This window comes from Lissotriton helveticus, chromosome 8, assembly GCF_964261635.1.
Source record: "Lissotriton helveticus chromosome 8, aLisHel1.1, whole genome shotgun sequence".
NCBI classification, from domain to species: domain Eukaryota; kingdom Metazoa; phylum Chordata; class Amphibia; order Caudata; family Salamandridae; genus Lissotriton; species Lissotriton helveticus.
This window is the reverse complement of record NC_136069.1, coordinates 152,248,365-152,381,457: the sequence shown is the minus strand read 5'-3', so window position 1 is coordinate 152,381,457 and position 133,093 is coordinate 152,248,365. Positions and strand designations below refer to the sequence as shown.

Genomic DNA, 133,093 nt, shown 5'->3' with positions numbered 1-133,093 from the left:
GTTATTTAAGAAAAATGAAAGTAACTCCAAAGCCATACTTTTTATGCCTACGGTTCCCAAGCGAGAAATCAGGGTTGGGTCGTCCACAGTATTGAAAGATGCGGACAGATTCAACAGGATCAAAGCAGCCATTCCTCCTTCATCAAAAAATAATTTTGAGTTCATCAGAGGCCTTAATTAGAACTGTCTTGGTGCTATGTTGCAATCTGAACCCAAATTCGTAGGCTCCAACAAATTATTCTCTTTAACGAATTCAATAAGTTCAATTCAATATTCCAAATTCTAACTATTATTTTAGCTAGAAAGGAGAGTCTAGAAATGGGTTGGCAGTTTGAGGTATCTCCTGGGGCAAGACTGACTTTTTTTTAAGTAGAAGAATGAAAGCCCTCTTCCAAGGATTGGGAAAGATTCCTCTGTTAAACATAGAATTGAAGATGCTTGCCAATACCATGGCTACTGGTTTCGGGATAGACTTAAGCACTGAAGGGGAGCAGGGATCATCTGGGGATCCAGATTTGGTCGTCTGGGTGAGACTGTCAATTTGGAATGACGAGACTGGGGTAAAGGTGGATAACTAGGCCCGGAAAATGTCATTGTTTATATTGTTGTCACCCATAGTATTTACCACTTGTGATTTAGAATTGTTAGAGAGGTTATATGGATTATAAATTTGGTTGGCTCACACAGGGCCTATTGGGTGGAGAGGTTCCTGTATACTGAGACCAGAGATCCCAAGCATGGTGCCACTAGGAAAGTGGTAGTGCCTCAGCAATACAGAACGTTCTTACTCTCATTAGCTCATTGCATCCCCCTAGCTGGGAATCTTGGCCAGGCTAAGACTTGAAGTAGGCTAGTCACCCACCTTTACTAGCCAAACATGTCCTAGAAGGGGAAGGTGTCTTACCTGTCAAGCCAGTGGCAAGACAAGTAACCACCCAAAGGCCACCTAAATTCCACTTCCAGTGGCTGGGGTTTCCTTTGAAACTGTAGGGTTTGGCATAGTTAGCCCCCTTGACCCTCCAACAGCATCAGGAAACAGATTTATAATGGAAGTAGTGGCTCAAGCCAACTGGTATCCTGAAACACTTTCACTTAGGACTGTCACTGCTTCTGCAGTTGCCAGGGACCCCATCAGTCTTTACTAGAGTGGGCATTCCTAAGGAGGTGGTCTTAGGCAGAGGTAGTTAGTTGATGTCTGGCTACCGAAAAGCCATGTGGGCTGAGTGTGGGGTGACATACACGTCTACCGCCATATAGCACCCACAAACCTATGGTCTAGTTGAGAGATCCAACAAGACTATGAAAGGTATGATCACGACTCCATGAAATAAAAAGAAGTTGGTGGGATGTCTTTTACAGGCATGCCACAGAAGGGAGTGGGATTTAGTCCCTTTGTACTTCTGTTTGGTCATCCTGTGAGGGGACCACTATGCCTAGTGAAGGAAGGCTGGGAGAGACCTCTCAAAGAGCCCACGCCAGATACTGTGGACTATGTGCTTGGCCTACACACAAGGAAGGATGAGTATATGGGTAAAGAAACCAAAAACCAAAAGGCCAGCCTACAGGTCCAGAAACTCTGGTATGACCAAAAGGCTTTACAACCAGGGCAGACGGTATGGGCGTTGGATCCTGTGGCACCTAGGGCTATCCAGGACAAATCAAGCAGTCCCTAAACTATCCCTGCGAAAAAAGGTGAGGTCAACTACCTGGTTGACCTAGGTACTTGCACGAGCCCTTGCAGGGTCATCCATGTAAACCACCTAAAGCCTTTCTATGACAGCACTTATGTGGCCATGCTTATGGCCACTGATGAAGATCAGGAAGAAGAGAGTGAACCACTCCCTGTCCTCCTCTCCCACAGTCCTAAAAGGCTCAGTTAAAGGAGTTTTCCTCTCAGACACCCTCTCTGCCAAGCAGTAAGGTGACTCCAGACACGTTCTGAGGCAATATGCTAGGTTCTTTTCACTAATCTTTGGTTATACAACAACCTGGTGTACCCATGATGTGGACTCTGGACACAGCACATCTGTAAAAAAACAAAATATACAGACAGTCTGACCAAGTTAAGGAAAGCTCAGAGTTGAACTCAGCATGAGGCTGGGGTTAAGGCTGATTTAACCCCCTGAAAGTCCCTGGACTAGTCCAGTGTCTTAGTCCCCCAGCCACATTTCAAGGGTGGTAAACTATAACTGAGATTGTATGAAGACAACAGAGGTTTCAATGATGTCACCTAGAAAGATGTACACTCTATCCCACAAGCTGATGAATTAATTGACAAGTTGAAGGCAGCCAAACTTCTCAGTACTTTTGATTTAACATCAGGGCACTAGCAGATTGGTGTGACCCCAGGATCAAAAGAGAAACCAGCATTCTCGATCCCAGATGTCCATTATCAGTTTACTGTAAGGCAATTTGGATTAAAGAATACCCATGCCACCTTTCAAAGGTTGGTGAACAAATCCTTTCACGGTTGTAGTTTATGATATTGCTATCTGTGGTAAACAACCTTTACAACGCAACTTTTACATCGCAGAGCCTTTACAACGCAACCATTACAACGCAAACTATTACAACGCATTGCTCTGGGGGGCGCTCTAGGATAGGGAATAGGTTAATTTACTATCCAATAACCTTCCCTAGTGTCCACGGGGACTGGAGTTGGAATAGTAAATTAAACTATTCACTATCCAGCACCCCAAAGCACTATGCGTTGTAATGGACTGCGTTGTAATACTTGCCTTGTAAAGGCATGCGATGTAAAAGCATGCGTTGTAATGTCATACATCCCTATCTGTAGATCCACTTGGCAGGATCACCTAATCAACCTTGGAAAGGTCCTTGTGGCTCTGCAGAGTGCAGGCCTCAATATCGAGAAAAGCAAGTGCCAGATAGGGCATCGATCTGTTTTATACTTGGGACACATTGTAGGTGGAGCCCAAGTACAACCCTTACAGCCCAAGATCTAGACATTTGTGGACTGGGTATCTCCAACATCCCAGACTCAAGTCACAGCATTCCGTGACTTGATTGGGTACAAGAGGTGTGTAAAGGAGTATGGTACCATTGTGGCACCCCTCACAGAGGTGACCTCCAAGAAGCAACCAAAGATGTTAAACTAGCCAGTGAGGCCAGGACGTCACTGGACTTGAAACAAGCATCCTTGAACCAGTTTCAGGGTATCTCCTAAGACAGGTCCACGAGCCAGACGCTCTAGACCCGCCATCCCACACAGAATCTGGCCCAATTGACATCGTATTGCCATGGATTAAACCCTCAGGGCATTTGCTGGCCCACACGAGTGTCTGGTCAAAAGAAATTGCCTGTGGAGACTGGAGTAGAGCGGAGGCCGAGCCGACCATTAGCACAGCAGCAGCAAAGTGCTGAGCTGACAGCAAAGCAATGAGGCTAGAGGGAAACTGGAGAGTGATGATGGTGGTGATTTATTTTCCCCCATGATGACTAGAGAGTGGTGCAGTGGTCCTGGGAGACCAGTGAACTGGGCAGGCGGGGTGTGGCTGCCCTGAATAGTGCCTCTGCCGGGCCTTCCTGCATCACAGGACGGAACTAGTGTGCAAGAGGTGGGGAGGCACTGTCAATGGCCGGCCGGGGGGACAGGTTGGCGCCTGCAGCGGGGGGGGGCCACCCAACAAGTAGAACACAGCGGTGCGCTCGGGCCCCTTTGACAAATTGCCACATCCGTTGCTGCTTCCGGGGGTCATGGTGAAACCTTATGGACAATTACAGCCACGATTGAACAAACCAGACAAGTATGCAGTTCCCAAGCAGTCCGTGGAGGGGGCCGGGCCAGCTGGGGAATCACTAGAGCTGACTGGGCCCTCCTTGGGGGCCATTATGGCAGCTATTCAGAACATCAAGACCTCACTGGAACCCAAAGTAGACACGGTCACGTTAGATGTCAGCCTTCTGCAGGCAGACCTACAGAAAATGTCCTGAAAAGTAGCCGCTGCTGAGTCCAATATCCACCTCTTACAATCCACATCCAAGTCATTGGAATAACAGGTTTGCGGCCTAATGAAAAGCTGGAGATTTTGGCCACTAAAATCAAGGAGCAGGAGGGCAGGGCCCGATGAAACAACATCTGAGTGTTTGGGGTTGTGGAGGGGTCGGAGAGACCTAGTACTGACCTCTCTTGTGGAAGACCTAATAGTTCACTTTCTTCACCCTAAGCCCCTCTCGCAACTGTGTACTTTTTTCTGGATTTTACATTGCAAGTACGGCGCTAGCATCGCAGTTTTGAGGAAGTAAAGAAGACACTTTGCACCAAAGAATTGAAGTACACATTGCTCTTCCGGTCAAGCTGTGTGTCATGGCAGAGGGAAAATCTTGGTTCTTTACATCGCCAGCAGAAGCATGGGACTGGCTGGAAGGATGACAGCGGCAGCGGAAGGCGGCAGCCTTGAGGGAATTGAAGAGGGCACCCCTCGGGCCAACAAGGCACAGATCCCACAGCATTCAGAAATAGCCGGCAACCCAATGGCGCAGAAGAAGAGGTTTCATGAGAGACACTGCTGGATGAGCATCCAATTGCATTACATTAATGGCTGTCCTAGGGACTAATGTCCAGACAGGCTGTGGAGATCTACTACTGGGGACCATTATTCAGACTTTGATATTTCATTATCATGAGCCTGCACCAAGGGCAAGAGGTACTGCTCTCCTCTCTTGCTTGGTGCGGGTGAACTTGGTGGAGCGTAATGATAAATGTTCACCCTCGTGCACTTGGGTTGGTGTGCGGGTGCATGAGGGACTGTGCACTTGATCAATCTATGGGTAATACATGGGAATAGATAGTACAATCAGTCTCACAAGGGTTTCTGAGGGCATGAGCAGTTGATAATGTATTGGTAGAGTAGCCAAGCCTTGAAATGTTCATTGTTCTTTTTAGGGCAACAGGCTCTCTGTAAATTGGAGTGGTGAGCAATCCTCAACCCACGTGCCAGGGTAGCAGGGAGGGGGAAGTTAATGGGAATGTTATGCTCTTGTTTTACATTCTAGGTTTTGCACAGTGCATCAAGTATACTTGTTGTTTCATGGTGAGACGAGGGAGTGTAGGTGACGCAGTCATGGGAGGGGGGTGAGCTCAGTTCAGGCCCCATTTTATCACATTGCATAGGTACACAGGCTCAAACTGACCAAAAATTATTGTCCTGGAACATGAACAGTCTGAGTTCTAAGGTTAAAAGCACCCTAGTACTGCAATGTATCTGACAACATGCCCCAGGCCTAGTTCTCTTACAGGAGACCCACTTAAAAAGCCATCAATGTAAGGCCCAGGACAGACGCACATGCAGGCTTCAACACCGGGTCCAGGGACACAGACATCCTACTGAAATCCTCTGCACCATACACACCTGGTTGGACTTGGCACAGCTAGCTGAGCAAATTTGTGCTGCAAACAGGCATTTGGGAGAGTCAAACAGTCAGCCTGTGCTCTGTATACGCACCGCCCAAACTACAGGGGGACACTGCCTCCATTTGGTGCTTCTCTTTTGGAAATGCTGATGGGCACCTTGATAATGGATGGCAACAGAGTGAGACAGTTTGCCAGAGAGGTAGGATACGTGGTGCGGGAGCAAGCTTCAATCCATTACGAGCACCACAAGACTGGTGGGCCTTTGGTGGGCACACCAGCTAAGTGTTCACCCATCTATGGGCCAGACACAGTAGCCTTAACCAACTGCGCTACAATATTACACATCACAAAGCGTGAGCTTCTTGAATAATACATTGCAACTGGTGCGCTGCATTTACAACCATTCCCCGGTGATGCTCTCCTTGTCGAGTCCCGTCAGGGAGAAAGTGCTCCCATGCAGAAAAGCGTCATGGCATTTAAAGGACAAGAAATTCCAAGACCAGATAAACAAGTACACAATACTTCCAGGTAAATGCCGGGTCAGTCGACTCTGCATGCATTTTGTGGGAGACTTTTAAGACTGTGTTGCACGGACACTCTCAGGCCCTTATTGGGATTAAATGGAAAAACCAGGCTGCTCGGAGTACAGGGCAAGTGCAGGAGATCAAATCCCTGGAGCTGGAGGTAAGGGAGGAGGAAGTCCCAACACTAGACAGTTCCACCACTTCCGACTAAAACAGCAGGAACTGAAGGACCTGGCGGAAAACGCTTATCGGGCACATGCCTTGGCAACTCAGAGAGGGTTGCATGATGTAGATGAAAAAGACAGACAACTCATAGCCTGGTTGGACAAGATAGACAGAAACGGGGTCATCGAAATTCTGGAAAATATGGGCGGGTTCATTCCATAGAGGCCTATATAGCAGAAGAGTTTCGCAAAGTACTATGAAAATATGGCCTCTCCCCAGAAGACAGGGAGGCATTGGAGCAGGACTTGACAGTGGAAGAAAATAAGGGGGCCATTCGTGGGATGCAGTCAGGAAAGGCAGGAGGGCCTCACAGATTGCCCATATAACTGTTCAAATGTGTTGCAAATAAGGTTGTGCTTCACATGCTTAGCATTTTTCAAATTGTAAAGATAGATGGAGCTCTTCTGATCAATCAAAGGGCGGCCACCATCGTGGTTCTACCCAAGAAGAGCAAGCCTTCCACAGCCTGCAACTCATATAGGCCCATATCATTGCTTCATATGGAGGCCACGGTGCTGTCCAAGGCTTTGCCCAACAGACTAGTGAGGGTCATAACCTCTGTGATACCTCTGTATCAAACCTGGTTCACGCAGTATATGGGTACCCGACTTGATTTGAGGCGTCTATATGGGGTGATGCACACAGAGGCGACACCAGCAATGGTGGAGGCCATAGTACTGTCCCTGGACGTGAGAATGGCTTTTGATTGCATAGAATGGTCCTATAAGTTCACAGCTCTACTCAGGTTGGGCTTCTGCACCAAATTCAGCTCCTGGGTCCAACTCCTATTCGGGTATACCTTGGCAAGGGTACACGTAAACAGTGTTGTTTCTCGCTCCTTACTCTCCCCAGTGGCACACGTCGGCGGTGTCCCCTGTCACCGATGATCTTCGCTCTGGCTCTGGAGCCTCTGGCTGCCTGGGTACCAACAGGATCCTCTCCTGTGGGGAATTCAGAAAGATGATGTGGCGGAGGAGAGGAGCTCCAATGACATTTTGCTATATGTCTTGTGACCCACTTCTTGTGGATAGGATTCTGCTCATCTTCTGCCTCTTTGAGAGTTATACAGGCTATGAAAATCAACAGGGACTAGTCCCTCATCTTTCCACTGACAGGGTGTCACTCGGTTCTTCCATCAACATGCTTGGCTCCAGTGGCACCACAGTGTTTTCAATACCTGGGTATCTTTGTGAGCATCAAGGAATTCATGAGACTGAATCTGTTTTCTCAGTTCGAGTGCCTTAGGGAGGATGTGCCTCATTGGAGGGCACTGCCAAGTTTCTTGATGGGCAGGACCATGCTCTTTAAGATGGTGACCCTCCCCTGCATGTTGTTTGCCCTCCAAAACACCCTGTATAAGGTGCTGCAACAGTTTTTCTAAAGGACCAATAGTGAATTGCGCAAACTCCTCTAGAATGGAGGTAGCACGCTGATGTCCATCAGGAAGCTACAGTGGGATGTTCAATGGTGGACTGGCAGTCCCTGACACCAAGGCCTATTACTGGGCCACCCTACTGATGGTTATCAAAGAATTAGTATTTGGAGACAAGTAGGAACCAGCCTACAGGGTCGATAGTGAGTTTCTGGGTGACTGGGATTATCCTTCCATCCTCTGTAACAAGAAGCAAATGGCTCACTGCAAAACCACACTCATGTGGTTGTTAGGACTTGGCATGAAGCCAACAGGCATCTGGGTTGGGAACATAAATTGACTGCCACGACTCCACTGTGGGACTGCGAGCAACTTGAGGTGGTAAAGAAACAAAGGGGCCTCCTTAGATGGGGAGCAATTAGGGCACGTTTGGAGTGGGGGAGTCCTTTGCAGACCTCCAGACTGAGTACGACTTGGGGGCTGTGGTGCAATATAGATACTTACAACTGAGACATGCCCTACATTTCCATGCACCTGAGGAAGAACAGCTACCGGAGTCCTTGCCCTTTAAGGACCGCTTTTTACTGGACCCAATGCCGATGAAGGCAGTCTCCTTAGTGTACCAGAAAAGAATAAATATTTCATCTGATCTGCTCTGCTCACTAAGGGAAGCTTGGGAGGGAGACACAGGACTCATAGAAGATGACAACTGGCTGGAGGCCATCCAGAGCCCCAGACAAATAGCCATAAGGGCCCATTTCCTCCTCAGACAACTACCCATACTACACAGATCCTATTACTCAAGACAGGGCTTGAGGTCCACCAGAGTCGGGACTGCCTTTGGCGTTACGAAAAACTATGGGGTGAATGGATCTAATTCAAAGAGGAAGCAGGTGTTATGCGGGAGGGCGGGATCCTGGTTTTTACATTCTACTGTGCCTATAATGATGTATATGTGACACATCTGATCATATTATCATTGTCTCAAATTGCTGTGATTTGCCACTCTCCATAATGACTCATTATGTGTGAATATGCGATGTTATCCCGCATACTTTCATCCCGCATACCATTCCTCCGCATTTTTCACACCGAAAATGCAATTGCTCCGTGATACTTTTACCTCGCAAACTTTCGCTCCTCATATGACTTTACCACGCATGCCTTCACAACGCAAATGCATGCGTGGTGAAGTCATAAACTGTGTAAAAGTGCTTTACATTTTTTTATATAGATATATATATACATATATATATATTGGTTTTTTAAATTAATTTAACTTATTTATATATATATATATATATATATATATATATATATATATATATATATAAAAACTAAACCCACCCTGAAACCCAAAAATACCCCACCACCCCAAAACACTAACGCACCCTGAACCACAAAACCTTAAAAGCACCCTGAACCCTAAAAATTCACCCTACACCTCAAAACCCTAAACCACCCTGACCCCTGAAATTACCCCTGAACCCCAAAATCTAAACACACCCTGAACCCATAAATACCCCTGCACCCCAAAACCCTAAACGCACCCTGAACCCTTAAAATTCCCCCAACACCTCAAAACCCTAACCCACCCTGACCCCTAAAATTACCTCTGCACCCCAAAATCTAAACGCACCTGAACCCCAAAAATAACCCTCCACCCCAAAACCCTAAACGCACCCTGAACCCTTAAAATTCCCCCTACACCTCAAAACTCTAACCCACCCTGACCCCCAAATTATCCCTGCACCCCAAAACCTAAATTCTCCCTGAACCCTAATGCCCCTGCACCCCAAAACCTTAAACGCACCCTGATCCCTACAATTACCCCTGCACCCCAAAATCTAAACACACCCTGAACCCCAAAAATACCCCTACACCCCAAAACCTTAAATGCACCCTGAACCCCAAAAATACCCCTGCACCCCAAAACCTTAAACACACCATGACCCCTAAAATGACCCTGCACCCCAAAACCTAAACTCACCCGGAACCCCAAAAATACCCCTGCACCCAAAACCCTAAACGCACCCTACACCCTAAACATTCTCCCTATACCCCAAAACCTAAATGCACCCTGAACCCCAAAATTACCCCGTTATCCCAAAACCTAAATATACCCTGAACCCCAACAATACCCCTGCACCCCAAAACCTTTAACGCACCCTGACCCCTAAAATTACCCCTGCACCCCAAAATCTAAACGCACCCTGAACCCCAAAAATACCCCTGCACCCCAAAACCTTAAATGCACCTTGTCCCTCAAAATTACCCTGCACCCCTAAACCTAAATGAACCCTGAACCCCAATACCCCAGCACCCCAAAACTGTAAACGCACCCTGACCCCTAAAATTACCCCTGCACCCCAAAATCTAAACACACCCTGAAGCCCAAAAATACCCCTGCACCCCAAAACCTTAAATGCCCCTGAACCCCAAAAATATCCCTGCACCCCGAAACCCTAACGCACCTTGATCCCTAAAACTACCCCAGCACCCCTAAACGCACCCTGAACCCCAGAAATACCCCTGCACCCCACAACTTTAAACGCACCCTCATCCCCAAAAATACCCATGCACTATAAAACCTTAAACGCACCCTGAACCCTAAAAATACCCCTACACCCCAAAACCCTAACTCACTCTGACCCTTGCACCCAAAACCTGAACCCTAATAATACTCCTTGCACCCCAAAACCTAAAACACACCCTGAACCCTAAAAATACCACCTACACCCCAAAACCCTAACCCACCCAGACCCCTAAAAAACCCCAGTACCCCAAAACCAAAACGTACCCTGAACCCTAAAATTACCCGCTACACCCCAAAACCCTAACCCACCTTTATCCCGAAAATTACCCCAGCACTCCTAAACCTAAATGCACCCTGAACCCCAAAAATACCCCTGCACCCCAAAACCTTAAACACACACAGAATCCCAAAAAATCCCATGCACCCCAAAACCTTAAACGCACCCTGAACCCTAAAAAAAACCCTACACCCCAAAACCCTAACCCACCCTGACCCCTCTAAATATAATCCAGTACCCCTAAACCAAAACGCACCCTGACCCCTAAAATTACCCCTACACCCTAAAACCCTAACCCACCCTGACCCCTAAAATTACCCCAGCACCCCAAAACCTAAACCCACCCTATAAATACCCCAGCACCCCAAAACCCAAACATACACATAACCCTAAAATTACTCCTGAACCCCCATAACATATACCCCTACACCCCAACCCATATTTACATTTTTAAAAACATATGCTTTTACCATTCATGCATTTACAACAAATTTCGTTGTAAAAGTATGTGTGTTAAAAGCATATAACATATAATGCCATGCGTTGTAATGGCATTGCGGAGTCATGGTAGAAGAGTTGTCAAGGTATGAGGGGTGATGGTATGCGGGATAAAAGATTTGTGGTAATGGTTGTTTACCATTATATGTACCTTCAATTTTGTTAACAGTGATGTATACTGAGTAACTATTCAATGAAAAGACAAATAAAAAAATGTAAAGGCTCCATCCAGTTTGCGAGTGGTTTACCACCCTTTTGAAAAGGGTGGTAAACTGCGAGTACTTTGGGACCGAAAATGCAGTCGCAAAACAATCATATTTTGCAGTCAGACTCGCTACTAGAATGAGACGCCCTTGGCACACCCCTTCCTAATAGTGAGTCTAAAACCATATTTTGGGAGTCGCTAATAGGTTAGCAACTCGCAAAAATATGGTTTGTACATGGGGCTGAACAATTTTGCGGTCACAAACTGGCAGAATTCCTGTTTGCGACTGCAAAAAACGGTCTTACATCTGCTCCTAGGTGTCTACCCATAGCTTGTATTTTTCTTAAGTGCAAACAGTCTACGTGCAAAACCCCATTCTAAGTTTGCTATGAGGTGCCAATTTTTCATAATGATTTTCTTCAAGTTGTATGTTTGGGACAATATGTGGACACACAGACTAGCCTGTCCATCGTTGGTTTCTCCTTGTTTTCTAAGAGGCAATTTGTCTGTGCATACCATGCTCGCTAAAGTGAATGTCTTGAGAGTTTTAGGGATTCTCTTTTACCCTCACTTTTTCTTTTAGGATTGCAGCATTCTCACAATAATTCTTTTGTGTTGTACAATTGTATAGGTTTCTTGTTCAAAATAAATCAGGGTTTATAAAAATAATAAACTCAAGAAAATTAAAAGACTTGGTGCCAGATGTAGGTAATCTCAATTTACCTATTCTTAAATATTACATTTTACCGATTCGGTATTTAAGGATAGGTAAATGGGATGTAGATAATTGTTAGGAAAAAATTACTGAATCGGTGAGATTCACTAATTAACACCTTCGCTGCTAAGGCAATTCCCCTCCTCTGCTGAAGATCCTTGAAGTGCATTATTCATGACGAGCTCAGCTCGTCATGAGCACACGATCAGTGTACTGCATGACGAGCTGGGCTCGTCATGAGCATCGAAGTGGTTAAGAATCGGTATTTACCGATTCAGTATTTACCGAATCGGTAAATACCGATTCAGTAATTCCCATTCATACCTATGGGCCTGAAGGCCCATAGGAATGAACGGGAATTACTGATTCGCTATTACTGATCGTGTGCTCATGACGAGCTGAGCTCGTCATGAATAATGCACTTCAAGGATCTTCAGCAGAGGAGGGGAATTGCCTTAGCAGCGAAGGTGTTAATTAGTGAATCTCACCGATTCAGTAATTTTTTCCTAACAATTATCTACATCCCATTTACCTATCCTTAAATACCGAATCGGTAAAATGTAATATTTAAGAATAGGTAAATTGAGATTACCTACATACTGACTAGGTAATAGGGGAACCCTTTCAAGGGTGTCAGGGTGTCACATTGACACCCTGTTGCACCCCTGAATAGTGCATGGGTGCACATGTGGCACACATACATGCCCTAACGTCATGTATGTCCGCCACATGGCACTGAATAAAAAGGAAAAAATTGCTTTTTAAAAGGAATTCGTTATTTACCACCAACTAATAGTTGGTGGTAAATAACGAATCCTTAAATGTAAGAAGCACTCACTTGAGTGCTCCCTACATTACGGATTCGGTAATTTACCGAATCGGTATTTAAAGAATTCGGAAATTTACCGATTTCTTAAATTACCGATTCGGAAAATTACCGAATCCTGAAATGTGGCCTCCTACATCTGAAAAGTCTAATACCGCTCGGTAACGGCCGAAATTCGGTAATTTCGTCCGTTACAGACCGGTATTAGGCTTCCTACATCTGGCCCTTGATCATTTCTAGAAATTGTGTGGACAAAATATTTGTTGGCAAGGGTATTCGTTGTTGTTTGATTTACAAGTGGCCCACCTTAGCTCAGTAAATAGGCCCAACCACCTAATCGAGTACGTTTAGAAAGTTGACATTTTCTCACTTTAACTATTTTGTGTGTCTGCCTGTCTCTGAATACACGTCTGGGTTGAGTGACAGCTGGGCTGTGTGCATTCACTCTAGACACTCACACAAATGGAGACCTGGTGTGACATTTGCATCCTGATTGCCCATCACCAGGCTGACGGGCATTCCCGATGTAGAATGGGAGGCTAACACTTGCCCTTGAATATGGCTGTCCTTGTCCCACACAAAGAGCTGCATACTCCCCTTTAGTGAGTCTTGAGCGAGGGCAGGAAAGGCAGGGACCTTGCAATCTTCAGAAGCCTCTTTGATGTCTCCCTCACTTCAAAGGTACATTTCGATTTAAGGTCCCAGGATGCTTGTTTCCGATCCAGGAAAGACCTGGCTTGGCAGTTTGGGCTGGACTATTCCCATAAGAAACAGGGTCAAGGCTGATTTGGATATGTCTGGATTTGAACTGGGGTGGCGTAGTGAGCTAAACAATGATGATGGATTAAACCCAAATCTGTGAATGGGGGTGAGTGTCTGAAAAGTTTCAACACCCAGTCCATCATCTCCTTTTGTTTAATTTTTTATATAAGTACAGGGGCCCTGACACCACTGAATCAGAACTTTTCTGTAGCCAACAACATTCTGCCTGGAACAGGATCTGCTGTGCTGCATGAAGTACTGCCACTTTGCTAACTGCTTTGCTGTTTGGCCTGCTGCCTGCTGGGAGCTGTGCTGAAGGAGGGACTGCCACTTTGCTACCTGCTCTGCATTGTTGGCCTGCTGCCTCTGGCCCAGGAAGGAGAGGGGCTGACCCTGCTTTTCACTTGAACACAGGATTCTCCAAGGGCTTACTGGTTTATCTCCTATTTCTTGAAGTCACAGTCTTTATAAAGACTTCTTGCAACTCTGCTTGTGCTGCTAGACTGCCATCTCTGAGTCCTACACATGCCTGAGGTGCCCCCTCCAGCCCTGCGCCTCCGAATTGGGCTCTACAGCTGTTTCTGCAAATATTGATGCATTGTCACTACTGCACCAATGGGAAACGATGCAGTGCCCTCCGAAGCCGACTCCGGCGCAGTGCTGATCAGAAGACAACCCTACGAGGATCGACGATCACGCATCTACCCGACTGCGATGATCGATGACAACACAGTGCGGATTCAGAGATGCTGCTGCAAGGGTCGACTTTGACGCAGCGACGATCCTTCGACACTGATTACAAGCCTCCTCTCCATCAAATTGACCCGACTGTGTGAATGGGAACCAACTCATTGAGTCTTCAATGACGACGCTTACTCCATACAAAGATACTTTTTTCGCTCGCTCTGCATAGATTCTGTAGCCGGCTAGCCCTTCATCGCAGTCAGCATGAACTTTGAATCTACCCTGGTTTATCGCAACCTGAAGTAACCTTTTAGCACTATTGACTTTTAAGCACTGTGTTTGGATTTAATCTTTAAAAATTCATATCTCGACTTCTACTGAGTGGATTTCTGTCACTTTGGTCTTGTTTTAATCAGATAAATATTCACTACTTGTCTAAACTGTGTGAAGTCTTTTGTGTTGTTATTTACTGCGTTATCGTAATTTAAGTATTGCACACATACTTTTTACATTGCCTCTTAAGGTAAGCCTGCCTGCTCTGTGCCAAGCTACAGGTTAATGGGTTAAAGGGTGAGCACAGGTTAATTTAGGGTGTGTCTCTGACTTACCTTGACTAGAGAGGTGGTCCCTACTTGGACAGGGTGCATACATCTGCCACCTAGAGACCCCATTCCTAACACCCTACTGCCTAACCTTGAAGACCCATGCTCTGGTGAGAACTCTTCCACTGGCAGGATCTTCAGGCTACATCCCGTGTAAATGAACCTGGATATTTGGTGCAGAGAGTGCCATATGTATGATTACAAAAACAAATATGCACAGGTCATGAAGGATTGGTTGGAATTATTTATTTCCGGCAAATGCTGCTTGATTGACTTCACAAATGTTGATTCTAGGCATGAATATAAATAATAAAATGTTATCTACGAAAAAGAGCACCCATGGAAATTACATTTTCCTTCATGACGTGTGCATTTTTACGATCTTCCCCCTCCACACCCTTCTTTGAACTTTTGTTGATAATTTTTGTTGCAAAAGTAACTCCTCTCAATAAATACGAAGAAATGACCAGGAAACAGAAGATGATCCGAAGAGACGTTTATTTGTATGCAATTAACATCTCAGGTACCAAACGAATGAATCTCAACTTTTCTCTCCCCTCTATATATCTCTACCCGTTCATTCAAACCCATACATTCCTCGCGGCCGCCAACTCTATCTCCACACACACGCGACGCATTCTTCAAATACATGCAACACACACGCGGCAGCCAGCAAGCAGCTCAACTAACACGCGACTACATTCAACAAACATCCAAGCGAATATTATTCCAAGTTGACATGCGCGCGTGTGCGCCCATGCCAACTTCGAATGATCACATACCACAATTTTTAAATGTATTATTTTTTTATGTTGCTTCTTTTTTCTATTTTGCATCTTTAATTGCAGTTTTTATTTGTGTTCTTCTGTCTTCGTGCAAGCAAAACCTCACTGCCCCACATCTGAAGTTCTGCTTAGAAAATATTTTGTAGTATGTGCTTGAAGCGAAAAAGATAATGTGTAGGAGCGATGACTAGAGAGTTCAAATGCATACTTTATAGTTGGACACATTGCACAACACCCCGTGAAACTCCGTAAAGTATGCCCTGCCCTTCTAATCCTCTGACACAGTCATGCTGCTGCTGTGGTTTATTGCCCTTTGAGGTGATAAGTAACTCCTGGCAGTGAGAATGCACCTTATTACATCTGTATTTCAGGGAGGGCTTCAGTTTACATTGCCATTAATATATACTTTGCTCTCCTGTTATACGATTGTTAGGTCAACATAAAAGATATGGGACAGCGACACCTCCCTTTTAAAGCATCAAAATGTTCTTAAATATAAACTTATCTTCCCAGGTGTTCATTTCTTGGCTACTGACTGATGAATTTCTGGGCCAGTTCATCCACACGGAGTGTTATTAGCCATGCCATAAGAATGGGTGAAGTACAGGCCCTGTAATGCCCTCCCTTGGTAAATATTCCCAAGTCCCCTTAAACAAATAGGGCGGAACGGATAAAATGATGGCCCCGGTACAAGTATTGATCCGAGGACTCCATTCGGCTATTGATCCGAGGCCTTCCAGGGACCCGGAGCCACCATGGTGCACACGACATCCTTGCTGCTGGCAGCAGTCCTGGTCATTGGTTTCAGCAACGTGGCAGAAGGACATGACGTGCAATGTAAGTGCCTCCTGCGCGTGATGCTTCTCAGTGCGATAGTATAGGGCTAAACTGCTCACCATGAAAGGGGTGCCAGCAGGGCTTAAAGAGGGACGGGTCCTGTCTGTGCTCAGCACTGGTAGCTCTAAAGAGCAGGCGTTGAGACGGGTCCCAACATTTTTCCCCAAGCTCTCAAGGTGAAAAAAAATCTTACCCCTGCAGCAGTACCATCCGTCACTGTCTTTGATGTAATTTAAAAACTGACTAGTCTCAACATTTTAAAACTGAAGCATTTCCAATAGTATATACAACGAAGCCATAGGTGTTGCTTATTTATCATATTCAACTAGCAACCATTGACAAAGGCAATAGTCCTGGCTTGTTGAAGGTGTAATGTCATATGTTGTATCATATGTCTGGGTGTAAGGACAGAAGCAGCAAAATGCCAGTCAAGCAGCACACTATGCTAAGCCCAGATTTTTAGCGTATGTCTTTATAAGCTACGCGCTTAATTACATGGGCCACGCCCCTTTGAGAGACCCCCTGGTTTTTCCATCCCACTTAAAGCCCTGGGTGCCAGTGCCTGGGTGCGCAAATCGCAATTTTGTGCTACTTGTCAGGACGAGTTCTTCCAGGTTTTCCCAGCCTTGGGCAGATAGCTTTGGGTAGGAAGTTTGCACATATGCTTTATAGCACATATACAGTAAGAGCATTGACAAATACCACCCAACCTGGAATACCATTTTCGCTTGCAGCAGAAAAATGTCGGTAGTATGCATCGAAGTCTAAGCACTATAAGAGAAGTTATTCATCTGTCTTCGGTCCATAATGAGTTAAAGAGCAGAGTTTTGTAAATGAAGCATATTTATGAATTTATTATAATAATGAATCTTATTTGCACTAATTTTGTGTCATAACCAAAATATTTACTCTCATTTACAATACCAGCTCTGTGGCATTAGCAGCAGCCCTTCATCTGCAGAGGCGCTCATTTCAAGGCACCAGCCCATACATAATGGGGTATATTATCAAGGGGTTTTATCTCCGCTTTTTTGGCTTTAAAAGCCAAGAAAGCGGAGATAAAATTATCTCCCTATTACCAAGCTGTCGCTAACACCAGTTAGCGACAGCTAATAGGAGATAGCGACCATCATGGGCCCCACTTTGCATGTCAGTGATATTTATCACTAATGATATGCAAAGTGGGCGTGCCAAGATGTTAGCGACTGGAAACAGTCGCTAACATCGCTATCTCCTATTACCAACTTTTGGAGATATTTGCGCTAAGGGCGAATATCTCCAAAAGCTAACACCTGCCCTGAGCAGTTCTTTTTGACACTGTAGTTGGTTGATATACCCTAGCACGTATTTTTTCAACCAGTCTTTGCACTTTTTACTAATACCAGCCAGGGACAGAATAAAATTTTCTCTTTTCCTTAGTGCCAGGTATTTTTTAATCACTTTTTTCACCTCACCTCACTCACATCACGTAACCACATCCCCTCACATAGTTCACTACAAAGTGCTCCTGCGTAGTCGTTCTGTCGTAGCACGCCGCATCCCGTAGAGGGGTGCGAAGGCCCCGATGATGAAGCATGACACCAAGGGGCCTGTTGGTGTGTGAGGGGCATTTAAAAAACACGGTGTGCCCCCCATCCCTGAGGGACCACTGAACCACCACTCTGTGGATTCTACTTTGTTTATGCCTGAGCAGTTCTTAGCCATGTTATCCAATGGGAGGTGGATAACATGGCTAAGAGCATTTGCTCGATAATGCATGAATATCGCTGACTTTTCAGCGATATTCATGCATTGCGGGCGTTTTTTATCGCATTTGCGATAAACCTTGCTAATAGCAAGGTTTATCTGCGATAAAAATCGCCGATGTGCGGCGATAATTTTTGTCTCTAAACAAGTTAGAGACAAAAATTATCGCTAGTTGTTGATAATATACCCCAATGATCCTTTAGCCTCCTTTCAGACTCTGTGGGGCATATTACCAACCAATAGAGATAATTTTTGTCTCTAACTTGTTTAGAGACAAAAATTATCGCCGCACATCGGCGATTTTTATCGCAGATAAACCTTGCTATTAGCAAGGTTTATCGCAAATGCGATAAAAAACGCCCGCAATGCATGAATATCGCTGAAAAGTCAGCGATATTCATGCATTATCGAGCAAATGCTCTTAGCCATGTTATCCACCTCCCATTGGATAACATGGCTAAGAACTGCTCCTGGGCAAGTGTTAGCTTTTGGAGATATTCGCGCTTAGCGCGAATATCTCCAAAAGTTGGTAATAGGAGATAGCGATGTTAGCGACTGTTTTCAGTCGCTAACATCTTGGCACGCCCACTTTGCATGTCATTAGTGATAAATATCACTGACATGCAAAGCGGGGCCCAAGATGGTCACTATCTCCTATTAGCTGTCGCTAACTGGTGTTAGCGACAGCTTGGTAATAGGGAGATAATTTTATCTCCGCTTTCTTGGCTTTTAAAGCCAAAAAAGCGGAGATAAAGCCCCTTGATAATATACCCCTGTGTGCCCAACCTTTGCATCATTTTTATAAATGTTGGGAAAAGATGTTTTCTTACTTAATCAATTCACAGATTCCCATATACAGTTGCTATCTGGTTGACGCAAATGAATTAGGAGGCTTAACCCATAACTGAGTTTTCATTTATTACATTTTAAGATTCTAATTTCCAAGTTAATTCAAGCTCTAGTCACCCCAAAGGAGTATAAGGTACAGATACACTAACATGTTGTGTTGCTTGACTGTGATGCAAAGCAGCGCAGAGCAAAACGTTGACACTTTCCAGCACAAAGTTCTCTTTGTGCTGGGAAGGAATCGTAAACCTGGATATGCGTGTGAATGCTATGCCTCCCAGGGGAAGGGTTCCTTTAATGCACATAAATCATCATTGAAACAATGCCGTTTTTCAACTTCTATGGGTGTTACACATAAAAGTTGGAAAAAGGCATTTCAGATTGTTGTGTGCAGGAAGGGAGCCCTTCCTGAACAAAAACAGTCTCCCCACGACGCAGGCATCCTTGCACCACAGGAGCCCTTGCACCATGTGCAAGGGCTCCTGTGCCAGCGCATGGCAGCAGTTTGTGCGCCAGCGCAGGGGATACACAGAGATGCCACATATTGTTGTAAATATGTCACATTCCTGCGCTTTGAAAGTGACTCAGTGTGACACAGCCAAATGGCTTGCGTTCCACCCGGAGTCACTTTCTTGTAAATCTGCCCCTGAGTGCTTATAAAAAGGCCATTGTGGAAGCCTCCATATACTTTTATGGAGGGCAAATTCTGAACGCCCATGGGAAATTTCTAAGCTTGTAAAAGATTTTGTCAGTTGACAGCACCCTATCGCCTGGACTCTGCTCTCAAACATTCTGGAACCAAGGAGACCTCTTTCTCACTGAGAAGGTTCAGTTAATTAGGAATAATATTCTGAATCTTGTTCACCCTATCCAGTCAAGATCAAGCAATGGTTATGCATGCAAGTCAAACAGCTACCTTGGCAACTGCATCCAAGATTCCCAGAAACCAGCCTCTTTTTCATTGGCTATCTATCTCATTAGGGGTGACGCTCGGACATAATACAATGTAGATTAGGCTCTCCAATGGATATTTTCCCATCAATTTTCTCCACAAAAATGTCTCTATTTTCAATCCAATCAATGTGGCTATAGTTACACTTTCATTCACCACTGGAGATTTTTCCTTGTGCCTTGAAAACAGGATTGTTAGACCTCTTTTTGAAAAACGCCAATTAGCTACAATGTGATCTTTCCAACTATCATTCCTTCATTTTGCTTCCTGTAGCAGCAGACATTTGGAGAACTTAGCTGCATCCAAACCTACATCACATTTGGAATAGAAAAATACTTTTGCAAATGTCAAGTTGTGTTTTGTGTCTCCACAGTCTACTCTGGTAGCAGTACAAGATGACCTGTCTAGGGCTGCTGACAAAAAATTACACTCAATTTGTCATCAGACTTTGATTCTATGTGTCATGAACTTCTTCTATCCTGCCTTTAAAACTGCACACCGTTATGTTATATTCATTCAGATCTCCCAGTCTAGTTCACGGTTGTCCCACAAAGGTCCTTTATATTTCCCCTCTTATCTCATGTTCATACCAGGCTTTAATTGAACACCTGCAGTCATTTGAATGTACTTTGTACACTCCCATGCACGTTGACACCCAATCGATTTTTGAGATACAGAAATGTTGTCAAACTTTCCTTTCTTTCTGCTGAATATCAAACTGTGGGTGGATCATAACTGGTTGAAAATCAAGACCAGGTAACTCCTGGTGCCTAATCATCCACAGGCCTGTCTTTCCATCTGTTGGCGAAATGATCTTGACCTACATGTAAAGAGCCTTAGTGTGAACACTGACTCTACAAGGAGGATGGATCTCGACTATCTTTGGTGGCTTCATCCTGCGTTTATTGGCAAAAGCACCTATGGGCAGTTTATTTATTTACAAGGACATATATAGCCACTCTGCATGACTTTTCGTGTCCTTGTAAATATAGCTCCTTTACACAAAGCACTTTGCGTTAAAGGGAATGACATAGGTGCTGCTGTGGATGTTCTCATGCAACACCCATGGCTTCTGTTGCATTTCCAGATTTACGAGGAATCGTAAACCTGGAAATGTGTCAGAATCCTATGTCTCCGCAGGTGAGGCATAGGGAGTCACAACAACGAGACACTTTTTCATTTCTCCTCTCTTTTTTCCCCTCTTTCTATCCGTGCGGCATTTTGTGATTGTTTTTGTACAGGAAGATGTCCCTTTCTGCACAAAAACAATCATCCCCGTGATGCAGGCACCCTTGCACCATGGTGCAATGTACTTTCAATTTTCTTCGACTTCCAACTGATGACAGCCTTTATCCAAATCAAGGTGAGAGAAGAATTTTGCACCATCTAATTGTGTTACATGTAAGCAATATTTGGACCTGGATGTCATTCTTGCTCAATTGCCTTGTTTGCCTGACGCATCTACAGCTCCTTCACTGTCCTTTTTTGGTATTACCACTATGGGAGAAACCCATGGCGTTAGGTCAGTAGATCGCTCAATGATAATGTTCTTTTTCAACAGCATCTTCTAAATGAAATGCAATTCATCTATGTCTTTGAGCAACAGTGCAGACATCCTCATTAATATGCAGCTTTAATTCATATTCTTAATCTTTCCTGAACCACAAAACAATGGAGGGAATTGACTATTTCATGATGAGCATTCAGGTTGTATTTAATGGAAAATAGAAATTTTCTCACATCAGCAGCTGTGCTGAAGATGAGTAGACAGGCACTTGACACTGTACCTTGAATAACATGGATGTGTGCCTGCACCTTTGTTTTCTTGTGTTTCATCATCACTACAAAGAACCTTGTTTTTTTTTAAAGCCGTTGATGCAGCCCATGTATACACCTTGGTTTTCGACTGCATAAGTTTCAGTAATGGAGAGAATTCAATTATATTTCTCCTCAGGCATAATGTGTAGATGATGGAAAGTATCAAACAACCATTCACTTTCAGTGTAATCTTCGGACAGTGCTTGAATACTTTTGGTGCCTAAGCATGTTGACTTTCCTTTAACTGACATTTTTCCTCTCATGCGGCCAGTCCAAAAGGAGCACATTTTTCTGAGGTATACATCGACGTGGCACAACCATCTTCTTCACTTTCAATTGATACTGATGTAGAAAAACTGGTTGACGATGATTCGGATGACAATCAACTGCTTTCAGTGTAGATTTGCCTCAACTGATGTAACCGCTTGTGGATGTGAGTCGAACGTTGCTTCTGAAACATGCCGTTGGGCATTTTGTCCTTGCGCCGTGATGCACTTACTTTATCCTTTTCTTGTCAAACAGTCACAAAGCGGTTCTGCTTTCCACAACATTTATATATCTGTCCAATGGTGAGGCATTTGCCTTCGTGTGGAAATGTAAGTCCACATCTAAAAAAAACTTCCTTTTACTTGTAGACATCACCTTGTGTCCTTCAGACTTTGGCTTACTTTACCCACTCATGACTGATTCAATCTGGGCACCTCCAACCTCCATGTCATCAGCTTGTCTATCTGAGCCTTCTGCAGCTCTGGCAGCTATTAAAACTTGCTCCAGACAAAGAGTTTCTCTCAGCATTCGTCGTTTGCATCCATTGATAACTCTAAGACATATTGATTCGTCACCTTTGAATTCAATGAAATTACAGTGTCTGATGAGTGTGTTGAGTCTCTCTGCAAATTCATCAATGGCATCACCAACTTTCTGTTGTTCTTGACTGAAAATGTATCTTTGGTAATCTACTTTGGGCATTGGATAGAATTTGAGATTAAAAATGTCTTTAATCTGACTGTATCTGATTTCTTCATGAGTTTGCTTCCTCTTCCTCATTTCTTTTACACTTTTTGACTTCTTTTATACCATCAGCAGCAAGATTCTTGCGGTATTTAATAATCTTTTTGTTATCAGTCTCTTCAGGTGCATCAAGATATTATCTAATATCTCTATCCATACAATCCACCTATTGCCAATATTTTGGTTTCTGGCTGTATCGAAAGGTGGTGGTGGTTTCAGGCAAGTGGCAGCATTGTACCCATTTATGGGAGTGGCTGACAATGAGGGTGAAGCTCTTTCAGAGATTGTCAGATGACCACTAGGTCCTGCGTCTTCTGCACCATTTCTGAGGCCCTACAATGGATAGGCCTCCGGATCATCCTGGATAGTCTGTGGTACGGTGACCTACTCCTTGGTCTCTATCTGAGCCCTTCACTTTCTAGAGACCTCTGGATTTGTTCTGAGCCACCACTTGGCCGCTTTGGTTGTGTGCCACTTCAGATATTGGACAGTTCAATAAGCACAAGCCTTGTTCTTCTTCTTGGGTCGCCACGCCCAATGCTGAGGTTGTGGAACTCCATTTATCAAAGCTTTGGTAAGTGCAATGATGCTTCCTTGTCAATTGGCACTTTATGTATGTTATTTGTATTTCACTTTAGCAGTCTTTAGCGCTTCTTTTCTGTACATATCAGCCTTTGATAGTAACACTCCAAGTAACGTATGACTTTGTCAGGTGTGGCAGTGCTGTACCGTTACTTATGACTTGGCCATCAGGTTCTCAGTCAATGATGAGTAGATTCTCAGCAAAGCTTTCATTATCCCCAACTGATTCATAGCGGCTGGAACGGGGCTTTGTTACACATGTATTAAGCATTGATTCCATACTTTGATGATGGCACACATGGCGTGCACCAGCAGTTTGCTTGGACCAAAGCAAACTCTCTGGAAGAGTACTGTCAATCTTCAAGTTACTTATTCCTTATCTCGTCGCCATTTGTTGTGTTTTCCCCAACCTGCATACCCACCAATGATGACGACACTACTTAGTTTAGTATTACATGTCTTTATTCTTCTATGAGTAACTGCAAACTCAACACTCTAAATCAGCCTTCATTGCATTATGTTCTAACAATTACATCAGAGCTCTACAGAGTCCATTAAGAGCCAAAAGGGTAATTGGTAACTCACAAAACACTACAGGATCTACATAGCTCTCATCCTCCTATAAGGATGCGGAAGGGTAAGAGGCGAATAAGGCACTTCTTGATATAGCACAGGAGTCCTTATCAACAATTACCTTATTTTCACCCTGTGTTTTAAAATGTCATCAATAACATTACAAGCATTGTTTCATTGTCATGCATTCCCTAGGAATCAGTGCTTAAGTTGTAAAGGAAAGAGTGGAGGTTCCCACACCTCAGCAGCCAGAGGTTGTTGCATCCAAATACCATGGAGGCATACTCTTGAATCCAGCACAGGCCTCTTTGATGCACTACCAGACACCCCCTGCCCCTTTATCTCACCCTTGCAGGTTCCTGCATTCTCCCTATGTGACATGTTTCCCGTCATTCTCTTCCTCTGTCTTTCTCCTGCATGTGCTATCCCTCTCTTGCTCTTGGTAAATGTCTGATGCAGAAAAATAAGTAGTGGTCCACAAACATGACTTCATGTGGCCCACACCGGCAGCCACCAGTTCCAATTAAGCACTGCTTAGATTATGTATGTAAAGAACATTCACAATGTTGGTGTAAGAGAAATGGGGTTGGTTGCATGGAGGCGATCTCCTCAAGAAACAGCAAAAAACACAGTCGGGGTGAACAATAAAAGTCACTAAATTAACCTGTGCTTAACCCTCTACTAGATTGGCACAAAAAGCAGTCAGGCTTAACTTAGAGGCAATGCGGAAATGATATATGTAGTAAACAGTAATAAAGTGAAAACACAAGAAACATCAGAACACCAACTTAGACAAATAGAATCAAGGTTGATAAATTATTTGACAACCAAACAGCAAATATTCAATCAATAAAACCAGATTTATGAATTTCTAAAGTTTTTCATAACAAATAGTGCCTGCAAGATGAAAGCTCCAACCACATACATCTAGCTGCATGAGACCTGGTCAAAGTTGAAAAATATGACCTGCCATGATGGAGATTCGGTAAGATACAAGAAATGGATTGGACCCAGTCAGTGCTTACCTTCGTACTTAGAAGACATTTTGAACAAACTGTAAAGTTCAGCGGGGCAAGGATATAGGTGTATCCAAGGAGGGAGTGTAAATGTGAGGAAGCTGCTGGATGAACTTTCAGTGAATATTTTTTTATGTGTACTTTTTGGAAGTCAAAAATCTTTATCAGGCAGACTCTGGAGGCTGAGGCTGATCAGATTTCCAAGAGGCTGGATATTCCTTCACCAAAGGACTGCTAAACAGGATATGCTGCTTCAGAGAAGATAGTAGCGGGAGCTACTGCAAAGTTAGGCTGACTGGCGAAGCACCTTGGGGCAGGGGAAGTTGACGAGCAGGTTGGTATTGGCCTCCCCTCAGTTTTGAGAGCAGTTTATAAAATAAAAAAGTTCTATGTCCCCAATTTGGATTTTGGCTATCGGGACACCTTCATCACCACAACCAAGGGTTCAGGACTGGAGGGGCACCACTTGGGCGTTTAGGGCAGCCTGGGTACAGGTGCAGGTTCAAGATTAGGGGTGGATGGTAAAATCTGCCCCATCAGCAGAGTTTGCAGCATTTTGTCACTTCGTGCTCTGCTTGACACAGGCAAAAACTCCGCCAGCCACATGTGAATTGGAGTTTACCAACACACTCATCCCTAGACTTCAGCCCCCAACGAGTTGTGCGCTAGGAGGCACTTTTGCAGCATGGTTTAGAAAGGGGGCGCGGTTTCCAATGAGTTCTCAGCAGTCCTGCTGTGGGGGGCATACCTCAGCAGCCAAGGAGACTTCATACCCCAACCAATATTGGCCTGGGGGACCATTTGCAGAGTTGTTAAAGCGGGAAGGGCCTCTGACGAGGTCTTAGCTGAACAGCTGTGGCAAACATACCGGTTGCAACAATATGGGTTCTTGGCCCCTAATTACCTTTAGCATTCATGTGGACTTCATACTCCAATCAGTAGTGTGCCAGGAGGCTCATCTGGAGAGTCTGCAGAGTGGTTGAGAAAGGGGGTGGGTCCTCCAATTAGGTCTCAGCAATCCCGCTGTTGGGGAAATACTGGTGGCAGCAATAGGAGTTATTGAATGCAAGTGACCTTAAGCAGCCAAGGGGGATGCCAGTAGTGTGCCAAGAGGTGCACTTTTGCAGAGTGGTTGAGAAAGGGGGCGGGGCCTCCGACGAGGTCTCAGCAGTCCTACCGTGGGGTACATATTGGTGCGAACAATAGGCGTTCTTGGCCCCAAACAACCCTCAGCAGCCAAAGGGACTTCATTCCCCACCCAGTAGTGTGCCAGGAGGCAGGTTTGCAGAGTGTTAAGAAAGGGGGCAGGGTCTCCAACAAGGTCTCAGAAATTCAACATTTGGTGAAGTATTGGTGGCAATAATAGGGGTTCTTGGCTCCCAATGACCCTCAGCGGCCAAGGGGACTTCATCCCCCAACCAGTAGGGTGCCAGGAGGCACATTTGCACAGTGGTTGAGAAAGGGGTTGGGGCCTCCGACAAGGTCTCAGCAATCCATCTGTTAGGGATTTACTAGTGGCAACAATGGGGGTTCTTGGCCCCCAACGACCCTCTGAAGCCAAGGGAACTTCATCCCCCAACCAGTAGTGCACCAGGAGGGGCGTTTACAGAGTGGTTGAGAAAGGAGTCATGGCCCCTGACCAAGTATCAGCAATCCTGCTGTGTGGAACTAACTGGTGGCAACAATAGGGTTTTTTGGCCGTCAACAGTCCTCAGCAGTCAAGGGGAGATCATCCCCCAACCAGTAGTGCACCAGGAGGCATGTTTGCAGAGAGGTCAAGTAAGGGGGTGGGGGCTCCAATGAAGTCTCAACAATCCCACTGTGTGGGACTTAGTAATGGTAACAGGAGAAATCTTGGCCCCCAACTACTCTCAGCATTCAAGGGGAATACATTAGAGGTGTCCGAGCACTTAATACATTTAATGAGGCAACCCCATGTTATCCAGTGGGAGAGGTAGGCCTCACAGTAGTGGAAAACAAATGTAGAGATTTTCCACTACCAGGACATGTAAAAGTCAAAAGAAAATCTCAAACCTTCTAATTACAATGCGCCCTGCCCTATGGGCTACCAACTGCCTGCGTCCGTCCGCCACCCCCAAGGTGGAGGGACCGTCCGCAGGGGCAGCGGCGTTCCCTCCGTTGGAATTAGAATGTTATGTTATGTTATGTTACATACATTTGTACTGCGCACAGCTGCCCCAGCTAAGGGGCGTCCTGGCGCATGGCAGGTAATATGCAATACCTACAGGGAACACAACAGAAGAAGAGACAAAGAGCTAAATTATTAAAACAAGAAAGTTTTTAAAGCTTTACGAAAAGCTAAAAGATCATCTAGCAGCCGCATCTCTATTGGAAGAGAATTCCAAAGCTCGGCCGCTCTGACCCGGAAGGATCGGCCACCGACCCGACACAACCTGTATCGGGGATCACAGTAAGTGCTTGGCCCAAAGATCTCAGGGACCGGGTAGGCACATACCAGGACAGAAGGTCCGCAAGAATTTGAGGACCCCCACCCCTCAAAATCCTGAACGCCAGACACAGCACTTTAAACTGGATTCTTGCCCTGATAGGCAACCAATGCAGTGATCTCAATGTGCCGGAGACGGAACAGGTTCGGGGTAAGCCAACAATGGCTCTCGCCGCGGCATTCTGAACGCGTTGGAGGCGGGTAACCTCAGCCAGATTGGGCCCTACCAGGAGAGAGCTTGCATAGTCCAGGCGAGATAACACTGTAGCCTGGACTATCAGCTGCCTGGTGCGATGGTCAAAGAACTTCAGGATGGGCCGCAGCGACCGTAGGATGCCAAAGCAACAGGCCGCGGTTTTCTTCGAATGGCCCACAAAGCTAAGAAAGGGGTCCATCCATACTCCTAAGTTCTTTAATTCAGTGACCGGAAGGGGGGCCGGCCCCAGCTCAGCAGGCCACCACCTGTCCCCCCATAGTTCCGCCCTCCTACCGACGATCTTGATCTCCGTTTTCTTTGCGTTGAGCTGGAGACAGTTGTTCTTCATCCAGCTCGCCACCGCCCTAAGTCCACTCTGAAACCTGGGGGCATCCTGGTCCGCATCCCCGCTGATCGTAACCGCTAGCTGAGTGTCGTCAGCATATGAGACCATGGTCATGTCCCATTGCTTGACGACCTCAGCCAGCGGTCTCACGTATAGATTAAACAACGTGGGACTCAGCGAGGAGCCTTGCGGTACCCCCTGTTTCAAAGGATGGAATTGGGACTGGAACGGTGGCACAGCAACGCTAAAGAAACGATCGTCTAGGAAGGACCGGAACCACTGGAGGGCAGGGCCGCCCAGCCCAATCTCCTCCAGGCGATGCAACAGGATGGGATGCGAGACAGTATCAAACGCGGCGCTCAGATCTAATAAAACGAGCGCCGCTGTGTGCCCCGCATCCATCACCGTGCGAAGATGTTCAGCCATGGAGAGAAGGGCGGTCTCCGTGCTGTGCCCAGCACGGAACCCGTTCTGGGTGGGATCCAAGATATTAGCATGGATAAGGTGGGCCGAAAGAACTTTGTTGACATGGGCCTCCAACACTTTGGTCGGCCATGGGAGCAAGGAGATAGGCCGATAGTTTTCAGGTTTATCTGGGTCCAGAGAAGGTTTCTTTAAAATAGGGGAAACCACCGCCCGCTTCCAGCTAGCGGGTACCGTGCCGGACTCCAACGAGATGTTAATCAAGGAGTGTACCACGGCCCGTCCCACGAACGACTGATCTCTAAAAAGAGTCGATCTGAGCGGATCAGCAGGGGACCCTGATTTAACCTGCTGAGCCAGGAGGTCAAACCCTTCAGATGTCAACGGGGGCAGCACGTGCAAAATGGTATCTCCATAGATGTTAATCGGAGACTCAACTGGAGGCCCTGTAAAGGGGAACGTCTTATAGATGTTTTGGACCTTTTCCAGAAAAAACAGAGCAAGGGCCTCACAGTGAGTGGTGGAGCCAGTCGTCGGGGCACAGGCTCGCTTTGCTAAAAGATCCTTCATCACTTTGAAGATGGTTTTAGAGGGGTTGGAGCTGTTGCCAAGTTCAGCAGCATAATAAGGTGCCCGAGCTCGGCAAACAGCCCGATGGTAAATTTTGACGGAAGCGAGATAAATAGCTTTTTTCCCGTTATCGTACGCCTTCCGCCAAGCCCTCTCTGCTCGCCTACAACTACCCTTGAGTGTACGTAAGGCGCCATCGTACCACGGACTTGAGTCCCTAGAGCTGATCTTACAAGCGGTGATTGGAATAAGGGCGTCAAGCGCCTTGGAGATCCAGGAGCAGAACCTATCGTAACCTGTGTCAACAGTTACAAAAGGTTCTAATGGCTCTGCGGCGAGGACACGATGTAAGTCCTCCAGTCGTAATTTACTCCAATGCCGCCTCGCGACCAACTTTGCAGGGGGAATAGTAATCCTTCCCGGCAAGGGGGTACATATGGCAACCAAAGAGTGGTCCGTCCAGCCAAGGGGTGAAACGGCGGTGACAGAAGCATCTGCCAAGTTGGTGAAAAAAGGATCTAAAGTGTGGCCCCCAGTGTGAGTAGGCTGCCGAACCAATTACACGAGCTGAAGGGCCTCCAGGTCAGCAAGTATACCACTTACCGTAGGGATGTTAAGTTTATCGAAATGTAAGTTAAGGTCTCCCAAGATGGAAAAGTTGGGGCAACCTACCACCAAGGAGCTGACCACATCAGGGAAGGCAGCTCTAAACGCCACCTCGCTCCCAGGGGGGCGATAGACCACCATCCCCGAGAGTGAAAAGTGTGGGGTGACCAGAATCTTAAACACCGCACTTTCACACCCCGCAATGGTCAAACCCGACCAGCTGCAAGTGAAACTGGATCGCATGGCAAGAGCAATACCCCCTCCCCTAGTAGATCGATTAAGGGTAAAGACAGAAAAGTCAGAGGGGAATGCCAGATTGATAATAGCCGCATCGTCATCCTTCAGCCACATCTCTGTGATGGCCACGATGTCCGGGGCCTCTTCCTGTATAAGGTCAAACACGGCCTGATGATGCAGCACCAGAGACCTGGCATTAAGACTGAATGTGACCACCACCCTGGCGGTCACATCTCGTATATTTAACATTGCTTTAAGCAGCACCTGCCGCAAAGTAAAAAATGCATGCTGTGCATTTGCATGCACAAAGCGGCAGGCACCGCGCGCTGCCTTCCACATTGTGCATGCAACTGCAGGGGGGTACCATAGGTACCCCCCATGTGCACCCCCCACCCCCCTTCAAAGCAGGAACCATATGCCTTTTCGTGGCGGCATTGCCGCCATGGAACGGCATTCCTCCCAGGCCATCCTAATATGGCTGGCGGTGTCTGATAGACACCGTGGCGGAAAAGCGGCAGACGGTCTTCCCCTCTGCCACGGTCCCCCCGCCATTGTAATATGGGGGGGGGAAGAAAGATGGCAGACGGCCATGGATGGCAGACGGATGGCCACCGCCTGCATGGCGGTGGCGATCCGTCCGCCATCCTAATTGACCCCTAAGTTAGGGTTTACTGCCAAATATTGCCTATGAACATATCTCTATACCAAAATATTGTGACCAAAATATCAATGTCAAACATATTGTTTTTTATACTCATAATGGTAAGAACCGAAATATTGAAAAAAAAATCTTGATGTCACTAATATCACCTGACCGAAACGCGTAGGGCATGGCAGTAACTGGTAAATAAATCCGCCTTTCACTAAAACTAAATCGCTTGAGTGCCTTATTTCCAGTCTCGCTTTGCGAGGTAATTGCTTTCATATATATATATATATATATATATTCACTGAAAAAACCATAGGTTATAGACCATATATAGTTAGGAATTAGCATTTAGAAAACCTTATTTTACTCACACAAAACCATTGAAATTCCATATATAGTTAGTTGCACTAACTATATATCGCGCACCCACAATCCACTGCTGATGATGTCACATATTACATCATTCATGACATGGTCAGTGACATCACTGATGACATCACTGATGACATCACTGATGACATCTCAAATGACATCACTGATGACAACATCCAGTGATTATGTGTTTCTGTAAAGTTTAAATATGTTTTACATATTGAAGAATGAGTGGATGTATAAGTGTCTGAATGAAGGTTTTAGTAGGTGCGTGATTGACTGTATGAGTGAGTGATTAAATGCGTCTTACTAAATGCACGGGTTAGTGACTAAACTGTCTGAAAGTGTGCATCAGCATGTCTGTTGTTGTGCAAGCTGCTGCATGTGTTGATCAGTAGCTATATAAGTAGCTATATGGGTTATTGATTGGTTGCACAAGTATTTGTATGGGAGACTGAGTGTGTGTATGGCTGGCTGGGAGGTGTGTGACTCTGTGCAGATCAATGTGTACTTGTATCAGTGATTCTATAAGAGAGTAAGTATGTGTTAGTATATGTTTGAAAATGTAAGGTACTCTATGTTTAACTGTGTAGATTAGAAAATGGAACTGTGATTGATTCTTTACAGGACTGACTAGGTGTGTGAGTAACTCCATGGATGAGTGGCAGAGTGTGAGTGTCTGTATAGGTGTATGAGTGCATATGATAGTGTTGTAAAGATGAGTGATTGTATGTATGAATGATTGTATGGGTGAATGAGTGAATGTGTGTGTAGACGTAGGAATCAGTGAGTGCGTATGTACTAACTAGTATTGGTGTGTCAATGGTTTCAAAAATTATACTCTGTATTTAACACTGGGTGTAACAGAGGTTATATTAAAGTGTGAGGAGATGCATTGTATTGTCACATTAATGATATCATCATTGATGTGACCATTGATGTCAAATGAGATATCATCAGTGATGTCATTTGAGATGTCATCAGTGATGTCATCAGTGATGTCACTGACCATGTCATGAATGATGTAATATGTGACATCATCAGCAGTGGATTGCGGGTGCGCGATATATAGTTAGTGCAACTAACTATATATGGAATTTCAATGGTTTTGTGTGAGTAAAATAAGGTTTTCTAAATGCTAATTCCTAACTATATATGGTCTATAACCTATGGTTTTTTCAGTGAATTTTCAAGGTTTTGTAAATGCTAATTCCTAACTATATATGGTCTATAACCTATGGTTTTTTCTGTGAATTTCATTGGTTTTTTAACAGCTAATATCTGTAGCTGTAAAATGTATTCTTCTTTAAATCCAAAAATATATTTTATATGTTTATGAATAATTTTTTTTTTAAATATTTTTTTTTCTACGTTCCCGCTTCGCGAATCGGGAAGCTTCCCGTTAGCTGACCTTGATGCCGCGAAATAGACCGCGAGCCGGTAAACGTTTCTTTACCGCAAGTGCCGCGTTAGAAAACAACATCGTGACGCCTCCCGTCCGCATGACGTTCCACGTTGTCGCGTGATACGTCATATGACGTGCTACGTTAGCGAACTGGTACGCGAAGCGAGTCGCAAAGCGCAGGTTTCTGGAAGCAAACCGTGAGGCCCTGCAAAGCGCTTAACGTAAACACAGCAAGTCATGTGACTTGGTAATAACACTTTTCATTGGTTCATTTCACTTTTGGTTTCCTAATGATGTAAGACTAGGTCATATAATCTAAAATGAACACTTTTGATTGGTTGAGAACTCTTGTTTTTCCCAAATGATGAAAATCCCTCCTTCTTTCCTCACTCTGACTTTCATCATTGTGAGAGAAAGACCCTTTGTGATCACTGAGCAATGGCTTCTTTAGTAGCTTCAGCTGGTGCTTCCCCACCACCTCCACCACATCCAAGGAAGAGTGGACCACCTGCTCAAGTTATAATTCAACAAGAAGAGGAAGAAGAGGAACAGGACGACGAGCACGAAGAGAGGCAGTTTTTGCCTGAGCAGCCCAAGACGTCTCACCGGAAAGAAAACTTCATTTGGCAATTTTTTTAAATTCCCAAAGGTCAGAAAAAAGTAAATGCAAGATACGTAACTTGCCTTATATGTCAAGATAGACTGTCCAGAGGAACCGAGAAAAAATACAGTTTCGGAAACTACACAATGCATCGCCATATGACTAGGTGGCATCCTAACAACTACAGTGCTGCACAGTTTCGGAACGACCTAGATAATCTCCCTATTATGGCCAGAAGATCTGTTGTACCGGAAGTAACGGGACCAGAGGGCAGGGAGATGGTGCCAAATATACAAATGAAATTTGGTGAAGTAAAACACACCTGCGTATTTTGCGATGGATTAATTTCCTACGGAGAAAAAAGCATCACTCTGATCAACAGAGCTATTGACTATCATATGCAAGTTTGTACGAAACGCCCAAAATAATAAATACTTCTTTTTTTGTTTTGTTGCTCCTGTTGAGCCCTTTACAATGAATCGTTTTCATTGCCCCCTCCAAGAAAAACCCAAAAAAATATAAAACCTCAGAAAAATTCAAAAAAATGTTCCGAAAAATAATAAAAAAAATATAAAACAACAAAAACAATAAAAAAAAAGTTCTTTTCAGAACTACCTCCCCGTTATTAAAAAATTGGTACAATATTTGGAACTGTGCCAACCTCTATTTCTCTTAGTTCGCTTCCCAGTTCGCTCGCCGGTACGCGAACTAGAAGCGAACCAAAAACAGTAAGTATAAGGGAAGGAAACAGACACTTATGTTAAAAGAAAGACAGCTATAGGGGAGTAAACTAGAGATACTATTACCCGTAATCCACTGCTGATGATGTCACATATTACATCATTCATGACATGCTCAGTGACATCATCAGCAGAGGATTGCGGGTTTTTTGGCAACGTGCCGTATCCACGGTTTAATAACGCTGCCTTTTGCTTTATATAAGTTTTCAAATTGTATGAAATATATACCAATAGGTCGTTATGAACCTTTAGGTAGTGCTTTTCTTCATGAGGTCTGGTCGCTTCCATACACATACAGATGTTTCAAAGATGATCAAGAAGTTTATCTGAATGGAGAGGAATGCACTGAGACGCCAGATCATTCACTAATGTGTAGGCACATACAGTTACACGGTTCATGCAACAAACACCGACCAAATATGGCTTGCGTGTTGCAAGGCACGCCAGTTCCTGCTATCATCCCCACGTTCAAGTTGTTGGAAAATGGTAGTTATTTGATGCTCAATAATGAAGATTGTTCTGAGTTAATTGAAAAGGGTCTGCACCTCTGTACGGGTGTTCGCTATGTGAAGCACGAAAGTTTCACGGGCCGAACTCAAGGCCACCTCTCTCTGAGACAAAAGAGCTCTTATTCTTGCCATGCCGTTGAAATCTGTCCCAAGGTTGGTATTTGTGGCCAGATTGAAAACTCCCTATGTTCATGTGTGGGAGGAAATAGAACATTTCTGCAGCAAATAACCCGTTCACTTACTGTTACGATAAAAGGAATACTTTTAATTCAGATTTGCCTTTCAATTTCAGCAAGATGGTTCCGACTATCTTTAACGCATCCTCCACAAAGACCGTGGCGCACTTTTTTAAAGTTGTTACCAGTGGTCTCGTGACTTCATTTGAGAAAATCTTTGGAGTCATCCCTGCTTCCTTTCATTCTATTTTCTCCACTCTGGTTCGTGGATTGGCATTTTTACTTGCATTACCAGCGGACGCTCTTGTGCTTTTTTACATTTTTAAATATGGATGTCCCTCCTATGCAACCTCCCACCCTGCAGCTGCTGACACTGTTCCGCAATCGCATGCTAGAATATTATGGCACAATGCCGTTGGCGATATTAAGCACGGCATATGGATTATCTTTTCGATTCTCCTACTTCACCTGTGTCCAGCCTGTATTTCACTGCCTGACCTGTGATTTCGATTGGGCCATTGATTTGTGTCTCTGCGGACCGGTTTCTCCTGACGTCGACTTTAATCAGCTGATGACTCCTATCATTACTCACGAGTTGGTTTGTCCTGGCGAAAGGATTATGGCTGTGGCATTGATGCATGGACTACTTGGTCCCTGGAATTTACTGGCGGCAGCACAGTCTTTCTTGGAACAGAGCTTTCTTGAAAACCCACCGAGCTGTCCTCTGATGGTGATAGAGGATCCGGTGCTGGGAGAGCACGTATGTTCTTTTCCGCTTTTAAATTGGATGGCTGAACTGTTTTCGGATGAAGACGGTGACTTCCTATTGGAGGCTGTTGCAGCTTATTTTGCATACACAGTTATGTCATAGACCTTTTTCATGTTTGATATGCTGAGTACTAGCATTTCATTGACAATTCATTGACTTATTTGTCAAGTTTTTATTATTTACCTTGCCTATTGGCTTAAGACTCGATAAAGTACTTGGCTGTTTTATTTTTCTTTAGCATTAAATTTTCCTAGTTTTTAATGCTTTACCTTGCGGACCGTCCACATATAAACTTGCAATCTACTCTCATGAGATGGCACTTCTATTATCTTATTCAGTTCGTTTCCGGATCATGGGGAGGTGTCATCTAGGTCCTGGATATCTTTACACCGTGTTAAGTTAGCATGGGCTCATTACCGGTTTAAACGCCATTTTTCCTTTTTTGCAACTTCTGCACACGACACTTAGTTGTTGCTTTAGCTTTCCACCTAGTAGTTCATCGTGGTTTACATGAGAATAATATGTTATTGCTCTACTATCTGCTTTGCTTGTTAAACTATATCTGTACAGCGAGTGCTAAAGTTTCAAGAACAACACGATACAGAATTGTTATGAGGTCTGATCTCCACGACTTCATACTCATAACATAAGTGCAACTTCTGCCAATTCTGGGCATGAGGCGGGTTTTATATTGCTTTGCCGAACACACATACACAACAGTTGATGCGGTTCACATGAAGAGAGAGCTGGTGTATGCTGATGTGATTCCTTCAAATCTAAGACACTAAAGTATGGGCACGCCCTAAACCAACACAAAGAGACCTTCTTAGCAAATAATATAATATGTGTATTAGGGAGGGTGAGATATAAGCAGCCGCGGGCCGTGGAGGGAGTTACGGTGAGGCAGGGAGGCGGGGAGGGGGAGAAGCAGGGTGAAGCCCTCTCTACCTTGCCCCTCCCCCTCCCCGCCTCCCTGCCCCACCGTAACTCCCTCCACGGCCCGCGGCTGCTTATAAGTGTTGCTAACTCTTATTCATTTACAGCATGTTAACATACTGTCACCATTCGCTTTTTATGTACTAGTAACTATGCTGGTAATTTTGCTACTGATAATATGTGTACTTGTATTCTCCACCCTGCTTCTCCCCCTCCCCGCCTCCCTGCCTCACCGTAACTCCCTCCACGGCCCGCGGCTGCTTATAAGTGTTGCTAACTCTTATTCATTTACAGCATGTTAACATACTGTCACCATTCGCTTTTTATGTACTACTGACTATGCTGGTAATTTTGCTACTGATAATATGTGTACTTGTATAATCTAAGATACTACGCCTCAGAAGACGGCATTAGTAAATAAACATTTCAAATACACATGTGTTCTTCTTAACTCCATGTTCTGGTTTCTAAGAAATATATAACGACCGACTGTTCATGAGTTCCACGTATCCTGAGGTACTATAAGTTCATATTCTGGATTGTCTAAACATTGAGAGTTTGTTATATCCAATGTGACACTGTACCTAGCTTGCTAAGGAGTTTTTGATTACTAACGTGAGTTTTGGGACACCCTAATTCGCCGAGGTTCCAATCCTCTGTCCACAGTTCTGTGTGAGAACAGAAACCCTGCGACAGGGGCACCCCCGACCCTTGCTGGAGCTTCATCACACTTGCGATACAACTCCAGCAATGCGCCACCTTTACGGCACAGATACATCACGCATCTGTGCTGTTTTTGCCCCATGATGCGCCGCATTGTAAATGCAGCACACCATAGGTGACGGAACAGCGGCACAGAATGACTAACACATCCCTGGTGATGCGCCAGTCATCATAAATGTATCCCTATGCTTCTTATCTTGTTAGAGATGAACCGCCATATGTATCATCAAAGTTTTTTGCATTTCCTAAATAGCGAACTTTAAGGAATAAATAGCGATTCTTTACCATTCCTAGTTTGCGATTAGCTATTTGCTAATTACAAATTACCCATTCATTTCCTTCATTTCCATAGGGCGGTTGGACTCACTTTTAGCTCGAACGGCTGAATGGATTTGCACGAAACTTGGCAAAATTGTAGGGACTGGTAGCCCGATGTGCCTTTGCTATGTCTCAAGATATATGCTCCAGTGGTTTTTACGAAAATTAACTTTGAAAAATATATATTGGGCTACATTGGCCTATATATATGTTGGAGCCCAAATGTAGCCCAATGTAGCCCAATGAAGCCCAATGTAGCCCAATGTAGCCCAAAGATGGCCGCCAGACACACAAAAAAACAAATGTAGCCCAAATATCAGCCAGATGTAGCCCAACTATAGCCCAGTGACAGAATGACCAATCCGCTTCGCAAACCTCCGTTACGCGAGGCGGAGCGCTGTTACAGATATATATCTTTTTTTGAACGTTAATTTCTCAAAATCCACTGGAGCACATATATTGAGACCTAGCAAAGGCACATCGGGCTACCAGTCCCTACAATTTTGCCAAGTTTCGTGCAAATCCATTCAGCCGTTCGATTATTATTATTATTTTTTTTTTTTGCCCCGCGGGGCCCTTTTAAAACCTCCACATCAAACCTAGGGGGTCAGCGAGGATCTACTATTCCCCCTTATGGTCATTTGCCCCTTCGCTTTGGCCTCCTCTTGTCTCTCGATCCTACCGAGAGACAAGATGGCGGCCGCTACGGACTGTTTGGAATGTTGACAGACGCCAGAGAACCAATCAGCTTCGCTTCACAAAGCTCCGTTGCGCGAAAAGTACGCGTCCTGGGCCGCTGCCCGGTCCGCTGTTACAGATATATATCTTTTTTTAAACGTTAATTTCTCAAAATCCACTGGAGCACATATATTGAGACCTACAAAAGGCACATCGGGCTACCAGTCCCTACAATTTTGCCAAGTTTCGTGCAAATCCATTCAGCCGTTCGGGCTAAAAGTGAGGCCAACCGCCCTATGGAAAACTCAATGTTAAAAACACGTTTTGGGACCCCCCTTTTTTCTCGGCCCCCACTGGACGAACCCCCCCCAAATTTTCAAGGGCTGCTCAGAAACAAAATGTGCCATTTTCCTGAAAATTTCAGCCAATTCCATCCACAAACGCCAAAGTTATTAGACATAGAATTTTCAAAAAACCCATAGAGAAAAAATCCTAACTATATATACCTACTGGCGACCGCCAGTAGGTAATATATATATATATATATACATTTCGCCGAGCATCGGAGGTGGTGAAGATTTTTGGTTTATATATATATATATATATATATTCCAAGATTTTGCAGCAGCGGGCGTATGCATTTCGGCCCAGTGGCCTCGTCAGCGCCCAGAGTGGAACAGGAAAGGGAGGTGAAATCTCATAGATGTGTCCCAGCTAAAATAGTGAAAGTTCGCTCCGCCCCTGTCGGTGATCTGTATCACCTGTAGCAGTTCCTGGAGTATCGAAATGACTGCAAGACCCAGAATGCAGTTGTGAGTCAGGATTGGGCGTCCCAGTGGTTATGCGAGCTTCAGGATTCAATGAGACCCTCTGCCGATGTCCTGCGCTGTCTGCTGGAATATGTTATCTCCTCGGGCCCCCTGACTGCACAACCGTCTCATCCAGGGATCTGTTCGGCGGGGGCAAAAATGACAGTGCATCAAGCCCAGCGCGGAATACAATGATTCCGACACCGCTTCTTTTTCCGCCTGAATGAAGAGGTGGGTTTTGGTCTTTTCAATCTCTTGAAGTAGGAAGTATTTCTAACGAAATATCAGCGCCAGTTTAGACCAATCCTTCTTGTGTGCAGGGACCTCTGCAAACGCCGCTGGCCGGCGTTGTGTAAATGTCCAGAACCCCTCACAAAAATGAAAGGCAGAGGCCGCAATAGGGGAGCAAGGTGGAGATTCTTTATTCCAAGATTTTGCAGCAGCGGGCGTATGCATTTCGGCCCAGTGGCCTCGTCAGCGCCCAGAGTGGAACAGGAAAGGGAGGTGAAATCTCATAGATGTGTCCCAGCTAAAATAGTGAAAGTTCGCTCCGCCCCTGTCGGTGATCTGTATCACCTGTAGCAGTTCCTGGAGTATCGAAATGACTGCAAGACCCAGAATGCAGTTGTGAGTCAGGATTGGGCGTCCCAGTGGTTATGCGAGCTTCAGGATTCAATGAGACCCTCTGCCGATGTCCTGCGCTGTCTGCTGGAATATGTTATCTCCTCGGGCCCCCTGACTGCACAACCGTCTCATCCAGGGATCTGTTCGGCGGGGGCAAAAATGACAGTGCATCAAGCCCAGCGCGGAATACAATGATTCCGACACCGCTTCTTTTTCCGCCTGAATGAAGAGGTGGGTTTTGGTCTTTTCAATCTCTTGAAGTAGGAAGTATTTCTAACGAAATATCAGCGCCAGTTTAGACCAATCCTTCTTGTGTGCAGGGACCTCTGCAAACGCCGCTGGCCGGCGTTGTGTAAATGTCCAGAACCCCTCACAAAAATGAAAGGCAGAGGCCGCAATAGGGGAGCAAGGTGGAGATTCTTTATTCCAAGATTTTGCAGCAGCGGGCGTATGCATTTCGGCCCAGTGGCCTCGTCAGCGCCCAGAGTGGAACAGGAAAGGGAGGTGAAATCTCATAGATGTGTCCCAGCTAAAATAGTGAAAGTTCGCTCCGCCCCTGTCGGTGATCTGTATCACCTGTAGCAGTTCCTGGAGTATCGAAATGACTGCAAGACCCAGAATGCAGTTGTGAGTCAGGATTGGGCGTCCCAGTGGTTATGCGAGCTTCAGGATTCAATGAGACCCTCTGCCGATGTCCTGCGCTGTCTGCTGGAATATGTTATCTCCTCGGGCCCCCTGACTGCACAACCGTCTCATCCAGGGATCTGTTCGGCGGGGGCAAAAATGACAGTGCATCAAGCCCAGCGCGGAATACAATGATTCCGACACCGCTTCTTTTTCCGCCTGAATGAAGAGGTGGGTTTTGGTCTTTTCAATCTCTTGAAGTAGGAAGTATTTCTAACGAAATATCAGCGCCAGTTTAGACCAATCCTTCTTGTGTGCAGGGACCTCTGCAAACGCCGCTGGCCGGCGTTGTGTAAATGTCCAGAACCCCTCACAAAAATGAAAGGCAGAGGCCGCAATAGGGGAGCAAGGTGGAGATTCTTTATTCCAAGATTTTGCAGCAGCGGGCGTATGCATTTCGGCCCAGTGGCCTCGTCAGCGCCCAGAGTGGAACAGGAAAGGGAGGTGAAATCTCATAGATGTGTCCCAGCTAAAATAGTGAAAGTTCGCTCCGCCCCTGTCGGTGATCTGTATCACCTGTAGCAGTTCCTGGAGTATCGAAATGACTGCAAGACCCAGAATGCAGTTGTGAGTCAGGATTGGGCGTCCCAGTGGTTATGCGAGCTTCAGGATTCAATGAGACCCTCTGCCGATGTCCTGCGCTGTCTGCTGGAATATGTTATCTCCTCGGGCCCCCTGACTGCACAACCGTCTCATCCAGGGATCTGTTCGGCGGGGGCAAAAATGACAGTGCATCAAGCCCAGCGCGGAATACAATGATTCCGACACCGCTTCTTTTTCCGCCTGAATGAAGAGGTGGGTTTTGGTCTTTTCAATCTCTTGAAGTAGGAAGTATTTCTAACGAAATATCAGCGCCAGTTTAGACCAATCCTTCTTGTGTGCAGGGACCTCTGCAAACGCCGCTGGCCGGCGTTGTGTAAATGTCCAGAACCCCTCACAAAAATGAAAGGCAGAGGCCGCAATAGGGGAGCAAGGTGGAGATTCTTTATTCCAAGATTTTGCAGCAGCGGGCGTATGCATTTCGGCCCAGTGGCCTCGTCAGCGCCCAGAGTGGAACAGGAAAGGGAGGTGAAATCTCATAGATGTGTCCCAGCTAAAATAGTGAAAGTTCGCTCCGCCCCTGTCGGTGATCTGTATCACCTGTAGCAGTTCCTGGAGTATCGAAATGACTGCAAGACCCAGAATGCAGTTGTGAGTCAGGACATATTCCAGCAGACAGCGCAGGACATCGGCAGAGGGTCTCATTGAATCCTGAAGCTCGCATAACCACTGGGACGCCCAATCCTGACTCACAACTGCATTCTGGGTCTTGCAGTCATTTCGATACTCCAGGAACTGCTACAGGTGATACAGATCACCGACAGGGGCGGAGCGAACTTTCACTATTTTAGCTGGGACACATCTATGAGATTTCACCTCCCTTTCCTGTTCCACTCTGGGCGCTGACGAGGCCACTGGGCCGAAATGCATACGCCCGCTGCTGCAAAATCTTGGAATAAAGAATCTCCACCTTGCTCCCCTATTGCGGCCTCTGCCTTTCATTTTTGTGAGGGGTTCTGGACATTTACACAACGCCGGCCAGCGGCGTTTGCAGAGGTCCCTGCACACAAGAAGGATTGGTCTAAACTGGCGCTGATATTTCGTTAGAAATACTTCCTACTTCAAGAGATTGAAAAGACCAAAACCCACCTCTTCATTCAGGCGGAAAAAGAAGCGGTGTCGGAATCATTGTATTCCGCGCTGGGCTTGATGCACTGTCATTTTTGCCCCCGCCGAACAGATCCCTGGATGAGACGGTTGTGCAGTCAGGGGGCCCGAGGAGATAACATATTCCAGCAGACAGCGCAGGACATCGGCAGAGGGTCTCATTGAATCCTGAAGCTCGCATAACCACTGGGACGCCCAATCCTGACTCACAACTGCATTCTGGGTCTTGCAGTCATTTCGATACTCCAGGAACTGCTACAGGTGATACAGATCACCGACAGGGGCGGAGCGAACTTTCACTATTTTAGCTGGGACACATCTATGAGATTTCACCTCCCTTTCCTGTTCCACTCTGGGCGCTGACGAGGCCACTGGGCCGAAATGCATACGCCCGCTGCTGCAAAATCTTGGAATAAAGAATCTCCACCTTGCTCCCCTATTGCGGCCTCTGCCTTTCATTTTTGTGAGGGGTTCTGGACATTTACACAACGCCGGCCAGCGGCGTTTGCAGAGGTCCCTGCACACAAGAAGGATTGGTCTAAACTGGCGCTGATATTTCGTTAGAAATACTTCCTACTTCAAGAGATTGAAAAGACCAAAACCCACCTCTTCATTCAGGCGGAAAAAAAAGCGGTGTCGGAATCATTGTATTCCGCGCTGGGCTTGATGCACTGTCATTTTTGCCCCCGCCGAACAGATCCCTGGATGAGACGGTTGTGCAGTCAGGGGGCCCGAGGAGATAACATATTCCAGCAGACAGCGCAGGACATCGGCAGAGGGTCTCATTGAATCCTGAAGCTCGCATAACCACTGGGACGCCCAATCCTGACTCACAACTGCATTCTGGGTCTTGCAGTCATTTCGATACTCCAGGAACTGCTACAGGTGATACAGATCACCGACAGGGGCGGAGCGAACTTTCACTATTTTAGCTGGGACACATCTATGAGATTTCACCTCCCTTTCCTGTTCCACTCTGGGCGCTGACGAGGCCACTGGGCCGAAATGCATACGCCCGCTGCTGCAAAATCTTGGAATAAAGAATCTCCACCTTGCTCCCCTATTGCGGCCTCTGCCTTTCATTTTTGTGAGGGGTTCTGGACATTTACACAACGCCGGCCATCGGCGTTTGCAGAGGTCCCTGCACACAAGAAGGATTGGTCTAAACTGGCGCTGATATTTCGTTAGAAATACTTCCTACTTCAAGAGATTGAAAAGACCAAAACCCACCTCTTCATTCAGGCGGAAAAAGAAGCGGTGTCGGAATCATTGTATTCCGCGCTGGGCTTGATGCACTGTCATTTTTGCCCCCGCCGAACAGATCCCTGGATGAGACGGTTGTGCAGTCAGGGGGCCCGAGGAGATAACATATTCCAGCAGACAGCGCAGGACATCGGCAGAGGGTCTCATTGAATCCTGAAGCTCGCATAACCACTGGGACGCCCAATCCTGACTCACAACTGCATTCTGGGTCTTGCAGTCATTTCGATACTCCAGGAACTGCTACAGGTGATACAGATCACCGACAGGGGCGGAGCGAACTTTCACTATTTTAGCTGGGACACATCTATGAGATTTCACCTCCCTTTCCTGTTCCACTCTGGGCGCTGACGAGGCCACTGGGCCGAAATGCATACGCCCGCTGCTGCAAAATCTTGGAATAAAGAATCTCCACCTTGCTCCCCTATTGCGGCCTCTGCCTTTCATTTTTGTGAGGGGTTCTGGACATTTACACAACGCCGGCCAGCGGCGTTTGCAGAGGTCCCTGCACACAAGAAGGATTGGTCTAAACTGGCGCTGATATTTCGTTAGAAATACTTCCTACTTCAAGAGATTGAAAAGACCAAAACCCACCTCTTCATTCAGGCGGAAAAAGAAGCGGTGTCGGAATCATTGTATTCCGCGCTGGGCTTGATGCACTGTCATTTTTGCCCCCGCCGAACAGATCCCTGGATGAGACGGTTGTGCAGTCAGGGGGCCCGAGGAGATAACATATTCCAGCAGACAGCGCAGGACATCGGCAGAGGGTCTCATTGAATCCTGAAGCTCGCATAACCACTGGGACGCCCAATCCTGACTCACAACTGCATTCTGGGTCTTGCAGTCATTTCGATACTCCAGGAACTGCTACAGGTGATACAGATCACCGACAGGGGCGGAGCGAACTTTCACTATTTTAGCTGGGACACATCTATGAGATTTCACCTCCCTTTCCTGTTCCACTCTGGGCGCTGACGAGGCCACTGGGCCGAAATGCATACGCCCGCTGCTGCAAAATCTTGGAATAAAGAATCTCCACCTTGCTCCCCTATTGCGGCCTCTGCCTTTCATTTTTGTGAGGGGTTCTGGACATTTACACAACGCCGGCCAGCGGCGTTTGCAGAGGTCCCTGCACACAAGAAGGATTGGTCTAAACGGGCGCTGATATTTCGTTAGAAATACTTCCTACTTCAAGAGATTGAAAAGACCAAAACCCACCTCTTCATTCAGGCGGAAAAAGAAGCGGTGTCGGAATCATTGTATTCCGCGCTGGGCTTGATGCACTGTCATTTTTGCCCCCGCCGAACAGATCCCTGGATGAGACGGTTGTGCAGTCAGGGGGCCCGAGGAGATAACATATTCCAGCAGACAGCGCAGGACATCGGCAGAGGGTCTCATTGAATCCTGAAGCTCGCATAACCACTGGGACGCCCAATCCTGACTCACAACTGCATTCTGGGTCTTGCAGTCATTTCGATACTCCAGGAACTGCTACAGGTGATACAGATCACCGACAGGGGCGGAGCGAACTTTCACTATTTTAGCTGGGACACATCTATGAGATTTCACCTCCCTTTCCTGTTCCACTCTGGGCGCTGACGAGGCCACTGGGCCGAAATGCATACGCCCGCTGCTGCAAAATCTTGGAATAAAGAATCTCCACCTTGCTCCCCTATTGCGGCCTCTGCCTTTCATTTTTGTGAGGGGTTCTGGACATTTACACAACGCCGGCCAGCGGCGTTTGCAGAGGTCCCTGCACACAAGAAGGATTGGTCTAAACTGGCGCTGATATTTCGTTAGAAATACTTCCTACTTCAAGAGATTGAAAAGACCAAAACCCACCTCTTCATTCAGGCGGAAAAAGAAGCGGTGTCGGAATCATTGTATTCCGCGCTGGGCTTGATGCACTGTCATTTTTGCCCCCGCCGAACAGATCCCTGGATGAGACGGTTGTGCAGTCAGGGGGCCCGAGGAGATAACATATTCCAGCAGACAGCGCAGGACATCGGCAGAGGGTCTCATTGAATCCTGAAGCTCGCATAACCACTGGGACGCCCAATCCTGACTCACAACTGCATTCTGGGTCTTGCAGTCATTTCGATACTCCAGGAACTGCTACAGGTGATACAGATCACCGACAGGGGCGGAGCGAACTTTCACTATTTTAGCTGGGACACATCTATGAGATTTCACCTCCCTTTCCTGTTCCACTCTGGGCGCTGACGAGGCCACTGGGCCGAAATGCATACGCCCGCTGCTGCAAAATCTTGGAATAAAGAATCTCCACCTTGCTCCCCTATTGCGGCCTCTGCCTTTCATTTTTGTGAGGGGTTCTGGACATTTACACAACGCCGGCCAGCGGCGTTTGCAGAGGTCCCTGCACACAAGAAGGATTGGTCTAAACTGGCGCTGATATTTCGTTAGAAATACTTCCTACTTCAAGAGATTGAAAAGACCAAAACCCACCTCTTCATTCAGGCGGAAAAAGAAGCGGTGTCGGAATCATTGTATTCCGCGCTGGGCTTGATGCACTGTCATTTTTGCCCCCGCCGAACAGATCCCTGGATGAGACGGTTGTGCAGTCAGGGGGCCCGAGGAGATAACATATTCCAGCAGACAGCGCAGGACATCGGCAGAGGGTCTCATTGAATCCTGAAGCTCGCATAACCACTGGGACGCCCAATCCTGACTCACAACTGCATTCTGGGTCTTGCAGTCATTTCGATACTCCAGGAACTGCTACAGGTGATACAGATCACCGACAGGGGCGGAGCGAACTTTCACTATTTTAGCTGGGACACATCTATGAGATTTCACCTCCCTTTCCTGTTCCACTCTGGGCGCTGACGAGGCCACTGGGCCGAAATGCATACGCCCGCTGCTGCAAAATCTTGGAATAAAGAATCTCCACCTTGCTCCCCTATTGCGGCCTCTGCCTTTCATTTTTGTGAGGGGTTCTGGACATTTACACAACGCCGGCCAGCGGCGTTTGCAGAGGTCCCTGCACACAAGAAGGATTGGTCTAAACTGGCGCTGATATTTCGTTAGAAATACTTCCTACTTCAAGAGATTGAAAAGACCAAAACCCACCTCTTCATTCAGGCGGAAAAAGAAGCGGTGTCGGAATCATTGTATTCCGCGCTGGGCTTGATGCACTGTCATTTTTGCCCCCGCCGAACAGATCCCTGGATGAGACGGTTGTGCAGTCAGGGGGCCCGAGGAGATAACATATTCCAGCAGACAGCGCAGGACATCGGCAGAGGGTCTCATTGAATCCTGAAGCTCGCATAACCACTGGGACGCCCAATCCTGACTCACAACTGCATTCTGGGTCTTGCAGTCATTTCGATACTCCAGGAACTGCTACAGGTGATACAGATCACCGACAGGGGTGGAGCGAACTTTCACTATTTTAGCTGGGACACATCTATGAGATTTCACCTCCCTTTCCTGTTCCACTCTGGGCGCTGACGAGGCCACTGGGCCGAAATGCATACGCCCGCTGCTGCAAAATCTTGGAATAAAGAATCTCCACCTTGCTCCCCTATTGCGGCCTCTGCCTTTCATTTTTGTGAGGGGTTCTGGACATTTACACAACGCCGGCCAGCGGCGTTTGCAGAGGTCCCTGCACACAAGAAGGATTGGTCTAAACTGGCGCTGATATTTCGTTAGAAATACTTCCTACTTCAAGAGATTGAAAAGACCAAAACCCACCTCTTCATTCAGGCGGAAAAAGAAGCGGTGTCGGAATCATTGTATTCCGCGCTGGGCTTGATGCACTGTCATTTTTGCCCCCGCCGAACAGATCCCTGGATGAGACGGTTGTGCAGTCAGGGGGCCCGAGGAGATAACATATTCCAGCAGACAGCGCAGGACATCGGCAGAGGGTCTCATTGAATCCTGAAGCTCGCATAACCACTGGGACGCCCAATCCTGACTCACAACTGCATTCTGGGTCTTGCAGTCATTTCGATACTCCAGGAACTGCTACAGGTGATACAGATCACCGACAGGGGCGGAGCGAACTTTCACTATTTTAGCTGGGACACATCTATGAGATTTCACCTCCCTTTCCTGTTCCACTCTGGGCGCTGACGAGGCCACTGGGCCGAAATGCATACGCCCGCTGCTGCAAAATCTTGGAATAAAGAATCTCCACCTTGCTCCCCTATTGCGGCCTCTGCCTTTCATTTTTGTGAGGGGTTCTGGACATATATATATATATATATATATATATATATATATATATATATATATATATATATATATATAAAACCTACTGGCAGTTGCCAGTAGGTATATATAGTTAGGACCTAGTTACCATAGGAAATTCCGAACATTCTATTGGGAATAACTTTGGCGCCAATTGAGGGATCTGTTTGTAATTTTCCTTACATTTGCCTCGCTCCGCCCCGCTCCTTCCCTGCAAGTTTCAGGGGGATTCGTCAAGCGGGGGCCGAGAAAAAAGGGGGTCCCAAAACGTGTTTTCCCCATGTTAATTTCTGTAGGGACATTCTGACCCGCTACAGCTCGAACGGCTGAACGGAATTACACCAGATTTGGCAAAATGGTAGGGACTGGTATGCAGCAGTGCCTTTTGTATGTTTGGTGTAAATCCCTCCAGTAGTTTTTGAGAAAATTGAATTTGAAATTTTTAAAATGGCATTTTCTATGGGACCTTTAGACACGGCTACAGCCCGAACGGCTGAACGGAATTACACCAAACTTGGCAAAATGGTGGGGACAGGTATGCAGTAGTACCTTTTCTATATTTGGTGACAATCCCTCCAGTAGTTGTTGAGAAAATTGAATTTGAGCAAATTATATATCTATATGCTCTCAACATTCTATTGGGAATAACTTTGGCGGCGATTGAGGAATCTGTGTGTAATTTTCCAGAATTTTGGCCAGCTCCGCTCCGCTCCTTCCCTTAAAGTTTCGGGGGGATTCGTCAAGCGGGGGCCGAAAGGGGGTCCCAAAACTTGTTTTCCCCATGTTAATTTCCATAGGGACCTTTAGACACGGCTACAGCCCGAACGGCTGAATGGAATTACACCAAACTTGGCAAAATGGTAGGGCCTGGTATGCAGATGTGCTTTTGCTATGTTTGGTGAGAATCCCTCCAGTAGTTCTTGAGAAAATTCATTTGAAATTTTTCAAATGGCATTTTCTATGGGACCTTTAGACATGGCTACAGCCTGAACGGCTGAACGGAATTACACCAAACTTGGCAAAATGGTAGGGACAGGTATGCAGTAGTGCCTTTTCTATATTTGGTGAAAATCCCTCCAGTTGTTGTTGAGAAAATTGAATTTGAGCAAATTATATATCTATATGCGCTCACCGTACGCACACCGTGCACGTACGGTACGCGTACCGTACGCGTATGTGCGCGTACCCTTACATGCGCAAGCGAGTTTCTAAATTGGCTGGCAGTCGACTGTCAACATTCTAAACTGTCCAAACCAGGAAGTGTTGGCCACCATCTTGTTTTTCAGGAGAACTGAGGCACAAGAGAGCCCAAAACAAGAGTGGAAAACACGAATAGGGGGCAGGGTAGAGACCCCCCTCTAGCCCTTCTCAGGGGGTCCCAAAAGGGCCCCCAAGGGCAAAAAAAAAATCTGAAAAATCGCGGGGTATGCGCAACGTACGCGTACGGTACGCGTACCGTCCGCGTACCCCGCAATTTAAAAAAAAAAAAAAATTGCACTTGGTGGTCCTTCTGGGACCCCCTGAAAAGGGATAGGGGGTCAGGGAGTCTCTACACTGCCCCCTTTTCGCATTTTCCACTCTTGTTTTGTGCTCTCTTGTGCCTCACTTCTCCTGAGAAACAAGATGGCTGCTCAGGTGGTCCCAGAAGGATAATAACATGTATAATCGTTATCCGCTAATAGAATTAGCATTTACAAAACCTTTGAAATTTATTGAAAAAAAATATAGGTTGCACGCCTGATATAGCTAGGAATTAGCATTTAAAAAACCTTGCAAATTCACTGAAAAAAACATAGGTTTCAGGCCTTATATAGTTAGTAATTAGCATTTAAAAAACCTTGCAAATTCACTTAAAAAACCATACGTTTCAGGACTTATATATTTAGGAATTAGCATTTAAAAAACCTTGCAAATTCACTTAAAAAACCATAGGTTTCAGGCCTTATATACTTAGAAATTAGCATTTTAAAAATCTTGCAAATTCACTTAAAAAACCATAGGTTTCAGGCCTTATATAGTTAGGAATTAGCATAAAAACATTGAAATTGCTCCTATATAGTTAGTTGTACTAACTATATTTCGCGCACCCGTAATCCACTGCTGATGATGTCACATCTTACATCATTCATGACATGGTCAGTGACATCACTGATGACATCTCAAATGACATCACTGATGACATCTCATTTAACATCACTGATCACATCACTGATGATATCATTCATGTGATAATACGATGCACCTCCTCACACTCTAATATAACCTTTGATACACCCAGTGTTAAATACAGACTACCATTTTTGAAACCATTGATACACCAATACCAGTTACTACATACGCACTCACTGATTCCTAGGTCTACACACACATTCACTCATTCACCCATAGAATCACTCATACATACAGTCACTCATCAATACAACACTATCATATGCACTCATACACCTATACAGACACTCACACACTGCCACTCATCCATGGAGTTACTCACACACCTAGTCAGTCATGCAAAGAATCAATCGCACTTCCATTTCCTCAACTATACAGTTATACACACAACACCTTACTTATTCAAACATATACTAACACATACTTACTCTCTTATACAATCACTGATACAAGTACACAATGATCCATACAGCCACTCGCACATTCACTGGCTCTCATGTATAGTCATATATATATGCCAACTCTCACATGCACTGTGTTTTACATATGTACTTACTTGGACATGTAGCACTGAGATATCCATTCACTCACCAACACACCCATGCACACAGGCAACCACCCATATAGCTGTTTCTACATGCACTCTTGAACTCATTCACCTAGTGAATCAACTGCTCACACATCTATGCACAGAGTCACACACCTCCCAGCCACCCACACACACACTCAGTCTCCCATTCAAAATCATTGGGCAACCAATCAATAACCCATATAGCCACTCATATAGCTACTAATCAACACATGCAGCAGCTAACACAACAACAGACATACTGATGCACACATTCAGACAGTTTAGTCACTAACCCATGCATTTAGTAAGACACATTTAATCACTCACTCATACAGTCAGTCACGCGCCTACTAAATACTTCATCCAGACACTTATACATCCACTCATTCTTCAATATGTAAAACAGATTTAAACTTTACAGAAACACACAGTCACTGGATGATGTCATCAGTGATATCATCAGTGATGTCAAATGAGATGTCATCAGTGATGTCATTTGAGATGTCATCAGTGATGTCATCAGTGATGTCACTGACCATGTCATGAATGATGTAATATGTGACATCATCAGCAGTGGATTGCGGGTGCGCGAAATATAGTTAGTACAACTAACAATATAGGAGCAATTTCAATGGTTTTTTAAATGCTAATTCCTAACTATATAAGGGCTGAAATCTATGGTCTTTTAAGTGAATTTGCAAGGTTTTTTAAATGCTATATATATATATATATATATACTAACGTAGAGTTTAGCTCTGAAAGGAAGAAGCCACACGATTGGTAAAATTTGCATCCACTTCATTAGGGAACACCTGCAACAGGAGACGCAGAGGAAACAGTCACCATCTGTTTTTTCAGCCAAACCGGTTTCGGGAATCCTTTCCCTTTCTCAATGGCATCTGCTAACAATGATGATGAAGCATGCACTGTATTTAAAGAGCCTGCCTCCATGGGCGTGGTCACATCAAAAGGCCTCCTGGATCTTGTAGTGCTTGAGCTAATTATCTCCAGTGAGTTCATCATTGAAGCAGAAAATAACTAAATTAATAAAACCCATGTGGGCTGATGAAAATGTTGCACTGGGTGTCCTATTGTCTTTATTCAGCTGCTCCTGGACACCGGTCTCCCGTATACTGATAGCACCATTGGGCGCCATCACGGGTCCGCAAACAAGCGGCAGGCTTTCTTCCGCGGCTGGACTATAGCCGCAAACACACTAACGTAGAGTTTAGACCTCAAAGGAAGAAGCCACACGATCTGTAAAATTTGCATCCATTTAATTAAGGAACACCTGCAACAGGAGACGCAGAGGAAACAGTCACCATTTGTTTTTTCAGCCAAACCGGTTTCGGGAATCCTTTCCCTTTCTCAATGGCATCTGCTAACAATAATGATGAAGCATGCACTGTATTTAAAGAGCCTGCCTCCATGTGCGTGGTCACATCAAAAGGCCTCCTGGATCTTGTAGTGCTTGAGCTAATTATCTCCAGTGAGTTCATCATTGAAGCAGAAAACTAACTAAATTAATAAAACCCATGTGGGCTGATGAAAATGTTGCACTGGGTGTCCTATTGTCTTTATTCAGCTGCTCCTGGACACCGGTCTCCCGTATACTGATAGCACCATTGGGCGCCATCACGGGTCCGCAAACAAGCGGCAGGCTTTCTTCCGCGGCTGGACTATAGCCGCAAACACACTAACGTAGAGTTTAGCCCTGAAAGGAAGAAGCCACACGATCGGTAACATTTGCATCCATTTCATTAGGGAACACCTGCAACAGGAGACGCAGAGGAAACAGTCACCATCTGTTTTTTCAGTCAAACCGGTTTCGGGAATCCTTTCCCTTTCTCAATGGCATCTGCTAACAATGATGATGAAGCATGCACTGTATTTAAAGAGCCTGCCTCCATGGGCGTGGTCACATCAAACGGCCTCCTGGATCTTGTAGTGCTTGAGCTAATTATCTCGAGTGAGTTCATCATTGAAGCAGAAAATAAGTAAATTAATAAAACCCATGTGGGCTGATGAAAATGTTGCGCTGGGTGTCCTATTGTCTTTATTCAGCTGCTCCTAGACACCGGTCTCCCGTATACTGATAGCACCATTGGGCGCCATCACGGGTCCGCAAACAAGCGGCAGGCTTTCTTCCGCGGCTGGACTATAGCCACAAACATGCTAACGTAGAGTTTAGCCCTGAAAGGAAGAAGCCACACGATCGGTAACATTTGCATCCATTTCATTAGGGAACACCTGCAACAGGAGACGCAGAGGAAACAGTCAACATCTGTTTTTCCAGCCAAACCAGTTTCGGGAATCCTTTCCCTTTCTCAATGGCATCTGCTAACAATGATGATGAAGCATGCACTGTATTTAAAGCACGAAGGCAACTAACTTGAGTAAGACGCTAAGCGGCACTACAAGTACCAGTAGGCCGTGGTGACGGCCACGCCCACAGGGGCAGGGACTTGATAAAACAACTTTTCTGCGCTGCATGCCTGTGACTCCAGTTATGCCTGTGATGAAGGGAGTGTATCCCGAAACGTGTCGGCCCTAAAAGATGACTGGTGGCTCTCTATTCACCACGCTATCAACCTCCAATAAATTGATGAAGGTCATCCACTGATGCGGGCTCTTTTTTGTGGGGCAACTCTGTACGTTGGAATATTGGCAGCCGGCCCAGCTGTGAAAGAGCCCCGACGCCTCGCAGCGGCCCTGGTGAAGTCAACCGACGTGCACTTGCTAGGACAGTGGTTTTTCGAAAATTTGAGAAGTTATTGTGGCAGCGTGAGTTGAGTGGAGAAGTCTTCCAAACCCACTTGGGATTTTAATGTTATTTTCTGCAGCACGAAGGCAACTAACTTGAGTAAGACGCTAAGCGGTACTACAAGTACCAGGAGGCCGTGGTGACGGCCACCCCCACAGGGGCAGGGACTTGATAAAACAGCTTTTCTGTGCTGCATGCCTGTGACTCCAGTTATGCCTGTGATGAAGGGAGTGTATCCCGAAACGCGTTGGCCCTAAAAGATGACTGATGGCTCTCTATTCACCACTCTATCAACCTTCAATAAATTGATGAAGGTCATCCACTGATGCGGGCTCTTTTTTGTGGGGCAACTCTGTACGTTGGAATATATATATAGCAGACAGTGTGTTTGCTTAAAGGATTGCCCAGCAGTGATGAAAGCCGACCTGTGTTTCCCGCAACTAAAGGACCCAGAAAAGGCAACATAAGCATTATCGTGTGCGAGGATGGGTCACTGTACCTTAATCTAACTGTTTGTTTGTTCGTTGGTTCCTTATTGTGGGATGTGGTGCACTTTGTCCGAGGTTTCCCGGCAGGGAGCACAGCGGTAAACATCAATGGAGGAACTTTCCCTGTCCGCTGTCTGTGAGAACGACTCCCAGTCAATGAAAACACTCGGACTGTATTTTAAACAGCAGCTACGTGGTAAAACTCACCTTGGCACATTCAGCTATTTAACCGGCACTGATGAGGCACACGCCGAAACGCATCTGCCGGACGCTGATAATTGTGGACATCGCGAAGCTTGATAAATGTGCACAGGTGGAATTAAATCACTTTTGGGAAACCTGAGCATGTGTCAGACCTGTCTTTTACTTAAGCAGGATTGGAGGAGTAAATCCTAAGGGGCTTATTGTGATGTCGGCAGAATTGCTTCCACCCAACACCGACTCGGCCCTGGGACCGACCGACACCCGGTCGGTGGTCCCGACCGACTCATTCCAATGCGGCCAAACACTGTCAGTCTCATTCTCCCTTTCCCTAATGGGTGCTTGTGTTACGGCCGTAAACTGGCCACAACGCAAACTCCCATTGAGGGAAGGGAGGTGAAGTTCATCCCTGTACCCAGTGTCTGGCACCACATGGTGCCTGCCACAAGGAGTAGGGCTCAGGACTCCAACCAGAGGCCATGCTGGGGGCCCCCAAGCATGCTTTCCGACATTGCTTCCATGTTGAACAGACCGGCATGGAAACCATGTTGGAAACCGTGATCGTAATCTCAAGGGCAGAAACACCCACCCTTTAGATTACTTGCTGGCTTCCGACTTGTGGAGGGGCTCTCCGAGCCGGTTGAAAGCCAGCCAGAATGACTTGCCGGGTTACTTTCAGATGCCTCCAACATGATGAAGCTGTCGGAAAGTAAACCGACCGGCCCATTAAGGTGCGGCCCTAAAGGCTCCGACCACAGGTCAGAGCCTTTAAGGGCTGTGTGGTAACAAGCCCCTCTCAGGACTCCAACCAGAGGCCATGCTGGGGGCCCCCAAGCATGCTTTCCGACATTGCTTCCATGTTGGACAGACCGGCATGGAAACCATGTTGGAAACCGTGATCGTAATCTCAAGGGCAGAAACACCCACCCTTTAGATTACTTGCTGGCTTCCGACTTGTGGAGGGGCTCTCCGAGCCGGTTGAAAGCCAGCCAGAATGACTTGCCGGTTTACTTTCAGATGCCTCCAACATGATGAAGCTGTCGGAAAGTAAACCGACCGGCCCATTAAGGTGCGGCCCTAAAGGCTCCGACCACAGGTCAGAGCCTTTAAGGGCTGTGTGGTAACCAGCCCCTAAATATTACATTTCTCCTTAAAAAATGATCATAAATGTTTTTATTTAGATTATCATTCCTGAATTTTGTTGAATGAAGTAATAATGTAACATATATATGTATGTATTACCTACTGGTGGTCACCAGTAGGTAGTTATAGTTAGGACCTAGTTTCCATAGGAAAAGCGTTGTTTGTTTTCCTAATAACTTTGGTGCCGTTTGATGAATATTCCCGAATTTTTCAAAACAAGTTATCAGCTCCAGTCAGCTCATGTCTTGAAAGTTTCTGGGTGATTTGCCAAGCGGGGGCCGAGCAAAAATGGGGGTCCCAAAAGTTGTTTTCCCCATGTTATTTTCCATAGGAAACTTTAGACAAAGCTCCAGCCAGGACTGCTGAACGGAATTACATCAAATTTGGCAAAAAGTTAGGTCTTGGTTCAGCAAGAGTCCCTTTTGTTAAATGGTGTAAATCTGTTCAGTAGTTCCTGAGAAATTATAAAAAGAAAAATTTTCGATATCTGGGGCAGCGGTGGGTTTGTGAACCCTCCCGACCACGAGATTCATTCTAATTGGCTGCCAACACTCCAAACCAGGAAGTGTTGGCAGCCATCTTGTGAGAACTGAGTCACAAGAAAACCATAGAAAAAACATTAAAAAAGAAGAAAAGGGGGCATGGTAGAAACACTCTGAACCCCTAGGCGGGCTCAGGAGGTCCCACAAAGTCCCCCAGGGCAAAAAAAAAATATTTTTTAATAATTTCAGCCAAAATCGTGATTGGGTCGTGAATCCTGCCCAAATTATTTTTAAAAAACGAAGCCCCAGGGTAGGCCAGGTCCTGGGGGCACTGTAAATTCATTAGCGGGGCGCCATGCTGCCCCGGGGACCGCCACCTCCATAGGCTGTTAAAAAAAAGCATGGGGGTCCCAATCCACCCCACGCTGCCCTGGGGACCACCACCTCCGCGGGGCTCTATTTTTTATAAAATAACCTGTGTGGGGGGCTCGAGCCCCCCCACATGCCGGGGGGATTTGCCCCCAAATGCGGGGTTCTGTTACGGACCCCTGAGCCCTAGAGACCAACACCTCCTGGGGCTTTGCAATGGTTGGGAGGGGGGCCACGCGCCCCCCTCTTTGGGCCCTCCATGGCCCTGGGGACTGCCACCCCTCAGGGCCGGCTCCTGCAGTGTCCCGGGGTGTTTAACCCCAGGACACTGCTGTTTTCTATGGGACACAGACCCGACCCCTCCCTTCACCACTCTGCAAACAGGCCCTCTGGTGAGTTGTAAGTTGGGGGATTAAGTTCCCTTGAATCATGAGGGTCCCTTGGATCCAATTTGCCCACCAGGTACCTCCAGTAAGCGCCCATGAGCTGCGTTGTAGAGAGGTGTTAAAAGGGGCGTGGCCTCAGAACACCTCTCTGCAACCCAGCTATGTGCTGCTTCCTGGAGGTACCTGGTGGGCTAGTTGGCCCCCAGTGAACCTCAGGATTCAAGGGGACTTAGTCCCCCAATTTGCAACGTGCTAGGGGGCACATTTGAACAGTGGTGCAGGGAGGTGGCGTGGCCTGATATAAGAAGTTAGCAATCCTGCTGTGTGGGACTTACTGGTGGTAATAAAAGGGATAGTTGGTCCCCAAGGTTGACGTTGGGGGCTTACTACTCCTCCTGTTACCTCAAGTAAATACCACACAGGTGTTTCGGAGGCCACCCTCACCTTTCTCCACCACTCTGGAAACGCGACTGTTATGTTATAGTTAGAAATTTGCATTTAAAAAACCTTTGAATTTCACTTAAAAAACCATAGGTTTCAGGGACGTTATGGTTAGAAATTAGCATTTAAAAAAAACCTTAGAAATTCACTGAAAAAAGCATAGGTATCAGGGACATTACAGTTAGTTGGCCATTTCTCTCGTACAAAACCATATAAATTGCCCCGTTATAGTTAGTTCAGCTAAATATAACTTGCGCACCCGCAATGCACTTCTGATGACGTCACATATTACATCATTCATAACATCGTCAGTCACATCCCTGATGACATCACTGATGATATCTCAAATGACATCACTGATGACGTCACTGATGGCATCATCCAGTGACTGTGCGTTTCTGTAAAGTTTAAATATGTTTTATATATATATCTATGCCAAGGTGTATTGAAGAATGAGTGGGTGTATAAGTGTGTGGATGGAGGATTTTGTAAGTGCGTGACTGATTGTATAAGCGAGTGATTAAACATGTCATACTGAATGCATGGGTTAGTGACTAAACGGTGTGAATGTCTGTATCAGTCGGTCTGTTGTTGTGTGCAACAGTAAGGAAAGTGCTAGATTGCCGAGGGGTAAAAGTTACTATTTCCATTCCTGTCAGCACAACAACAGAGAAAGTGTTGGATTGCAGAGGGGTAAAAATAACTATTCCCACACCAGTCAGTGCAAAAGCAAGTGTTAGATTGTGGAGGGGTGAAACAGACTATTCCCACTCCAATAACTTCAACATTAGGGAAAGTGTTGGATTACGAAGGGATAACAGTTACTATTTCCACTCCAGTCAGGGGACAGTAGGGAAAGTGTTGGATCGCGGAGACATTGAAGGCCTATCTCTGGGCCAAGACTAAGATCGCCTATCTTGGCATCAATATATGACCCCTAAGCTGGCAGATCTTTATCGAGAAAACATCCCTCTGCTACTGTCCCAACTGAAAGCAGACCTCAAATGATGGGCACATATGTATTTATCCTGGCTAGGGTGCATCAACACTATTAAAATGCTGATACTACTTAGGGTTTTATATCTCGTCCGCAGCCTCTCCATTTAATTGGACTGAGAACTTTTACCTACCGTGCGCACCTTCTCATGCAGTTTATCTGGCAGAACCGCAGGGCCTTGTTACCTTTCAAATTGCTATGACTTGCCAAGGACTCTGGCAGCCTGACGCTTCCAGACTTCCACTTTTACTGCATGGTAGCTAAGTTACAGGTTATCCCAGAGTGGTCACTCAGGGAATCGGATGAGCACTGGTTGCATATGGACTGGGTGCTAGTGAGCCGAGTTATATGGAATGTCCTCTGGAAGCCAAAAGTGGACTGCCACCCAACACATACCTCAGCACCCCCCACAAGAATGACTCTGAAGGTGTGGGATAACTTAGTTAAGACTGTGGGTTGGACTACTTTTCTCTTCCTCTATACACCACTGCTCTCTGCTCTCGCCCGCCCTCCCCCAAAACCACAACATTTCACTTTCTGGGAACGCATTCTAGGGGTAGATATACCAGAGACACAATGGCACACGCTTTGAAAGGATATCCAAAAATGTATTTGCTCTATCATTTTGATAGAAGCCCATTATAAGGTACCCTATGATTGGTACCTATACCCCACTAAACTAAAAATAATCTTTCCCCATATGTTAGAGTTCGCACTCGTGGGTTTTCTTGATGCTACACTCAAACGTCAAACACGCAGCAGAACTATTATGTGGCTTATCTTGGGAGCCGCTTAAATTGGCACTGGCAGCTGCTTGAAAAAGGAAGGAAGCCCCTTCACTCACACAGTGGCATGCATGCTTATGGCAAGCTCTCACTATGGGGAGACTAGCATATATTTTCTGTGATGATTTTAAAAAATTCTAGTTTACTTGAGGTCCCTTAGTAGCCTACCTTAGGGCCGCCTACCAAATGTGTGCCCTACGCATTCTAGAGCCCTTCACCTCTTTCAATTTTAACCCAAAACTGTTGACCCGTTCGCTCCTCCCACCACCTCTCCCCTTGATGACACATCCTAGGTTAATGGGCTTCCCCCAGCAATGATTGTATAGTGTAATTAGATGTCAACTCTTCCATATACCCATGTTTTCTTTTGTTGGTAGATTTGTTTACATTTATATGTATTTGTTTCAACAGCAGTTCTGCAAAGTGATTATGTGATTTTAAGGGAGATCCCTTAACATAACAGGAGCTGTAACCTACAATAGCATGTGGTTGATTCTTGGGGGGGCACATTGGAACTAACGTGCTGTTACTTGTTGACTTAGTAAAACTCAATAAAACAATTTCGCCAAAAAAACATTAGAGCTTGTCTGAAAAATAAAAAAGTTAAATTAACATTAAAGTTAGGTGTGATAAAAAGATATATTTTAGCGTAAAAAAATCTTAGAAATTCACTCTGTGCACTGCTCATGACCTCACATATTACATTACTCATGACATATTCTATGACATTATTTATGACACCACTGACGACATCTCAATGACATCATTGATGACATCACTGATGACATCTTTAAATGAGTGTTTTTGTTTGTTTGATAGGTTACATAGTGGTGGGTAAGTACCAAATTACTTCACTACCTAATTTTTACAGCCGGCTTCCAGTTAATGAGTGTAAGTATTTACAAAACACATGCTCCTAATGCATCATAGGTGTGTAGCGGTATTAAACACATTAAAAAATGTATGTATTCAGGAGTAACTCTGTGTGCAGATACCAGTTAACAACTTGTGTCCAGCATTTTCTGAGCATGTTTTTGGGTGCTGCAGAAAATGTTCGCAACAGGGCAAAATGTACATAGTGGTTGCTAAATATTATAAGCAGCCTAAAGTTATTAGACAGAATCGTTGTAGCATGACAATTTCTATATAACATTGAAGTCTGTGTGCACCAGGTACTAACCCAAATATATGTGCTTGTTTAGCTTCAAAAGATGGACAGTCTTCACAGTATGAAGTCTGAAGGTAATATGACCTTTAGAACCTCCAGATCTCGGTTGTTTAAGTGAATAGTTTCTCTTTGGACAAGTTTTGCACTGTATTTAGTAGATACTTTTTAATACTCTGTGGCGTATTTCTCATAAGAGTTTCAATGTCTGTAAAGAGTGTGGTACAGAATAAAATCTCTCCATCGAGTAAACACTGTTTACAGTACCCACTTTTCCACTCATATCAACTTCATTTCTCAATGTAGGTTCGGTGACTGTGAGGGGTTTGATACAGATAAAGGCTGACCGTAGTAGAGAGTTAGTTTTGGAATAGAAGTTGAGTATCTTGAGGAATTTATTTTTTTCTGAACAGTTGAATACAAATTAAACAACATATGCAGTAAGGATTTGCCATATATTTGTGGTTAATTGGTAATGTAAACTAGGCTACCTGTGAAGTGTATGGTATAGGGTCAATGTTGCACATAACACAAACTTGCTACACTCTAAATTTACCCATACTGTTTGTTGTATATAAAAAAAGGTATTGACTGGTCAATGATTTATTGAGTGTTGTTAGGCAATAACGAGCTGTGGGTACTGGCCCACACCGCCTCCTCAAAGAAGCCCTGGACTGCTTTGCTGCACTATCCTCAGGGAGTCACATGCTACAATGGGGCACTTAGTTCCCAGTAAAGAGAAATTGGTAGACGTCTTACTTGTGAAAGACTCATATCCTTCACTGCTAATAATCCAGTTTCTTACAATAACTATCTATGGGACCCTCATCAAAACACGCAATTGCAGAGTGCATGCTCTCAGGTAAAACGTAAACTCCAGATTCTGTAATTATCTAACTTCACTTCTCTCAGATGTAGCCAGATTTTCACAGAGTAGCAAAGGGCAAGCAAAGGGCAGCAATTGCTTTTCCTAGCTACACCTAATTGAGATCCATGGCCTTAACCTTTTTGCACCACTGGTAAGCCAGACTGCTTATTCTTACAAAGCCTAAATGGGTGTATTGCTCATTTTACCGTTTTGTCTTTCAAGATTCAAGCCATCACAAAGAATGTTTGGTGGCTACAAGTGACAGAAGAGAGTGTGGTTATCCGGGAATAAGTGCAAAGGAGTGCAAGAAGCGATGCTGCTGCTATGATCCAAAAGTAGCAGGCACCCTTTGGTGCTTCCATTCCAACAAAGAAGGTACTATCTATATGGGGTGAATGATATTTCTCTAGCTATTCAGTTTAATATCTGTTCTTAAGAATGTCTCTCTTGCATTGACTTTCCTCATCTTCTCTCTATATCAGGTGGAAAATGTATGTTCTCTCACATTGATTCATTGCTAAGTGTTTCAATGAAAATGTTTCTCCAAAATAATTTTCTCAAAGCACATTTTTCTTGTAAAAGAATGTATACAAAATTGCTGTTTGTCTATATCAGTTCTGCAGAGCATCATAATTATTATATCTCTGTGCATCAACAGCTCACTGTAAAACACCACTTCCCAATTGTATCCTTGCTTCCTCAAAATGTGTGCACTGTATGCAATAAAGATACACCAGATTCTGATTTGAATATTTTAAATTATCTTCTCATAAATACCAAAATATTTGATTAATTTAGAAAACCTTATATTGCACAAGTCACTGGTGGCTATGGACTTCTCCAAATTTAATTCATCTTTGTTAAGGATAATAGCTGATATAATTAGGATTGATAGTTCCTTATCCAACTTATGATAGGGATGGCAACAAAGCAGCACATGCTGCACAAACTTCCCATCATTGATTTAAATCAAATGATTAAAAAGAGTGAATGAGCACAAGTTTAGAAATAGATTAAAATATTTAAAATATTCAATAACAATCAGTGATGGTTGGCTAGTACAAAACAAAGGCCCTCATTATGATGTTGGGCGATAAGCCATCTGACAGCTCGTCAGAGGTTTTCCGAGCGACTTCATAAGTCAAATGTTACACGCTGGTGCAAGTCATGAGAATTTGAATTGAATATGGGTCAATCACGAGTGGATGACCCTTCAATATTCCTTCAATTTGCTGAATACTTAGGCTTACCACTGCAACCGCCTTGAGACAACGAGTAACGCTGTGGCTCAAAAATATTCTATGGGGCGCTCACACTCCCCATGCATTTGCGTCAAAACAGACACAACACACCCATCTTCATCACCCTTTGGTTTCGGGTCATTGACATCAGTGTGCATCAGCCTCAAAGAGTTTGGGATCAACTGTCGGCAGTAGACAATCATGCCCAAGAACATTTGTCTGAAATGTTATATTAAGGACTGTTTCATTGCATTTATGGGACACCTGCCTGATTCCCTTCTCAATCTGATGTCCCAGATACATACCCTCTTTCTGACAGTACTGCTGCCTACAAACATCGTTTATTATCGATGCAATGAGATCATAAATATAATGAGTCACGGTTGAGCTACATGGTCGTTTCAGAGTTTCTAGGTTCTTTTATATTCTGATTGAAATAGAACAGGCTCGCTGTATACCCTTGAAGAATGCAACCCTACACAAGAGTATTCTTTTGGAACTGAAACGCAAAGAAAAACTGGCTTCCTTCATGAAGGGGAGCTGAGAAGAATGCTTGTCAACGGTCAATGACAGTTGGAGATTGAATCAGAACCAATAGTAAAAAGATAATAACACTTAGAAATGAGCTTTTGCATACATGACACTCATACGTTGCACCCATGAAGGAAACCACTAACGTGCAACGAGTAGAAGCAGCACATATAGAAGTATCAAATCATCATATTTAGTGATTGTTTGTGTGCAGGAAGGGACACCATCTTGCACATAAACATCCATCAATGGCTTTTTTCTCTTTCTATGTGTTACTTCTATGTGCGGTGCAGAATGCATCACACATAGAAAAAGCAAAAACAAGGAGAAATAAAAGCATTTCTCCTTGTGCACCATTCTAACTCTTGCTCTTGCACAGTGTTAGTTTTTAGCGCTGCCACAGATTTACTCCTCCTTGTAAATCTTGAGCAGCGTCAAAAGCAATGGGTGCTGAGGTGGTGTAAGGTTGCTTTGTAACTGTGGAGAAGAACATATCACCATTAGAACGTTGCTAAAAGTGACGTTCAGGTGGCGATTTGGCTCTTAGTCATCGCGGGGTCTGTACCTCACTTTGTAGGTTAACTGGTGGAGTTACAGTGGTTGTGTGACCTCCCACCACAGGGGTTGTGAAAGCCTCTCTATGGGGTGGGCCTGACACTATCACATTGGGCTTTTCTGTGAGATCCTGAGGAATGCTCGGAAGGGTCTGACTCTTTGGCCGCATTAAGGGAATCATTCGGTGTTACCGATGAGCCTGAAATACCCATTGCTATGGGTGTCTAGGTCTGAGCAAGAGGTGAAAATGTGGACTCTTAGCAATTTAGGGGAGTTCTTACTTCTGGAGTGTTCACAGTAATTGTTCAGTTTCAACTGCTTGTGCTATAGCACTTGGTGCGGTTGTTTCATCTTATGGGGTGATCTTAATCTAAGGATCTCATATATGAAGGCATCTTTCGCCTCTCTCTATACTTCTGCCTCGTCCTTACATTTCTTTTTCTCAGTAGGTTTTTCCTTTTCTATTACCTTGCCTTCTATCAGTGAGTAAGCTCTAATTGTTTCAGTCACTCCCTCCCTCTACTTCTTTTGCCTCTCAACATCCTGGGCATTTATCCACGAATAAACCTTGTTTTGGATTTTTAATGCAAACTTCTTCCTTTTTTCCTCATTTGCAACTAGTACCAAAATATTCAGGGCCTCAGACTGTCTGGGTCTAGGCTGAAGTCTCATGTCATGCATTCTCCGCATAACATTTTTGATTCTGGAAATGTGGAAGGTCCAGCTCAATGGTAGTCATAATTCCCCATCCTTGAACATCTATTTGTGCCAAAGGCACGTCTATAGCCCTTTTTTGCTGCCATTTTCCTAGTTGGAGTACCTTCTAGTGGGAAGTGCTCTTCATTAGTTACATCTCTCTTTTCAAAAAAGGATTTCCTATTCTGATAGTGTTTTCAGTCACTCCTTGTCACAATTTCACACAGCTTCTGTACAATTGCGTTAACGATCTGCCTACCAATACTAGCATGTTGTGGCCAGAGGTCACCTTATTGCAGTGCGACTTTAGTTTCTGTGAGCCAATCCCTGCACGACACCAAATGAATACTGCCAAGCTCGTCTGAACTCTTTTCACCATGATTAACATTTATTCTGATTCACATAATCAGAAAAGTTCTACAGTACTAAGAAGACTACTTGCTTCCACACACCAGCAGACAATCGCCCTGCAGGCTTTGCTGTACTCAGCAGCGTAGTTACTCTTGTGCACCAAAGCAATGAACTGCCACTGAGCTCAATTAATACACTTGCACAATAGAAATGTTACATACCTATTTTGGTATAGCTGATAGCGCATCAACTTAGCAGACAGTTCAACAATTCAACAAATGTAATTAATGCAACTTTCTTCAACTTAAATGCAATAACTGCCGTCCAGGTATTTGAGCCACATAGTAATTCAATAAAAAATCTGTCATCTTTATTCCACCACATTGTACCTACTACAAATCCCAACATTTATTGCCTTAAACCTCACTTCTCATTTGCCCAGTGTATGCGCATAAATCAATATATTGATACTCATGTCTTCCTTCTTCGGGTTACCGCTACCTTGTTGTTAGCAACTAGGACCGGGTTGGGCAGGGTGAATTTGAATCTCTGCATGATACTGCCTGAACCACAAAAGTAGACCCATTAGTTCTATAGCCAAATGGGTTAATTTAATGTTGAGCATATCCAATCAGAATCATAAGCTCTGCTACCAGATCTGTCAGCACACAAATCTCTTTTAACTTATCTTACCCTCAATCAATCAATCAGGGGGGTTTCTAAAGCACACTACTCACCCTTGAGGGTCTAAGGGTGCTGGGGGAGGGAGGGCGGCGGCTACGGGTCAGTCGAAGAGCAAGGTCTTGAAGTTCTTCCTGAACGCTTGCAGAGTTGGGGAGCATCTGATGTTGACAGGGAGCTCATTCCAGGCCTTTGCTGCGATGTAGGAGAAAGCCCACCCACCAGTTCTGCTTCTGCGGATGCGGGGAACCTCTGCCAGGGAGAGGTCGGCTGAGCGGAGGTTCCTCATGGGTACGTGGAAGGATAGTCCTCGCTGAGGTATTTTGGTCCGATGTTGTTGAGGGATTTGTAGGCGTGTGTGAGAAGTTTGAAGGTGACCCTCTATTCGATGTGGAGCCAGTGGAGGCCTCCTAGCATGCTGGGTCATGTGCTCGTGGTACGGTGTCCCAAGGACGAGTCTGACTGCAGTGTTCTGTATGGTTTGGAGTTTGTGTAGAAGAATTTTGTTGATTCCGGCGTAGAGGGCGTTGCTGTAGTCCAGTCTGCTGGTGATGAGTGTGTGGGTGACAGTCTTTCTGCAGGCAGGGGGATCCATTTGAAGGTATTCGGGAGGATGCAGAGGCAGTTGTAACTGGTGAGGCAATGGCATTGACCTGGCAGTTCATGGAGGGAGAGGAGTTCAGGATGATGCCGAGGTTCCGAGCATGGTCTGTTGGGGTGGGTGGGCTCCAGAGGGTGGGGGCCACCAGGTGTTGTCCCAGGCGGTAGTGTACGGTTCAAGGATGAGGACCTCGGTTTTCTGAATTAAGCTTCAGGCAGCTGTCCTTCATTTGGGCTGCTACGTTCTTCATTCCTTCCTGGAAACAGAGTCTGGCGTCTTCGTTATTCTTCATGAGCGAGAGGATTAGCTGAGAGTCGTCGGCTTAGGATACGATGTGTAGTCCCTGCTGTCTGTAGATGGCGGCGAGGAGGCCATGTAGATGTTGAAGAGCGTGGGGCTGAGTGATGATCCCTGGGGTACTACGCAGCTGATTTCCATGGGTTTGGAGAGGAAAGGGGGGGAGTCGGATCCTATGGGTTCTGTCAGAGAGAAAGGATTGGATCCTGTTGAGGGCGGCTCCTTTTATTCCCACGTCGTGTAGTCTGGCTGCGAGGGTGCTGTGTGAGACGGTGTCTAAAGCTGGGGAGAGGTCTAGAAGTATGAGGGCTGCGGTGTGTCCTTGGTCCAGTAGCATGGGAATGTCGTTGGTGGTGGTGAGGAGGGCGTTTTCGGTGCTGTGGTTGCTGTGGAATCGCGATTGGGAGGAGTCTAGGATGGAGTTCTCTTCTATGAAGGCTGAGCATGTCAATGGCCCAGACCAAGAGCATCGTAGTACCTACCCGGACATTGGTGCTCCTTGACTTGGCTCTTCTTTATCTTGTGTAAGACCCAGTAATGAAATAAGAGTGTGACGTCTATTCAGGTGACAAGAATTGTAACACTGTATACATGGCAGTCTAGGACAGCTAGGTTGTCGTTGGTTAGGTATATATAATTCCCAAAGACTGTGTAAGCTCACAATTCTCTGTTAGAACAAAGGCAGTGACAATTCAAAATGGAAGACAATACCATTGCAGTTATGTTGGCGCGACCTTGATTTCAAGCAGCTTAGAAGCTTGAGAAAAATAGAACAAAGTTCACAACTGCATTGAATTTAAAATTTGTAGACTGCTAATAATGTCACCAGAGCGACTAACAATTGTTATACTAGAGGATTTGCTAGACCCAAGGCTCCATCGCTTTCCGGTTTCACTCTTGTCTCTGCATTAATTTTAGCAATATGTTGTAATGTGCTATTTACTAATGCAGTCTCCCCACTGTGGTTCTCTGCCTGTCTGCTCAGCCTGTGGTGAGGTCATTTGGAATGTTGGGGTTGGTTTGTATGTAGCTGAGCATCAGTTGGTGTGATGGGCTGAGCAGAGAGGACCTTGCTCCTGGTGGGGCATTTCTAAGCATTATCAGGCTTTACTAAGGATCTACATATCATCTTGTATCTCAGAGCCTGATGGATTACTACATGAATAAATCTTCTATATCTAACTACAAGTCATGTCTAAGCCATCTTACATCGTTTTAACACTGGCGACGATTTAAAAAGAACCCATATGAGCTACCTTGGAAAGATTTGACTTTTGAATCTGAAGTAGATGAAGAAGTGCTTTTAAAAAGGATTTAAAGATTTGGAACTTAAAGACTTAAAGACTTCAAGTAAGTGGAATGGATGGAACTAGGCACCCCATATGCCCCACCAGTGACCCTGTCAACGGTCGCCCTCAACGAAAGGTGTCAGTTTCTTCCCAGTTTAAGACTATTTAAATACAGTTTTTGGACAGTCTTGACATGAATTCTTAAGTCTTGATTGAGCTGTGCTGTGAATTCTTTTGGTAGCTAAATTTTGATCACAGCTATTCTAGAGAGAGTAACCTAACTTACAACTGCAATAAGAGAGACACTGCTGTTTATTTTTGTATGAGTAACCCTAAGGATTTGAAGTGTCACGATATAGCAGCAGTGTTGGAGGTCCCGGCTGTTTTAAAAGAAAAACGGCAAAGTTTCTTCCTTGTGTTTGATCTGGAGCTGTCTTGAAGAAGTACGTTTTGGCAGACAGCAGCTGAGAGGAATTAAGCTTGTTTTCCACCGTATTACTCAAAGACATTACTGCGGGGGGACAACGACGTGTTCTGGGTGATTTGTACTGTTTTCCTCATTTTGATGGGTCTGTTTGCACCACGTTATTTCAGTTTTTATTTTTGGCAGCAATTGACACTTGGCATACAGTAATGTGAAATTGTATATTAATCTAAATTTGAAGCGCATTTAATCAACTCTCTGTTTAACTGTCAGGATGGAGTTTAAAAATGAAGCGCGTGTCGTGCACAGCACGCGCAATCTTACATGCATCACGGAGAGTTGAATCTTCTCCAACATTCTGGACAGCGCATTGTGATTCCTGTTCTGCCTGCATGCAGCGACGTGCTGAGAGCCACCCGACGCGCCGTCGTTTACGTACCTCCATCTTCTGGTTGTCATGGTTCCGTCATGTTCAGTCTGCTAAAATGAGTCTGCTAGAATGAATCGAGATATGGCGTCTGGACTTCCCGCCTTAATTCTTCTTCATGGAGCCACGGCCTTGATGTGATGGACTCACTTTCGATTCATAACTTTGGTTTACTTTGCCAGCCACATATTTGTCTTGGGAATACATGGATTTTTGCATTGTGTTGTTTGCAGTGATCTCAGCGAACTACAGTAAACAACTCCCTCCATACAAGTATGATCGGCGGTGACTACTTTATTTATTTCAGTTTATTTTGTTGTGTTCCTTTTCTCCATCGGGGGCAAAGTTCGAGCTCCGGTGCTTGGAAGAAAGTTGATATGTGTAGTCTAACATTGCCGCAATGATTTGATTTTTTTTTCATTTGCAATTGTTTTGGCTTTAATGTTCTAAGTCCAGTCTGTTGTGGTCGTGCAATTCTTGTGTTCACTGGGCAAAAGCATTTTTTTTTTTTAATAGTTATCTACACAGTTTTGTTGTGTGCATGTTGGGTTGTACCTTTCAAAGGGTGGTGTGTAACTTCAAGAGGTCACTTTCTGCTTAGTTTGTTTTGCACGTTTATTTTTAGGACTGTTTGGGATTCCTATAGTTTAGCGAATGTGTCATGGGTTAAAAGATACCTTGCTTTTTCTTTCGGTCTAAGGTTACCCTAAGTTTTTGATTTGCCTGGTTATGTATTCATGTTATATAGGCTGTGTGTGTTCTGACAAATACTTATGTGGGGTTAAGGGATACCCTAGCTTTTTGGTTGCTTTGTCGTATGTTTTTTTAGACTACATAGACTGTGTGTGACGGGTACACACGTGGAGAGTTACCTCTAGTGTAGTGTAACTTCTCTCTTCAGTTTTGTTTATACCCTTTGTTTTTGGATTCTCTGAGTTTATTCATACTCATTGTATGATTCGGGTGTGTTTTGGGTTAAAAGGATACCCTAGTTTTGTTTTGGGTTAAGGGATACCCTAGTTTTTCAAGTTTTGTCTTGTGTTACATACACATTACTTAGACTGTGTGTGACGGGTACACACCTGGGGGGTTACTTCTGCTGTGTGTAACTTTCCCTATCAGTTTTGCTATTGTATTTTACCCTTGGTTTTTGAGATTTGTGCAGCACTTTAGGAAATTGGTGCGGTTTTGGTTTTTTTTGCTAAAATTTTTTGTTTTGATCATTTTTTAGGAGAAGAATTTAAGGATGTATTACAATGGTTTGGTGGTGCGTCCTCTTCTTCTCCCTGTCAAAAGTGTGTTTACCATCTGGATGCATTTTTGTGTTTATGATTGTTATTAAGGGAGAAGGATGTGTTATATATTGTTTTAATGCATTCTTCTTATCCTGACTAGTGTGGGGGAAGGATGTGTTATATATTGTTTTAATGCATTCTTCTTTTCCTGACTTGAAGGATGGGTTATATATTGTTTTAATGCATTCTTCTTTTCCTGACTTCTATATTTTCTGTATTTTATCTGCTTCTATTTCTGACTTGTGTTTTCTCTTTCCTGACTTGCGCTTTTGTTTTTCCATTCCAGACTCCTGTATTTAATCTTCTTCTATTTCGTGATTTTATCTTCTTCTGTTTCGTTTGAATGTTTTGATTATTAAAAGGGGAGATATGTTTTAATGTGCTATTTACTAATGCAGTCTCCCCACTGTGGTTCTCTGCCTGTCTGCTCAGCCTGTGGTGAGGTCATTTGGAATGTTGGGGTTGGTTTGTATGTAGCTGAGCATCAATTGGTGTGATGGGCTGAGCAGAGAGGACCTTGCTCCTGGTGGGGCATTTCTAAGCATTATCAGGCTTTACTAAGGATCTACATATCATCTTGTATCTCAGAGCCTGATGGATTACTACATGAATAAATCTTCTATATCTAACTACAAGTCATGTCTAAGCCATCTTACATCGTTTTAACACTGGCGACGATTTAAAAAGAACCCATATGAGCTACCTTGGAAAGATTTGACTTTTGAATCTGAAGTAGATGAAGAAGTGCTTTTAAAAAGGATTTAAAGATTTGGAACTTAAAGACTTAAAGACTTCAAGTAAGTGGAATGGATGGAACTAGGCACCCCATATGCCCCACCAGTGACCCTGTCAACGGTCGCCCTCAACGAAAGGTGTCAGTTTCTTCCCAGTTTAAGACTATTTAAATACAGTTTTTGGACAGTCTTGACATGAATTCTTAAGTCGTGATTGAGCTGTGCTGTGAATTCTTTTGGTAGCTAAATTTTGATCACAGCTATTCTAGAGAGAGTAACCTAACTTACAACTGCAATAAGAGAGACACTGCTGTTTATTTTTGTATGAGTAACCCTAAGGATTTGAAGTGTCACGATATAGCAGCAGTGTTGGAGGTCCCGGCTGTTTTAAAAGAAAAACGGCAAAGTTTCTTCCTTGTGTTTGATCTGGAGCTGTCTTGAAGAAGTACGTTTTGGCAGACAGCAGCTGAGAGGAATTAAGCTTGTTTTCCACCGTATTACTCAAAGACATTACTGCGGGGGGACAACGACGTGTTCTGGGTGATTTGTACTGTTTTCCTCATTTTGATGGGTCTGTTTGCACCACGTTATTTCAGTTTTTATTTTTGGCAGCAATTGACACTTGGCATACAGTAATGTGAAATTGTATATTAATCTAAATTTGAAGCGCATTTAATCAACTCTCTGTTTAACTGTCAGGATGGAGTTTAAAAATGAAGCGCGTGTCGTGCACAGCACGCGCAATCTTACATGCATCACGGAGAGTTGAATCTTCTCCAACATTCTGGACAGCGCATTGTGATTCCTGTTCTGCCTGCATGCAGCGACGTGCTGAGAGCCACCCGACGCGCCGTCGTTTACGTACCTCCATCTTCTGGTTGTCATGGTTCCGTCATGTTCAGTCTGCTAAAATGAGTCTGCTAGAATGAATCGAGATATGGCGTCTGGACTTCCCGCCTTAATTCTTCTTCATGGAGCCACGGCCTTGATGTGATGGACTCACTTTCGATTCATAACTTTGGTTTACTTTGCCAGCCACATATTTGTCTTGGGAATACATGGATTTTTGCATTGTGTTGTTTGCAGTGATCTCAGCGAACTACAGTAAACAACTCCCTCCATACAAGTATGATCGGCGGTGACTACTTTATTTATTTCAGTTTATTTTGTTGTGTTCCTTTTCTCCATCGGGGGCAAAGTTCGAGCTCCGGCGCTTGGAAGAAAGTTGATATGTGTAGTCTAACATTGCCGCAATGATTTGATTTTTTTTTCATTTGCAATTGTTTTGGCTTTAATGTTCTAAGTCCAGTCTGTTGTGGTCGTGCAATTCTTGTGTTCACTGGGCAAAAGCATTTTTTTTTTTTAATAGTTATCTACACAGTTTTGTTGTGTGCATGTTGGGTTGTACCTTTCAAAGGGTGGTGTGTAACTTCAAGAGGTCACTTTCTGCTTAGTTTGTTTTGCACGTTTATTTTTAGGACTGTTTGGGATTCCTATAGTTTAGCGAATGTGTCATGGGTTAAAAGATACCTTGCTTTTTCTTTCGGTCTAAGGTTACCCTAAGTTTTTGATTTGCCTGGTTATGTATTCATGTTATATAGGCTGTGTGTGTTCTGACAAATACTTATGTGGGGTTAAGGGATACCCTAGCTTTTTGGTTGCTTTGTCGTATGTTTTTTTAGACTACATAGACTGTGTGTGACGGGTACACACGTGGAGAGTTACCTCTAGTGTAGTGTAACTTCTCTCTTCAGTTTTGTTTATACCCTTTGTTTTTGGATTCTCTGAGTTTATTCATACTCATTGTATGATTCGGGTGTGTTTTGGGTTAAAAGGATACCCTAGTTTTGTTTTGGGTTAAGGGATACCCTAGTTTTTCAAGTTTTGTCTTGTGTTACATACACATTACTTAGACTGTGTGTGACGGGTACACACCTGGGGGGTTACTTCTGCTGTGTGTAACTTTCCCTATCAGTTTTGCTATTGTATTTTACCCTTGGTTTTTGAGATTTGTGCAGCACTTTAGGAAATTGGTGCGGTTTTGTTTTTTTTTGCTAAAATTTTTTGTTTTGATCATTTTTTAGGAGAAGAATTTAAGGATGTATTACAATGGTTTGGTGGTGCGTCCTCTTCTTCTCCCTGTCAAAAGTGTGTTTACCATCTGGATGCATTTTTGTGTTTATGATTGTTATTAAGGGAGAAGGATGTGTTATATATTGTTTTAATGCATTCTTCTTATCCTGACTAGTGTGGGGGAAGGATGTGTTATATATTGTTTTAATGCATTCTTCTTTTCCTGACTTGAAGGATGGGTTATATATTGTTTTAATGCATTCTTCTTTTCCTGACTTCTATATTTTCTGTATTTTATCTGCTTCTATTTCTGACTTGTGTTTTCTCTTTCCTGACTTGCGCTTTTGTTTTTCCATTCCAGACTCCTGTATTTAATCTTCTTCTATTTCGTGATTTTATCTTCTTCTGTTTCGTTTGAATGTTTTGATTATTAAAAGGGGAGATATGTTTTAATGTGCTATTTACTAATGCAGTCTCCCCACTGTGGTTCTCTGCCTGTCTGCTCAGCCTGTGGTGAGGTCATTTGGAATGTTGGGGTTGGTTTGTATGTAGCTGAGCATCAATTGGTGTGATGGGCTGAGCAGAGAGGACCTTGCTCCTGGTGGGGCATTTCTAAGCATTATCAGGCTTTACTAAGGATCTACATATCATCTTGTATCTCAGAGCCTGATGGATTACTACATGAATACATCTTCTATATCTAACTACAAGTCATGTCTAAGCCATCTTACATCGTTTTAACACAATACAATGAAATTGGTTCCTTTCGTATGTCACTATCACCTGTCCATTGAGGAGAATGATCAGGAGAAACTGTCTTTAAGCTGTATATTCCACCAGAAGTAACTGTAATCCTTAACGATGTTAGGTAAATAACCATGTTCTCTCTCACCCCTAGCCTCCTAAGAGTCTACAATTGCAGCTGGGGGGGATAAAGTAAGGGCCAGGAACGGTCACTATAAAAAGTAAACAGTACTTCAATTTATGAAGCCTCGCAAAGCCACCCAGGCCTCATGAATCATGAGCAAATTGCTGTATTGCCTTACTCTGCACCCAGGAGGCGTTCCGTGGAAATTGCAGTGGGTTTCCCCACTCAACACCCATGGAATTTAATGCTGCTCCAGATTTACAAAGTGATGTAAACCTGGTGAAGCGCCAAGTCCGTACGCCTCCTCAGGTGAGGCGTAACGAGGAGAAATGTGTTTATTTCTCATAATTTTTTCCTCTTACTATTTGTGCTTAGAATAGTCCTTCCTGCACAAAAACAATCCTGCATCCAACGGAGGCACCTTTGCATATGGTGAAAGGGTGCCTGCTTTGTCACTAGGCTGCTGAAACGGCGCCAGTGCAGAGAGAAAGGGCAGGAATGAAGCGTATTGCTTAAATACAATGCATTCTGCCCCTTCACTTTGGTGTAGGGCACAACAGCACAGTTCCTTGCTGCTCTGCCCTATACCAAAATCAAATAAATAAGCCCAGTAGTGTCTCCTAATTAAAGTCCAATCTTGGCACACTTAACGATGTCTACTGATTTCTCTCTGCGCATCTGTGCCTTAGGGAGTGGTGGAGGTTGACCGGCTGCTCCAAGTCATTGTCAGTTGAAGAGACAGTTTATGTCAGTGCTAATGACTCTTATTGCTTCATCGACAATTCAGTAAAACACGCTTTCCACTTGCAGGTAACTGATGCTGCATTTTGCTTTGTTTGAGCAGATAAGAAGGAGTGCTCCCTGGAGCCCAAGGACAGGACAGACTGTGGCTACAAGGGCATCAGCTCTGAAGAGTGCCACAGGCGCAGCTGCTGTTTTGATTCCAGCATCCCTGGAACTAACTGGTGCTACTACTCCCGGTCACAAGGTAAGCAGCTTACCCTCAGGGGGTGTCTGAAAGGTTGCTTCTGCTGCTTTTCTCTTGTTGACAGTAAAACACTTAATTTTTAGATGCTTACTATCCAGTCAGTGCCCTATGACATTTGCATTAAAAGAGCATTGTTGTGAAGGCCTTGGGTCAAACTTGTGCCATAAGAAATCAGGGCCAAATTTACCAATACCAACAAACCTTGGTTGATGGAATTCAAGAGTAAGTCAGACCTAAGTCAGAATTAAGACACTCACTCTGCTATTCACTGATCATGGGCAGCCAGCCATTCTGGCACCTCCTGATAAGGAAGGGGATAGACCAATATAATGGGTGGAATATCTAATGACTTACACAGGTTCTCTTGAGCCCTACAAGAGTCAAGAGGCTCATAAAAAGACATTTTAAAAAGTTTGCTTCAGGCTGCAGAGAGAGCATTATGCTATGCAATGATAACATGTGTGACCAATTGTAGTAGATGCTGGAGTAATGTCTTTTATCACACATCTTCAAGGAATCTGCAGCTGTCAGACTTGAACATTGTAGGTTTTATTCTGAAAAGTCCAGATTTCTCAGCATGCTATATTGAATGGGTTTGTGCCACAAGGAAAATCAAATACTGCCACAAAATGGATAAATTGGGACAGGGTTCATTGTAAAGTCCAGAGCTGCCGACTTTGGAGCTGGGGAGTCTTGTTCGATTCTCAGTATTGGCTCAACATCCTGTGAATCTGGGCAAATCATTTAATCTTCCCTACCAACCACAAAATAAATGGGTCCTTGTGTAATGCAACTGGTGCTCACGAAAAGTGCTCCAATCTCTTCGGGTCGAGTTCCCGCTATGTAAAACTGTAAATAAATACAACCAGAAGAGCAAACGTTGATAGAGCAGATAATGGTAGTTAAAGCTCGGTACACGGCAACATAAATGTATGTATTTACTTGATGTTATTTTAATAGTTCTCTTCGAAGCACTACAAATGAGCACAGGATGAAAGAAGGAGCATCAGTTATCAGTGTCCTGGGTGTTTAGGTGTGTTACCTCTGCCCATAAGAGGGACAGGGCACGGGATGAGCATTGACTTAAGTCTTCTAAGCCCATGTGTGCTTTATCTAGTCCTTAGCAGTGGAATTTGCAGACTGCTGTGGAATTTCAAAAGTCTTCTTCAAAAAGAGTCATCCCCTCAGCATTTTTGTCCCATCACATCCAAATCCTCCCCAGGTGTAAAGAATTTGAGAAGAAGCATGCAATAAAAGAGATTTCGGGGCATGTTTACGGGCCCCTTAGCATCACTCTTGCACCACACAAAGTAGTGCAAGAGCACTGCAAATCAAAAATGAGATGTATGAAGCAATGCAAAGCCCTCTTTTGTGGCCTCAGTGGCTTCATAAATCATGAGTAATGCAATGCAGTGCAAAAATGGCTACTTCTTGTTACTCTGTGCCAGGGAGCTGTTTCCATGTGGCTTGTGTGGGTATTCTCACGCAACATCCATGGATTCTAATGCAGTCCCAGATTTACTAGAAGTGGTATGTGCCAAAAACCTACACCTAACCAGGTGAGGCGTAAAGAGGAGAAATATGTTTATTTCTCCTCGTTTTTAACTCTTTGTAAGTGTGCTGCATTCTGTAGCACACGTAGAAGGAGAAAAAAGCACAGGGGATTGTTTTTGTGCAGGAAGGTGTCCTTTCCTGCACAAATAAATCCTCCTTACCATGCAGGCGCATTGGCACTAAGGGGCTCATTAGGATGGAGGATTTTCCGCATCCTCCGGGCCGGCGGAAGCCACCGCCGGCCCGGCGGATGCGGAAAATTCTCTGCGGACCCACCAAAGACCCATCGCCAAATTAGGATGGCTGGTGGGTCCTGGTTTCAGTCCGCCGCTTTTCCGCCGCGGTTGGCTTACAACCGCGGCGGAAAAGCTCTAACATGGCTGGCGGTGTCTATCAGACACCGCCAGCCATATTAGGATGGTGTAAAATGTATGCTTTTCTGCGGCGGCTTTTCCGCCGTGGAAAAGCATAAGGACCTTCACTTCGGGGGCCCGTTGCGGGCCCCCTGGGTGAAGGGGGGTGGGGGGTGCACATGGGAGGTACCTATGGTACCCCCCTGCATATGCGTGAACAAAGCAGCAGGCACCGCGCGGTGCCTGCCGCTTTGTGCACGCAAATGCGGTGCATGCATTTTTAACATTGCGGCGGGTGCAGCGTGAAGCTGCACCCGCCGCAATCTTTAAAGATAGAGGATGTGACCGCCCCCCCTGGCGGTCACAACCTAATTGCACTAGAGGGACCGCCGCGGCCCCTGCGGACGTTCCCTCCTCCTCTAGGGTGGCGGACGGACGCAAGTTCGTCCGCCATCCTAATGAGCCCCTTAGTACCAAAAGGGCACCTGAGCAGATGAAATGGCAGGAATATGCCTACCCTTTCCCTGTCATGCAGTCCAGTGCAGCAAGGTGACTTGCTACATTGCACTGCATGACTTGACCATAAATATGGCCCATTGAGTATGACTTTCAAATGTGAAATACAACAATATTCACAAGAAACAGTTATTTCAATTTGTGGCACCCAAGTGCATCAGTCCTCCCCAATGCTTTATTCTAGATGCCGTTCAATAAATGAATTGTGTTCACATTTCAATTGTTTAAGCAATCAAGCATGGTGCGCAGCTCACCCATTCATTGCATGGTTCTGTCACTCATCTAGGAAAAACATTCCTTTTAATTATGGGTCCTCACGTGAGGCTTTTAATAGCTGCTTTCACAAACCAAACAAAGCAGAAGCCAACCCATTGACTCCCTCATGCACCAAGGGGCATTTTGTACACTTCATTGATGTAAAATGCACACTTAACATGCTGCACCAGTCCTCTTGCAGTGCATTATGGTAAACACCCTTTTGAGATTGCTGACCACCAGTCTTGAGGGATGCAGACAAACTTTTTGGAAACTAATGCACCTCCATAACATCATCACTCACATCTATACACTGCCAATAGGCCAACAAGTGGCAATGGCAATGCTTTTAAAGTGATCATGTGCATTTGACAATGTTCGCCTAACATTTCATATAACCTGTTTGCAACAGATAAAAACCAGTGTGTGCTGAAACCAGCACAAAGAAGAGACTGTGGCTACAAGGGGATCAGCGCCAAGGAGTGTAACTCAAGGGGCTGCTGCTTTGACTCAAAGATCCCTGAGGTCATCTGGTGCTACTACACCAAGGAACAAGGTGAGATAGATGGCAACTTGATGATTGGTAAGGAGAAGCACCAAAGACAACACACATCTAATGATGCCAGATAAGCCCACACCCTCTGAACACAGGGTCAGGTCAACCAGGTAAAGCCGGCATAGTCCATCCTTCCCCCAAACCCCATTTCAATATAGCAATTGTGAGTACTCTGAGTAACTATAAATGCAAGACGTGGGCGAAATTTGCACAATTTACTTAAGCAACTATCTGATTTGCAAGATTATATTATCTTGATAGTTTGACCTCAACAAGTGGCAATCCAATCGTAGATTATGAGCAAATAACCATTGCCATGGTCAATTGTTTGAAAGATAATGGGAATTTTTCATCCTGAAAGCTTTCACTGTGAGTGTCCACAAATAAAACAAAAAGCCCCCCTGGTTTCATGGCCAATACCTGGAATGGCAAAATGCAAGTTAGTCAAAATTAAATTGGCTAATATATCATACATGGATGGTTGTTCCCACCAAAAATTCTGTATTAAACGTAAAGCTAGGCTAAAAAGTAATACATTTTCAGCATACCCAAAGAATTGGGATAAAATGATGGTGGAAATTTCGCCCAACGTCGTTAAGAAATTTTGGAAATTGGTGTGCATAGAGGTTCATGGCCGAGAGGCAAGAACACGAAGTATGGTATCTACATAGGGTTCGGTAGATTATTTAATGTTAGTATATGCAGGTAAAGATAATGTTAGCATTAAGAAGATGTCTACCACTGGCATAGAATTGCTCGCCTTATTCTCAGAATCTGCAATTAGAGATAATATCATGCAAACAAAATTAACTAGATCCGCTGGACCGGATAATAGGCCAGCACTCATATTAAAGACTAACATAAACTAGTGTGTGAAGTTCTATGCAGATGTGCTTAAACAATGTACACCTGCACAGACTTACCGTAAGAATTGGAAAGGGCGATGCTAGTTAAATTGTTTAATTGATGTGAGTGCAAACATTTATACCAAATTAGTGCTACAGGCTTTTACACAATGTTATGAAGAGTTGAATCTGAGTCCATTAGGACAGGGTGACTCTAAGCCTGCGCACTCTACTATCAATCTCTTCTTTAGCCTACGGACTATTTCGCATAAATCCTTAGAAACTGTAGGTTCTATTCTACTTTTTCTGTCTTTAACTTGATAGAACAATAGATGTTGTGGGTCACACTAGAAAACGTGGATACTCTATTGGGGATAGAGTTGGCTTATAAAGGAAACTGGTGGAGTTTGAAAAGTACTGCAATAAAAATAACTTAATAATTAATTCAGATAAAACTAAAATTATAGACTTTGGTGAGAAGGAGAATTGCGGTACAAAAGGGGGTGGTGATGGACGGAGCATCTGAACCAATCAAACACTCACATCCAGTACCTCTTTGGCCACCATAAGTGTGGCAGGGTATGCTCAGACGTGAGTCCCTTGCTCACTTTGCCACTGGATTCAAGCAAGCCGTGCTGAAGAAGGCTGGAATGCCAGAAACCAGTCCTCGGAAGCTTGTTTCGGGTCCAGGGAAGGCATGGCTTGGCAGTTCAGCTGGACTGTTCCCATGAGGCACAGGGTCAGACTGATTTGCAAGTAGCCATGTCTGAACTGGGGTGGCAGAGTGGGCTAAAGAATGGTGATGGATCAAACCCAGATCTTTTGACTGGGTGTGAGTGTTTGATTGCTTCTGATGCTCCGTCCATCACCACCCCCTTTTGTACCGCTTTGGCCGCCATAAGTGTGGCAGGGTATGCTCAGATGTGAGTCCCTTTGCTCACTTTGCCACTGGATTCAAGCAAGCCGGGCTGAAGACGGCTGGAATGCCAGAAACCGGTCCTCGGAAGCTTGTTTCCGGTCCAGGGAAGGCATGGCTTGGCAGTTCGGGCTGGACTGTTCCCATGAGGCACAGGGTCAGACTGATTTGCATATAGCCATGTCTGAACTGGGGTGGCAGAGTGGGCTAAAGAACGGTCATGGATCAAACCCAGATCTTTTGACTGGGTGTGAGTGTTTGATTGGTTCTGACGCTCCGTCCATCACCACCCCCTTTTTTACCGCTTTGGCTGCCATAAGTGTGGCAGGGTACGCTCAGACGTGAGTCCCTTGCTCACTTTGCCACTGGATTCAAGCAAGCCGGGCTGAAGAAGACTGGAATGCCAGAAACCGGTCTTCGGAAGCTGGTTTCGGGTCCAGGGAAGGCATGGCTTGGCAGTTCGGGCTGGACTGTTCCCATGAGGCACAGGGTCAGACTGATTTGCATATAGCCATGTCTGAACTGGGGTGGCAGAGTGGGCTAAAGAACGGGGATGGATCAAACCCAGATTTTTTGACTGGGTGTGAGTGTTTGATTTGTTCTGATGCTCTGTCCATCACCACCCCCTTTTGTACCGCTTTGGCTGCCATAAGTGTGGCAGGGTATGCTCAGACGTGAGTCCCTTGCTCACTTTGCCACTGGATTCAAGCAAGGCGGGCTGAAGACGGCTGGAATGCCAGAAACCGGTCCTCGGAAGCTTGTTTCCGGTCCAGGGAAGGCATGGCTTGGCAGTTCGGGCTGGACTGTTCACATGAGGCACAGGGTCAGACTGATTTGCATATAGCCATGTCTGAACTGGGGTGGCAGAGTGGGCTAAAGAACGGTGATGGATCAAACCCAGATCTTTTGACTGGGTGTGAGTGTTTGATTGGTTCTGATGCTCCGTCCATCACCACCCCCTTTTGTACCGAGAAGGAGAATAGCTTCATATGATATATTGGGCAGTCCAAAATTGAGGAAACCATTGAATTTAGGTATGTAGGGATGCTCTTCACTAATTCCCTGAGCTGGTCCACCCAAATAGAGACATTGAAAGCAAAAGCATTATCAACCATTAAAGCTTTACGTAACTTCAAACAAGACTTTGGAGGGCCTTCCCTCCAACTGTTTATAGTATCTTAGAAACACTAATCCCTCCTAACATTCTACACAGAACAGAAGTGCTTAGCTTAGACAAAAGTTTAGATTGGCAGAAAACAGGTAAAAAAACTACTATCTTTAACCAAACATACGATGGCATCTGCTAACTGAGTGGAGGCGGAGCTCCAATCCTGGTCTATGATTACAGTAACATTAATGTTTTGGAGCAAATCACTAACATCCGCACAACCTAAGAAAGCCAACCAATGTTGAGATGAGATCATCCCAAGTGATCTAAACTGGGCTCAAACAATAAGGAAACATCTGAAGGTGATGGTAGATGTAATGAAGATCAAGAATAATAATACGGAATATTCACTAGCCCACTCTTAGAAAGAATTAATAATGATGGGTGATTTAGAATCAAGAGATCGGGATCTTCGATGTTTAAGAGGAAAGCCCTCAGTTGGAGAACTCCTTGACACATGAGAGGCCAATTCTACATCCCCTTTTTTATTAGTCTTCTCCAAAATTTGCCATACTCTTTTTAAAACTGAAGAAGGATTACACAGACTCTATGCCCTCCCTTCTGGGATTCTTTAGGAATAAAGAAGGTATGAGTCGGTGTGGACTTCAGAGGGATTATACGATATACTGTTAGACTACCTATATGGCCATCTAGTTATGAATGGTTTTGCATTAGCTATTTGCGATTACCTAATTGATAATCGCAAATAAGGTACTGCAAAACCAAAGGGTGCCAGCGGACCTAAAGCCCCCGAGAAGCACTCCAAAAACAAATGTGCACATATGTGCACTAAATGGCTCTTTAAAAAAAGCATTTTTTGTGCATTTTTTAAATTGAGCATAGTTACCATTCACTTAGAGTCAATTGTAATAACATTTCCTAAATGCACCATTTCCATTTAGAAAATGCTTGGTACATGTACTTGGACAATCGCTAATTGTGATTTCTTGTATGTAGTTGCAATTTTAGGTAATCCTAAAAGGTAGAGACTTACCTAAAATGCACTGCCAAAGCCTTTCATACATCTTGAAAGGATATTTTGCATTCACAAACGGTCTAATTGTGGCGATGTGCACCGTTTGCGAACGCAAACTAGGTTGATACATGGAACCTAAAAATCAGGGCCAATTTGAGAAACCAGTTCTACTCTCAGATTTAATGCACTCCCATTGTGACCTCAGTACAGTTCCAATGTCTTTGATTAAAACATCTGGGTCTAATATCAAATAAAAGAAATATGTGATAAGCATGTGTTTCTAGTCTGAGGTATTGATATATGTGGGTTTTAATTGCAGGTGACCACGATCATGGGACTCGCCCTACACTCTAAACTACATTTCACGCCACTAATTTTTTCAGGTGTTAACAAAAAAACTTTGTTTTACACTTTAACTTCTATGCCAAATTTGCCTTACACGTACAAAATTCCACTAGTCCTTGGGAGTTTATCATTGCAAAGTGGGCCTTTTGCACACCAAAACTGGCAAGTGGGCATGGATTTGCTAACGTTTACACACCGCAACAAGGCACCGTGCTGCATTGTCTTGTATGAAAAGGAAAGAGCAAAATGGTGCCATATCTACTACTATATAGTGCACTTCTACTCTCTCACAGTGCTTGTGCATTTCATCCTAGCGCGAACACAGAATCCCTTGTGCAAAGGTGCAAGAGTGTTTGTTTTATAAGCAGGATTGTTATTGTGCATACAATTATACCTTCCTGCACAAAAACAATCCTTAGAGGTATGTTCCTCTTTCTATGAGTGAGGCAGAACACAGAACACATGGAAAGAGCAAGTAACAAGCAGTAATGACGATATTTTTCTTTGTTAACCCCTCCCACGCTCCTGGCGAGCTCAGCTCGCCATGAGCCACGGTTCTCGTGTGCTCATGACGAGCTGGGCTCGTCACGGCCATTAGAACGCTCACACGCGGGGATAATTCCCCTACTGTGCTGCTCGTTCTATTGAAACGGGCGTCGCCTGACGAGCTCAGCTCGTCATGAGCACACGAGAACCGTCGCTCATGACGAGCTGAGCTCATCATGAGCACTGGGGCGCTGTGCGTGCCCCCCTCCCCCCAGTACAGCAGGGGAATCGGGCCAGCAGTGAAGGGGTTAAACCAGCCTCACATAGGCACTCAATCCAGGTTTCATGCTTTTAGTAAAACTGTATTTGCATCAAAATACATGGGTGAATGCATGAACACCCATGCTCCACCAATGTAACGCCTACCTGATGCAGTGTAACGCAGCACAGCCTGTTGAGGGTCTAAGAGCCAAATCTGTGATGTCATCATGGGGAAAAGGATGTGTAATGTCACTTGTGCTAGCACAGTCAATTTCGTGAATTGACATCCATGGATATAAGACTGGAAATTTGTGCTTACAACAAAACATTAAAGGCAAAAATGGCGGGTGTGCCATGCCAAGTGATTTCTTACAACAATTTTTCCCTGACTCATGGCAGTCTAAGAATTGCTTTTCTATGCCTGTTTATAAAAAAGTCTTAAGTATGGAAAATGTCTTTGTAAATCAGTACCTAAGTGAAAACAGTATTTATAAGCTCTAAAGTTTCCTTAAGAAATTACATATCAATGAGCAATTACTAACACAACTGTTTTGTTTCACATTTTTCAGTCCTGTGGATATAGTTGATAACAATAGAAGAAAGACGTTCACATTTTGGCTTCAGTGGATGTTACTAAATCAGCTTCCTGGTGTCACTACAATCATTATCCTATGCAATTGGTGTTTTTTGTATCCTTCTTCTTGCGACAACATGAGAACGCCATGTTTATAACACCAGGAGTTTTGGTGTAAAGTTAAATTGATACTAACTTACAGCAGGTGTCACTATAGGCTGTTGGTGTGTTCCTAATGATGCTGACACATGCTATGATTTCTCTGCACTAAATAGATAAACGACAATGTGGCCTTAGACCTAAAGAGCGGACAGAATGTGGCTATCAGGGTATCCCAGAAAAGGAGTGTCTCTCCAAGGGCTGCTGCTTCGACTCAAGCATTCCTGAAGTGATCTGGTGCTACCACTCCAAGGCTCATGGTAATTACATAATGTCAATACCTTTACTCAGGTCATATGACCACTGCTTCTTAGACTTTTGTTACAACAAATTAACATATGCAGATATTGTGAAGGTACCCAAGAGTATTAACCTACCTTGACTTCCTTAAGGAAATGGTCGACCCCTACAACACATCTACATTTCCCTAACTTCTTACATACTTGATATGAGCCTTATCCTTAGGTGCCTAAATGGATCTGCAAAATGCTTTCAATAAGTGGTCACCAATGCCAAATGACTAGGCCAGGACGGTAAATTCCATTCCGCTTGAGGAATTTGCAAAATGTATGTAATTCCGCGTTCTGCGGAGAACGCGGAATTTCCAAAAATTCCACGATCCGCGGCTTTCAAAATGATTGTTCGCAAGATATTTCTCCCCGAGCACGCAAACAGAGTTCGCGAACAGGAAAAAAACACTGGGAACGGGCGGACCAAGCAATTCCACGTGCTTGCAGAAACTTTTTACTGTTTCGCGGAGCTTTGCGTAGCACAACTACGCAAATTCCGCCCACCCCTACAAATGATACTGTATGAAGCATTCTACGGGCACCATATTGGACATAAGCGCCATTATAACATGAGGCTTAAGTGCCAATGACATCAGTTCCTTTTTGTTTGCGCCTTCATTGACACAGGATTCAAAGCTAACAGTTTTAGTCTTTTCTTCATGTTTGTCAAGGTATTCTACTTTGTTCAGGATATACTCTTCAGGATTTTCAAGTTCTAGACCTTGTGAATCATGCCCTAAATCACTGTCTAACTTGGGCTACTTGAGAGATTTCATGCCTCTTTTATGGAGATCACATTCTTCACACCTCCTTTCACAAAAAACTCATGAGAATGAAGGAACACTCATTGTTGTCTTCAAAACTGATTGCGCAAATTAGTTTTTCTCCACCTGGCTCTCAGCTCAGCAAGCTGATTTCCAGAGTGAATGTTAGCAATATTCACCGCTGAATTCTCTGCTACACCTAGTGGCATAATGTAAAATGATGAGGCTCAGACCTGTAGAATGTGGTGGGGTGCCCTGACTGAATGGGGGGACCTTAAAAGGTGTGGCTGCCCTACACTACAGGGACTGACCCAAACCAGGCCCCAGTTTGACCTAAATACTCAATTACTTTTTCAGAGCTGTCACAGTTGTGGGTGGCATTCTTTGCAGATTCATCAAAAACGTTTAGCCCAACAGTGTAGCCATTAACAAAGGCAATCTAAGCACTGACTCTTACAGTTCCAGTGTTTAATATGACTGAATAATTGCTTTGGCTAGACTTGCATTGAAGACTTCAAGTATGATATGTTTGTTAGCCAGATATACTCGCACATTAACGGGAAATCGTATCTTTGTTACCATGAATCTTCCTAAATCATACAAGAAAAGATTCAAGGAGTTGATGCAGGATGTAATGGCTCTGTCAGAGCAGGGCATGTAGACTAATCTGAATGTGGCTGGTTCTTTGGCTAGGTTATTGGACTTCTTTCTGGTTCTGCGAAGGCATGTATGGATGAGGACGACCTGGCTCCTGTCTAATGGACATGACTGAGACTTAGGCTAAGAAGTAGTGGGTTATTGGGTTCTCATTTGGGTAAGCCAAGGATTGGCCAGTCCATTAGGAGACAGAATGGGATGTACTAAATACTCTGTTCCCTACATCCTCTGTGGATGTACAAACTACATTATGTTTTTCTGCTAACATCATCATTTGCTCAGGGAGCTCTTCAGAAGTTGTGGGTCCACATTACTCCTGTCATTCTGATATCCCTGGCTTGGGTCAGGAGGCTGTGGTGCACTGACCTACTGCAAACCAGTTCTGAAACCCCTCACATCCTTCCAGCAATAGAGATTCTATTGTCACAGAGACCTTCAGTTACCAAGGCTCTTGGAAATTGTAGCTCTCTCCTCATATGAACTTTCTTTATAGGTAATGGATATTTTGTTGGCAGCTAGATACCCTTCTATGAGGGTGGATGACTCTAGCAGATAGTATTTTTTTCTATCTATATAGTATTCTCAGTGCTTAGATCAGATTCTGCCAGACCTTTAGATCCTACGACTTATGGTTCTCTAGCAATGAAGTGTCTCAATATAAATGCCATTAAATAATACTTAGCTGCAAACTCTATTTGCATTCTTTATCCTGATCAAGCTTCATTCTTCAACATGCATTTATGGCCTTTTAATTGGCTATGACAATACATTGGGAAGGGGCATTAAAAAGCAATCTATCTACAATTGGTCTTCCCTTATGGTTAATCACTTTATAAGCCTGCTAGCAAACTGCCTCTGAAAAGTTTCATTGTGTACTAAGGGACCGATTAGGATGGCGGACGAACTTTGTCCGTCCACCATCCTGTCGTGGCAAGGGACTTCCGTCATAATGGCGGAGGTCCCGTGCGCCGAATTAGGATGCACCCGCCACAGTGGGGGGTGCATCCCGCATTTTTAACATTGCGGCGGGCGGTGCTGAAAACACCGTCCGGCGCAATGCTAAAAATGCATGTTGTGCGTTTCAAAGCACAACATGACAGGCACCGCGCGGTGCCTGCCATGTTGTACTTTGAAACGCAGGGGGGTACCATAGGTACCCCCATGTGCAACCCCAGCCCCCCTTCACCCTGGGGGCACGCAAAGGGCCCCCAAAGCAAAGACCGTATGCCTTTCCGTGGCGGCATTGCCGCCACGGAAAGGCATTCCCCAAAGCCCAACCTAATATGGCCGACGGTGTCTGATAGACACCGCCACCATATTAGACCTTTTCCGCCACGGTCGCAAGGCGACGCAACGGAAAAGCGCCGGACAGTCTTCCCATCCACCGCGGACCCCCCAGCCATCCTAATGTGGCAGGGGGTCATTTCAGGGAGGATGGTGGACGGATTGCCCCCACCGGGCTGGCGGTATGTTAGTACACTTTGAAACAGCACTGACTTTGTTAAGAGCTATGACATTACAGAAGATATGCGAGGCAGCTACTTTGTCCCATGAGCATTCTTTAACCAAACAATATTGGTTTGATTTGACTAAGAGAGAGCAGACCTAACTTCGAAGGACAGTTCTCCTATCCTTTACATTTGACTGCAGTATTTATATCCTCAACTCTCATGTGTGGATGTTACTTAGGAGAATTAGTGATTTATCTTCAAAAATATTCTTTCTGATAGATGTTTCATCTCTGTCTACCACCACCTGCACTAACACTACCTCCTATTTGGGCTTGCTTTTAATCTAATTCATAGCTATAATTTAATTGTTGCCATCTAGGCTTCAATGAGAGCATGACATGTGGATGGAGCTGATGTCACTGGTATCTTTGCATTCTATTATAATGGCATCAAACTCACTGTTTTTGTGATGCTGCATGTTATGTCATTTAGCTAAAACTGGACCCAGCCAGACCATTGAAAATATTTGTCTGGTCCAGTCTGGTTGCGGAGGTAAGGTTCAAGCAATGTCCAGGAGCTGAATCATCCATGACAAATACTGTTACAGAATATAAGTTCAGTTTCTATGTTGATTGTGGAATGCTAGAGTTTGGTGAAAGATATGGCCTCATAACCATTCTCATTGTTCATCCATATTTACTGAGTAACACAGAACAGTTTCATCTTCTTTTATAGAATGTAGAGCAGTAAACTGTTCAGGGGCTGCAAATGAATCCTATGCCAGAATTTATTTGGGAAACGTGGATCACTTTGATATTTAATTTGAAAACAAGTTCGCCCAAAAAATGAATTGCATGATAAAGGATGAAGGCAGTCTAAGTATTATTTCATCAATACAGTAGACACGTTGAAAGACAGTAATTGGGTTTACTGAAGTGCCAAGTTCAGTTTTGGGGAGCAACATGTATCTCCCATCCTGGAAAGGAAAAGGGGCCATCAATGGAATAAATGAGAAGCACTTTGGTCTGGAAAAGGGTACCAAGATTCACAAATGTGAAAGCAGATTTTTTTATGGGATCCTTAACTTAAAATGATTAGCAAGTAGCTGTTTTAGATATGACTTATCTAGCGGCAAATGCATAGTTCATCTCCGTCACCGGGGATGCTAACCTAGAAAATCCCAGGGGCCATCATGACTAGGACGTTTGGCCGCATTTGTTATCTCAGCCATTACAAACCACGATATACACCGCGGGCATGAGATGGCGTAAGTTTTAGTACCAACGCGGCGTTTAGCCTTAAGACCCCACCATGACCACACACAATCAGATGTGGGGCAACATTGACCAACAGCTCACACGACTATTATTAAACGAGTTGGTTAATTAGTGGGGGCGCATCAACCCTTTGGGCACATTCTAAAGGATTCAGGAGGCCCTGACATGAGGGCGGTCTCATTGTAGCCCTGAATGTACAGGTGATCTATTTAGAACAATTTTTACAGCGAGCCAGTCAATTTCAATTGGACACTAGCGCACATCATTATTTAACTGAACAAGTTTCACAATAGCCATTACACAGTAGCTGAAACCCTTACTGGCGAATCCCTATAGTCCGCACACGTTAAGCTACTATTTTTACTGGAGAGACACTCCATTAGTCACCTTAAACAAAACCGTCCTGAGCCTATGGTATTCTTGACAAATGTCTCTCAACTAGATAGGGAATGGTTCCCTCCTTTTCTCTAACAACCCTTACCATCCCTCCAAGCACAGCCATAAAATAGATGGAAGCAAAAGCCTGATGTGCTGACCGCCGGGTACTGTTGTTGCCTGGACACTAGACATTTTAGGTGAGTCCGATGTTTTCAACACCATGATGTTTTTTGCAAATTACATTAATTATCCACAGGGGCATGCAGTCCACCTTTGCTCACTGGAGTATATTTTTTCACCATGGTTTTTATACTCTTTTAATGTGTTGGAAACATGAATTACACAATCAACGGCATAGTCCTAAATGATGTTTGAAGTCACTACAGTGATTTGTGTTTTAAACCCAGACCTGTTTTGTGTGCCTTGTGTCTCCTTATTCTAGGTAGATCCAGCTTAACACAGGTATTTTAACACATCAAGCACCTTCTTTTTGGGACACCTTTTGTAAACCTTCTGGATACTGCGATAGATCCTTTATTGTAGACAGTTATCGCTCTTTGCTGTATGGTCCTGAAGAATCGCAAGTTATTAAACACTTACGCGAGAAACATGTTGACCGTTAAATACACACACTAATAGGGAACATTATATTCCATTGAGTGTCGGTTATCTTCCTTTTAATTAAGGCAGGAGACCCCCAGAATAAAATTGCATTCAGGTACTCCCAGCCTTATTTTAACTCACCATCAAGTCTACACACTTCTGACCCCACACCCGCACTTCACCAAACGGCTGTTGGATAAAAGTTCTCCGGTAAAGTGCCCCTCTTTGAGGTGAGCCCGTTGGGTATTGCACCGCCGACTCGACAAGGAGCAGCCCATATGATGAAGCATGACACCTGAAAGGGTGTGTGAGGGTATTACATCCAACAAATGGATGCCCCTCAGTAGATCTCAGTGAGACCCAGTGGCACCCAGACACAGTGTGACTTCTACGTCCCCCTATGAGGAACGGCACAGCACTCCTTGTTTTGAATACTTGATTGGGGCAACGGTCTGTGCTGGACCTCCCACTCTTGAGTAGTGGAAATTGCCCCCACCTCTCTCTCTCCCTCTTGTTGAACACAAAAGCAGATTTTTGCCCAGATGTTCTGTGAGTTGGTGGTTGATGTTCTCCTCGAGAACTTTGGTGGAAAAAGGCAGGAGAGAGATGGGGTAGTAGTTCTTGAGTTTGTTGGGGTCAGCAGACAGATTTTTGAATAGGGAGTGACTTCTGTGTGTTTCATTCTTTTGGGGACGGCGACTATGGTGACGGACGTGTTGAATATGGCGGTGAGCTTGCTGCTGATCATCACCGCGCGGTGCCTGCCATGTTGCACTTTGAAATGCGGGGGGTACCATAGGTACCCCCCATGTGCACCCCCCACCCCCCAGAGTCCCTGGGGGCCCGCAACGGGCCCCCGTAGGGATTCTCCGCATGCCTTTCCGTAAGGCATTCAAATTGGCCCATCACACTATGGCTGGCGGTGTCTTATAGACACCGCCACCATATTATACCTTATTATACGCTTTTATACGCTCTTACCGTCCGCCGCGGTCCCCCCGCCATCCTAATATGGCGGGGGGTTTTCAGAGCAAAGATGGCAGGCGGATCGCCCCCGCCAGGCTGGCAGTGGCTAATGCCAGCCTAGCGGAGGCGATCCGCCCGCCATCCTAATGGGCCCCTAAGTGTTGGCAAGACACACCCTTCTCTCTTAGCCAATTCTCAGTTCTTCCCACAGACCAGAAACAAGGTGGACAGACTGGCTGTGTGAGCTGTTTGCATGGAAAAAAAAAATTAACTTTTTAATTTGGCACTGAATTATTTACATTTTATGGTTGTGTATTGAGTCACACCATTATGCCCTATTCAATTTTCCATCCAGAATTATTCACAACCCAATTATTGTAAAGGAAATTGTCATACAGGACTTACTGACAGCAGAGTAAAAGTTATTGTGCTTTTCAAATCACCTTGAGTAGGTGCTCCCTAATTTTAAAAGAACTTCTAGAAGCAAAACATATGCCACAGAACATGTCTAACATTACCGGCAATGTTTTAACTTTAGTTGCTAAGTAGCTTTGCTATTTCTTTTTGTCGTGTAGTTGTAATTATTATAAACAATGCATGAAGAAGACTTTACGCTGTATCACATGCAATGAGTACTGAAAGTTCTAATTGAAGGCATAGGAAGATATTTAGGGGTATATTCACAAGAACGTGTGCTAAACATCACCAAAAAATGCTAACGCACCTTTAAACATCGCTGCCCATCACGGGAAAAAAAACCTGTGGTAACGTGGAATTCACAACAAGGTGGTAGCATGCGATAGTCTGCCGAAACCGTGGCCAATGTCCACGTTACAACCACTGCGACAGAGATAAAAACACAAACCACAACGCATAAAAAGACGCGATGTGCCCAAATGCGATAAGAAAAAAGTGACAACCAGTGAGAGGCCAGCAATACCCACGCGAAATGCGGGGAAAAGCACAAGAACAGCAGACGGAAATGCCTCCAAAAAAATGACATCAATTGAGGAGTACCACGGAAACACCCTGACCCACTGCAGAGGACAACATGAACCCTACAATACCCACGGAGGAACACCTAGGAATACTGGGGCCATGGAAGGCCAATGAGAAGAGACAGAGGAAGATGGGGTACAGTCACCAGGAACAGCAGATTATCGCAAGGGATGAGCCAGAACACCACCACCAACTGTACGTTACCTCCAACCTGTCATTGGCAAAAAAGAGGCAAAGATGGCACACCACCACTGACCATGTGAATCCTGTCGCATGGCAGAGGAGGACAATGTAAGAGCACAAGAGGCCCTGGACTGATGTGAATGGCAAAACTAAGTGCTGTTTGTTCTTCGGGTGTGGCTGTGTGCGAGGCTCCGTTGCCTAATGCAGGAAGTCGTCCGGCTTTACACCTGCAGGAGGCAGGTATTAAATACCTGCTGCTACTGCGGCTTATCGCGTGGATTTGACTCACATCGCGGAAATGGCAGTTTGTTGTGAAAGTGGTGTTGCGTTTTTTTCCGTGTGTTTTTGCACGGGAACGCCTCTCATTAGGGTTAATTGGTGGTGTCCACCGTGAAGATACATTTTGCGGCAGTTATCGTGGGAATACTGGCGATGTCTGCAGTTTGCACCAGCTTGTGTATGGGGTGTTAAATCTATCTCCACTTTTGATGCGTTAAGGTGGGGAAAAATCGGAGATAAGTCCTTGTGAATGTCCCCCTTAGAGTTTGCCTGATGGGGAAGCCCACCAAAAAATTGGGATGCCCAGTGTACCCTGTTTAGGGTGAGTACATGTGTAGACATTCTAAATAGTGGGGACGGCCATAAGGACAATCTGCCAGTGTTGGGCAGATGTCCCTAATAGGTCACACTAACAACCCCAGGGTCTCTGCCACAGTTTTGGGCCATCTGGTGTCTTAAATAGTTGAAGATCAGAATGAGAGGCATTTTAACACATAAGACAGTGTAAATGGTGTTTATTACTTGAACTTTAAAAGAATGCCCAGTTTTTGTCTCGAAATGTAGCAACATTGTGTTGATAGCTCTAAAGCACATCACGGAATACAATAGTGTCACCCAAAGTAAAATAACGCTACAATATAAACACAGGGCATAACTCAAAAAATAGTCAAAACAGAATGCAACACAACACCCAGAGGACAACACAATGATAACAAAATGCAGTAATGCAGTGCAAAGCACAAAGTAAAAATAATACAACACTAAACGCTGAAATAGAATATAACAAAGATGAAGCAATATTCTTGTCGACAAATCTACTTTCATAACACAGTGGGAAAAGTGATTAGCGCCAAGCACCACCTTACGTCCCACAAAGTATATGTAATAGTGCTATACAAAAATGTTTAGTGATCTGTTACGTAGTTTTGTTTTGTTTGCAGATGTTTCTAGAACTGATGTGATAAATACAAGCATTCTGTGTTTAATAATGAGCAGTGTAATTGCACAGAGATGGTAAAAATGACATAATGTAACATGTATGCATACTTTTCTTTTTTCAGATTTGCATAAATGTTTGGTGAAACCAAAGGAGAGAAAGGACTGTGGCTTCCCAACCATCAGCTCACAGGAATGTCATAAAAGAGGATGCTGCTTCGATTCAAGTATCCCTGAAGTTCCATTCTGTTTCTATCACCAAAAATAATATGGTAATGTATCATTTATTTGGCATCAGTTTAATGGACTAGTTTTCAGTTTGTCACGCCTTCAATGTTGTGTAAGCTAGTTTTAACTCAATGCAGCACAGGAGCAAAAGTTGTGGTATTGTGTTGCATTAAAGACAGTGTGAAGCACAGTTTTATTGAGTAATGGTACTATTGCTCTCTCCTCCTGCACTGGCACACTTTAGGCTGCCACAGGCCGTTGTAGTCTCCCGTCCACAGTACAGGAAGGGTATGTGTGTGATGTGTAGCATAGATTTTCTACTGTAAATGTAGGCTGTAAGTATAAAATGTGCTTAGACATACTTTAGCACCTTTCCCACTTTGCATGAGTGATGTACAGTACGTCACACATGCAAAGTTGGAAATGTTTTGAGAAAAGAAAACTTCTCAGAATGTATGTCTGACTCAAGGATGCTTTCAGTTGTAGTACAAAGTGTTATCTACCTATTTCGAGGCTGTTGCCCCTGACCCTGCCACGCCCTGAGTTCGAGACCCTGAACCCTGGTGGTCCAGGGAGCATCTCTGCTGCTGCTCTCTTCCACTGTTTTCTGACTTTTGCTCCCTGCACTTTTTTCCTCCTCCCTTTTCTATCTATTTTTGTTTTTCTCCACTTTTTGATGTTTTTCATTTTCTCTTCTATCTACTCTGTTGTGCCTTTTTTCCCTTCTGTGCTCTTGACGTTGCTCGTCCCTTGCGGCCCGCCCCTCCCCTTCCAGCGCCGTTTTCCCACCTCCTATCAGTCAAGCCCTCCCCTAACACTACTTAATGGCAGCCACTGCACGTGGGTTACAGTTTGGCTTTCCATAAGAACTGATGGAGTACGACAGTAGGTCTTGTTTTTAAATTGAGCAAACACACAGCAGTGATTAAAATTGATGGATGTGCCAGTGATTGTTTAGCTCGTTTTTAGTTTGTGAAAGCAAAAAGAGTGGACATTTTTTGCTTTGACAGTAGGGGGTCAGGATTGGTGTGCACAAGAATACTATTCGTGGTGCGTGTTTTACCTTTTCACTCTTTCAGTTCATTTGTGCACATTTTTTTCTTTTTGGTTGTGGAAGCTGCCAATTATGAAAATCGGGAACAAAAGGGGTTAGGTCCTTTATGTGGTGAGGGCTAGACCTAATAACATTAGTAAACAACACAAAATGCCCAAACCACAGTTACTCAATACAATTTTTTGATATAGGGTAAGAAACACTTTATTATCGCTTCCCTGGACACCATTATTTTGTGTCAATCCTTTTGTATTTTCTATAATTTGAAAAAATTGCTGACAGAAAAAAAGACATTGATTGCAAATATTTACAAATATTTACAAGGCTGGACTAATGTTAGCAAACATTAAGGGCAAAGACTATTTACACATTTAGAAATCATTAGAACACACAATAGAAAATATTCTCACATCAGACATTATTGAAAAAATAATAATACAAACATATCAATTTACGAACAACAAGAAGCTAACAAACACTGAATGAGAGAAACTAGGGGTTGGGAAGATAAATGATTAAATATCTTGTATATTTTAGTGCTGGACCAGCCGGTCCTAGCTTTAGTGCAACAGTAATACTTTATGTCTCCCAACCAATTCTGCCGACGCGTTTCTAGACCAGACTGGAGTCACTGGTCTGTCATCAGGGCTGTATGTATCTTGTATCAAGGCTGCTCAGTGTTGAATTTACTGGTGTGTTGTACTACTAGCGGGCGGAACTATTTATGCTGCCTTTGTAGATCTCAAAGCAGCATTCAATATAGTCTGAGAAACAAGCTCTGGGCTGTATTGAAAGACCTAGCGTTACCCCTGAGCTTTTACAATTTGTAGTCAAACTGCACGAATCCAACTATGCACAGGTTCACTGGGGATCACAAGGAAGTACCACCACCAAATTCCCAATTCCTAAAGGGGTGCAACAAGGGTGCGTTTTGGCCCCCAGTGTGTTGTTACTGTTTATAAACGGCGTGGTTAATTACTTCTCAGAGTTTTCCACCGACACACCCTCTGTTACAGGCAAAAAGGTCCCAATACTTATGTTCGCTGATGATACCCTAATTCTATCTAAAACACTCAACTAAGATGTGTATTCCAGAGAAAAGCAGAAGGCACCAAATAGTTAAAGTAAGAAAATGCCAACATTTTGCTAAAAGTAGCATTTTCAGAATTGCAATTTAAAAGCCAAATTCACTGTAAGTTTAATTTTTTAAAGTGTTATTCCAGAGACACCAAATTTGGGGGTACCATCTCTTCCCATTTGGAATTTTACCTATAAGATGTAATAAGGCAAAAGTATTTCACTACCAGGACATTTAAAACTTAAAAGCACATTGCCTACTTTTTAAATACACTGAACCAGCCTGTGGGCTGTCCAGGGCTTACCTTAGGGGAGGCCATACGTAATAAAAGAAGGTTTGGGCCTGGCAAATAGGTTCTCTTGGCAGGTTGATATCTCAATTTAAAACTGCACACACAGGCTCTGCAGTGGCAGGCCTGAGACAGATTTAAAGGCTACTTTAAAGGTTTAAAGGCTACTCAAGTGGGTGGCACAATCAGTGCTGCAGGCCCACCGGTACCATTTCATATACAGGCCCTGGGGACATGTAGTGCACTTTACAAGGGACATATAAGTAAATCAAACATGTCAATTGTGGATAAACCAATGTTATCATGTTTTAAGTAAAAATCATATGTGCTTTAGCACTGGTTAACAGTGGTAAAGTGTCCAGATTCTTAAAGCCAGCAAAAACAGTCAAAACAGGTCAGAAGGTAAAAAGTGAGGGGAAACCACGCCAAGGATTCCATGTCTAACTGGGACAGGGAACTAAAGGGCAGACAGGGAACAATGAAGGGTCAGAATTTAAAATTCTACCACCAAACATTGCTCTTACTGTCCCTTTGTTGCCCCAGGAATGATTTACAGTGGCAGAGACCTTTTTAAACTTTGCAAGTACTACACTTTGCAACACTTGCAGAATTGCAAGTCACCTATATTTACAACTACACACACACGTATTTACCAACTAACTAGGAAGAATTCTTAGTTTGAAACAGTCCCACCTAGCTGGGCCAGGAGGGTGTGTCTCTCATTCATTGTAAGGTTGATGTTCTCAGAGAGGGCAGTGGGTAGTCACCATGACCAATTACACACCCAGGTCAGAATTCTAGGCAGGAAAAGCTGTAGGTTGAGGCAGAGATTATATGTGCTATCCTGCCATGGAGCCTGAGCTGACACTCAGTTATTCCTCTGGATAGAAGGCCTGAAGCTATCAGATCCAAGGCAGGGAAGTATGTTCAAGTTCCCATGAGATCAACAGGTAAACCATGATCCGACTCTTATTGAGGGGAGTTATTATTTATATACCCAGGCCAAGGCCAAGTGTCAGAGGACCAGGGACAGCAGATGCAGGAAAAATCAAAGCAAGTTAGGGGGCCTGAGACAGGTTTGATATCTGGCACATCAAAGTAGTCTCCAGTTTCATGCTACTGATGTCAAAGATGTTGCTAGTGTGTGTATATTAATTGATGGTGACAAAGACCTGCTTAGGTTGAAAGGCGTTGCCAAAATAAAATATCTCTGAGTGCTGTTTTCTGTGCCCTTCTGACCCATGAGGTACTACTTTTGGCTAATTTACTATGGGACCCGTACCCGTTGGACTGCACCATCAGTGATTGGTGGATGTGGCCGGGTTCTCTTACAGGAAACTCTTCATGAATATAGTTATATATTTATATACATATATACAATATATATATATGTTAAAGGAAAAAGGGGAAGCATGATTGGCTAATGGAGGAGGCATGCTTCTTTTCCTTACACGTGTGCATATATATGTCTTTGTCATCTGTAGCATAAAACTGGAGACTGCTTTGATATGCCAGTTGTTAAACCTGTATATTTAATTTTACATATATATATATGTGATCAAGGCTCCTTGGAGCCGAAACGTTATGGCGGCAGAGAAGCACAAATAAAATAATTGGCATCTGAATCCTTTGAAAAGCTAATTCCTAACTATATAAGGCCTGAAACCTATGGTTTTTTAAGTGAATTTGCAAGGTTTTTTAAATGCTAATTCCTAACTATATAAGGCCTGAAACCTATGGTTTTTTAAGTGAATATATATATATATATATATACTTCAATACGCCATGATGACGGAACAAAAGCCATCAGAAAGATTCTGGAGACGCTATCAATCAGCCACCTGGAACATTCTGCAATGCTGATAGACATGCTGACCTATTGTTTAACCCACAACATCTTTCTTTTCCTGGGAAATCTTTATTTACAGAAACAGGGCACCGCAATGGGGGACATCTTTTGCCCCAACATATGCAAACCTCCTAATGGCTGTCTGGGAGAACGAGGTTATAGAACAGGAAAAGAAGAAACACACAAAAATTATAGCATGGTGTTGTTTCATTGACGACTTGTTTGTCGTATGGGACGGAAACAAAGCGGAACTCTAAAACTTTATAGACTCATTGGAAACCAATGAGTACAATCTCCACTTCACATCTGCCATAAGTGAAACAAATCTGGTATTCTTGGATGTGGAAATTTTTACATCAAACAATCAACTATGCACCAAGATACACAGAAAACCAACTGCTTGCAACAGTATCCTCCACGCCAATAGTGGGCACCCGGCCAAATTGAAGTGGAGCATACCATATGGTCAGATGTTAAGAGCCAAAAGGAACTGCTCACATGAAGAGGACCTCAAACAAGAAATTGAAAAAATGAGTGACCGTTTTCTTGAAAGGGGATACCCATAAGAAGTGATTGAAACGGTGGTTTCAAGAATGAATCTAAAGGAAAGGAAAGACCTCCTAATACCAGCTAAACATACTAAGAATGTAGTACATGAAACAGGAGAGAAAATGGATGAAATTCGTCTAATCATGGATTTTAATAATCAAAGTGTTGAATTGAAGAAGGCACTGAGAAAACATTGGAAAATCCTATTATTAGATGAAACCTTGAAAGTGAACCTAACGGCGTTTCCAAGTGTCACATATAGAAGAACATCTTCATTACGGGATATCCTGACTAACAGTCATCTGGAGATCCAACCATTGCTGAAGACTTCATGGCTGAATACCCTTGGATTCTGGAAATGCACGAAGTGCAAGGCCTGTGAACATGGCCTTAATATTACAGAGTATAAACTGCAAAATGACAGGTCTGAGAAAATCACAGAACACATCACTTGTGAATCGAAGTACGTGATTTACAGACTTGTGTGCCCCTGTGGGAAATTGTACATAGGGAGTACCATCAACAAATTAAAACTCAGGATACTCCAACACCTACGCGCGATAAAGAACAAGGACCCCAATTATCCAATGGCCAAACACTTTGAGGAATATCATGAAAGTGACTGTAGCCATACTCAGGAATAAAAATCAGCAAATTTTCACAAAGAGGGGGGGATCGCACAATGCAATTACGTAAGCTAGAATCGAGAATGATTCTGGGAATGGGAACGGAGTACCCTTATGGACATAACCAAGATGCAGAACTATATGTACATTTGTAAATAGCTTAAACCATCAGAAGAAGAAAACAAGATGAAATATGAGATCCCAGATCCAATTGACTGCATGTATATAGATGTAAATAGGATGAGAAGAAGTGATATAACTAGTCCCAAGAACTTGAGTGGTAATGAATTGTTGCAGCTGCGAGTTTGGTAAATAATGCACTCATACAATAGAAAGAAGAGAATAAGAATAATTGATCGTACACAAATGCTACCATATGAAAAATTTAAAGACTACATCCATGATATAGAATTTGAATTGAATGTACTTTACAGTTACATTAGATGTGATAACATCATCTAGAAACCATGGAACCTGAAAAGTGTTACAGTTAATTGTAGATAGTGTACATAGTGTATATAATCTAGTAAATTTGGAGTGCACAAATACCAAATGTAGTGGTAAAACTCACAATATGAAATTACTTTAATTTGAAAAATGAAATTTGTGAAATTTGTGTACTTTACAAGGAGAGGTTAAAAAACCACTAGAACAAAAATTGGATAATATGCTGCATTGAACAACATCACATTAATGTGTTTCAATAATTGAGATTGATTTTATATTTACTTCGCTGTAAATATTTTGATCATGTTTTGAAAGAAGTAAGAATTTTGTTTTTACCACTCAAAAAATGGCATTCACCTTTTGGCCGTAGTGTGTAAATAAGGTTGACTGTCTAGAGGAGCAGTAGAAATGGTAGAAGGGCACGCTCACTTAGTTTAAAAAGAAGGTCTAGACATCAGGACTCTATGGTCTAGTGGAACGCTAGTGAAGCCAAAACGCGTAGGCCGTCCGATTTTGCACGAAATTTTGCAAATGGTGTGTAAAAACAAATAAAAGAACTGTGAAAAGCTTACCTGCTGCTGTGCCGTGACTTCTGCCGGTGGGGAACCAGAGGGAAAGGAGATTCGATATATATATATTTATATATATATATATATATATATATATATATATATATATATATATATATATATTAGCGTGCATCATTTCCCTTTTTCTTTCCACGTGTGAGCCCAGTCCCAGAAGGATGACATCAATGCCATGTTGAATCTGTAAATTGCCCACACGGATTACTGACAAATTAGTGTGTCATGCATATTCCATGTTCTTTTCTTTAGTACTCTGCTAAGCATGTTGATAACTGACAGAAACTACGTAAATATGCATCATGCGTTCATATTTGATCTACCAGATATGTGGAAATTTAGATGACTGCTAAATATTATTTTTTAACTTATTTTTAGATATGGACTTTTACTACCCGGATGCCTCATCATGACGATTTAGCGATTGAATGTAATATCGTGGTCACCTTGTTTAGCTGGAGCGTGTTTGGATCAATTAATAAATTTACATTTAACATAATATTTCTTACGTGCAATTTGTCCATAATGCGTATTTTATAGCTAGTTTTCAGTCTACAGCAATAAAATGTCAGTGCTGAGTTTCTGTATTGTAGTTTCATTTCTTAAATCATATTCTGGAGATAGTTTCTTTTTAACAGGTTTGCATTGTATTAAGCATGTTACTATTTTAAATGTTCATATCATAACGCAACAAAATACCAACTTGTCAGGTAACAATTGTCAGTGGATTCATATTCTTTCCAAGACTGTAGGATGATAAACATTTGCTACTGACACCTGCTGTTTACTAAAGGATATGAGTTCAAAGCCCTACAAACTGAGGGCCATATTTAAGGCCAAGTTATGCAGTGCTTCACAGCAAGTCAACTTGCTGCACTGTGTGATGGGTAAAGGGTAGGAATACACTGTATTTAAGTCAATACGGAACATTCTTGCGTTTTCCCCTATGCTGGTGCCCTTTTGTCTGCCTAGCGCCAATGAAGGCACTCTTGCGCCATGCTGCAAGTGTGCCTACTTGTAAGTAGAGTTCTTTTGTGTAGGAAGGGACAGCTCATCCTCTTTCTATGTGTGCCGCACAAAACTAATCATCTCTACAACTGAGATACTCTTGCACCATGGTGAAAGGGTGCCTGCATTGGCTCAAGCAGCCCTACGAGCTCCAGTGCAGGGAGAAACTACAAGAATGTGCTTTTTCTGCCTTTTCTTTTCATGAAGGGCAGCACAACAGAAAGTCTTGCGATGCTGCCGAACTCCAAAAATGTGTAAATGAGGCCCTTCATGTTTAAATTGCATCGCTTGGTGCAAAAGCGACTCAAAGAGGCTCGTAAACATGACCCTGCATATCATTGAGTTTGGTAATAGTAACACATGCTAGCTTACTGCAGTTAGAATCAGCAAAAGAGAGGAAGGGAGCACTGTATGTCAAACAAGTTAGTTCTCTGTATACCTAATTCTGCGAAGGCTGGAGTGATGGCAAGGAAGAGTCAAAGCTTGCAGAATTCGTTGTACGCATTGCTTAAAAGCTATGAAAATGTAACTCTCAAACACACTGCATTATTGCATTCAACAGAAAGTTATATATTTGAATCACATATTATGTCATTGATTATGTAACTGTGTACCTCATGTGTCACCTTATCACAGTCACCATCAGTGACCTATGATAGTAGTACAACATCAGTGACATATTCGATCACAGACACTTTGAATAAATATTTCTGGCCTTTATAAGTTCATCTCAAGCGTGTCTGTTTATTCTACATTGCTCCGGAACTCTTTGGTGTTTGGTCTTTTGCGTTTCAGGACTGTCACTGTAAACATGAGCACCTGCGTTTAGATTATCAAGGTGCAGCACCAATTAACCACTATCATGTTAAAACAGAAATATGAATGTACGTTAGCATAGTTTATACAAGATTCTTTGGTAACATCCTCAGGGCCATCAAACATGTGCAAATGGCCTAGACGGAGACTGCTTCTCTGACTATTACCTGGCCATTTAAAGCATTACAAAGTGCATACAGGTTAGGAAGGGGAGGGTGGGGGGTGTGGAGAGGGTTCCCCGGGGTTTGCTATTTGCATTCCGTATTTTTCTGCCTTTTCATCTTTCCCTTCCTTACTGTATTTTTTTGTTTGGCCTGTTATGCACTACAACATCTTCCACACGTTGGTCTTGCTGTGCGAGCTCCTATTCCTTCATGCGCCTACACTCAGCTTCGAGGAGATACTCACTCATCAAAACTACCACTCAACATTTCCTAAACATATTTCGGTTCTTGATCGATCTTTAATCACCCACATACCAAGGTCCCTGTTCCACTTATTCATCCGCTATAACACTCTCACCCAATGGCTCATAAGCTTGCATATAATCTAAATATTGTCTCTTTAACCGTAAAGGGTCTTAACCATCCCGCCAAATGCAGGAACATTTTAGACTACGTTGCCAAAAACAATGGTCTCCTGTAAGGACTCAGAATTAATTAAACACAAAGGGATGTCTCATGTCTCATGCTCCCCGGCGCAACAAAAACAAGAGAGGGATGATCACTTTAATAGCAAAAAGAGCTAATATGTCCTTTGAAACTTACTCCCATGACGACTAGGGTAGGCTTCTAATAACACATCTACGCAGAGCTGAAAACCTCAACCCGTGGTAAATATTTATCGCACAAACATTGATGAACCCTGCTTCTGGGAGAAAGTTTCCAAAATCATAGATGATTCACCCCAAGACGATCTAATCATAGTTGGGGGCGACTTTACCCGCTCATTAGACCCTTTAATAGATCGTCAATCCTCTTGCAAGTACCACCCCACTAAATCTGATAGTATTCTAAGAAAGATCTGCTCCAAATTTAAATTTAAAGACACTTGGCCCCTTCAGCACCCCGACTCCAGGGAATACACATTTCCCTCTGCACCCCATAACACTTATACAAGCTTCGATTACATTCTAACATCAGGCTTATATACAAGTAATTGACCAGACCATTATTTCACCTATACAAGTGTCTGACCAAGCATGCATTAATACTCTTTTAGCCGGTAGCCAGAATAGATCTGCTCCTAGAGGATAAATGTGGAAGTAGGTCCCCTCAGTAAGGACTGCAGGAGACACTAATGTTGATTTGAAGGAAGCTTTATTAGGACACAAAGTTGCAGAGACCCCAGACAGAACCAGCTTAACTGCCGCACAAGCAGTTCCAACCCAGTGCCTTGCAACACAACCACAATCCAGAACATGAAGAATGTGAGGCACAGTAATATTCAGGACACCACATTTCATCCCCCCTTCACCATTCGAAATAAAGTTACAAACTTTGTACAACATTTACCATACCAAAATATATAAGTGAGGTTAGAGGCAAGGAACAAACATAACAAAAAAACAATCCAAAGAAATAAGCAAAACATTGCAGCTGATACACATGACCACACTGTGTATAGGGCAGAAGAACAAAGAAACGTAATCTTGCAGGTGGCGAGGAGTACGCTTCAAACAACAAGGCCTACCTCCTCTTTCATTCACAATGGCCTCTTCTGGAACAGGATTTTGAGCCGCAGCACGAGCAGTTGAGGCAGTTGCAGCAGTGGATCTAACCGGACAATTCGCCACTCTTCCCAAATTCCAGATTCTCTGATCACTGGTCTTTATGGCATTTTTTAAAACTCTAATCAGCTCAAAGGGCCTACTGAATTTGGAAGTACCACCACTTTTCCTGGGAGACTTAATCTTAACCCAGTCACCCACATTGACAGAGGTACTCTTCAATCAATCAATCAATCAAGACATTTATAGAGCACACTACTCACCCGTAGGGTCTCAAGGCGCTAGGAGGGGGGGGGGGGTGCCGTCACTGCTCGAACAGCCAGGTCTTGAGCTTCTTCCTGAAGGAGAGGTGGTCTTGGGTCAGGCGCAGTCGGTCGGGAGGGAGTTCCAGGTCTAATTTACTATGGGACCCGTACCCGTTGGACTGCACCATCAGTGATTGGTGGATGTGGCCGGGTTCTCTTACAGGAAACTCTTCATGAATATAGTTATATATTTATATACATATATACAATATATATATATGTTAAAGGAAAAAGGGAAAGCATGATTGGCTAATGGAGGAGGCATGCTTCTTTTCCTTACACGTGTGCATATATATGTCTTTGTCATCTGTAGCATAAAACTGGAGACTGCTTTGATATGCCAGTTGTTAAACCTGTATATTTAATTTTACATATATATATATGTGATCATGGCTCCTTGGAGCCAAAACGTTATGGCGGCAGAGAAGCACAAATAAAATAATTGGCATCTGAATCCTTTGAAAAGCTAATTCCTAACTATATAAGGCCTGAAACCTATGTTTTTTTTAAGTGAATTTGCAAGGTTTTTTAAATGCTAATTCCTAACTATATAAGGCCTGAAACCTATGTTTTTTTAAGTGAATATATATATATATATATATATATATATACTTCAATACGCCATGATGACGGAATAAAAGCCATCAGAAAGATTCTGGAGACCCTATCAATCAGCCACCTGGAACATTCTGCAATGCTGATAGACATGCTGACCTATTGTTTAACCCACAACATCTTTCTTTTCCTGGGAAATCTTTATTTACAGAAACAGGGTACCGCAATGGGGATATCTTTTGCCCCAACATATGCAAACCTCCTAATGGCTGTCTGGGAGAACGAGGTTATAGAACAGGAAAAGAAGAAACACACAAAAATTATAGCATGGTGTCGTTTCATTAACGACTTGTTTGTCGTATGGGACGGAAACAAAGCGGAACTCTAAAACTTTATAGACTCATTGGAAACCAATGAGTACAATCTCCACTTCACATCTGCCATAAGTGAAACAAATCTGGTATTCTTGGATGTGGAAATTTTTACATCAAACAATCAACTATGCACCAAGATACACAGAAAACCAACTGCTTGCAACAGTATCCTCCACGCCAATAGTGGGCACCCGGCCAAATTGAAGTGGAGCATACCATATGGTCAGATGTTAAGAGCCAAAAGGAACTGCTCACATGAAGAGGACCTCAAACAAGAAATTGAAAAAATGAGTGACCGTTTTCTTGAAAGGGGATACCCATAAGAAGTGATTGAAACGGTGGTTTCAAGAATGAATCTAAAGGAAAGGAAAGACCTCCTAATACAAGCTAAACATACTAGGAATGTAGTACATGAAACAGGAGAGAAAATGGATGAAATTTGTCTAATCATGGATTTTAATAATCAAAGTGTTGAATTGAAGAAGGCACTGAGAAAACATTGGAAAATCCTATTATTTAGATGAAACCCTGAAAGTGAACCTAACGGCGTTTCCAAGTGTCACATATAGAAGAACATCTTCATTACGGGATATCCTGACTAACAGTCATCTGGAGATCCAACCATTGCTGAAGACTTCATGGCTGAATACCCCTGGATTCTGGAAATGCACGAAGTGCAAGGCCTGTGCACATGGCCTTAATATTACAGAGTATAAACTGCAAAATGACAGGTCTGAGAAAATCACAGAACACATCACTTGTGAATCGAAGTACGTGATTTACAGACTTGTGTGCCCCTGTGGGAAATTGTACATAGGGAGTACCATCAACAAATTAAAACTCAGGATACTCCAACACCTACGCGCGATAAAGAACAAGGACCCCAATTATCCAATGGCCAAACACTTTGAGGAATATCATGAAAGTGACTGTAGCCATACTCAGGAATAAAAATCAGCAAATTTTCACAAAGAGGGGGGGATCGCACAATGCAATTACGTAAGCTAGAATCGAGAATGATTCTGGGAATGGGAACGGAGTACCCTTATGGACATAACCAAGATGCAGAACTATATGTACATTTGTAAATAGATTAAACCATCAGAAGAAGAAAACAAGATGAAATATGAGATCCCAGATCCAATTGACTGCATGTATATAGATGTAAATAGGATGAGAAGAAGTGATCTAACTAGTCCCAAGAACTTGAGTGGTAATGAATTGTTGCAGCTGCGAGTTTGGTAAATAATGCACTCATACAATAGAAAGAAGAGAATAAGAATAATTGATCGTACACAAATGCTACCATATGAAAAATGTAAAGACTACATCCATGATATAGAATTTGAATTGAATGTACTTTACAGTTACATTAGATGTGATAACATCATCTAGAAACCATGGAACCTGAAAAGTGTTACAGTTAATTGTAGATAGTGTACATAGTGTATATAATCTAGTAAATTTTGAGTGCACAAATACCAAATGTAGTGGTAAAACTCACAATATGAAATTACTTTAATTTGAAAAATGAAATTTGTGAAATTTGTGTACTTTACAAGGAGAGGTTAAAAAACCACTAGAACAAAAATTGGATAATATGCTGCATTGAACAACATCACATTAATGTGTTTCAATAATTGAGAATGATTTTATATTTACTTCGCTGTAAATATTTTGATCATGTTTTGAAAGAAGTAAGAATTTTGTTTTTACCACTCAAAAAATGGCATTCACCTTTTGGCCGTAGTGTGTAAATAAGGTTGACTGTCTAGAGGAGCAGTAGAAATGGTAGAAGGGCACGCTCACTTAGTTTAAAAAGAAGGTCTAGACATCAGGACTCTATGGTCTAGTGGAACGCTAGTGAAGCCAAAACGCGTAGGCCGTCCGATTTTGCACGAAATTTTGCAAATGGTGTGTAAAAACAAATAAAAGAACTGTGAAAAGCTTACCTGCTGCTGTGCCGTGACTTCTGCCGGTGGGGAACCAGAGGGAAAGGAGATTATATATATATATATATATATATATATATATATATATATATATATATATATATTAGCGTGCATCATTTCCCTTTTTCTTTCCACGTGTGAGCCCAGTCCCTGAAGGATGACATCAATGCCATGTTGAATCTGTAAATTGCCCACACGGATTACTGACAAATTAGTGTGTCATGCATATTCCATGTTCTTTTCTTTAGTACTCTGCTAAGCATGTTGATAACTGACAGAAACTACGTAAATATGCATCATGCGTTCATATTTGATTTACCAGATATGTGGAAATTTATATGACTGCTAAATATTATTTTTTAACTTATTTTTAGATATGCACTTTTACTACCCGGATGCCTCATCATGACGATTTAGCGATTGAATGTAATATCGTGGTCACCTTGTTTAGCTGGAGCGTGTTTGGATCAATTAATAAATTTACATTTAACATAATATTTCTTACGTGCAATTTGTCCATAATGCCTATTTTATAGCTAGTTTTCAGTCTACAGCAATAAAATGTCAGTGCTGAGTTTCTGTATTGTAGTTTCATTTCTTAAATCATATTCTGGAGATAGTTTCTTTTTAACAGGTTTGCATTGTATTAAGCATGTTACTATTTTATATGTTCATATCATAACGCAACAAAATACCAACTTGTCAGGTAACAATTGTCAGTGGATTCATATTCTTTCCAAGACTGTAGGATTACCGCGTCAGGTGACTCCTGACGCGGTAATTCTTGGCTGCTGACCGCTGAATAGACTTTCTTTGCTGCCTGCAGTAGCTCCTGTGTTTCCTGACCTCCCGCCTCCCGCCGCCCGACCCTTTACACATCCCAGGGTGAGGCCGCCGAGTGGAGCGCGGTGGGGATAAAGACTACATCCCCCAAGAGCCTTCGCGACGCTACTCGCGTCAGTTGCGCGCCAGGAGGCGCATAAATCAACAGTCACCCCGGTCGAGTGGGTGACTCCTGACGCGGTAATTCTTGGCTGCTGACCGCTGAATAGACTTTCTTTGCTGCCTGCAGTAGCTCCTGTGTTTCCTGACCTCCCGCCTCCCGCCGCCCGACCCTTTACACATCCCAGGGTGAGGCCGCCGAGTGGAGCGCGGTGGGGATAAAGACTACATCCCCCAAGAGCCTTCGCGACGCTACTCGCGTCAGTTGCGCGCCAGGAGGCGCATAAATCAACAGTCACCCCGGTCGAGTGGGTGACTCCTGACGCGGTAATTCTTGGCTGCTGACCGCTGAATAGACTTTCTTTGCTGCCTGCAGTAGCTCCTGTGTTTCCTGACCTCCCGCCTCCCGCCGCCCGACCCTTTACACATCCCAGGGTGAGGCCGCCGAGTGGAGCGCGGTGGGGATAAAGACTACATCCACCAAGAGCCTTCGCGACGCTACTCGCGTCAGTTGCGCGCCAGGAGGCGCATAAATCAACAGTCACCCCGGTCGAGTGGGTGACTCCTGACGCGGTAATTCTTGGCTGCTGACCGCTGAATAGACTTTCTTTGCTGCCTGCAGTAGCTCCTGTGTTTCCTGACCTCCCGCCTCCCGCCGCCCGACCCTTTACACATCCCAGGGTGAGGCCGCCGAGTGGAGCGCGGTGGGGATAAAGACTACATCCCCCAAGAGCCTTCGCGACGCTACTCGCGTCAGTTGCGCGCCAGGAGGCGCATAAATCAACAGTCACCCCCGTCTCGCGGGACGCGAGCGGGGCGCCCGGAGCGAAGCCCGGGCAAAGGGCGGGCCCTCTGTGGCCCTCAGTGGCCGAGGTAGGCCGGGCTGGGCCCTGGTATTTTAGTTTAATATTTTACGTTGTTTGCGCTTCCCTGCTGCTTTGAAATTGCAGCAATTATTCTAACATAAGCATACGGATTATCTGCTGACAATCAACTCTGTTATCTGCTATAGTGAACTATTGGCGTCTTCCGGTATTCTAGTACTTTTATCTTATAAATCGTGTGTTGTGATTCTCTGACTGCTCATCAAGCATAAGGACTATCCCTTAAAGAAGTATTATGTCTACAAAGAAATTACGATCCGGGAAAGTGTTAAGAGATAAAGTAGATGTCATATCTGAATCTGCACGCCTGAGGAAAAAATCAGAAAGTAGTGTGTTAGTGAAAGGCCAGATGCAGCTGGAACATATCTGGGAAAAATCTGGAATTAAACTCGTAAGAGACCCAATAATTGTAAACTCTGGTCTATCGCCTCATTCACAACCACAAACCAAGTTAGTAACGGATTTAAACACTGTCGTGCTGACTGAACTAAATCAATCTTCTATCCCTCAAATGATGGAAATTAACTCCTCGGCTCATGATCATAATACTTTCATTGAAAGAGAAAAGGAAGGTGAAGACTTTGCTGCTACATCCATTTCCACTAGTATCGATCTCGAACTTTGTGGTCGATACCTGGATAAGAAACCCTTTGCCCAGGCTATGGACAGCAAAACTCCAATTAGAGCAACCCCATCTGGAATGCTTCTATATAGCAGCACTCCATCAAACAAATCTCAAGAGGATTTCTTAACGCACAGTGAATTGAAGTCTCCCCAATTAAACTTATCTGGGATTTGTTCCTTTGTTCAATCTAGCTACCCAAAAAATGAGAAACCAATCTCTGAATCTCTAATAGCGCTTGAACAAATACTGTCTTCTATATTGTTGCTCCTTGGTAAATTTGCTGTGAGTTCAGATTGTATTTTATCATCTGTGTCTGAGATATTGAAGGAAATGTTGACTAAAAAGGCTGCTAATGTTTCATTACCCCCCTCTGAACCTGTAGTTGAAAACATTATATTATCCCCTACCAAACCTGCAGTTCGGACTCCATCAAACTGTACTAATTCTGTGCAGGGCAATATTCCTATGAAGTTAAACGTTAAGGCAGACATCCACATACCCCTTAAGACCCCTGCCTTATCTGTCTCTGAACAGAGTAAATTGTCAAAGCTTATTGTCAAAGATGATAGCTTGGTAGAGGTGGTGCAAACGATCGAAAATGATCTTTTTCCCATCTTTACTCATGAAAAAAAGGGCAGGGATGGATTGCCGGCTCAGATTAAAACTAGAAAAGAAAAAACAAAAGGAAAAAATAGGAAGTTATTACGTAAATATAAGAAGAAAAGGCCAAGGCAAATTATTTTTCAAAACATAAGTCTTGAAGCACGAGAGGAGTCAGGTAATGGGGAAAATCCACTGTTGAATGCCACCAATACTAAGGTGGTGAGCGATGCAATTAATGTCTCATTGAAGGATAATATGGTTAGGAGCAGTACAAAGGTGGTGATTTCACCTCATGTGCTACAAGCGCCAGAATCCTTACTTATGCCGGCTGAGGGTATGGGGATTCCGCTGCAAGTGGTAAAAGTATTAAATCCAACTGCATCCACTTTCCGGCCTCAACCAATCAGTGCTAGTAGCCTAGATATTCAACCAGTAAAAGGTGTAGTGCATTGTGTGGATACACTAATATTGGATTTCCTTCCGTTGTTTGACCAAGACGTAAAAATGAATAGGTCTTGGCTCCTTAATTGCTTCAAAGAGACTAATAATTTAAAATTGATTTTGTCAAACGATATTGACCTGGTTTTTCCAATAAAATCCAGTATTGGACAACGAACAAGAGTAATTTTTTATTCAAAAATAATTACTAATCTTGTTCTACAACAGGCGGAATTCTTCCAATGCAGAGGAATTGACGTATTGCCCTATTACAACAGGGCACTATCTATTGCCAATAGAGATAGTATAATTAATCCAGTATCTATACAGGATGATCATTACCTTGGTAATAAAGATCTAAAAATCTGGGTCTCAAAGGGCAAAAGAATGGTATCTCAGGCCCTGCCATTACCTGAAAATACAGACGCTCCTCAATTAGAAGACAATCAGATGTGGAATTGGTTACCGGGGGCTTTATCTAGTAATTCCGCGAACACCCCACGACTTTTCCAACATCTTTAACAAGAATTTAAAAATTGTCTCCTGGAATGCTGCTGGTATGTTCAATTCCCCTGAGAAGTTTGACTTTCTATATACTCTAAATGTTGATGTAATATGCCTGCAGGAAACGTGGTGTAAAAGTCTCCCCTATGTAGGGAAAGAGTTTTTTGTTTTAGAGGCGCCTGCAAAACCTTCAAAAAAAGGCCATGCGAAAGGTGGAATTGCTTGTTTGTTATCCACCTCTCTCCAATGGCAATATACACATTATTCTGATACTAGCAATCTTTTTCAATCTATAACCTTCACTAATCTGGGCAAAGTTGGAGCGCGGTCCTCGTTTGTTATTTTAAACGCATACATTCCCCCTGAGGAATGTTTTAATGTAGTTATGAAGCGAATGTTTTCCTATGTAGCAAAGCTATTGGATGTTGAACATCCCCCTTATATATTAATGGTTGGAGATCTAAATAGTAAACTATCTAACTCTACCCTAGTTAAGTTTAGAAATAAGTCTAAGGAAGAAATGTATAATATACCTCAAATGGCTTGGCCTCCTAAAATAAAATCTAATAAAAGAGGTAAGATTCTCTTGGAGGAACTAAGCCTCCTAGAAGGGCTTATTATTAATGGTAGAATGCCCTCGGATAGTCCTGCCCAGTATACACATGGCTCATACAGGGGTGAGTCTATTTTGGACTACGCCATTACGGATTTTGAGTCATTCCATTTGATTATGGATATGGTGATCACTCATTCTATTCTGAGTGATCACAAAATAATTAAATTGGCTCTTTCGCTAACCCCTTCTGAAAACAACTCTTGGTCCTTAAAGCATAAAGATCTCTCTATTGATTGTAGGTCGGGTAGATGCTTTTGGGGACCTACTACCATGAAGGATATACAAAGCCTCCTGGCCCATACTTTACTGGAACTTGAACAGTGGGAGGGTATAGAATTCTTACAACTTGAAAACCTTATTAAAAAAGTTATTGGATTCGCTAAGAAAAAGCGAATTGCTAATAGGCCACACTTCTCACCGAGTCCTCTATTTTTCCTGAATAGGGAGATAAATGCATTAATCAGGAAACAATATCTCAATAGAACAGAGGAAAATGAGTCTCTATTAGCATTATTAAAGCGTAGAAGAGCTAGATTGAGACTCAAATTGAAAAGAGAAAAGGAAGATCTACTGTGGATTAATTTGAGGGAAGCAATAACCTTTAATCGATCCAGAGAATTCTGGTCTATAATAAGGAAAGGTTGTGGTACTGTAGTAACACCCCGTCCTATTGCCATCAGTGAAAAAGTTTGGACACTATTTGTAACTGCGCTATATGCTCCAACTGAGGTAATGGAGGATATAGGTTTGGTGGAAATAAATGATATTCAAAATAGTAATCTCCCAACAGAAAAAACAATAGCTACGGTAATAAAGAGTATGCGCTCTACCGGAGCCATGGGTCCAGACGAACTCCCCATGACAATCATCAAACAGGATATCGCTACTTGGAGTAGGATTCTTCTCCCTATATTTCAGGCCTGCTTCATGACAAGAACTGTTCCTGAATCCTGGAGGGGTAGTATATTAATCCCCATATTTAAAAAGGGGGATCGGGAGTTGCCATCTAATTACCGTCTAATAGCTTTGCTAGATGCCATAGGAAAAATCTTCGCGAAATGTGTTTTAATGCTTATTGTGGAATGGGCAGAAACTAATAAGATTTTACCAATGGAACAAACTGGTTTCCGTGAAGAACATGGAACGCTCGATAATCTGACAATGTTGCAGGTGATCAGTGACAAGTATGTATGCATCCGTGATGGTGGCCTATATGCCGCATTTATTGACTTCTCCACGGCGTTTGACAAAGTGGATCGTCCATCGCTGTGGAGAAAATTGGCGGCATTGGGAATGCCAGGATACTTACTTGCATTGGTTCGTTCTCTACATACGAACACATGGTGTAAAGTGCTACAAGGTGGTGAAGAGGGTCTTACTTCATTAATTCCCTCCCAAAATGGCCTTAAACAAGGATGTATATTGGCACCGATATTATTTTCCTTATATATGGCTGACCTCCCAATTTTTATCTCATCGTGTGAAGGAGTGGCACCGAAAATTGGAGGAGCTGCTATATCTATTTTAATGTATGCAGACGATATTCTTGTTTTGGATTTGACCCCGAAGGGTTTATCTAATCGCCTGTCTGCATTGAATGAATTTGCTGTAGCACACCATATGAAAATTAACACATCAAAAAGTAAAATTATGTGTATTTTTGGTAAGAGAAAATGCAGATCGAGCAATTATAAGTGGTCAATAGGGGGGCAAAGACTCGATGTTGTTAAAACTTACCCTTTTTTAGGCAAAATAATATCAGCGAATCTTAGTGAGACTCCCCATATCGAACATAATTCCCGCAAAGCATTGTCTCATGGAATGGGGCTATGTTCGTTATATAATGCTACTGGGAGGAGACACTTCTCACTTTTTTTGGAAGTTTTTAAAGCCAAAGTCCCAGCTACTCTTTTATATGGAATAGAACTAGTGGGGCTGAAACATTGGGGATTCCTTCAAAAAATGGAAGGACGGGTCCTTCGAAAAATTACATCACTTAGTAATGCATGTTCTACCTCGTCATGCAGACTAGAATTTGGGCTCCGAAGCTGTTGGATACAGGGATTGGTGGCCCTAGTAAGATGGGTAGCATGCTTGGCTAGAGGAAAACCTGGTACTCTAAGAGAGCTTGTTAAAAAGGAGTTACTGGGTAATCTTAATGATTTTTCCTCTTTACTAAAAAATTTTAGGAAAGCTGTGGCCTTGCTGGAGTTGGATGAGAGTACCCTATTCTTACTCAATTCTTCTGAACTTAAAAATTTATTAAAAAGAGCTTCATGGGAGTTATGTTTTAAGCTGGATACTCTTGCGCAACCCAGATTATGCGCCAGGAAACCTCTCCTAGAGACATATACCCCCAAGCTGGCCCAGCAATATTTGAGCTGGAATATTCCTCATGGAGTACGTAGGTTATGGTATCTCCTACGTCATGACCTACTCCCACTTAATATACTTTTAGCAAAATGGCACGGGAGTCCCACGATATGTAACCTTTGTGATGTCGCTGTTCAAGATCGTAACCACGTTTTGTTCGTCTGCCCCGCTTTACGCTCTTTGCGAGTTAAGTGGATTAAACCTATTTGTCTACAATTGGGAATCTTAAATGCCAAATTGTTTATTCATGCACTTTACTGCCCTCCCAATGAATTATTTTGTTGTAGAATTTTTAAATTTTTTAAAGGATTCTTAAATATTTATTGAGATTACTGAAATGTCGCCATGATTCACTCTAGAGCTGATAACTGTAGTATTCTGTTTATTTATTGTTAATTATGTATGCTTATATATCTGCTTTCTTATTTGTTATTACAGTATTTTGGTATGTTTAACTTCTTTATGTGGCCCTCAGTGAGAGCCAAAACATAATAAATAAACTTTGAAACTTTGTAGGATGATAAACATTTGCTACTGACACCTGCTGTTTACTAAAGGATATGAGTTCAAAGCCCTACAAACTGAGGGCCATATGTAAGGCCAAGTTATGCAGTGCTTCACAGCAAGTCAACTTGCTGCACTGTGTGATGGGTAAAGGGTAGGAATACACTGTATTTAAGTCAATACGGAACATTCTTGCGTTTTCCCCTATGCTGGTGCCCTTTTGTCTGCCTACCACCAATGCAGGCACTCTTGCGCCATGCTGCAAGTGTGCCTACTTGTAAGTAGAGTTCTTTTTGTGTAGGAAGGGACAGCTCATCCTCTTTCTATGTGTGCCGCACAAAACTAATCATCTCTACAACTGAGATACTCTTGCACCAGGGTGAAAGGGTGCCTGCATTGGCTCAAGCATCCCTACGAGCTCCAGCGCAGGGAGAAACTACAAGAAGGTGCTGTTTCTGCCTTTTCTTTTCATGAAGGGCAGCACAACAGAAAGTCTTGCGATGCTGCCGAACTCCAAAAATGTGTAAATGAGGCCCTTCATGTTTAAATTGCATCGCTTGGTGCAAAAGCGACTCAAAGAGGCTCGTAAACATGACCCTGCATATCATTGAGTTTGGTAATAGTAACACATGCTAGCATACTGCAGTTAGAAAGAGCAAAAGAGAGGAAGGGGGCACTGTATGTCAAACAAGTTAGTTCTCTGTATACCTAATTCTGCGAAGGCTGGAGTGATGGCAAGGAAGAGTCAAAGCTTGCAGAATTCGTTGTACGCATTGCTTAAAAGCTATGAAAATGTAACTCTCAAACACACTGCATTATTGCATTCAACAGAAAGTTATATATTTGAATCACATATTATGTCATTGATTATGTAACTGTGTACCTCATGTGTCACCTTATCACAGTCACCATCAGTGACCTATGATAGTAGTACAACATCAGTGACATATTCGATCACAGACACTTTTAATAAATATTTCTGGCCTTTATAAGTTCATCTCAAGCGTGTCTGTTTATTCTACATTGCTCCGGAACTCTTTGGTGTTTGGTCTTTTGCGTTTCAGGACTGTCACTGTAAACATGAGCACCTGCGTTTAGATTATCAAGGTGCAGCACCAATTAACCACTATCATGGTAAAACAGAAATATGAATGTACGTTAGCATAGTTTATACAAGATTCTTTGGTAACATCCTCAGGGCCATCAAACATGTGCAAATGGCCTAGACGGAGACTGCTTCTCTGACTATTACCTGGCCATTTAAAGCACTACAAAGTGCATACAGATTAGGAAGGGGAGGGTGGGGGGTGTGGAGAGGGTTCCCCGGGGTTTGCTATTTGCATTCCGTATTTTTCTGCCTTTTCATCTTTCCCTTCCTTACTGTATTTTTTTGTTTGGCCTGTTATGCACTACAACATCTTCCACACGTTGGTCTTGCTGTGCGAGCTCCTATTCCTTCATGCGCCTACACTCAGCTTCAAGGAGATACTCGCTCATCAAAACTACCACTCAACATTTCCTAAACATATTTCGGTTCTTGATCGATCTTTAATCACCCACATACCAAGGTCCCTGTTCCACTTATTCATCCGCTATAACACTCTCACCCAATGGCTCATAAGCTTGCATATAATCTAAATATTGTCTCTTTAACCGTAAAGGGTCTTAACCATCCCGCCAAATGCAGGAACATTTTAGACTACGTTGCCAAAAACAATGGTCTCCTGTAAGGACTCAAAATTAATTAAACACAAAGGGATGTCTCATGTCTCATGCTCCCCGGCGCAACAAAAACAAGAGCGGGATGATCACTTTAATAGCAAAAAGAGCTAATATGTCCTTTGAAACTTACTCCCATGACGACTAGGGTAGGCTCCTAATACCACATCTACGCATAGCTGAAAACCTCAACCCGAGGTAAATATTTATCGCACACACATTGATGAACCCTGCTTCTGGGAGAAAGTTTCCAAAATCATAGATGATTCACCCCAAGACGATCTAATCATAGTTGGGGGCGACTTTACCCGCTCATTAGACCCTTTAATAGATCGTCAATCCTCTTGCAAGTACCACCCCACTAAATCTGATAGTATTCTAAGAAAGATCTGCTCCAAATTTAAATTTAAAGACACTTGGCCCCTTCAGCACCCCGACTCCAGGGAATACACATTTCCCTCTGCACCCCATAACACTTATACAAGATTCGATTACATTCTAACATCAGGCTCATATACAAGTAATTGACCAGACCATTATTTCACCTATATAAGTGTCTGACCAAGCATGCATTAATACTCTTTTAGCCGGTAGCCAGAATAGATCTGCTCCTAGAGGATAAATGTGGAAGTAGGTCCCCTCAGTAAGGACTGCAGGAGACACTAATGTTGATTTGAAGGAAGCTTTATTAGGACACAAAGTTGCAGAGACCCCAGACAGTCAGAGAACCAGCTTAACTGCCGCACAAGCAGTTCCAACCCAGTGCCTTGCAACACAACCACAATTCAGAACATGAAGAATGTGAGGCACAGTAATATTCAGGACACCACATTTCATCCCCCCTTCACCATTCGAAATAAAGTTACAAACTTTGTACAACATTTACCATACCAAAATATATAAGTGAGGTTAAAGGCAAGGAACAAACATAACAAAAAAACAATCCAAAGAAATAAGCAAAACATCGCAGCTGATACACATGACCACACTGTGTATAGGGCAGAAGAACAAAGAAACGTAATCTTGCAGGTGGCGAGGAGTACACTTCAAACAACAAGGCCTACCTCCTCTTTCATTCACAATGGCCTCTTCTGGAACAGGATTTTGAGCCGCAGCACGAGCTGTTGAGGCAGTTGCAGCAGTGGATCTAACCGGACAATTCGCCACTCTTCCCAAATTCCAGATTCTCTGATCACTGGTCTTTATGGCATTTTTTAAAACTCTAATCAGCTCAAAGGGCCTACTGAATTTGGAAGTACCACCACTTTTCCTGGGAGACTTAATCTTAACCCAGTCACCCACATTGACAGAGGTACTCTTCACGCCCCTCCTTTCATCATACCTAGCCTTCTTTTACATCACTTCTCTTTCTTTTTCCTTCCAGCCTTCAGTTCGTCCTACTGCACTGTCCCCCAGCAACCTTTTTGAGGTAACCCACAACGGGGCAACCTCTATGTAGGGAAGTCTTCCTTTAAGCAAGCTTAATGGGGCTACCCCGGTGGAAGAACGGGAAATGAACCGATACTCTCGCACTTTCTTTGTACACCCAACTCCCAGCTTTCACAACAGGCAACAGCTTGCTGCATGGTCTCTTTGGGAACTTTAATAAATCTCTCTACAACACCATTGTATTCTGGGTGATAAAGAGCAGCCCTCTTGTGCCTAATTCCCTTGGAGTTTAGAAACTCTTCCATGACCTTTGACGTGAATTGGACTCCATTGCCTGATAAAAGCATTAGTGGAAAACCTTCACGTTCAAAGAGTTCTTCTAGGAACTCAACTACCACAGAAGACTCAACTGAATTAACAATTTTGATGTCAGGCCACCGAGAAAACATGTCAATGACCACAATGACAAAGCGGTCCTGAGTTTTAAGCCGCACAAGACCCAGAATGTCAAGAGAAATGACCGTCCATGGATAAGAGCCTTGTTCTCTAATGACCATGGGCTGTGTTCTGCATTTCAGAACCCTGTCGGAACATGCACACTCTGCACATGCACACACTAATCTCTTCACAAGCAGATCCATAGTTGGCCACCAGCAAGCCTCCCTAATCTTTTCCTTTGTTTCACAATCCCCATGTGTGATGCATGAGAACTTTCAATCAATTTGTCTCTCAAAGCAAATGGGGGAATGAGTTTGCTACCACGCATGAGGAGACCGTCCACAACAGCAAGATATTCTCTAACGTTCCAAAACCCCTTGAGATCCTCCTCACAGTCCTTCTTCTCACACCAAGCACCAGAGACAAAGGAGATGACTTTCTGTAAAACAGCATCACACACCAAATTTTCTCCCCATACACTTTCAGAAATGAGACCTTCACTGATTAGGCATACATTGACTTTTTCTTCAAGCTCTCACCACCAAACCACTCAACATCATCCACCAAATCACCATCTTCACCACCGGGCCTTGAAAGACAGTCTGCTAAGACATTGTTGGAACCAGGCAAATATCAAAATCAAATTCTTGCAAGGCCACCACCCATTTCCTTATGCAGTGGAAAAACTAAATCTATTCCCTTCTTTGAGATCACATCTTTAAGAGGTTTATGGTCAGTAAAAATCTTAAATGTCTTCCCCCACAAAAACTTCCTTAGCTTGCACACCGCCCAGAACACACCAAGAGCCTCCTTCTCTAATACAGAATAACTACATTCTGCACCCCGCAATGGTCTGTAAATAAACAAAATAGTTTTCTCCTTTCCATCAACTATCTGCAACAGAACATCACCCAAACCAGTTGCACTTGCATCAGTCATAAGGTAAGAGACTTTCATGGGGTCAAAACTACCTAGACAAGGTGCATCATTAAGGTATTTCTTGAAGCTAAGAACTTCCTATTCACAGGTCTTAGACCAAACAAATGCACTCCCCTTGTTTAACAGTGATCTTAGACACAAAGTTTTCCCAGCAAAATTCGGAACAAATTTGTGATAAAACTCTGCCAAACTAAACAATGTGCATTTCAATATGAGTGATATAATACAAGGTATTAGAATGGGAGGGGGGGAGTAGAGGGGATGGAGATCAATAGGGGTGGGGTAATGTAGAAATTCAGAAGGAGATAGGAGCGAAGACAGGGGGAGATGAGGGATGGAAGGCAGGGAAGGGGTTGAGAGGAGGCGAGAACCAGGGAACCAGGAGCGAAGAGTGTCAGAATAAAGAGAAATTATTTTCCCCAATGTTTGTTGAGAAGGAGTATTTTGAGTCTCTTTTTGAAGAGAGGGTACGAGGGGTTGCATAGAAGATTTTTGGGGAGAGAATTTCAGATCGTGGGGGCGTTCCCCGAAAAAGCACGAGATTGGGCTTTTTTATATTTGAGTTTAGGAGGGATAAGGACGAGGGAGTTAAAGCTCCTCGGGGACCTGGAGCTCCCAGCTTTTTGCAATTTCTCAGCTAGGTAGGAGGGGGTGTTTTGGTGAGTGCTTTGTGCGTGATACATGCAATTTTGTAGGTGGATCTACCTTCTATAGGGAGCCAATTGAGGTTTTTTAGGACCGGAGATATGTGGTCGAATTTTTTAGAATCTGAGATAAGTCTTGCAGCAAGGTTGAGAACACATTTGATCGGTGCTAGGTGGACTTTAGGGGTGCCAGCGAGTATAGCGTTACCATAGTCAATACGGGAAAGGACAAGCGATTGGACAACGATTTTAAAGTTGTCTGCTGGTATGATAGGTTTGAGTTTTCTGAGGTGGTGGAGAGTGAAGAAGGCATCCTTGGCAGCATTTTTGATGTGTGGGAAGAGATTCAGGTTACAATCGACGCTGATGCCTAAGGATTTGACAGAGTTCGAGGGTGAGAGGAAGCAGTTGAGAGCTGTTATATCCTTAGTCCAAAGTTTAAATTTTTCTATTTCAAAAATCTTTATTCGGTTTTTTCAGACAGATAAAAACCATAAAAGCACATTGACCAATAATGAATATTACACAGTAAAAACATAATATACAAGCATACAATACCCAGATGATATAATATATATTAATGGCAACAAGCACAAGTAGGCAGGTATAAAAATAACAGCGGTACCTAAACAATTAACTTTCCCTACTGTTTCTAAGTCTTAGGGCAGATTTCAAAAAACCAGTCAAGAATACAGTGCTTTCAGGGTTTAACAATTTCAAGAAATAAAGGGCTGGTCTAACCTGGGTAAAATTCAGTTTCTTTAAGAGGGGCTTTAAATAGAACCTCCGGGGTAGATCATAAAAAGGGCAAATAAATAAAAAGTGTACCAAATCCTGCGGAGACTCATAGTCGCAGCCGCAGGATGGTAACACGTGGCCTCGGTGAGAACCCCTTGGAACAGCTAACAAAAGGTGATAATAATTCAGGCGAAACCAGATTAACAGGTGCCGCTCAAAACCCGACATGGGCCAGGATAGATAAGTCTCCAGTGAAGCGATAGTTTTCAGCATAGCATGGATTCGAACACTGACTTTATTTAGTTCCACCTCTTCCCGATTCATTTGTTGTGTAAGAGAAAACGTTTTCCTTACAGACTCTACATCAGCGGGTCTGATCAAATCGGGATTTTAAAAAAGTTCTTGGAGCCCCACGGCAGAGAAACAATCTTTTAAATATCTTAGCCATGGGATTTTGAGCATGTTGTCTAAAGATAGTGCTTCCCTTAGGAGTAGATGGTTTAAAAGCAGATCTTTATTCAGCCAGCATTTTAGCCAAAAAGTTAGTGGCCGTATTGCTAGAGTATCACTAATAAAGGGTGTTCCAGTTTCGTCATGCACTACTAGATTGCAGGTCCCCTTTGGGACCCCCAGCAGTTGCTTCAGAAAGATGTTCTCTGCCACCACAATATCATTAGCTGCCACGTACCCCCAGAGTTCGCTACCGTAACTTCCTATTGCCACACTCTTTGCTTGGTAAATCTTTAGAAGTGCAGCAATAGGACGTTTACCCATTTTCCTGGCAAAATTAAATATAGCAGCATTTGCCCTGGTTATCTCGCCCCTTTTCTTTTGGATTAAAGGTCCCATTTTAACTGGTCATCGAACAAAATTCCCAAGTAAGAGAATGTTCTAGTTGTGGGGACCCTCTCCTTGTTAACCCTAAATAAATAAGGCTTAATATTACGCTGCCCCACCTGCATTATATAAGATTTGGTGTTGTTGATAGATAAATCGCGGGCATCCATAAAATTATAAAAAGCATTTAATAGGGTTTGAAGGCCACTTGGGGTCCTAGCCAGGAGGACAGCGTACAGTAAAACAGGCAGCCCCTTACGACCAACATAGGGATAATCAGCACCAGTATCCAGTAAAAACTCCTCCAGGTTATTAATGTATAAGTTAAATAGAAAGGGGGCTAAAATACAGCCCTGCCTAACGCCCCTGTTGACACTAAAATCCCTGGACACCCTTAAATCCTGCAAGTACCTTACTTTGGCCTTAGTATCCTGATGCATGTCCCTAAGGAGGTTGACCAGGTTGGACTCCACCCCCATGGCGCCCATGGCCTCCCAAAGTTTGCCCCGGCTGACACAGTCAATCGCGGAAGAGAGGTTCATGAATGCCATGTGTATGGTACCCTGCCTAGCCAAAGTATACTTCCCCAAGGCCATGTACAGGTTGAGGCACTGCACTATTGTGGAATGACCAGGTCGGAACCCATATTGGATTTTAGCGAGGACCCCGTGATCATTGGCCCAGGCTGTCAGTCTATTTAGGATTACTCCACCCCCTACTTTGACCACAAAGTCAATGAGGGAAATTGGTCTGTAACAGGTGGTGCTGTTACGGTCTCCTTTCTTAAATACTGGCGCTGTCGTGGATGTGCCCCAGGACCTAGGGCAGCCATGCTCGGCGGCTGCATTAAGCACGGCAGTGAGAACCGGCGCCCAAAGAGATTCATTTGATTTAAATAGATCCGGGGAAATAGCATCTGGGCCTGGTGCTTTATTACTGGATAACCCCAGGATGCCTTTCTTAACCTCACTAATTGTAAAAAGTGGGGGGGTTACTCTTTGTTCCCCTCTAACCACTTCTGTCTGCAAAGTATTACTGTTAAAAATAAGACTAAAATGGGATACCCACTCATCTTCAGTGATATTAGTGCCAATTGAATTGGACCCCACCACATCGAACAGTGGTTTGTTGAGAATACCCCAGAATCATTCACTGTTTCCAAGGGTATTTGGGTATAACAGATCTTGCCAGATTTTATCCTTTATTTCTGCCTTACGCTTGGCTAGGGCTTTTTTGTAAGACAGCCGTAGTGACCTGATTAGTGTGGGGTCTCTGGGAGTAGACTTCAAAGCCACCTTTAGCTCACGGCCTACTTTTGAGCAGGAGTGGTCAAACCATTTGGGGTCCCTACACCGAGGGCCCGAAGAAGGTACAGATAGCAAGTCACCTACTTTTAAAACAATCCTGTCAAATGCTGAAAGAATATCTGGCGGGAGAGACGCAGGGGATACACATGATGATAACTCGGAGGCGCGGGTTTTAGTAATCTTGTCATAGATTGTCTCCGAGTTCACCTTAGACCATTTTAAACGTTGCCTACCATCTGAACATTTGAGGACCCCACTATTTTGAACTTTATCACATAAATTTAAAAGGTTGCCAACCAGTGAGATACAAACAGGGTTGTGATCGCTATACGCAGATTCCTGGATTTTGAGGCCAGATATAATTGATTCTAGGCCACTGGAGAGGAGAATGTGATCAATATAAACCCCCCCGAGTAACCCTTAAATGTGGGAACGGATTGGCAGCTGCAAACATCAACCAGGGACATAGCAGAAATTAGGTAAAATTCATTTAGTAGCTGGTTCAGCGTATCACCCTGGGCAGAGTGTTCAAAATGAAAACCTCCCATTCTGTGACAACCTAATTCTCCCATTGCGGTGTTCATAGGGTCCCCACATGGATGCATGTTAAAGTCCCCCATGATAAGGATCCGATGGGAGAAGTTTTCACTGTGGTGCCTAATGAAATCGCCCAATTCGACAATCCTGCATTCCCCTCTTAAGTTTACTGAATTATAAAAGTTAATCAGGGACACCCTTTCATTCCCTCTTCTTATATTCACTGCTTGGATGTCGGTGTTATGTGTAGGTATTACTTTGACTACACAGAGCAAGGCTAGGTCAATATAAAGAGCCAGGCCCCCTTTGGCTCTACCACTGGGTGACGGTTCAGCTGGTACGAAAAAACTTTTATATCCTTCTAGGAAAATATCACACTCCACCAGCCAAGTTTCTTGTAGGCAGATCACCGAGAAAGACCTTATGAAATCTACCCATTTTGGGTCTTTAGCCTTTCCCACCAGCCCGGCAATGTTCCAGCAAATAACGTTATAATCCGATTTCTTGCGTGCAGATGTTTGCGGCAATCGGGTTACAATCATACCCCCTCTAGAATCAGCATTATTGACTCTGTTAGCGCCCCTAGGGGGCGATAGGGTGGCACAGGTTATTTGGCTAATAACTGGCTTAGGGGCTTCCTCAGGTTGCACAAGACTGGTAGTCTCGCATTGTACGCGCGTTGCATCCCTGGAACAGTGTAGTCAATCAACCAGTTCTAAACCGCTATACATGTTTTGTGTATGTATTTGACTAGCTATATGCGGTTGTGCGTACCGGCCCCCATCCAACCTTTCCACACCCCGATGTATTACCAATGTCCAGTCACTTTCCAAGTCTGGGAGATGGGGTGGAGGGTAGAAGTATGATAGTGGGAGAGGTTGGATTGAGGACTCATGGCTGTAGTGTCTCCAGTTACAGATATCCCCCACAGTGAGCGGGTCCCTAAAGTTCACTGCCACGCAATCTCCTTGGATAGTTTTGGGCCTGTGCCCCACCCAGGAAAACCTGCATACCATCAGGATTTCGCTAGAAACATTGTGGGGGAGTGGTCTATGCCTATTTAACCAATCGGCGGCTTTGTTTTTTGAGGAGATGAAAGATTCCTTGGTTGGGTTAATTAATTTAAGGACCCCAGTTAAGACTACCAAGTATGGGCTTGATTCTGGTGGTAAGTCAATTCTTATGTCCCCAACAGTGCCTACATCAGATAAATCTCGGGGAGTTTCTTTGGGCTTAACAATATTACCCCCTAGAGTGGTATTAACTGGTAATGATACAGGGGTAGGTAATTTTGTGGGGGATACATTTAAAATGGGTGGTATTACAGGTGCGATAGAATTATTTATCACATCCCCCCTTGTGCGTTGTTATGTTGAGCATCACCCAGAGACAATGTTTTTAATTTAGTATTGTCCACAATCTCCAATGTCGCTTTCTCAATCTTGGTTAGCCACTGCTCGATCTGTACAAGTCTGTTTTTAAAAGATTTAAAGGTTGATTTTAGCAGGGCTCCAAGATTGGCAAGATCTTGGACCTCCAATGCCAAGTCTGTAGCGGCAAAATTGGGTGCCCCTGTGGTAATTTCAGACTGTACTGGTGACCCATCTCTCTCTACGTGGGCCGCTATGCCCGGGCCGTTTGATGCTGTGTTGCGTTTGCTAACACATTTGGCAATTTTGGGCTTCTTTCTTCCAGCAACAGCATTAGCCACCCGCTTCTTCTTGGGAATCGCCCCCCTCGCGCCTCCCTCGTAATTGCCTGGTGTTAGGTCTCTCAGGTGAGATGCTGGTAGACACCATAGTATTCTCTGTAGCCATAGATGTTTGAAGCTGGTCAGTTTATGAGATAGGACCCTGATCCAAGGGAATAGGTGGGCTATGGACAGTCACGGGAACGTTGATGATGTTTGCACGTGACAATGGATCTGGGGTGCGGGCGTTGGCAAAATGCACCATAGATGACCTTTTGGCTAAAGCAAGATCTAGGGAAACCCTGTGTTCCATAAGGCTAATCCCCTGATCAATAACCGAATTTCCCCTGGTGATAAAATTGTCCAGAGTCCCTGTAAGGAGCCCACCTGGGTCAGCTGCTTTGCTTTTGTTTTTGAGTGCTGACATTTTACAGTACAAATGGCCAGCCAAGCAGGTACTTACAGTTGAGCTCAATGTTCTAGTGGCAGAGACTCCACTTTGAAGAGGGGTAGCCCCGTCCGGTCTCCCTCAGGCTCGAACGGTCTTAAACGGGCCCGCCCTTGGCCCGGGCTTCGCCCGGCGGGCGCCCACGCAGGCTGATAGGTGATGGTTTGCAGGTGAGGGCTTTACCAGCATGCCCCTCTGGGAAATGTAGTTTCTTCCTCCTTTGGCCCCAAAACAGCGAAGCGGCTCCCGTGACAGCGGGAGCGGCAAGGCGCTATGTAGGCGCCGGCAGGCTGATGGGTGATGGTTTGCAGGTGAGGGCTTTACCAGCACGCCCATCTGGGAAACGTAGTTTCTTCCTCTTTTGGCCCCAAAACAGCGAAGCGGCTCCTCCTTGATAGTCAACAAATACTTTTTTCAATATTCAAGATTATTCACCCCTCCATCATCCCAATGCATTTCGGCCGGCATGGGCCTTTGTCACGGGAATATTGGTGTATGAAAGATAGTATTCAGCTCCGTGAGTGTAGTTTGGGCAAATGCTTACTTAGTCCAAAGTTGAATGGGGTGGGAGTTATTTTGGGGAGTGAAAAAAGGATGATTTCAGGTTTTTTTCGGGTTAAGTTTGAGATGATTAAGATGGAACCAAGCTTGTACTTTAATCAGGGTCTAGTTGAGGTGGAGGATGTCATTGTGAGATTTAATCCCGTAGTAAAGTTGGGTGTCGTCAGCTTAGAGGTGATAGCATAGTTTACCTTGTTTGAGGATGAGGGTGAGAGATTCCATAAATAGGTAAAATAAGGTAGGGGAGAGGATAGAGCCTTGCGGAACACCGAGTGAGACAGGTTGGGGCTTGGAGAGGCAGTGACTGAGCTTAATTTGTTGCGATCTATTTTGAAGGAATGAGGAAAACCATTTGTGTACGGTGCCCTCGAGATCAAAGCGAGCTTCGAGTGTGTTAAGAAGGGTGGGATGATGGACAGTGTTGAAGGCGGCCGAGAGGTCAAGGAGGATTAGTAGAGAGGATGCACCTTTGTCTAAGGAGCGATGGATGTCGTCAGTAATATTGAGCATGGCAGTTTCAGTACTGCACCCTTTTCTGAAACGAAACTGGAATCTGTCAAGGAGATTAAATGAGGCGATATGGTTATCAAGTTGCGACAGGACACATTTTTCCAGGGCTTTTGAGAAGAAAGGAAGGTTAGAGATGGGGCGTAGGTTATTCAGGTCGTTAGGGTCAGCGGAGGTATTTTTGAGGATGGGGGAGATTTGGCCTAGCTGAAGGGAGGCAGGTACACAGCCCGAGGAAAGAGAGGAATTGATGATGTTGGTCCACACCGGAGCAATGACATGTTTGAGTTCTTGAACCAGGTGACCAGGAAGAGGGTCTTTGGTGTGAGAGGATGGTTTGAGTTTAGCGATGATATTGGTGACAGCAGTTTCTGAAACAGGGGAGAATTCGCTACATGAGGCATAGTTTTTAGCATAGTGGCACGTGACAGTGGAGACATATTGGGGCGAACAGTGAGGGGTTTGGAGAGAACTTGGGGCGGGGTGGGAGAGGATGAACTAGTGTTAGGGATGTTATGGGGAGATGAATGGGAGGTATTTGTGGTGGGAGAGGGGTGGTGGTGAAGGAGAGTTCAATCGAGTTGACTTTGTTAGAAAAGAAGCTAGCGATTTCATCACATCGCTCAACGGAGGATAGAAGTTTGGGGGGGCCAGAGGACGTTTGCTGTTTAACGATGCTAAATAGTTTTCTGGGGCAGTTTCTGGCATGGTCTAGTTGGGAGCAGAGATAGGAGGCTTTTTCATTGAATATGTGTTTTTTGTAGTGTGCTCTGGCCTTTCTAAGGAGGACCAGATTGTCAGAGGAGGGATGGTTCCTCCAGATCTGTTCTGATTGTCTGAGGGCCCGTCTCTCATTATTGAGGTCAGCATTGAGACAGGATTTGGGCGGGAAGTTTTTTTGTTGTTTGATTTTGATTTGGGCAATTTGGTCGAGGGCTTCAATAATAGAATTATTGTAAATGTCTGTTAGGTCATTAGTGCTATGGGAGAGAGGGGGGAGTAGTAAGTAAGTTTTAATAGTGGATTCCAATTCGACCGGCGGAATAAGGTGTAATTTCTGAGTAGGTATCAGAGGTAGACTGCCGATGGGGGTGGGGCGCGAAATGGAGCAATTCAAGGTGAAGAGGATGTAAATGTAAATCGATATAAATTGATACTTGTATAGCGCACTACTCACCCGCAAGGGTCTCAAGGCGCTTGTACGAATACCGCTGTGGAACCCATCCTGGCTTTCCTTGTGAGGTGTCCACTCCTGGGCACCCCCAAGGTGGAGGCCAGGCATCCTTAGCGTTGTGGGGGCCGTTGTGGAGATTAAGCAAGCTATTGCCCAGAGTTGCAGAGTGGGACTCCATGATTGGAATAGGCACCGAGGCGAGAATTATCAGGTCCGTGGAATTTTTGAGCTCAAGACCCGCCGAGGCGGGGAATTGAACCCTGGTCCCGGGCTAGACCTCTGCATCAGGGTCTGCCGCTCTAACCATTGGTGATCGGACCAGTCGACAGGAAGGATATTTAGGAGGGAGGCTAGATCCTTGCTAGCCGGAATCACATCAAGGGAGGCACTTTTGGCGTGAGTTGGGGATAGGCAGAGTTGAGTCAGGTCAGTGATGTCCATGATGCCGTTAAATAATGAGACCGCGGGGTCATTATTATTATTCCAGTAGATGTTGTAGTCCCCAAGAAAGAGATTTTTAGAGTGGGAAAGCGATGCTTGGGCAATAAGATCAGACATCTCTTCAGTAAAGGTGATGCTGTTACCAGGAGGGTAATAGATAGTGTGAAGCCTGACGGCAGGGGAGCCAGGTATATTGATATCAGTGCATAGGTATTCAAATGTGGAGGGGTCTTGAACATTGACTGTCGAGATATTAAGACCTTCTTTAAAGATTAAGGCAAGGTCACCTCCTATTTGGTACACCTTGACACCATGGAGGCCTCTAAGAATGCCCTCCATTGCCCTCTGAAACACTGATGCAGCAGAAATGAGACCAAAGGGTATTCTCAAAAACCTAAATGTGCCAAAAGTTTTGACGAAGGTCTTAAAATCTTGGGAAGCAGGGTGAAGCTTGACCTGGTGGTAAGCGGAGGTAAGGTCTAGAGAGGAGAATTTTTTTGTTGCCCCTTCTAGTGAACACAACAATCTCAGTAATGTTGGGCTAAGGGTAGTGGTCAACAATGACTGCTCTATTAAGCTGTATCAAGTCCACACAGAGCCATGCCTCTCCATTGGCCTTGCGAGCCATCACAACTGGAGGGATGCACTCTGTTGCCTATGCTTCTTGATTTATCCCCATGGCTAAAAGTTTGTCGAACTCTGTTTTCATGCTCTCCCTAACGAATAGGGGAACATTCCTGACCATGCCAATCTTAGGAATAGCATCAGACTTGATCCTTATTCGATGTATATCGTTTTTTAAACAGCCAAGATAACTTTCAAAAACAGAAGGAAATTCCTTGATCCAATAACTATTTGGATCATTACGTACCCTGACAGGAGGTAATTCTTTCAAACAAACAGAAGGACATTCATTGGGGTCAAGGAACACATTCAAGTCTAGCTGATGGAACCAACTTATAAGCGAATCACTCTTCAATGAAACATAAACCTTCCCAGGACTAACCATTCCCTTGAAGTCAATTGTACCCCAAAAATAACCAAATAATTGCATAGTAACTCCACCATATCCTTTCGGGCTAATGTCTGGTTTCAAAAAGTAACCTTGCCCAAAAGATTGCATTAATAAAAGTTCTTGGGAACCAGTGTGATCTTGGCCCCAGAGTCAAAGAGCATTCTGACTGGAGCATCACTGACGAAAACAAGTTCTTGTGATACTCCACTTGGAGTATCTCAATTTCTTCCAGATCTTCCTCATTTAAGTCAACTTCACTGACTTTTTTATGTTGTTTGTTTGTTCAACAGCATTTAGAAACATGCCCCTTTTTCCCACATGCTTTACGAACAGCTTTCCATCCAGGACATTCTTTAAAATTAGCCAAGTGACCAGGGTTACCACACCTGAAACACTTTCCTTGAAAGTTTTTTGGGGTGAGAACCTTTTGGGTGGGAAACATTTTAGATTCACTAGCCCTGTCTCCAACTACTTTAACATCAGTGTTTTCCTTCTTGTCATTTGAGGAGTGCTTACGTATAGCATCAATACAAGCCTTGAAATGCTCATGAGTTTTGGCTATGGTGAGAACTTCTTGAAGAGAATGGAGAATCCTTTTCCCACAAGGCATCCCTTGCTTTATCTAGTGAACATGAGTTGATCGGCTAAGCACTCCTCCAAAGTTGAGCCAAATTTGCAGGTGGAAGCTAATTTACTGCCACACAAGCAGTTCAAACCCAATGCCTGGCAACACACCCACATTCCAGAACAAGAAGAATGTTTGGCACAAGAATATTCAGGACACCAGATTAGCGTTTTAATAATGATGTTTTATATTACCCCAATGACAAAAAGAAAATTGAAAATGCCATCTCAGACTACCTCAAATATAACGACCTCCCTGAGACTAACCGAAAAGCTCTCTGGGACGTGCTGAATGAAAGTAAATAAATCCTACAACAAAGAACGAATTAAGTTAGAACAGGATTTTAAACAATTGGAGATATCTCACACTAACTCCCTTAACAATAATACCCTCAACCTTCTAACACAAAAGAAATATAAATACAACAAAAACCTAAGCGAACAAGCAGGTGTATGAATAAATACATTTAGAAGTCTCAAACTGAGTGAAGCCAATAAAGCCCGTAAAATGCTTACATCCTACCTCAAACTTAAACAAATAACCAAATCCATACTAAACCTAAGGAAATATTAGATTTCTTTAATTTTTTTTATGAGGATCTATATCCTAACGGACAAGTTTTCAACCCGAAGAATGCACTTATTATCTTAGTAGACTAATGTCCCTAAATGTTCAGAGACTGATAGAGCTGCTATCGGGAAGCCGGTAAATTGAAATGGAGGGGTCCATGACCATAAAATTATTAAAATATAACAAAGCACCGGGCCTTGACGGGTTTACAGGCAAATTTTATACGCCTTTCATTGAGCTTTTCTTACCAACCACGTTAAGGGTATATAATAATATAGCCGAGGGGGGTTTGCTCCTAACTCAATGACAGAGGCTAACATAGTAGTTCTTCCAAAAGATGGCAAAGATCCCTTACTTCCGAAAAACTGTATACCGATCTCCCTAATGAACGTTCATTGTAAAATTTACACAAAATACTGGGCAACAGGCTCAAAACCTTTCTACCACAACTCATAAGCAACTCCAAAGTCGGCTTTATTAGACATCGCATGTCCAATGGCAACACCCATCTGTTATACCATGTCCTTGAAAATGAGCTTTTTAACCCCACTCCATCCATTGCAATACCCTTGATGCATTTGACAGGGTGTTGTGGTCCTTTTTAAAGCATTGCATGTATTCCTTCGATCTCGGTGAGTCCATCATTGGAATGGTCATGGCAGGCCCTCTACGTTAAACCCTCTGCACGCATCGCAGTCAACGGTTCCCTCTCCGAGTCCCTCACTCAGCAACAGGGTACTAGACAAGTGTGTCCCCTATCCCCTTCTCTCTTTTTACTAGCTCTAGAACCCCTCATACAGGACATAAAACAGAACTCTGATATCACAGGAGTGAACTATAATAACATTCCAGTTAAACTGGCTGCATACGCAGGCGACATCCTGATAGTTACAGAAAACCCAGAATCATCTAATTCAGCCCTGATGAATACAATCAGTACCCACTCTATACACTCCAGGTACAAACTGATTAGAGACAAATCTGAAGCAAAACCATTAAACTTTCACAGCTCAAAAGAGATCCTAGGTTTATCTGGCCGGACATGTCAAACAGGCTATATAAAATATCTGGGATCGAGTTTGCCTGCAATATCATTGACACAATATTATTGACATTCTACTGTACAATGAAACCTCTACCTTGGAAAAAATAAAAAAACGACTGAACAACTGGTCCCCCAAATTCATAACCTCGTGGGCAGAATAAAAATTAGAAAGATGATGGTCTCCCCGTTAGTCAACTACCTCATCAATATGCTACCTCTGGTTCTATCAGAGGACTTTCATCACAAATTAAACATTCTCATTTCCAAATTCATCTGGCAAGGTAAAAAAGCTAGAATATTACCTCTGGCGCCGGAGGTGCGCCAGAGGTAAGCCCGTCTCGCCCGTCCACGCCAGGACGGGCCTAGGGGCTACCGACCCTGCTCTGGTCTTAGTTGCCTCTGCTCACCATGGTATTGCCATCACTTATACTGGGGAGGAGTTAAAGCGGCTTGGATACCTTCCATCTGCACACTGCACAACCTGTACTTTGCCGATCCATAATTTCAACTGCACTCATTGTGGTTTCTCCATGGGCCGGATGTCTATGTGTAACCAAATGAAACTATCTCATAAACGGGGCAAACCTAGGGGCAGAACAAGGGGTTTTAAATCTCCTCCTACCTGCCCCAAACTCCAGTTCTGGAGTATAAATTGTAGGTCACTTCCTAAACATAAGAATAATATCCATGACTTTTTAGTTGATGAAAGACCCGATGCCGCGTTCCTTATGGAAACCTGGCTACACAAGAGCTCGGGGCCAGATATTGCCATGGCTATTCCCGACGACTATGTAATGGTTAGGAAGGACAGAGATATTGGTAAAGGAGGTGGTATTGCGATAATTTTTAAATCTATTTATACATGTACTTTTGATGCCTTCCCTCTGCTCGGATGTGAAGCTGGACATTTCAAGTTAGCTATTAGCCCCCAGTTTACTCTGTCAGGTCTTCTGATTTATCGCCCTTCCGGGAATTCCAATGCTTGGACGACGTCCTTCACAGACACCATTGCTCCTCTATCTTTGAAGGCTGCCAATTTTACCATCCTTGGCGACTTGAACCTTCATTTTGATGATGCTCAATGCAGTGTTAGTAAACCGTTTTTATCCGAGCTGGAAGCTCTTAACATCTTGTTATGTAACTCAGGGCCAACACATTCGGCAGGGCATTTATTGGACCCTGTTCTCTCTAACCTCCCATTCGAATGTTTACCCTCCGCCCGTCCCCTGGAATGGTCGGACCACTATGCCGTATATTTTGTCTTGTCCCGGACTAAAATCATGACTAGTGATAATAGCAGTAAGGATGAGTACATACGTCGGTGGAGCAAGCTCGATATAACTGATTTCAATATGCATTTGACGGATACCCTACCGAACGTTGATACGTCTTTACCCTTGTTGAACATCGCAGTATCCAAATGGCTGAGCACTGCTGTTGATGAGTTCCTCCCCATGACACTTAAGAACTCCTCATTTCATCGACCTCCCGCATCCTGGTTTTCTGACGATTTAAAGCGTATGAAATCCAACTGTAAGACCTTTGAAAGGAAACGGAGACGTTCTTACTCCGCTTCCCGTAAAGTGGCCTACAAGTAAGCCCTCAGAGACTACCATAACCAATGCAAAATGGCCAGAGCCGCCTATGTTGCTAATACGGTCACGAACGCCCAAAATTGTCCTCGCACTCTCTTCTCTGTTGTGAAAAAACTAACAGGAGCGGACTTGGTACCGGCTCCCCCTGCCCTAGACGAGGCTCAATGCAATTCAATTGCAGAGTTTTTTACAGCAAAAGTGGAACGCATCTACGACTCATTGAGTCCCTCTAAACCTGATGATGCGTTGCTGCCAGAGCCAGCATTGACCCCAGATTATCTGCCTTCTCTGACGGCTAAACTTACAAATTGGTCACCTTTTGACGATGCTTCCTTTTTTTCCTGCCTGAATAGCATCAAATCTGGCTCCCCACGCAACCCGTTACCGGGCAAAATTTTAAAACAACTCGATCTTGGTTCACGCTGCGTGCTAAAGCAACTTCTCAATTCCTCACTCTCTGAGTCATATGTCCCACAGGAGTGGAAGCATGCTATGATTGTTCCTTTACTGAAAAAGGCTGGAGCTGATGTTGCCAACTTATCTAACTTCAGGCCAATCTCATTGCTTCCCGTTCTTTCAAAGATCCTGGAAAGACATATTAATACGCAATTAACCCATCTTGTTGAGAGCTCGGGATTTTTACATCCATCTCAGTCAGGCTTTAGAGCACATCATTCCACCGAAACCACACTTCTCGGAGTTACCGGGAGTCTGCGACACAGTGTCGATCGCGGAGAAACATCCGCTCTCATTCTTCTTGATTTGAGCGCGGCATTCGACACTGTGTCTCATTCCATCCTTCTTGCGACTCTTCGGTCCCGGGGAGTGGAGGGCGCTGCTCTAGCCTGGATAGCCTCTTTTTTAAGTGGCCATACTTTTCAGGTCTTTTCTGCCTCTGCCTCCTCTATAATTTGTCCATCGGCGTACGGCGTTCCCTAGGGGTCTATACTTAGTCCTTTACTATTTAATATTTATGTGAGACCCCTGGCCACTATTGTGGAGGAAGCCGGTCTCACTTTATACTCCTACGCCGACAACACACAAATTATCTTTTCTCTTTCTAACAAGGAGTGCAATGAAACCTCTGCTTTGAAAGTAGGTCTGACCCGAGTCTCCGATTGGATGAGGAGCAATTTCTTGAAATTAAACGGTGACAAGACCGAGGTTGTGATACTGGGCAAGGGTAAGGATCTTTGGGGCCCCCACCATTGGCCCAAGGATATGGGATCTACCCCTCAGCCCGTCACTGTAGTACGCAATCTCGGGTTCCTCATTGATGATGAACTCACAATGAGACAGCAGGCTGCGAAGGTGGCCTCTATTTGTTTTACCACTTTGAGATGGCTTCAAAAAATCTTGTGGATGTTGCCCCCTTCCACACAAAGAACCGTAGTCCAGGCATTGGTTGTTTCACGCCTGGATTATGGCAACGTCCTCTATCTTGGAGCCGATCTGACAACCATAAAGAAACTCCAGGTTGTTCAGAATGCGGCTGCCATGCTCCTTCGCAATGTCCCTAGGAGAACATCCGCCTCTCTTGCACTTCGTGACCTTCACTGGCTCAAAATCCCGAGCCGAATTAAATTCAAAGCCCTTTGTCTCGCTTTTAAAATCAAACAAGTCTCAGCCCCTAAATATCTTCAGGGCCTAGTTCAGGCCTACAAGCCAAGTCGAAATCTGCGATCCTCAGCAAATGGTGATTTCTCCGATCAGAGATTTAGGCTAGCAAAAATGGGAGGCCGCTCTTTTTCCCATCTGGGTCCTAAATTCTGGAATGCTCTTCCTGTGACCCTGAAGACGGAAACCAATCTTTTTCGTTTCCGCAAGGGACTCAAAACTTGGCTTTTTCAGCAGTGATTAGAAGCTACTTATCAGTAAAATCAGCATGTTAGTTCTTCTTTAGTCTGTCCCTGGGCGCCGGGAAACCCACTGCGGGTAGCTGTGCGCATTATAAGTTTGAATAAATAAATAAATAAATAAAATAAATATCCCTAAAAAAACTGAGGTTAGACAGAACCATGGGAGGCGTGAACCTAGCCGACTTTACTGGTTTTCTACTCCCATTAATCACATTCCAGTCTGGTTAGAAGCGGAAAAAGCTATATTAGACAATCTAAAGCCGCTCACTTTATTGACCTCCAACTTTATACAACTAAACAGATCCAAATCTATTTTCAAAAGTGCAAAACTATCTCTTTTACAAGTGGACAAGAATCTCACCTCCTGTATCAGATTTTCAAATATTAATATCAAATATAAAGGGAATCCCCTTCACTTTGATCCCTGGGTCAACAGGGGCATTTTCTTTCCCTATCAACTTGAACTCCAAAGTAAATATGACTTAGATAAGTCAGAATTCTATAACTTTCTTAAAATCAAAACGGCCTTATCTAAATGTAAAATACATAAATCCTCTCCATCGCTACCAAGCTTCTTCTTTATTATCAACAAGCTGGGACAGCAAGTCTCTCATATTTATAAACTTCTACGGCCAAAAACCTCATCCTTAAAGAAGAATATCACATTTTGGGAACAACACTCCACCAACCCCCTCTCTGAATCACAGTGGTCCCAAATTTACAGTTCAGTTACACATTGTAAAATCTCCCCAGTCCTATCTAAAACAAAACTATGGCTTATCCATAAAGCCTACTGGACATCTGCATGCCTACACTCACAAAACCTCTGCCCAGACCCTTCCTGTTGGAACTGTAAGGAAGGAATAGGAGATTTACCCCATCTTATCCTCCACTGTAAAACTACATCAAAGTTCTGGGACAAAATATTCGAGTTCTTATCTACCCTCTTTGATTGTCACCTTAAAAGAGAATTCTCCTCTTTAATTGCAGGTTGTCTTAATACTGACATAAAAACCAAACAGATAAGCCGCTAGTGTACCTCCTTCTCAACTCTGCAGTTAAAATAGTCCTGAATAACTGGAAAGACACTCACAAAGCTACCTTTAAAAATTGGATCAACTGGGTTACCCACATTAGGGGAACGGACAATACTGCCCTACAACACTCTCCTTGGGTAAGCTAGCCAATTACTTCGCCATAAATAAACCGCCATGAGATCCTTTACAACCTCTAATTGCGCTCTTTCTCTCTCGACTTCATTTATGACAGATTAAATGCTTGTTTTACACAAATACACGCTCAGAGTTTGAACCCACGCTCACCTAGCAAGATTCTTCCCCACCTCATTTCTATGCAAGTACTGGTTCCCGACGCGCTTCATAGATACTCAGGCCTACCACTTTTCATTTATCCTCATTTCTTTTAGTTACCTTGATTGCCCGTCTCTATATGGTTTTTGGACTTTGTATTTTGTATTTTATTTGCTGCACGTATCTAAACCCTCTTCTAATTTTATTGCTAGTATTAGACCATACTCCTCGTTCCATTTATCCTTATGTATTATCACCAATTTACAAATTTTCTTGTACGTCACCCTGTTTCATTTAAAAATGCTTATAAAGCTGTTTGAACTCTAAAACAATACAACGTGCATTGGTAGCCATGCTGCATGC

General features: G+C 43.9%; 1 protein-coding gene across 1 annotated transcript; it reads left to right on the top strand.

Annotated features, from left to right (window-relative positions):
• The first annotated feature begins 16,068 nt into the window (after positions 1–16,068).
• On the top strand, positions 16,069–97,697 carry LOC144772456 (uncharacterized). The gene is made up of 7 exons (XM_078656792.1): positions 16,069–16,222; positions 59,835–59,987; positions 72,520–72,663; positions 75,754–75,897; positions 81,744–81,887; positions 90,536–90,682; positions 97,493–97,697. Exons 1-6 carry the CDS (start codon positions 16,141–16,143, stop codon positions 90,676–90,678), a joined length of 810 nt encoding a protein of 269 aa, XP_078512918.1. The 5' UTR covers positions 16,069–16,140; the 3' UTR covers positions 90,679–90,682; positions 97,493–97,697.
• The last annotated feature ends 35,396 nt before the right edge of the window (positions 97,698–133,093 follow it).

Excerpts from the sequence above, each read along its gene's own strand:
- LOC144772456 (XM_078656792.1), top strand. The coding sequence starts at position 16,141 with ATGGTGCACACGACATCCTTGCTGCTGGCAGCAGTCCTGGTCATTGGT. Across the intron at positions 75,898-81,743 it reads CTACTACACCAAGGAACAAG|ATAAACGACAATGTGGCCTT; the intron begins GTGAGATAGATG and ends TGCACTAAATAG. Across the intron at positions 81,888-90,535 it reads CTACCACTCCAAGGCTCATG|ATTTGCATAAATGTTTGGTG; the intron begins GTAATTACATAA and ends TTCTTTTTTCAG.